Below are 135694 nucleotides of genomic sequence, written 5' to 3'. Positions count from 1 at the left end.
GAAACGTGGTTCCGGTATCCATCGTTAATTTAGAGGCAACTAGAGACTTGATTGAGGTACTGTGTCCCCGGTACCAAATACCCTCTAGGTTCCATTTCTCTAGGCAGGCGATACCGAAAATGTACACAGACCTCAGAAAAAGAGTCACCAGTGTCCTAAAAAATGCAGTTGTACCCAATGTCCACTTGTCTGTGGTTAAGTGGAGCAGGGCAGACTCAGGACTATATGACTGTGACAGCCCACTGGGTAGATGTATTGCCTCCCGCAGCAAGAACAGCAGCGGCGGCACCAGTAGCAGCATCTCGCAATTGCCAACTCGTTCCTAGGCAGGCTACGCTTTGTATCACCGCTTTCCATAAGAGGCACACAGCTGACAACCTCTTACGGAAACTGAGGAACATCATCGCAGAATGGCTTACCCCAATTGAACTCTCCTGGGGATTTGTGACATCGGACAACGCCACCAATATTGTGCGTGCATTACATCTGGGCAAATTCCAGCACGTCCCATGTTTTGGACATACATTGAACTTGGTGGTGCAGAATTATTTAAAAAACGACAGGGGCGTGCAAGAGATGCTGTCGGTGGCCCGAAGAATTGCGGGCCACTTTCTGCCTTCAGCCACCGCATGCCGAAGACTGGAGCACCACCAAACATTCCTGAACCTGCCCTGCCATCATCTGAAGCAAGAGGTGGTAACGAGGTGGAATTCAACCCTCTATATGCTTCAGAGGATGGAGGAGCAGCAAAAGGCCATTCAAGCCTATACATCTGCCCACGATATAGGCAAAGGAGGGGGAATGCACCTGACTCAAGCGCAGTGGAGAATGATTTCAACGTTGTGCAAGGTTCTGCAACCCTTTGAACTTTCCACACGTGAAGTCAGTTCAGACACTGCCAGCCTGAGTCAGGTCATTCCCCTCATCAGGCTTTTGCAGAAGAAGCTGGAGACATTGAAGGAGGAGCTAAAACAGAGCGATTCAACTAGGCATGTGGGACTTGTGGATGGAGCCCTTAATTTGCTTAACCAGGATTCAATCTGTTGAAATCAGAGCACTACATTTTGGCCGCCGTGCTCGATCCTAGATTTAAAACCTACATTGTATCTCTCTTTCCGGCAGACACAAGTCTGCAGAGGTTCAAAGACCTGCTGGTGAGAAAATTGTCAAGTCAAGCGGAACGTGACCCGTCAACAGCTCCTCCTTCACATTCTCCCGCAACTGGGGGTGCGAGGAAAAGGCTAAGAATTCCGAGCCCACCCACTGGCGGTGATGCAGGGCAGTCTGGAGTGAGTGCTGACATCTGGTCCAGACTGAAGGACCTGGCAACGATTACTGACATGTCGTCTACTGTCACTGCATATGATTCTGTCACCTTTGAAAGAATGGTGGAGAAAAAGAGGCAATTTGGAGGCCCTTGCACAAACTGGCTTTATTCTACCTAAGTTGCCCTCCCTCCAGTGTGTACTCCAAAAGAGTGTTTAGTGCGGCCGCTCACCTTGTCAGCAATCGGCGTACAAGGTTACTTCCAGAAAATGTGGAGAAGATGATGATCATCAAAATTAATTATAATCAATTCCTCCGTGGAGACATTCACCAGCAATTGCCTCCAGAAAGTACACAGGGATCTGAGATGGTGGATTCCAGTGGGGACGAATTAATAATCTGTGAGGAGGGGGATGTACACAGTGAAAGGGGTGAGGAATCGGAGGATGATGAAGTGGACATCTTGCCTCTGTAGAGCCAGTTTGTGCAAGGAGAGATTGATTGATTCTTTTTTGGTGGGGGCCCAAACCAACCAGTCATTTCAGTCAGTCGAGTGGCAGACCCTGTCGCTGAAATGATGGGTTCGTCAATGTTTTTCTTTTCAATCTAAGCCCCTGCAGTTTTCTGTAAGCATCTGCTTCACTATGATGATCAACAAGTCACAAGGGAAAACACTCAGGGCTGGAGGCGTAGATCTTAGGACCAGCTGCTACAAGCATGGCAGAGGTGTCACTATCACTGGTGACACCCAGAGAGGCGGCGAGGGAGATTGTAATGCAGTGCGCGCAGATAAGCAGCGCAATGGTAAAAAGGAGGCATGGTCTCATAGGTAGGGGCGTGGCCTGAATCACCATTTTGTTGCTGCGGGTATCCCGGGGGGTGGGGGCTGTACCCGGGGACTAGTGTGTGAGTGGTGCTGGCTCCTGCACAGTGACAGAAACTGGGTGTTGCACGTAATGTCACAGTGAAACACCCATATTCTGTCACTGAAGAAGAGCCGGCACTTTGGTGTCACCCCCCTTGGCGGGTGACACTCGGGTGTGTGCCGCAACCCCGTTGTGATGCCACTGACCCATGGGAAGCTTTACGTGGCTTACCCATGTGTTAGTAGCCCCAAGCATCTTTTGTGTTAGTCCCTGAAGAAAAACTTCAAATATTGTTTACAATTTTGTAATCAATGGCCTAATTCAGTAAGGATTGCAAATTCTGCTAAGTAACAGAATTTGCAATCCTTTGGTTCGCATGCTGGGGCCACCCATCACAGGGCATGGCCACCCAGCATGCCGCCTCCCTTCTTGACCACGCTGAAATTGCAGTCTCAGTGCAGTTCAGCGTGATCATAAAAAATGGGTTAGCCTCCTGTTGGTGCAGACTGTACGTGTGCGCAGGAAGCCGCCACCATTTTTGTGATCGCAACGGCTGCATGTGATGTCATGCAGCCGCTATGACCACGCCTCCTGTTTCTCCGTTGAAGCCCTGCCCCCGCACCGCTCCATCTCCGACTTTGAAATGGAGTGTTGCTGCCCCCCCCCCCCCCCCGCACCGATTGACAGTCACAGAAAATGCAGGCGCATGCGTATGCTCTTAGCAATTTTTGCAGTTGGATTGCTTATTGTGATTGCAATCCAACCTGAATCAGGCTCTATTACCTATCACAATGCACTGCAGGTAGTACAAAATGGGGTTAATATAGGAGAAAAACCCCCAGAGCTGTGCTCCTTAACTGTCCCTGGTGGCTAGTGGAGCGGCTGCCCAGTAATCAGTGTCCACGCCAGTGCGCACACGGCCCGCCCCCTACTGCCACGCTGGATCACGGTATAGTGTGGGCACAGAAGCCCCTTACCTCCCTTTCATCAGCGGCCTCGTGATCCCGGAGGGCGGTGTGTGTGTGACTGACCTTAGGAAGAAACCGGAGCCTCCGCTGCAGTGACCCAGCAACCAGGGCACGGGAGTATACTGCGCCGCTGGGAGTGATGGAGCTGCAGTAAAGATGTCTATTAGACCTAGCCTGCTGCAGCCCTTGTACATTCTTATAAAAAAAGTTCTTCTTTTCTTGTCAAAATTAATAGCTAAGTATAGGCTGCCTGAGGCAGCCCCCTGTTAAGTGTCCTGCTACTGAAGGCACCAACTACAAACTGAGCTCCCTGTTCATGGAAGCGAGGTTATAGAGCAGGGGGCGCTGAGCATCTTGGGAACAGTCAAAAGCTTTGAGCCTGTTGGTGCCTCAGATCAAGATCCTACTCTACACCCCAATGTGAATCCTTGTGGAGTCCAGTGTACCCCACAGAAGAAATGAATGTGTCACACCCATTGGCAGCAACATTAGAATAGCTGCTGATGGGCACAATTGAGAAAGGAAGGGGGGAAAACATTTGAATCCAGCACATATATGTAATTTGAATATGTAATTTGTACCTTCCTACTTTAAAATGTAATGGATGAACCTCACCCTGTGAGAACTATCTTCATGATCAAGAGATCTCATATGCAAGATAAGTATGTGTTGGCAGAGGCGCTCACTGGGCAGAGATGCTGATCGCACTGCGGCACCAGCACACACACACACACACACACACACTTCAGACCTGATCTCCTGTTGTGTGAATATGCACAGCAGAGATCAGGTCTGAATTAGGCCCTATATACAGCTGTCAGTAAGGCAGGGATCTGCTGCTGCCAGTGAGGCAGGGATGTGCTGCTGTCAGTGAAGCAGTGATCTGCTGCTGCCAGTGAGGCAGGGATCTGCTGCTGCCAGAGAGGCAGGGATGTGCTGCTATAAGTGAGGCAGGTATGTGCTGCTGTCAATGAGGCAGGGATGTGCTGCTGTCAGTGAAGCAGGGATGTGCTGCTGTCAGCGAGGCAGTGATCTGCTGCCCACTATCTCCCTATCACCCCTGCCTGAGTCACACACTTTCCCTGTCACCCCTGCCCCAGTTACCCACTATCTCCCAGTCACCGCTGCCTCAGTTAACCACTATACCTGCGACCCCTGCCTCAGTCACCCACTATACCAATCACCCCTGCTTTAGTCACCCACTATCTCTGTCACCCCTGCCTCAGTCAACCACTATCTCCATATCACCCCTACCTCAGTCACCCACTATCCCTGTCAACTCTGCCTCAGTCACCCACTGTCACCCTATCACCCCTGCCTCAGTCACCCACTATCCCTGTCACCCCTGCCTCAGTCTCCTACTGTCCCTGTCACCCCTGCCACAGTCATCCACTATATCCCTATCACCCCTGCCTTAGTCACTGACTATTTTCCAGTCACCCCGGCCTCAGTCACCCACTATCTCCCAGTCATACATGCTTCAGTCACCCACTATCTCCCAGTCATCCCTGCCTCAGTCACCTACTGACACCAGTGCAGACATTTCTGCTGCGGCCTCTCCACTCTCCAGCGTGAACGTACTGACGACTGAGGAAATCCGCTTCCCAGTTGAGGACTCCGGGAATGAACACTGCCGATATTGCTGGCAGATGACGTTCTACCCAACTGAGGATTTTTGATACTTCCAGCTTTGCCATGCAATTTCGAGTGCCGCCTTGATGATTTGTGTACACTACCGTGGTGTCGTTGTCCGATTGTACTTGAACAGGCCTGTTCTGTACTAGAGGCAGGGCCAGTGTCAATGAATTGAACACTGCCCGCAATTCCAGAATGTTTATCGGGAGGAGAGATTCCTCCCTGGTCCACCGATGGTGAAGGGTCGTCATCACGGCCATGACCTTGGTGAATTTCCGAGGTGCCGTGGCCAAACCAGAAGGCAGGACCTGAAATCCAAAAACTAACCAGGCACAACACTGCTTAGCTTCCAACATCAGATGAGATTGGACATATCCAGTGTGATGCGGCTGTAGATGATTTTTGCTGTTTCTAACTTCTACTTCTAACTACTGGTACATCAATGAATAAGTTTCAAAATATAATGCATCAAGAGAACGGTGTTGGTAGTATAAAACTACCTACAGCACCTGGTATTCCCAGGTGGTCTCACATCCAAGAATAAACCAGGCCTAAAATCAGGTGATATTGGGCATATACAGTGTGGTGTGGCTGTAGATGAGCTTAGTGGTTTCTGTTAGAGTTCTTCTACTTCTAACTACTCGTACATAAATGAGTAAGCAGCCGATTTATTAAACCTGGTGAAATGATAATTTGCATTGTGATAAAGTACCAGCCAATCAGCTCCTAATTGCCATGTCACAGGCTGGGTTTGAAAAATGACAGTTAGGAGCTGACTGGCTGGTACTTTATCACCTTGCACTTTATCAGTTCACCAGGCTTAATAGATCTGCCCCAATGTTTCAAAATGGAATGCATCAAGAGAACGGTGTTGGTAGTATAAAACTACCTACAGCACCTGGTATTCCCAGGTGGTCTCACATCCAAGAACAAACCAGGCCTAAAATCAGGTGATATTGGGCATATACAGTGTGGTGTGGCTGTAGATGAGCTTAGTGGTTTCTGTTAGAGTTCTTCTACTTCTAACTACTCGTACATAAATGAGTAAGCAGCCGATTTATTAAACCTGGTGAAATGATAATTTGCATGGTGATAAAGTACCAGCCAATCAGCTCCTAATTGCCATGTCACAGGCTGGGTTTGAAAAATGACAGTTAGGAGCTGACTGGCTGGTACTTTATCACCTTGCACTTTATCAGTTCACCAGGCTTAATAGATCTGCCCCAATGTTTCAAAATGGAATGCATCAAGAGAACGGTGTTAGTATTGTAAAAATACACACAGCTCCTGGTATTTCCTTGTGGTCTCCCATCCAAGTACTAAAACCAGGACCAACACTGCTCAGCTTCCATGATCAGGAGAGATTGGGCAAATCCAGTGTGCTGTGGCTGTAGATGAGCTGGTGGTTTCTGTTACAGCTCTTCTACTTCTAACTTCTGGTACATAAAAGAATACATGTAAAAATTAAATGTACTAAGAAAATGGTGTTGGTAGTTTAAAAACACCTAAAGAATCTGATACTACCAAGCAGTCTCCCATCCATGTATTAACAAAGTCCAATACTGCTTTGCTTCAAAAATCAAATGAGATTGGGCATATCCAGTGTGGTGTGGCTTTAGATAAGCTTTGTGGTTTCTGTTAGAGCTCTTCTACTTCTAACTACTGGTACATTAATGAATATGTATAAGGTTGTAGTTTATCCAATATGCCTTTACTACCTTACCTTTCAACCCCCCCTCCCTCCCCTCTTCTCCTTATAGTTTCCTTAGTTCTCTCCTCCTCGTGTGTGCGTTATTTGTTTTCTCATACGTCCTAGAGGATGCTGGGGTCACATTAAGAACCATGGGGTATAGACGGGATCCGCAGGAGACATGGGCACTTTAAGACTTTCAAAGGGTGAGAACTGTCTCCTCCCTCTATGCCCCTCCTCCAGACTCCAGTTTTAGTATTGTGCGCAGTGATACTGGATGCACTACAGGGGAGCTCTACTGAGTTTCTCTGAAAAGACTTGTTAGTTTTTTTTATTTTCAGGGAGGCTGCTGGCAACAGTCTCCCTGCTTCGTGGGACTTAGGGGAGAGAAGTATGACCAACTTCTAGTGAGTTCAATGGCTCTGCTTCAGGCTGACAGGACACCATTAGCTCCTGAGGGTGCTGATCGCTGGGTACGCCTAGATGCACACTCCCGCAGCCTGCCGTCACCCCCTTACAGAGCCAGAAGACAGGTGAGTAGCAGAAGAACAGAAGACTTCTTCTTCAGTAACGGCATTCTGAGGTACCGAGCAGCGAGCGGAACGCTGCGCGCCATGCTCCCACACAAACACAGGCACTGCAGGGTGCAGGGCACGGGGGGGGGGGCACCCTGGGCAGCATAAATTCCTCACAAAAGGCTGGAAAAAGTGGACATTAGTGCCTGGGCACTGTCCTTACCCCGCTAGCGTAATTAATTATTTCTGAGCGGGACAGATACGCGCCATTACAGCGGCGGGGCTTCTTCCTCACCTCACCAGAACATCTTTAGAGCATTACAAGTCTATCACTATAGAGTTTATTATTTCCCAGACTGTGTACTTTTGGCGCTGGATTGTGAGCTGAAAAATCCTCTGTGTCCCTCTGACAGATTTACTGACGGTCTGTCCCCCATAAGCCGGTGTGTCTGTGGGTACTTGGTATATGTGTGTCAACATGTCGGTGGCTGAATGTTTTTCCCAAGAGGAAACTATATTAGGAATGCAGACATATGATGGTGGCCCTGTTGGCACCACCAATAACTGACTGGGTAAAAGTTTCAGTAATATCAGAGTAAGGTTGGATAAATCTGTGTCCCAGACACAGACTTAGAGAATAGATGTGATATTCATGGCTATGTTTCTTTTCCCTCAGGCCCCGCTGGGTCGCAAAAATGTTATTTTGCCCAGTTACTACACACTGATACTGACACGGATACTGATACTTATGTCGACCATAATGTTTCCTGATTAGATCCAATATTGGCAAGGAGCATTCAGTACATGATTGTGGATATTAAGGACATATTAAAATCACTGAAGACCCTGCTGTTCCTGACAAAGGGGTCTATATGTATGTATATATAGATATATAATGAAAGCTGATGTAACGTTCCTCCATCTCTGTTTGAGAAAGTCTGGGCCAGCTCGACAAGATGGTTTCAAATCCCCAAAAGGATTCTGGTTGTTTATTCATTTCCCGCCGCGGACAGAATAAAGTGGGAGTCACCCCCTGTTCTGCACGGGGCCCTGTCACAAATCCAGCGGATCGTATGCAGGAAGCTACATTATTTCTAGTTATGTAACCACGGGTACATTACTTAGACCTGCCATTACATGTGCATGGGTGAGTAGTAGTATTCAAGAATTGGTCGAATACCTTGTCATCCGATATAGATACCCTGGAGAGATGGGATACTCCTTACGTTGTATCATATCAAGGACACTGCAGCATACTTACGTGAGACTGCAAGGGATATAGGACTCTTGAGTTCACGGGCCAATTTCATGGCAGTGTCGGATAGGAGGGCATTGTGGATTCACCAAGAGAATGCTGATGCTGACTCCAAGTAGAAAGGGAGTCTCTTCCCTATGAAGGTGAAGCCTTGTTTGGTGACTGCCTAGTTAATTTGATCTCGGCAGCTCCCGCAGGTAAGTCAACCTTCTTGCCCTATGTTCCCTCCCAACGGATGAAGACGCATCATTATCTGATGCAGTCATTTCGGCCCAATAGATATGCAAGAAGTTAAGATTCCCCTTTCTTTGCAGGTAGAGGAAGGAGAAGAGAGAAGAGGTCTGCATCCTCTTCAAGATCGCAAGAGCAGAGATCATCCTCTGCTTCTGCCAAATCCACTGCATGACGCTGGGGCTCTCTTGCAGGAGCCCGCACCAGTGGGGGCACGTCTAAAACTCTTCAGTCAGTTCTGGATTCATTCGGACATGGACTCGTGTGTTTTACAAATAGTGTCCCAAGGGTACAAACTGGGGTTTCAAGATGTTCCCCCTCACCGATTGTTCAAACATTAAGTTACTGTGCTATTCCTGGGTTATATAGCGCTGGGGTATGTGCTGGCATACTCTCTCTCTGTCTCTCCAAAGGGCCTTGTGGGGGAAATGTCTTCAGTAAAAGTATTCCCTGTGTGTGTGGTGTGTCGGTACGCGTGTGTCGACATGTCTGAGGAAGAAGGCTATATTAGAGAGGAGCGGGAGCAAATGAACGTGGTGTCTCCGCCGACACCTGATTGGATGGATATGTGGAATGTTTTAAATGCTAGTGTAAACTCATTGCACAAAAGATTAGACAAGGCAGAAGCTTTGGGACAGTCAGGGTCTCAACCAATGCCTAATCCTATGTCGCAGGGACTGTCAGGGTCTCATAAGCGCCCACTATCCAGATTGTTGACACAGATACCGACACGGATTCTGACTCCAGTGTCGATTACGATGATGCAAAGTTACAGCCAAAATTGGCAAAATACATTTGATATATGATTATGGCAATAAAAGATGTTTTGCACATCACAGAGGAGCCCCCTATCCCTGACAAGAGGGTACATATGTACAAGGGAAAGAAGCCTGAGGTAACCTTTCCCCCCTCACACGAGCTGAACGAGTTATGTGAAAAAGCTTGGGAATCTCCTGCAGATTTCCAAAAGGATTCCCCTTTCCCATCAACGGATAGGTTACGATGGGAATCCTCCCCTTGGGTGGACAAAGCATTAACACGCTTATCCAAGAAGGTAGCCCTCCCGTCCCAGGATACGGCTACCCTCAAAGAGTCTGCTGACCGCAAACAGGAGATTACCCTGAAGTCCATTTATACACATTCAGGTACCTTACTCAGACCGGCAATTGCGTCGGCCTGGGTGTGTAGTGCTGTAGCGGCATGGACGGATACCCTAGATAAGGCTACTATTTTATTGCCCCTGGGGCATATAAGAGATGCTGTCCTATATATGTGTGTATGCAAACTACAGGTGGTGCTGCAGGGCTCACACCCTTTTACTTGTCTTGTAGAGCAACTCTGGAGCTGTTACTGGGTCCAGCTGCTGCAAGAAATCAGCTTGAATGCTTCAGGGGCTTGGGCATGGCCAACATGAGCCCCACACTGATGGGGGTGTATAAAGCAATCTAGGGGTCATCCAAGCGCAACTTCACAAAGGCCGCCATGCCCTGCGTGACCATTTTCATATGCAGACGAGGGTTGCAGCCAACTATGCCCATTGCTTGGATGACATCACCGTATGCAAATCCGTCTGCTGCAGACCTTTCCCCAGGAATGCTTGTACTAGTTGTTGCATATGGTTTGATGTTTGAGGGTGCTTCAGTATTAGGCAGCCTTCCGCCCTCTCATGTTCATCTGAAAATATGTGGTCTCCCTGCAGTTCCCTTGTGCTTCCTCAGTTGAATCTCCTTAACTTGACGGGTGTGTGCCCGAGCAGCCGCCCTCCACAGCCCTATCCCAGCACATGCTTTTCTTGCGTATGAGATCTCTTGATCATGAAGATAGTTCTCACAGGGTGAGGTTCATCCATTACATTTTAAAGTAGGAAGGTACAAATTACATATTCAAATTACATATATGTGCTGGATTCAAATGTTTTCCCCCCTTCCTTTCTCAATTGTGCCCATCAGCAGCTATTCTAATGTTGCTGCCAATGGGTGTGACACATTCATTTCTTCTGTGGGGTACACTGGACTCCACAAGGATTCACATTGGGGTGTAGAGTAGGATCTTGATCTGAGGCACCAACAGGCTCAAAGCTTTTGACTGTTCCCAAGATGCTCAGCGCCCCCTCCTCTATAACCTCGCTTCCATGAACAGGGAGCTCAGTTTGTAGTTGGTGCCTTCAGTAGCAGGCCACTTAAGAGGGGGCTGCCTCAGGCAGCCTATTCTTAGCTATTAATTTTGACAAGAAAAGAAGAACTTTTTTTTATAAGAATCTACAAGGGCTGCAGCAGGCTAGGTCTAATAGACATCTTTACTGCAGCTCCATCACTCCCAGCGGCGCAGTATACTCCCGCGCCCTGGTTGCTGGGTCACTGCAGCGGAGGCTCCGGTTTCTTCCTAAGGTCAGTCACACACACACCGCCCTCCGGGATCACGAGGCCGCTGATGAAAGGGAGGTAAGGGACTTCTGTGCCCACACTATACCGTGATCCAGCGTGGCTGTAGGGGGCGGGCCATGTGCGCACTGGCGTGGACACTGATTACTGGGCAGCTGCTCCACTAGCCACCAGGGACAGTTAAGGAGCACAGCTCTGGGGGGTTTTCTCTTATATTAACCCCATTTTGTACTACCCGCAGTGCATTGTGATAGGTAATAGAGCCTGATTCAGGTTGGATTGCAATCGCAATAAGCAGTCCAACTGCAAAAATTGCTAAGAGCATGCGCCTGCATTTTCTGCGGCACCCCGCAGTTAATGCGATCGCCTCTGACTGTCAATCGGTGCTGGGGGGGGGGGTCAGCAACACTCCATTTCCAAGTCGGAGATGGAGCGGTGCGTGGGCAGGGCTTCAAAATGGGGTCGGCAACGGAGAAACAGGAGGCGTGGTCAGAGCGGTTGCATGACATCACATGCAGCAGCTGCGATCACAAAAATGGTGGCGGCTTCCTGCGCACACATACAGTCTGCACCAACAGGAGGCTAACCCATTTTTTATGATCACGCTGAACTGCACTGCGACTGCAATTTCAGCATGGTCAAGAAGGGAGGCGGCATGCTGGGTGGCCCCAGCATGCGAACCAAAGGATTGCAAATTCTGTTACTTAGCAGAATTTGCAATCCTTACTGAATTAGGCCCATTGATTACAAAATTTATTTGTAAATATTTGAAGTTTTTCTTCAGGGACTAACACAAAAGATGCTTGGGGCTACTAACACATGGGTAAGCCACGTAAAGCTTCCCATGGGTCAGTGGCATCACAACGGGGTTGCGGCCCACACCCGAGTGTCACCCGCCAAGGGGGGTGACACCAAAGTGCCGGCTCCTCTTCAGTGACAGAATATGGGTGTTTCACTGTGACATTACGTGCAACACCCAGTTTCTGTCACTGTGCAGGAGCCAGCACCACTCACACACTAGTCCCCGGGTGCAGCACTCAACCCCCGGGATACCCGGAGCACCAAAATGGAGATTCAGGCCAACAGGCCACACCCCTACCTATGAGACCATGCCTCCATTTTACCATTGCGCTGCTTATCTGCGCGCACTGCATTACAATCTCCCTCGCTGCCTCTCTGGGTGTCACAAATGATAGTGACACCTTTGCCATCCTTGTAGCAGCTGGTCCTAAGATCTACGCCTCCAGCCCTGAGTGTTTGCCCTTGTGACTTGTTGATCATCATAGCGAAGCAGATTCTTACAGAAAACTGCAGGGGCTTAGATTGAAAAGAAAAACATTGACGAACCCATCATTTCAGCAACAGGGTCTGCCACACGGCTGACTGAAATGACTGGTTGGTTTGGACCCCCACCAAAAAAGAAGCAATCAATCTCTCCTTGCACAAACTGGCTCTACAGAGGCAAGATGTCCACCTCATCATCCTCCGATTCCTCACCCCTTTCACTGTGTACATCGCCCTCCTCACAGATTATTAATTCGTCCCCACTGGAATCCACCATCTCAGATCCCTGTGTACTTTCTGGAGGCAATTGCTGGTGAATGTCTCCACGGAGGAATTGATTATAATTCATTTTGATGATCATCATCTTCTCCACATTTTCTGGAAGTAACCTCGTACGCCGATTGCTGACAAGGTGAGCGGCTGCACTAAACACTCTTTTGGAGTACACACTGGAGGGAGGGCAACTTAGGTAGAATAAAGCCAGTTTGTGCAAGGGCCTCCAAATTGCCTCTTTTTCCTGCCAGTATACATACGGACTGTCTGACGTGCCTACCTGGATGCGGTCACTCATATAATCCTCCACCATTCTTTCAAAGGTGACAGAATCATATGCAGTGACAGTAGACGACATGTCAGTAATCGTTGCCAGGTCCTACAGTCCGGACCAGATGTCAGCACTCACTCCAGACTGCCCTGCATCACCGCCAGCGGGTGGGCTCGGAATTCTTAGCCTTTTCCTCGCACCCCCAGTTGCGGGAGAATGTGAAGGAGGAGCTGTTGACGGGTCACGTTCCGCTTGACTTGACAATTTTCTCACCAGCAGGTCTTTGAACCTCTGCAGACTTGTGTCTGCAGGAAAGAGAGATACAATGTAGGTTTTAAATCTAGGATCGAGCACGGTGGCCAAAATTTATTGCTCTGATTTCAACAGATTGAATCCTGGTTAAGCGAATTAAGGGCTCCATCCACAAGTCCCACATGCCTAGCGGAATCGCTCTGTTTTAGCTCCTCCTTCAATGTCTCCAGCTTCTTCTGCAAAAGCCTGATGAGGGGAATGACCTGACTCAGGCTGGCAGTGTCTGAACTGACTTCACGTGTGGCAAGTTCAAAGGATTGCAGAACCTTGCACAACGTTGAAATCATTCTCCACTGCGCTTGAGTCAGGTGCATTCCCCCTCCTTTGCCTATATCGTGGGTAGATGTATAGGCTTGAATGGCCTTTTGCTGCTCCTCCATCCTCTGAAGCATATAGAGGGTTGAATTCCACCTCGTTACCACCTCTTGCTTCAGAGGATGGCAGGGCAGGTTCAGGAATGTTTGGTGGTGCTCCAGTCTTCGGCACGCGGTGGCTGAATGCAGAAAGTGGCCCGCAATTCTTCGGGCCACCGACAGCATCTCTTGCACGCCCCTGTCGTTTTTTAAATAATTCTGCACCACCAAATTCAATGTATGTGCAAAACATGGGACGTGCTGGAATTTGCCCAGATGTAATGCACGCACAATATTGGTGGCGTTGTCCGATGTCACAAATCCCCAGGAGAGTCAAATTGGGGTAAGCCATTCTGCGATGATGTTCCTCAGTTTCCGTAAGAGGTTGTCAGCTGTGTGCCTCTTATGGAAAGCGGTGATACAAAGCGTAGCCTGCCTAGGAACGAGTTGGCATTTGCGAGATGCTGCTACTGGTGCCGCCGCTGCTGTTCTTGCTGCGGGAGGCAATACATCTACCCAGTGGGCTGTCACAGTCATATAGTCCTGAGTCTGCCCTGCTCCACTTAACCACGGACATGTGGACTAGTGGACATTGGGTACAACTGCATTTTTTAGGACACTGGTGACTCTTTTTCTGAGGTCTGTGTACATTTTCGGTATCGCCTGCCTAGAGAAATGGAACCTAGATGGCATTTGGTACCGGGGACACAGTACCTCAATCAAGTCTCTAGTTGCCTCTGAATTAACGATGGATACCGGAACCACGTTTCTCACCACCCAGGCTGACAAGACCTGAGTTATCCGCTTTGCAGCAGGATGACTGCTGTGATATTTCATCTTCCTCGCAAAGGACTGTTGGACAGTCAATTGCCTACTGGAAGTAGTACAAGTGGTCTTCCGACTTCCCCTCTGGGATGACGATCGACTCCCAGCAGCAACAACAGCAGCGCCAGCAGCAGTAGGCGTTACACTCAAGGATGCATCGGAGGAATCCCAGGCAGGAGAGGACTCGTCAGACTTGCCAGTGACATGGCCTGCAGGACTATTGGCTCTCCTGTCTAAGGAGGAAATTGACACTGAGGGAGTTGGTGGTGTGGTTTGCAGGAGCTTGGTTACAAGAGGAAGGGATTTAGTGGTCAGTGGACTGCTTCCGCTGTCATCCAAAGTTTTTGAACTTGTCACTGACTTATGATTAATGTGCTGCAGGTGACGTATAAGGGAGGATGTTCTGAGGTGGTTAACGTCCTTACCCCTACTTATTACAGCTTGACAAAGGCAACACACGGCTTGACACCTGTTGTCCGCATTTGTGTACAGGATGCATACCTTCATGTCCAAATTTATCCATCTCATCAGTCGTACCTCAGATTTGCGGTACAGGACTGTCATTGCCAATTTCAGACGTTGCTGTTTGGTCTCTCCACGGCCCAGAGAATTTTCACCAAGGTAATGGTGGAAATGATGGTTCTCCTGCGCAAGCAATGTGTCACAATTATCCCGTACTTGAGCGATCTCATAAAAGCGAGATCAAGAGAGCAGTTGCTGAACAGCGTATCACTTTCACTGAAAGTGTTACAGCAACACGGCTGGATTTTCAATATCCCAAAGTCGCAGTTGGTTCCTACGACTCGTCTGTCTTTCTTGGGCATGATTCTGGACACAGACCAGAAGAGGGTTTATCTCCCGATAGAAAAGGCCCAGGAACTCATGACTCTTGTCAGGAACCTATTGAAACCAAAACTTGTGTCAGTGCATCACTGCACTCGAGTCCTGGGAAAGATGGTGGCATCATACAAAGCCATTCCATTCGGCAGGTTCCATGCGAGGACTTTCCAATGGGACCTACTGGACAAGTGGTCTGGGTCACATTTACAGATGCATTGGTTGATCACCCTGTCCCCCAGGGTCAGGGTATCACTCCTGTGGTGGCTGCAGAGTGCTCACCTTCTCGAGTGACGCAGATTCGGCATTCAGGACTGGATCCTGGTGACCACAGATGCAAGCCTCCAAGGTTGGGGAGCAGTCACACAGGGAAGAAATTTCCAAGGTCTTTGGTCAAGTCAAGAGACTTGTCTTCACATCAACATCCTGAAACTAGGGGCCATATACAATGCCCTACGTCAAGCGGAGACCTTACTTTGCGACCAACCGGTTCTGATCCAGTCAGACAACGTCACCGCAGTGGCTCATGTAAACCGCCAAGGCGGCACAAGGAGCAGAGTGGCGATGGCACAAGCTACCTTTGCATTTTTCTCCCAAACGAAGGACACTAGAATGAAAATTTTAAAGCCTCCTGTTAGTGCTTCATCTACACGGTATAGCCCTGAATTTTCCAATGCGTAGCTCTTTGCAAAAGAGAGATATTGGCAAGGAAAAGCTGTCTTGTACCTTTGCATTTTTCTCCCAAACGAAGGACACTAGAAAGAAAATTTTAAAGCCTCCTGTTAGGCCATCATCTACACGGCATAGCCCTGAATTTTCCAATGCGTAGCTCTTTGCAAAAGAGAGATATTGGCAAGGAAAAGCTGTCTTGTACCTTTGCATTTTTCTCCCAAACGAAGGACACTAGAAAGAAAATTTTAAAGCCTCCTGTTAGGCCATCATCTATACGGCATAGCCCTGAATTTTCCAATGTGCAGCTCTTTGCAAAAGAGAGATATTGGCAAGGAAAAGCTGTCTTGTACCTTTGCATTTTTCTCCCAAACGAAGGAAACTAGAATGAAAATTTTAAAGCCTCCTGTTAGTGCTTCATCTACACGGTATAGCCCTGAATTTTCCAATGCGTAGCTCTTTGCAAAAGAGTGATATTGGCAAGGAAAAGCTGTCTTTCAACTCTTCCACAACTGAAAAACAGATAGTGTTCCCAAGCCGTCCATCCTGTAATATCTTCAGTCTCTCGTCAATGAAGAAAACAATCCCTCCAGCAGACTCTTCAACCACGATACAAGATCACAGCCAAAAGGGCGAGAAGCAACTACACTTGCGTTTAACCAAAATGGCTAAAACTTAGTGGAGGAAAGTGCAGTGCACCAAAACATAAGCTGACACAATCATGGAGAATGCGCCAGCATATATGCTCTTCTATCTATATTTTGCAAACCTGCTCTTGTCCCCTCCAGCTGCTCCATGTAGATTTGACGCCTGGCAAGGTGCATAACCCACTGACAAGCAGGCACACTCCTGCATGAGTTTTCACTCTCACTAGCAGGATGATACACATTCATTTGCATGTGCTCCACCTCTGACACACCGCCCACCCAACCACCCAGTCACCAGAGCCACCCACAAGCCAACTGGCTCCGTGATTTAATTTGCACAGTGCAGTCATCCAGGCAGCATGTCCTTCTCAATGGAATAATCTCTGGTTCCATGGAATCTTCCGCATTGGAATGCTGCGGAACAAAAAGGATTTAAACATTCAGCTTGCTAGCATTCAATGTACCTGCGGCTTGGCTCTAGCACATGGGTCTTCATCCTGTGGCCCTCCAGCTGCTGTGAAACTACACATCCCAGCATGCCCTGCCACAGTTTTGCTATTAAGGTATGCTAAAACTGAGGCAGGGCATGCTGGTATATGTAGTTCCACAGCAGCTGGAGGGTCGCAGGTTGAAGACCCATATTCTAGCATGCCTGTTCTATGATGCATGTTCCGTGATGTCACAATCAGCTTGGAATGGGGTGTCTAGCATGCATTTGCTGACAGCCACTTGAGGGAGACACACATCAGGAGATGCAGCATATCGGAGGTCTTCGATGCCTTTCCAGCAAATGCACACCACCAGCTGCTGGTCTGGACACAAAACAATACCCACAATTGAAGGCTCAAAATGCCCAACTACAGGATTAATGTAAGTAGTGAATTTAGGAATGAATTTAGAAGTAGGAAATTAAGTTAGTTCACAAGTACATTCAAATTCCGATCTAAAGTCTAGGTAGGCCTCACGTCCTGGCAGCCCCCAGCATTTAAAAATGCCTTGATTAGAGGTAGGGAATTAAATGTAGATAAGAAGTAGACACAAAATAACACTCCACAGAGCAATTATCAGGTGTCTTTATCAATTGTTGCATTTAAAAAATCAAGCAATTAGGGAACACAATGTTGCGACAATGTAACCCTATTTGCAAAATAGTACTAAATAAGTTTGTCGATGTAAGACATTTGCAAAGGCGCAAACAAAACACGCTGGAAAATGCAACTGAATCTGTTTTTGGAGGTTAGAATAGATGCAGGATCAAGTAGCTCAATGGGTAGGGTGTTTGATTAGAATTCAACAGGTTATAGATTTGAATCCTGGGTATGATAGTTTGAGGTGTTATTTAATAAAGTATGTTTATATATTAGTCACACATGGCTTACTTTTACAAATGGCATGTCACCAGTTAGTGCTGACTGCTGATATGCCATTTGCACAAACACCCCATGTGTGACTGTATATGCAGTTAAGGAGGGCACCCCGGCAATACCACAAACCATTGAGTGTCAAGTTTACTAGATATATCTTCATATCTCATGTGCTTTCTCTGAGACCAATCTTGTTATGCCCCTTCCCCACAAGGCATGCGCCTTTTGTCCATATTGCAAAAATGGGGAGGGGAGGGGGGGGGGCATATAATTCTCTGTCACAGGGCACCAAAAAGTCTAGTTATGGCTCTGGTATGCATTATGTAATCTGGCAGACCATATCTCCAACACTGGCTGGTTGGAATAGAAATCCGGTTATCTATGTGAGCAAATGACCATCAACGATTTACTCTCAAACACTAGAAAATGGACAAACATGGTCCCCTAAACAAATTGGTTAAATTTTGGGTTTAACCAATTTGTGTAATGACCATTTTTGACCACTTTTCTAGTGTTTGGGAGCAAATGGTTAATTGACATTTGCTACTATACATTACCAGATTTTCATTCCACCCATCCAGACTGGATAGATAGCCTGACAGATAATTGTGTAGTGTACGCCCAGGATAACTGTCAGTTGTGCTTTCTTTTATGACGGCACATAAATGGGTGGGCAGATCCAGAGCAAGCACTGCCCACTCATGCATAGTTGTCAACTGATGTGAAGTTCCAGGGGGCAATCTCAGTTATAAAGAAAAGTATCTGGAAATTGTCCCTAGTTTAAAAAAAAAATAAAAAAAAAATTGATCAACTCCATTTATTTAGTATGATATCCCAGCAGTCAGAACAACATACTTTATTAAATAACACATCTCAAACTACCATACCCAGGATTCAAACCTATAACCTGTTGAATTCTAATCAAACACCCTACCTATTGAGCTATTTGATCCTGCATAAAAATTGTGAACATTATATGAAGCTATTGGTACTTTGCAAAAAAAAAGTATCAGCATTACAACGCAGCAGATCCATGCAGTTTGCAGCCACACACTACATGTATCTGCTCAGCCACAATGCTGATTATTTCTTCACAAAGTACAAGGTGAGCTCCAAACAGAATTCTCTAGCTTAGAATTATACCTTTCTATGCCAAACCTAGAAGTCGGGCCCCCCACCCTGGGATCCCCCAGAGGGAGGCCTGCACCGTCATGCGGCAGGCTTGTCCGTTTTGGAAGCAGGCTGATGGGCAGCCCAGGCTTGCTTCAGTCTGGGCTTGGCAGGTCTGGAAGCATGAGCTTGCTTTGGGTATGCCTGACCTTGGGTACGCTTTACCTGAGGGATGAAAGGGCCAAGGGAAAGTACTTTTAGCCTTCTGCGTGGTAGGAGTCATACGAGGTAGGCAAGCTGTTTTAGCAGTAGCCAGATCAGCTACAATCTTACTGAGGTCTTCTCCAAAGAGAGTGTCTCCCTTGAAAGGAAGCACCTCCAGGGTTTTCTTGGAATCCATATCCACCGACCAGGATCTCAACCAGCTGTATAAAGTATTACCTTGGAACTGGCTCTCCACTCCCCATTATCTGGTTATCATGGCTTCCTCCGCCAGTGTCCAGACTCGCTTGCTGAAGCTCGGCCACTTCTTCCTAGCAGCAGGCTCCTGGATCACTGGGCAGCAGAGGTGCTTGGGAGCCGGAAGGGGGCGGAGCAATCAGGCAGGCAGTTGCAGTGCTGCCCAGCTATCTGTGGTGTGAGAAGAAGCAGGGGCACCCCACCGCTGGCAGTGTACCCCACACTACATAACTGACCCCTCTATACCCTACACTACATCACTGACCTTTCTATAACCATCACTGCATTACTGACCCCTCTATACAGTACACTGACCTCTATATACCTGCTAGTACATCCCTGATGCCTATATTCCCTAAGCTAAATCCCTGACGCCTCTATTCCCTACGCTACATCCCTGACGCCTCTATTCCCTATGCTACATCCCTGACGCCTCTATACCCTACGCTACATCCCTGATGCCTCTATTCCCTACGCTACATTCCTGATGCCTCTATAACCTACGCTACATCCCTGACACCTCTATACCCTACGCTACATCCCTGACGCCTCTATACAGTACAATGCATTACTGATCCCTCTAGACCATACATCCTCATTACATCAGAGAGATAGTGAAACACTGGAAAAAATAAGGATAAAGTGGACTACAGAAACTGATGCTCTAAACAAAGGAGAGAGAGAGAAAAGCACAAGGGAAAGTGGGCAATCGGAACACCATAATTTGTAGGGCTGGGGAGTGCCGCTGCTCAGGCATAACTCTGTCAAGTATAGGAGATTCAACTGAGGCAGCACAAGGGAACTCTCATCTGGGGACAACAACTGCAGGGAGAACACATATTTTCAGATGAACATGGGAGGGCAGAAGGCTGCCTAATACTGAAGCACCCCCAAACAACAAACCAAATGCAACAACTAGTACAAGCATTCCTGGGGGAAGGTCTGCAGAAGACGGATTTGCATACGGTGAAGTCATCCAAGCAGTGGGTCAAAGTTGGCTGGAACCCTCGTCTGCATATGAAAAGAGAAAAGGGGTATGCAGGGCATGGCGGCCTTTTGCGGCGCTTGGATGACCCCTAGTTCGCATTAAACACCTCCACCCTCCTTCGGTGTCGGGCTCATGTTGGCTATGCCCCAGCCCCTGAAGCATTAAAGCTGATTTCTTGCAGCAGCTGGGCACTGTAACAGCTCCAGAGCTGCTCTGTAAGGCAAGTAAAAGGGTGTGGGCCCTGCAGCACTACCTGTAGTTCGCATTGTGCGTTGGAAGGCACAAATTAAGCATACGGGAGAAGTCAGGATAGTGCACAAGGGCATAGAAGGGAGCGGCTCAAGAAAAGAGAAGTGGAAACAGACAGCAAACTAAGCTGGAGAGAGACCTGAGACAAAGAGATCTGAATTATACGAGAGCCGACCAGGGAAACACAAATTATGCAGTCAAGTTTCCCACATTTGGGGAAATCGCAGGAGCAGCACACCCAGAGTGCAATGGGTGAGCCTTGCCCTGGGAGAAGCACCTTCATGATCATAGTATCTCACCTGGCAGGTAAGTAGGAGTTGGGCTAGAGCTGGGGAGGGTCGCTGCTCGGGCACCCCCCTGTCAAATGAAGGAGATCCAACTGAGGCAGCACAAGGAAACTCTTGAAAGAAGAACAAGGCTAGAGGAAGATCTGAGACAAATAAATCTGACTTTTACCAGAGCTGACCAGAGGAAAGAACAAACACAGTCCCCCACTACCACAAATAATGCAGTCGAGTTTCCCACATTTGGGGAAATCACAGGTATCAGCATACCCAGAATGCAATGAATGAACCTCACCCTGGGAGAACAAACTTCATGACCATGGTATCTCCTATGCAAAAAAAGTATGATTTGGGATAGGGCTGGGGAGTGCCGCTGCTCAGGCATAACTCTGTCAAGTATAGGAGATTCAACTGAGGCAGCACAAGGGAACTCTCATCTGGGGACAACAACTGCAGGGAGAACACATATTTTCAGATGAACATGGGAGGGCAGAAGGCTGCCTAATACTGAAGCACCCCCAAACAACAAACCAAATGCAACAACTAGTATAAGCATTCCTGGGGGAAGGTCTGCAGAAGACGGATTTGCATACGGTGAAGTCATCCAAGCAGTGGGTCAAAGTTGGCTGGGACCCTCATCTGCATATGAAAAGAGAAAAGGGGCGTGCAGGGCATGGCGGCCTTTTGCGGCGCTTGGATGACCCCTAGTTCGCATTAAACACCTCCACCCTCCTTCGGTGTGGGGCTCATGTTGGCTATGCCCCAGCCCCTGAAGCATTAAAGCTGATTTCTTGCAGCAGCTGGGCACTGTAACAGCTCCAGAGCTGCTCTGTAAGGCAAGTAAAAGGGTGTGGGCCCTGCAGCACTACCTGTAGTTCGCATTGTGCGTTGGAAGGCACAAATTAAGCATACGGGAGAAGTCAGGATAGTGCGCAAGGGCATAGAAGGGAGTGGCTCAAGAAAAGAGAAGTGGAAACAGACAGCAAACTAAGCTGGAGAGAGACCTGAGATAAAGAGATCTGAATTATACGAGAGCCGACCAGGGGAAACACAAATTATGCAGTCAAGTTTCCCACATTTGGGGAAATCGCAGGAGCAGCACACCCAGAGTGCAATGGGTGAGCCTTGCCCTGGGAGAAGCACCTTCATGATCATAGTATCTCACCTGGCAGGTAAGTAGGAGTTGGGCTAGAGCTGGGGAGGGTCGCTGCTCGGGCACCCCCCTGTCAAGTGAAGGAGATCCAACTGAGGCAGCACAAGGAAACTCTCAAAAGAAGAACAAGGCTAGAGGAAGATCTGAGACAAATAAATCTGACTTTTACCAGAGCTGACCAGAGGAAAGAACAAACACAGTCCCCCACTACCACAAATAATGCAGTTGAGATTCCCACATTTGGGGAAATCATAGGGGTCAGCATACCCAGAATGCAATGAATGAACCTCACCCTGGGAGAACAATCTTCATGACCATGGTATCTCCTATGCAAAATAAGTATGATTTGGGATAGGGCTGGGGAGGGCCGCTGCTCAGGCACATCTCTGTCAAGTAAAGGAGATTCAACTGAGGCAGCACAAGGGAACTCTCATCTGGGGACAACAACTGCAGGGAGAACACATATTTTCAGATGAACATGGGAGGGCAGAAGGCTGCCTAATACTGAAGCACCCCCAAACAACAAACCAAATGCAACAACTAGTGCAAGCATTCCTGGGGGAAGGCCTGCAGCAGATGGATTTGCATATGGTGATGTAATCCAAGCAGTGGGTCAAAGTTGGCTTCAACCCTCGTCTGCATATGAAAAGAGAAAAGGGGTATGCAGGGCATGGCGTCCTTTTGCGGCGCTTGGATGACCCCTAGTTCGCATTAAACACCTCCACCCTCCTTCGGTGTGGGGCTCATGTTGGCTATGCCCCAGCCCCTGAAGCATTCAAGCTGATTTCTTGCAGCAGCTGGGCACTGTAACAGCTCCAGAGCTGCTCTGTAAGGTAAGTAAAAGGGTGTGGGCCCTGCAGCACTACCTGTAGTTCGCATTGTGCGTTGGAAGGCACAAATTAAGCTTACGGGAGAAGTCAGGATAGTGCGCAAGGGCATAGAAGGGAGCGGCTCAAGAAAAGAGAAGTGGAAACAGACAGCAAACTAGGCTGGAGAGAGACCTGAGACAAAGAGATCTGAATTATACGAGAGCTGACCAGGGGAAACACAAATTATGCAGTCAAGTTTCCCAAATTTGGGGAAATCGCAGGATCAGCACACCCAGAGTGCAATGGGTGAGCCTTGCCCTGGGAGAAGCACCTTCCTGATCATAGTATATCACCTGGCAGGTTAGTAGGAGTTGGGCTAGAGCTGGGGAGGGTCGCTGCTCGGGCACCCCCCTGTCAAGTGAAGGTGACCCAACTGAGGCAGCACAAGGGAACTCTCGAAAGAAGAACAAGGCTAGAGGAAGATCTGAGACAAAGAAATCGGACTTTTACCAGAGCTGACCAGAGGAAAGCACAAACACAGTCCCCCACTACCACAAATAATGCAGTCGAGTTTCCCACATTTGGGGAAATCACAGGTGCCAGCATACCCAGAATGCAATGAATGAACCTCACCCTGGGAGAACAAACTTCATGACCATGGTATCTCCTATGCAAAATAAGTATGATTTGGGATAGGGCTGGGGAGTGCCGCTGCTCAGGCACAACTCTGTCAAGTAAAGGAGATTCAACTGAGGCAGCACAAGGGAACTCTCATCTGGGGACAACAACTGCAGGGAGAACACATATTTTCAGATGAACATGGGAGGGCAGAAGGCTGCCTAATACTGAAGCACCCCCAAACAACAAACCAAATGCAACAACTAGTACAAGCATTCCTGGGGGAAGGTCTGCAGAAGACGGATTTGCATACGGTGAAGTCATCCAAGCAGTGGGTCAAAGTTGGCTGGAACCCTCATCTGCATATGAAAAGAGAAAAGGGGTATGCAGGGCATGGCGGCCTTTTGCGGCGCTTGGATGACCCCTAGTTCGCATTAAACACCTCCACCCTCCTTCGGTGTGGGGCTCATGTTGGCTATGCCCCAGCCACTGATGCATTAAAGCTGATTTCTTGCAGCAGCTGGGCACTGTAACAGCTCCAGAGCTGCTCTGTAAGGCAAGTAAAAGGGTGTGGGCCCTGCAGCACTACCTGTAGTTCGCATTGTGCGTTGGAAGGCACAAATTAAGCATACGGGAGAAGTCAGGATAGTGCGCAAGGGCATAGAAGGGAGCGGCTCAAGAAAAGAGAAGTGGAAACAGACAGCAAACTAAGCTGGAGAGACACCTGAGACAAAGAGATCTGAATTATACGAGAGCCGACCAGGGAAACACAAATTATGCAGTCAAGTTTCCCACATTTGGGGAAATCGCAGGAGCCCTGGGAGAACATGGGAGGGCAGAAGGCTGCCTAATACTGAAGCACCCCCAAACAACAAACCAAATGCAACAACTAGTGCAAGCATTCCTGGGGGAAGGCCTGCAGCAGATGGATTTGCATATGGTGATGTAATCCAAGCAGTGGGTCAAAGTTGGCTTCAACCCTCGTCTGCATATGAAAAGAGAAAAGGGGTATGCAGGGCATGGCGTCCTTTTGCGGCGCTTGGATGACCCCTAGTTCGCATTAAACACCTCCACCCTCCTTCGGTGTGGGGCTCATGTTGGCTATGCCCCAGCCCCTGAAGCATTAAAGCTGATTTCTTGCAGCAGCTGGGCACTGTAACAGCTCCAGAGCTGCTCTGTAAGGCAAGTAAAAGGGTGTGGGCCCTGCAGCACTACCTGTAGTTCGCATTGTGCGTTGGAAGGCACAAATTAAGCATACGGGAGAAGTCAGGATAGTGCGCAAGGGCATAGAAGGGAGCGGCTCAAGAAAAGAGAAGTGGAAACAGACAGCAAACTAAGCTGGAGAGAGACCTGAGACAAAGAGATCTGAATTATACGAGAGCCGACCAGGGGAAACACAAATTATGCAGTCAAGTTTCCCACATTTGGGAAAATCGCAGGAGCAGCACACCCAGAGTGCAATGGGTGAGCCTTGCCCTGGGAGAAGCACCTTCATGATCATAGTATCTCACCTGGCAGGTAAGTAGGAGTTGGGCTAGAGCTGGGGAGGGTCGCTGCTCGGGCAACCCCCTATCAAATGAAGGAGATCCAACTGAGGCAGCACAAGGAAACTCTCGAAAGAAGAACAAGGCTAGAGGAAGATCTGAGACAAATAAATCTGACTTTTACCAGAGCTGACCAGAGGAAAGAACAAACACAGTCCCCCACTACCACAAATAATGCAGTTGAGATTCCCACATTTGGGGAAATCATAGGGGTCAGCATACCCAGAATGCAATGAATGAACCTCACCCTGGGAGAACAATCTTCATGACCATGGTATCTCCTATGCAAAATAAGTATGATTTGGGATAGGGCTGGGGAGGGCCGCTGCTCAGGCACATCTCTGTCAAGTAAAGGAGATTCAACTGAGGCAGCACAAGGGAACTCTCATCTGGGGACAACAACTGCAGGGAGAACACATATTTTCAGATGAACATGGGAGGGCAGAAGGCTGCCTAATACTGAAGCACCCCCAAACAACAAACCAAATGCAACAACTAGTGCAAGCATTCCTGGGGGAAGGCCTGCAGCAGATGGATTTGCATATGGTGATGTAATCCAAGCAGTGGGTCAAAGTTGGCTTCAACCCTCGTCTGCATATGAAAAGAGAAAAGGGGTATGCAGGGCATGGCGTCCTTTTGCGGCGCTTGGATGACCCCTAGTTCGCATTAAACACCTCCACCCTCCTTCGGTGTGGGGCTCATGTTGGCTATGCCCCAGCCCCTGAAGCATTCAAGCTGATTTCTTGCAGCAGCTGGGCACTGTAACAGCTCCAGAGCTGCTCTGTAAGGCAAGTAAAAGGGTGTGGGCCCTGCAGCACTACCTGTAGTTCGCATTGTGCGTTGGAAGGCACAAATTAAGCATACGGGAGAAGTCAGGATAGTGCGCAAGGGCATAGAAGTGAGCGGCTCAAGAAAAGAGAAGTGGAAACAGACAGCAAACTAGGCTGGAGAGAGACCTGAGACAAAGAGATCTGAATTATACGAGAGCCGACCAGGGGAAACACAAATTATGCAGTCAAGTTTCCCAAATTTGGGGAAATCGCAGGATCAGCACACCCAGAGTGCAATGGGTGAGCCTTGCCCTGGGAGAAGCACCTTCCTGATCATAGTATATCACCTGGCAGGTTAGTAGGAGTTGGGCTAGAGCTGGGGAGGGTCGCTGCTCGGGCACCCCCCTGTCAAGTGAAGGTGACCCAACTGAGGCAGCACAAGGGAACTCTCGAAAGAAGAACAAGGCTAGAGGAAGATCTGAGACAAAGAAATCGGACTTTTACCAGAGCTGACCAGAGGAAAGCACAAACACAGTCCCCCACTACCACAAATAATGCAGTCGAGTTTCCCACATTTGGGGAAATCACAGGTGCCAGCATACCCAGAATGCAATGAATGAACCTCACCCTGGGAGAACAAACTTCATGACCATGGTATCTCCTATGCAAAATAAGTATGATTTGGGATAGGGCTGGGGAGTGCCGCTGCTCAGGCACAACTCTGTCAAGTAAAGGAGATTCAACTGAGGCAGCACAAGGGAACTCTCATCTGGGGACAACAACTGCAGGGAGAACACATATTTTCAGATGAACATGGGAGGGCAGAAGGCTGCCTAATACTGAAGCACCCCCAAACAACAAACCAAATGCAACAACTAGTGCAAGCATTCCTGGGGGAAGGCCTGCAGCAGATGGATTTGCATATGGTGATGTCATCCAAGCAGTGGGTCAAAGTTGGCTTCAACCCTCGTCTGCATATGAAAAGAGAAAAGGGGTATGCAGGGCATGGCGGCCTTTTGCGGTGCTTGGATGACCCCTAGTTCGCATTAAACACCTCCACCCTCCTTCGGTGTGGGGCTCATGTTGGCTATGCCCCAGCCCCTGAAGCATTCAAGCTGATTTCTTGCAGCAGTTGGGCACTGTAACAGCTCCAGAGCTGCTCTGTAAGGCAAGTAAAAGGGTGTGGGCCCTGCAGCACTACCTGTAGTTCGCATTGTGCGTTGGAAGGCACAAATTAAGCATACGGGAGAAGTCAGGATAGTGCGCAAGGGCATAGAAGGGAGCAGCTCTAGAAAAGAGAAGTGTAAACAGACAGCAAACTAGGCTGGAGAGAGACCTGAGACAAAGAGATCTGAATTATACGAGAGCCGACCAGGGGAAACACAAATTATGCAGTCAAGTTTCCCAAATTTGGGGAAATCGCAGGATCAGCACACCCAGAGTGCAATGGGTGAGCCTTGCCCTGGGAGAAGCACCTTCCTGATCATAGTATATCACCTGACAGGTTAGTAGGAGTTGGGCTAGAGCTGGGGAGGGTCGCTGCTCGGGCACCCCCCTGTCAAGTGAAGGAGATCCAACTGAGGCAGCACAAGGGAACTCTCGAAAGAAGAACAAGGCTAGAGGAAGATCTGAGACAAAGAAATCAGACTTTTACCAGAGCTGACCAGAGGAAAGCACAAACACAGTCCCCCACTACCACAAATAATGCAGTCAAGTTTCCCACATTTGGGGAAATCACAGGTGTCAGCATACCCAGAATGCAATGAATGAACCTCACCCTGGGAGAACAAACTTCATGACCATGGTATCTCCTATGCAAAATAAGTATGATTTGGGATAGGGCTGGGGAGTGCCGCTGCTCAGGCACAACTCTGTCAAGTAAAGGAGATTCAACTGAGGCAGCACAAGGGAATTCGCATCTGGGGACAACAACTGCAGGGAGAACACATATTTTCAGATGAACATGGGAGGGCAGAAGGCTGCCTAATACTGAAGCACCCCCAAACAACAAACCAAATGCAACAACTAGTACAAGCATTCCTGGGGGAAGGTCTGCAGAAGACGGATTTGCATACGGTGAAGTCATCCAAGCAGTGGGTCAAAGTTGGCTGTAACCCTCATCTGCATATGAAAAGAGAAAAGGGGTATGTAGGGCATGGCGGCCTTTTGCGGCGCTTGGATGACCCCTAGTTCGCATTAAACACCTCCACCCTCCTTCGGTGTGGGGCTCATGTTGGCTATGCCCCAGCCCCTGAAGCATTCAAGCTGATTTCTTGCAGCAGCTGGGCACTGTAACAGCTCCAGAGCTGCTCTGTAAGGCAAGTAAAAGGGTGTGGGCCCTGCAGCACTACCTGTAGTTCGCATTGTGCGTTGGAAGGCACAAATTAAGCATACGGGAGAAGTCAGGATAGTGCGCAAGGGCATAGAAGGGAGCGGCTCAAGAAAAGAGAAGTGGAAACAGACAGCAAACTAAGCTGGAGAGAGACCTGAGACAAAGAGATCTGAATTATACGAGAGCCGACCAGGGAAACACAAATTATGCAGTCAAGTTTCCCACATTTGGGGAAATCGCAGGAGCAGCACACCCAGAGTGCAATGGGTGAGCCTTGCCCTGGGAGAAGCACCTTCATGATCATAGTATCTCACCTGGCAGGTAAGTAGGAGTTGGGCTAGAGCTGGGGAGGGTCGCTGCTCGGGCAACCCCCTATCAAATGAAGGAGATCCAACTGAGGCAGCACAAGGAAACTCTCGAAAGAAGAACAAGGCTAGAGGAAGATCTGAGACAAATAAAACTGACTTTTACCAGAGCTGACCAGAGGAAAGAACAAACACAGTCCCCCACTACCACAAATAATGCAGTCGAGTTTCCCACATTTGGGGAAATCATAGGGGTCAGCATACCCAGAATGCAATGAATGAACCTCACCCTGGGAGAACAATCTTCATGACCATGGTATCTCCTATGCAAAATAAGTATGATTTGGGATAGGGCTGGGGAGTGCCGCTGCTCAGGCACAACTCTGTCAAGTAAAGGAGATTCAACTGAGGCAGCACAAGGGAACTCTCATCTGGGGACAACAACTGCAGGGAGAACACATATTTTCAGATGAACATGGGAGGGCAGAAGGCTGCCTAATACTGAAGCACCCCCAAACAACAAACCAAATGCAACAACTAGTACAAGCATTCCTGGGGGAAGGTCTGCAGAAGACGGATTTGCATACGGTGAAGTCATCCAAGCAGTGGGTCAAAGTTGGCTGGAACCCTCGTCTGCATATGAAAAGAGAAAAGGGGTATGCAGGGCATGGCGGCCTTTTGCGGCGCTTGGATGACCCCTAGTTCGCATTAAACACCTCCACCCTCCTTCGGTGTGGGGCTCATGTTGGCTATGCCCCAGCCACTGAAGCATTCAAGCTGATTTCTTGCAGCAGCTGGGCACTGTAACAGCTCCAGAGCTGCTCTGTAAGGCAAGTGAAAGGGTGTGGGCCCTGCAGCACTACCTGTAGTTCGCATTGTGCGTTGGAAGGCACAAATTAAGCATACGGGAGAAGTCAGGATAGTGCGCAAGGGCATAGAAGGGAGCGGCTCAAGAAAAGAGAAGTGGAAACAGACAGCAAACTAAGCTGGAGAGAGACCTGAGACAAAGAGATCTGAATTATACGAGAGCCGACCAGGGAAACACAAATTATGCAGTCAAGTTTCCCACAATTGGGGAAATCGCAGGAGCAGCACACCCAGAGTGCAATGGGTGAGCCTTGCCCTGGGAGAAGCACCTTCATGATCATAGTATCTCACCTGGCAGGTAAGTAGGAGTTGGGCTAGAGCTGGGGAGGGTCACTGCTCGGGCACCCCCCTGTCAAATGAAGGAGATCCAACTGAGGCAGCACAAGGAAACTCTCGAAAGAAGAACAAGGCTAGAGGAAGATCTGAGACAAATAAATCTGACTTTTACCAGAGCTGACCAGAGGAAAGAACAAACACAGTCCCCCACTACCACAAATAATGCAGTCGAGTTTCCCACATTTGGGGAAATCATAGGGGTCAGCATACCCAGAATGCAATGAATGAACCTCACCCTGGGAGAACAATCTTCATGACCATGGTATCTCCTATGCAAAATAAGTATGATTTGGGATAGGGCTGGGGAGTGCCGCTGCTCATCCACATCTCTGTCAAGTAAAGGAGATTCAACTGAGGCAGCACAAGGGAACTCTCATCTGGGGACAACAACTGCAGGGAGAACACATATTTTCAGATGAACATGGGAGGGCAGAAGGCTGCCTAATACTGAAGCACCCCCAAACAACAAACCAAATGCAACAACTAGTGCAAGCATTCCTGGGGGAAGGCCTGCAGCAGATGGATTTGCATATGGTGATGTCATCCAAGCAGTGGGTCAAAGTTGGCTTCAACCCTCGTCTGCATATGAAAAGAGAAAAGAGGTATGCAGGGCATGGCGGCTTTTTGCGGCGCTTGGATGACCCCTAGTTCGCATTAAACACCTCCACCCTCCTTCGGTGTGGGGCTCATGTTGGCTATGCCCCAGCCCCTGAAGCATTAAAGCTGATTTCTTGCAGCAGCTGGGCACTGTAACAGCTCCAGAGCTGCTCTGTAAGGCAAGTAAAAGGGTGTGGGCCCTGCAGCACTACCTGTAGTTCGCATTGTGCGTTGGAAGGCACAAATTAAGCATACGGGAGAAGTCAGGATAGTGCGCAAGGGCATAGAAGGGAGCGGCTCAAGAAAAGAGAAGTGGAAACAGACAGCAAACTAAGCTGGAGAGAGACCTGAGACAAAGAGATCTGAATTATACGAGAGCCGACCAGGGAAACACAAATTATGCAGTCAAGTTTCCCACATTTGGGGAAATCGCAGGAGCAGCACACCCAGAGTGCAATGGGTGAGCCTTGCCCTGGGAGAAGCACCTTCATGATCATAGTATCTCACCTGGCAGGTAAGTAGGAGTTGGGCTAGAGCTGGGGAGGGTCGCTGCTCGGGCACCCCCCTGTCAAATGAAGGAGATCCAACTGAGGCAGCACAAGGAAACTCTCGAAAGAAGAACAAGACTAGAGGAAGATCTGAGACAAATAAATCTGACTTTTACCAGAGCTGACCAGAGGAAAGAATAAACACAGTCCCCCACTACCACAAATAATGCAGTCGAGTTTCCCACATTTGGGGAAATCATAGGGGTCAGCATACCCAGAATGCAATGAATGAACCTCACCCTGGGAGAACAATCTTCATGACCATGGTATCTCCTATGCAAAATAAGTATGATTTGGGATAGGGCTGGGGAGGGCCGCTGCTCAGGCACATCTCTGTCAAGTAAAGGAGATTCAACTGAGGCAGCACAAGGGAACTCTCATCTGGGGACAACAACTGCAGGGAGAACACATTTTCAGATGAACATGGGAGGGCAGAAGGCTGCCTAATACTGAAGCACCCCCAAACAACAAACCAAATGCAACAACTAGTGCAAGCATTCCTGGGGGAAGGCCTGCAGCAGATGGATTTGCATATGGTGAAAAAGCAGAAGAAGAGAGGTGGCAAAGGAGGCGGGAGGGGATTGGGTCAAGTGGGGAGGTGGTGAGGGGACAGGAACGAATGAGGGCCATGACTTCCTCTCCAGATGCATGGGAGAAAGATGACAGAGTTGGTGCGAGGGATGGGGAGGGTTGGTAAGGGGTGGGAGAAGGCTGGTTACTGATAGTCTGGTGTGATGTGATGTCCTGACGTATGGAGTCAATTTTGGATGTGAAGTAAGTGGCAAAGTCAAGAGCAGAGAGTGAGGAAGGGAGACGAGGTGGAGGTGGGCAGAGCTGTGAGTTGAGAGTGGCAAAGAGGCGCCGGGGGTTGGAAGACTGGGAGGAGATGAGGTTCTTGAAGTATGACTGTTTAGCAAGAGAAAGGGCAGCACTGAAGGATGAGAGCATAAGTTTGAAATGGAGGAAGTCTGCCTTAGAGCGTGATTTCCTCCAGTGTCGCTCAGCAGTACGTGAGCATTTTTGCAGATATCTGATGCATTTGGTGTGCCAGGGTTGAGGTGTTAATTTGCGAGGGTGAATAGTGGTTGGTGGAGCAACAGAGTCAAGAGCAGAAGTAAGGGAAGCATTGTATGTGGAAGTGGCTTGTTCAGGGCATGAGAGAGAGAGAATAGGAGAGAGAAGTGAGTCAAACAGGGAGGAAAGGAATGTGGTGTCAATAGCTTCAATGTTACGCTTAGTGATGGTAGCCTTAGGAGGTAGAGATGGGGAAGTCGAGAGAGATAGGTTGAAGGAGAGCAGGTGGTGGTCAGAGAGGGGAAATGGGGAGTTGGAAAAATCAGAAATATCACAGCGGTGAGTGAAGACCAGATCCAGTGAGCTCCCATTCACATGGGAGGGTGAGGAGGTCCACTGGGAGAGACCAAGTGAAGAGGTGAGGTTAAGGAGTTTAGAGGCAGGGGATTGTGTGGGGATGTCAATAGGGATGTTGAAATCACCTAGGATAATGGTGGGAATGTCAGAAGAGAGGAAGTGAGGAAGCCAGGAAGCAAAGTTGTCGATTAATTTGGAAGCAGTGCCAGGGGGGCGGTAAATGACAGCTACTGGTTGGAAGAGGCATATGGCGTGGACCTCAAATGTAGAGAATATAAGGGATGGTTCTGGTGGTATGAGTTGGTAGGAGTAACTAGAAGGTAAAAGGACCCCAACACCACCCCCATGGCGACCCCCAGGTCGGGGTGTGTGTGGGAATGTAAGGCCCCCAGCAGAGAGAGCAGCAGCAGAAGTAGTGTCAGAGGGCGTAATCCAAGTTTCAGTAATGGCTAGTAGGTGTAGGGAGTTGGAAATGAAAAGGTCATTAGTGGGGACCAGTTTGTTATAAACAGATCTGGCATTCCAGAGGGCACAGGATAGGGGGTATGAGTTTGTGGGAGAGATGTGAATTAGATTTTCTGGGTTGCTGTAGCGATGAGGTGGGATTAACTTTGAGGGCAGGGATGATGAGAGAGTAGTGATGGTACGGGTGCCTGAGCTAGGTGGGGAAACTGCAGGAGGTGGGCAGGGAGGGAGGTCAGTATGATGTGGATGGGGGTGTGGGGAGGTGACAGGGAAGGGAGAGAGGGAGCAGGGCTGAGTTGTGGGGTAGCAGGACCATGGGGCAGAGGTGAATGAAAGTGGGGTAACAGGAAAGGTGGGGGAAGGAAACAGAGGGATGGAGGGGAGACAGAGGAGGGGAGAGAGGAGGAGGTGGAGGAGACTAGGGGGGAAGGCTAAAGATACATTATTAGGTAGACACTGAGTGATGTGGGGAGTATAAGAAAACCTTGACATAGTGTTAAGTAGGTAAATAGGTTGAGGGAAAGTGGAAGTAGGAGAGGAGACTGTTAGGCAATCCGAGCAGAAGAATTGCAGAAATGCAGGTGAGAAAAGCAGTGTAGGCTCAAGGGGTGTAGATTTAGTATGAAATGAGTCAAAAGCGTAGATAAAGTGGGTGCAGAAAAGTATTTGGAGTGTAAGAAATGAAAGGATTGTGAGAGGTTTAAGAAGCAATGGTAATTATGTTAGATGTTTTAAGTGTTTGCAGGTAAAATTGCATTGGTGCAGCTGTGCTTAAAAAACAAAATTACAATAATACAGATACAGGCATTTGTAGGTGAAATGGATGGTTTATGAAATGTCCAAGTAAGGTAGTTCTGTGCTATGTAATCAGATGCAACAATCAGGAGGTGAGTGATCTGAGGAGTAAGTGACTCACATTTGTTATTAGTTCTTCAGTTTTCTTTGTTTTGTTAGATTGGTGTGCTTCTGTTTTCCTTCTTTTTCACTTCGATTGAACGCTGATTGAACACTGCTGTTATGTGTCAATTTTATCACGCTTTGATAAAAATGCACGCTTAGATCAATAAATGCACAGCCAAATGGCTTTGCACAGCCTACACCATTGGAATTAAGTAGAAGACTATTACAAGTGAAACCAATAATTGAAATCTGTAACCACACCCACCCCCTCAAATGCCAGGCAATAAATTACCTTAAAAACAACAACCAGGCATTCCACAAAGATTAAACTGGGTCTATATCATTCAAAACTTCAAAAAAGTACTTCAAAATCACATACTATGCAATAATGTTTCAATTTGCATTACCCAGCAGAATTAGCTTTGCATATATAGATATAGTGCAGCAGAATATATTGGTGGTTGTAGTCAATTGTAATTACCTGTAGGTGACAAGAAGAGAAGAAACGTCAATTCACAATCGATATCAGCTGAAGATAAATTAATGCTGATTGAACACTGCTGTTATGTGTCAATTTTATCACGCTTTGATAAAAATGCATGCTTAGATCAATAAATGCACAGCCAAACGGCTTTGCACAGCCTACACCATTGGACTTAAGTAGAAGACTATTACAAGTGAAACCAATAATTGAAATCTGTAACCACACCCCACCCCCTCAAATGCCAGGCAATAAATTACCTTAAAAACAACAACCAGGCATTCCACAAAGATTAAACTGGGTCTATATCATTCAAAACTTTAAAAAAGTACTTCAAAATCACATACTATGCAATAATGTTTCAATTTGCATTACCCAGCAGAATTAGCTTTGCATATATAGATATAGTGCAGCAGAATATATTGGTGGTTGTAGTCAATTGTAATTACCTGTAGGTGACAAGAAGAGAAGAAACGTCAATTCACAATCGATATCAGCTGAAGATAAATTAATGCTGATTGAACACTGCTGTTATGTGTCAATTTTATCACGCTTTGATAAAAATGCACGCTTAGATCAATAAATGCACAGCCAAACGGCTTTGCACAGCCTACACCATTGGACTTAAGTAGAAGACTATTACAAGTGAAACCAATAATTGAAATCTGTAACCACACCCCACCCCCTCAAATGCCAGGCAATAAATTACCTTAAAAACAACAACCAGGCATTCCACAAAGATTAAACTGGGTCTATATCATTCAAAACTTTAAAAAAGTACTTCAAAATCACATACTATGCAATAATGTTTCAATTTGCATAACCCAGCAGAATTAGCTTTGCATATATAGATATAGTGCAGCAGAATATATTGGTGGTTGTAGTCAATTGTAATTACCTGTAGGTGACAAGAAGAGAAGAAACGTCAATTCACAATCAATATCAGCTGAAGATAAATTAACGCTGATTGAACGCTGCTGTTATGTGTCAATTTTATCACGCTTTGATAAAAATGCACGCTTAGATCAATAAATGCACAGCCAAACGGCTTTGCACAGCCTACACCATTGGACTTAAGTAGAAGACTATTACAAGTGAAACCAATAATTGAAATCTGTAACCACACCCCACCCCCTCAAATGCCAGGCAATAAATTACCTTAAAAACAACAACCAGGCATTCCACAAAGATTAAACTGGGTCTATATCATTCAAAACTTTAAAAAAGTACTTCAAAATTACATACTATGCAATAATGTTTCAATTTGCATTACCCAGCAGAATTAGCTTTGCATATATAGATATAGTGCAGCAGAATATATTGGTGGTTGTAGTCAATTGTAATTACCTGTAGGTGACAAGAAGAGAAGAAACGTCAATTCACAATCGATATCAGCTGAAGATAAATTAATGCTGATTGAACACTGCTGTTATGTGTCAATTTTATCACGCTTTGATAAAAATGCACGCTTAGATCAATAAATGCACAGCCAAACGGCTTTGCACAGCCTACACCATTGGACTTAAGTAGAAGACTATTACAAGTGAAACCAATAATTGAAATCTGTAACCACACCCCACCCCCTCAAATGCCAGGCAATAAATTACCTTAAAAACAACAACCAGGCATTCCACAAAGATTAAACTGGGTCTATATCATTCAAAACTTTAAAAAAGTACTTCAAAATCACATACTATGCAATAATGTTTCAATTTGCATAACCCAGCAGAATTAGCTTTGCATATATAGATATAGTGCAGCAGAATATATTGGTGGTTGTAGTCAATTGTAATTACCTGTAGGTGACAAGAAGAGAAGAAACGTCAATTCACAATCAATATCAGCTGAAGATAAATTAACGCTGATTGAACGCTGCTGTTATGTGTCAATTTTATCACGCTTTGATAAAAATGCACGCTTAGATCAATAAATGCACAGCCAAACGGCTTTGCACAGCCTACACCATTGGACTTAAGTAGAAGACTATTACAAGTGAAACCAATAATTGAAATCTGTAACCACACCCCACCCCCTTAAATGCCAGGCACTAAATTACCTTAAAAACAACAACCAGGCATTCCACAAAGATTAAACTGGGTCTACATCATTCAAAACTTTAAAAAAGTACTTCAAAATTACATACTATGCAATAATGTTTCAATTTGCATTACCCAGCAGAATTAGCTTTGCATATATAGATATAGTGCAGCAGAATATATTGATGGTTGTAGTCAATTGTAATTACTCAGCAGAATTAGCTTTGCATATATAGATATAGTGCAGCAGAATATATTGGTGGTTGTAGTCAATTGTAATTACCCAGCAGAATTAGCTTTGCAAATATAGATATAGTGCAGCAGAATATATTGGTGGTTGTAGTCAGTTGTAATTACCCAGCAGAATTAGCTTTGCATATATATAGTGCAGCAGAATATATTGGTGGTTGTAGTCAATTGTAATTACCCAGCAGCAGCTCTACTGCACTCAACATCACCAGTGCTCACAATATATATAATGCTATATACTATGCCATAGTGGTGCTTACTATATAACACCTCCTACTGCGTTCCCCCTGGCAATGAGCATGACACCCAGAGAGTGAAACCCCTGGCAATGAGCATAACACCCAGCACGTGAAACTCTTGGCATTGAGCAGTTTTTGTAAAAGTAATTAGAAGCTTTACTGTAGGGCATAGTGTATCACAGATATTGTGGTCAGTGACATAATATGTTCCAAAGGGCATTAATGTGTGGGGCTTAACATGGTGGAAATTACTGTACTTTTTTCCCTGTGGTGGCCGAGGTCTGTTGGTGCAGGGTCAAGAACTGGGGTGTAAGGTAGTCTTTGCCTGCAAGGCTACGCCCATTTTATGGAGACCATACCCATTTTTGCGAGGTCACGCCCCCCCATCCCGTCCGGAGCGCTCACGCAAGTATAGTTTTTTTTATATATATATATATGGGGGAGGGGCACAATTTTTAATGCCAATGGTGGCGGGGGGCACGCATTTGAAGCCAAATTGTTTAGAAACACCCCTGCAAGAAAATATCTGCAAATCCAATGTTACCATAAGTGTGGCATATACCTGCGCTTGCTCGCGGGGTGAGAACATCTCCCTAATTGAATTCAGCGATATGAATAGAGGTTGTGCAGCAGCCACAGAAAGGGTTAATCTCTGCAGTTTGTCACTAAATTACATTGTTGCAATTTTAGCTGGGAGCTGCAATAATTACTCTAATACATAACACAGCCAACACTTCTATATTCACACAATATACTGCATGGTGAATATAGAAGTGGTGCTTACTAAACAGCACCTCCTACTGCATTCCACATCACCGCTGGTCACACTCATATCAGGCCCATAATGCTGTATACTATGCCATAGTGGTGCTTACTATATAACACCAGGTGCTGTGCAGTGGTCAAAACACACTAACTGGTCCCATGCTGTTGTTGAACTAAAGGCCTATACACACGATGAGATTCGGTCTATGCTAATAGGTTTAAAAAGGTTACATAAAAGCTACTTTATGTATTTATTCATTAAAGTTTTTAAGTTGTATTTTACAACCATACAATGATATGATATATAATGTATCGTATAATCATTACATAATGTTGATGGCATTGAATTGTCTCTGCCTTGACTAGTGGCAGCAGCTTCAGCACTAGGTGGAAGTGGATCTTGATCTTTCCCTATTTTACCCTCCACCTTTTTGTTCTCCATATTTTAATGTGTGGAATTATATGCCAGTAATATATCTGGAATTAGACGGTGGTAATGTCTGGAATTAGATACCACTAGATAGATACCAGATATCACTGTGACTGGAATGATGACATATGCACAGTGACAGGACACTACCACAGCACCCTACAGCAGCCATATGCGGCACAAGACACTGGAGTATTAGTAATGTACTGTAGTATACTGAGCACCACAAGACAATGAGCAGTGATACGGAGCACTGATGAGATTACTAGAACTGACACTGAGCAGCCAGATGCAGCACTGGACTGTTAGTAATGTTCTGTAGTATACTGAGCACCACAATGCAGCACAAAACAATGAGCAGTGATACTGAGCACTGATGAGGATACTAGAACTGACACTGAGCAGCAAGATGCAGCACTGGACTGTTAGTAATGTACTCTAGTATACTGAGCACCACAATGCAGCACAAGACAATGAGCAGTGATACTGAGCACTGATGAGGATACTACTGAGAACTGACACTGAGCAGGAGAGACACACTACAATTTCATCTTGCGCCTCTTTTTTTATTTATCTTTGCATCATGTGCTGTTTGGGGCTATTTTTTTAAGTGCCATCCTGTCTGACACTGCAGTGCCACTCCTAGATGGGCCAGGTGTTTGTGCTGCCATCTTGGGTCGCATAGCTTAGTCATCCAGGGACCTTGGTGCAAATTTTAGGACTAAAAATAATATTGGGAGGTGTGAGGTGTTCAGAATAGACTGGAAACAAAGGAGTAGAAATTATGGTTATTGAGCTTAATACTATAGGATCAAAATTACCCCCAAATTCTATGATTTTAGCTGTTTGAGGTTTTAAAAAAAAATCACCCGAATCCAAAACCCGAAAGGGTGGTTTTGCCAAAACGCGTCCATATACAAAACACAACTGCGGATCCGAAACCAAAACCAAAACATGAAACACGAAAAATGCCCGCTGCACATCTCTAGTTAGGGGAGAAGCATGTAGCCTTGTAGACTATGCACAGCTATATCTAGAAAAATATACGATCTAATCTTTAACCAACCAATGCAAGAAAGTATTTAATGTGAAAATACGAAACACTAGACTAATTGGAGGTGCGCCCTAAAGCAAATTACAATGTTAGGATTAGGGGGTTCGGAAAGACCTTTAGTGTATACACTACTATATACATTTTAAGATAGGAAGGTACAAATTACATATTCACATTGCATCTATGGGCTGGATTCAAATGTCCCTTTCCTCCCTCAATCGTGCCCGTCAGCAGCTATTCTAATGTTGCTGCCAACGGGTGCGACATGTTTATTTCAGCTCGCTACCCCCAGGGGAAACAAGCTGAAATGTGTGCAAAGAGACCCATTTGGGCAACCAAACGGTGTCTTTTCACGATCGCGCCCATTACTTTATTCAGGTTTAGGTGCTTTGTGCACCTAAACCAGAGTGTAATGGGCGCAATAATTGAGGGCATTTGAATTTCCCTTACATGTGTGTGTGTGATATACACACAGACACACATACTGTATTTCTTTATATAATGGACACCTCAGTTTCTATTCATTCATGTCCTGCCCCCTACTCTGTCAGACCCCTTCCCCTCTACTTTTCTGACCCCAAACGCCACTCATTCTTGTTGAGTGCTGGTGGGCCCATTCAGAATTTTGCTATGGGGTCCACAAAGGTCTAGTTACGCCACTGGGCAGGGTTATAGAGGAGGCGGTGCAAGGCATCCTGGGAACAGTCAAAGCTTTAGCCTGTTGGTGCCTTGGATCAACATCCAACTCTACACCCCGATGTTAGTGTAGTGCCTTTTGGGGTTAAGGTTTTACAGAAAGTTACAGGTTTTTTTAATTTAGTAAAATATGCCCCATTTTAAAGATAGGGCATTTAAATTTGTTGCACCTGTGCAGTACATAGCAGCCTGCAGGGCATGTACAGTGGCTTCATTTGGGTGCACATACATTGCCGGCTCCTGGTCGCAAACTGAAATTGTTGTGTGTAAGTGGAATTAGCGGTGTTTATGTCATACAGGGGGGTGGGGGAGGTTTGTGGTTGGTGGGGGGCACGCTGTGCGATTATTATCCTGCATCTATACATACATGCGCTAACACCTGGACATACACTGATGTACCCACACCTAATATCCATACATACACGCCCTGACACCTGGACATACACCAACATTCCCACACCTGCATCTATACATACACATGCTGACACCTGGACATACACCAACATACAAGCACCTGCATCTATATATACACGCGCTGACAAATGGACATACACCGACGTACCCACACTTGCATCTATACATACATGCACTGACATCTGGACATACAAGCACCTGCATCTATACATACACGCGCTGACACCTGAACCTACACTGACGTTCCCACACCTGCATCTATACATACACATTCTGACAACTGGACATACACAGACGTACCCACACCTGCATCTATACATACACGCGTTGACACCTGGACGTACACTGACGTACACACACCTACATCTATATATGCATGGATGCAAATGTGGGTACGTCTGTATACGTCCAGGTGTTAGCATGTGTATGTATAGATGTTAGGTGTGGGTACATCAGTGTATGTCCAGGTGTCAGCACATGTATGTATAGATTCACATGTGGGTACGTTGGTGTACGTTTAGGGGTCAGCGTGTTTATGTATAGATGTTGGTGTGTGTATGTCAGTGTAAGTACAGATATAGGTGTGTGTATGTATGTATGTATGTATGTATGTATATGTATAGAGGAAGGTGTGATACATACATATAACACATACATGATAGATACATACATATATCACACACACGATAGATAGATAGATAGATAGATAGATAGATAGATAGATAGAACACATACATACAAGATAGATACATACATACATACATACATGATAGATACATATATACACACATACGATAGATAGATAGATAGATAGATAGATAGATAGATAGATAGATAGATCACAAACATATATGATTCATACATATATCACACACACATACATGATACATACATGAGAAAGACCTGGGATGGTGATGAGGCCCGGGCCCCCTGCTGATGTTGCGTTGAGGAAGGCAGTGTTCCAGGGCGGATGCCAGTCGGGGAGAGCGCCGCGCAGCCCGGGAAAAATACTGCTGAGGAGCTACATCTGGAAGAGCCCCAGGGAGGGAGAGTGTCACATGCCCCATCCTGCGCGGCACACTCTGCAGGCCTGCACATGGGAAGGGAGGTCTCTGGCCACACATACTCACCCTGCTGCTGAAGCCCCGCTGCTGTCCCCATCAGCGCTCTCCAGCGGGGAGCGGAGCCAGGATGAATCTCAACCTGTGAGAACTATCTTCATGATCAAGAGATCTCATATGCAAGATAAGTATGTGTTGGGAAAGGGCTGGGGAGGGCGGCTGCTCGGGCACACCCTCGTCAAGTTAAGGAGATTTAACTGAGGAAGCACAAGGGAACTCTCGTCTGGGGACAACAACTGCAGGGAGACCACATCTTTTCAGATGAACATGGGAGGGCGGAAGGCTGCCTAATACTGAAGCACCCTCAGACATTAAACCATATGCAACAACTATTGCAAGCATTCCTGGGGGAAGGTCTGCAGCAGACGGATTTGCATACGGTGATGTCATCCAAGCAGTGGGCCAAAGTTGGCTGGAACCCTCATCTGTATATGAAAAGAGAAAAGGGGCATGCGGGGCATGGCGGTCTTTTGCGGCGCTTGGATAACCCCAAGTTTGCATTAAACACCCCCACCCTCCTTCGGTGTGGGGCTCATGTTGGCCATGCCCAAGCCCCTGAAGCATTCAAGCTGATTTCTTGCAGCAGCTGGGCACTGTAACAGCTTCAGAGCTGCTCTACAAGACAAGTAAAAGGGTGAGGGCCCTGCAGCACCACCGGTAGTTTGCATACACACATATATAGGACAGCATCTCTTATATGCCCCAGGGTCAATAAAATAGTATCCTTGTCTAGGCTATCCATCCCTTCAAATAAGGCATTTATCCATGCCGCTACAGCACTACACACCCAGGTTGACGCAATTGCCGGTCTGAGTAAGGTACCTGAATGTGTATAAATGGACTTCAGGGTAATCTCCTGTTTGCGGTCAGCACACTCTTTGAGGGTAGCCGTATCCTGGGACGGGAGGGCTACCTTCTTGGATAAGCGTGTTAATGCTTTGTCCACCCTAGGGGAGGATTCCCATCGTAACCTATCCATTGATGGGAAAGGATACGCCATAAGAATCCTTTTGGAAATCTGCAGTCTTTTATCTGGAGATTTCCAAGCTTTTTCACATAACTCGTTCAGCTCGTGTGAGGGGGGAAAGGTTACCTCAGGCTTCTTTCCCTTGTACATATGTACCCTCTTGTCAGCGACAGGGGGTTACTCTGTGATGTGCAAAACATCTTTTATTGCCATAATCATAAATCTAATGGATTTTGCCAATTTTGGCTGTAACTTTGCATCATCGTAATCGACACTGGAGTCAGAATCCGTGTCGGTATCTGTGTCAACAAACTGGGATAGTGGGCGCTTATGAGACCCTGACAGTCCCTGCAACATAGGATCAGGCATGGGTTGAGACCCTGACTGTCCCAAAGCTTCTGCCTTGTCTAATCTTTTGTGCAATGAGTTTACACTAGCATTTAAAACATTCCACATATCCATCCAATCAGCTGTCGGTGGAGACACCACATTCATTTGCTCCCGCTCCTCTCTAATATAGCCTTCTTCCTCAGACTAGAGATGAGCGCCGGAAATTTTTCGGGTTTTGTGTTTTGGTTTTGGGTTCGGTTCCGCGGCCGTGTTTTGGGTTCGACCGCGTTTTGGCAAAACCTCACCGAATTTTTTTTGTCGGATTCGGGTGTGTTTTGGATTCGGGTGTTTTTTTCCAAAAAACATAAAAAACAGCTTAAATCATAGAATTTGGCGGTCATTTTGATCCCAAAGTATTATTAACCTCAAAAACCATAATTTCCACTAATTTTCAGTCTATTCTGAATACCTCACACCTCACAATATTATTTTTAGTCCTAAAATTTGCACCGAGGTCGCTGTGTGAGTAAGATAAGCGACCCTAGTGGCCGACACAAACACCGGGCCCATCTAGGAGTGGCACTGCAGTGTCACGCAGGATGTCCCTTCCAAAAAACCCTCCCCAAACAGCACATGACGCAAAGAAAAAAAGAGGCGCAATGAGGTAGCTGTGTGAGTAAGATAAGCGACCCTAGTGGCCGACACAAACACCGGGCCCATCTAGGACTATTGGCATTCCTGGGGAAGGAGGAAATTGACACTGAGGGAGTTGGTGGGGTGGTTTGCGTGAGCTTGGTTACAAGAGGAAGGGATTTACTGGTCAGTGGACTGCTTCCGCTGTCACCCAAAGTTTTTGAACTTGTCACTGACTTATTATGAATGCGCTGCAGGTGACGTATAAGGGAGGATGTTCCGAGGTGGTTAACGTCCTTACCCCTACTTATTACAGCTTGACAAAGGGAACACACGGCTTGACACCTGTTGTCCGCATTTCTGGTGAAATACTTCCACACCGAAGAGCTGATTTTTTTGGTATTTTCACCAGGCATGTCAACGGCCATATTCCTACCACAGACAACAGGTGTCTCCCCGGGTGCCTGACTTAAACAAACCACCTCACCATCAGAATCCTCCTGGTCAATTTCCTCCCCAGCGCCAGCAACACCCATATCCTCCTCATCCTGGTGTACTTCAACACTGACATCTTCAATCTGACTATCAGGAACTGGACTGCGGGTGCTCCTTCCATCACTTGCAGGGGGCGTGCAAATGGTGGAAGGCGCATGCTCTTCACGTCCAGTGTTGGGAAGGTCAGGCATCGCAACCGACACAATTGGAGTCGGACTCTCCTTGTGGATTTGGGATTTCGAAGAATGCACAGTTCTTTGCGGTGCTACTGCTTTTGCCAGCTTTAGTCTTTTCATTTTTCTAGCGAGAGGCTGAGTGCTTCCATCCTCATGTGAAGCTGAACCACTAGCCATGAACATAGGCCAGGGCCTCAGCCGTTCCTTGCCACTCCGTGTGGTAAATGGCATATTGGCAAGTTTACGCTTCTCCTCCGACAATTTTATTTTAGGTTTTGGAGTCCTTTTTTTACTGATATTTGGTGTTTTGGATTTGACATGCTCTGTACTATGACATTGGGCATCGGCCTTGGCAGACGACGTTGCTGGCATTTCATCGTCTCGGCCATGACTAGTGGCAGCAGCTTCAGCACGAGGTGGAAGTGGATCTTGATCTTTCCCTAATTTTGGAACCTCAACATTTTTGTTCTCCATATTTTAATAGGCACAACTAAAAGGCACCTCAGGTAAACAATGGAGATGGATGGATTGGATACTAGTATACAATTATGGACGGGCTGCCGAGTGCCGACACAGAGGTAGCCACAGCCGTGAACTACCGCACTGTACTGTGTCTGCTGCTAATATATAGACTGGTTGATAAAGAGATAGCATACTCGTAACTAGTATGTATGTATAAAGAAAGAAAAAAAAACCACGGTTAGGTGGTATATACAATTATGGACGGGCTGCCGAGTGCCGACACAGAGGTAGCCACAGCCGTGAACTACCGCACTGTACTGTGTCTGCTGCTAATATATAGACTGGTTGATAAAGAGATAGTATACTCGTAACTAGTATGTATGTATAAAGAAAGAAAAAAAAACCACGGTTAGGTGGTATATACAATTATGGACGGGCTGCCGAGTGCCGACACAGAGGTAGCCACAGCCGTGAACTACCGCACTGTACTGTGTCTGCTGCTAATATAGACTGGTTGATAAAGAGATAGTATACTCGTAACTAGTATGTATGTATAAAGAAAGAAAAAAAAACCACGGTTAGGTGGTATATACAATTATGGACGGGCTGCCGAGTGCCGACACAGAGGTAGCCACAGCCGTGAACTACCGCACTGTACTGTGTCTGCTGCTAATATATAGACTGGTTGATAAAGAGATAGTATACTCGTAACTAGTATGTATGTATAAAGAAAGAAAAAAAAACCACGGTTAGGTGGTATATACAATTATGGACGGGCTGCCGAGTGCCGACACAGAGGTAGCCACAGCCGTGAACTACCGCACTGTACTGTGTCTGCTGCTAATATATAGACTGGTTGATAAAGAGATAGTATACTCGTAACTAGTATGTATGTATAAAGAAAGAAAAAAAAACCACGGTTAGGTGGTATATACAATTATGGACGGGCTGCCGAGTGCCGACACAGAGGTAGCCACAGCCGTGAACTACCGCACTGTACTGTGTCTGCTGCTAATATAGACTGGTTGATAAAGAGATAGTATACTCGTAACTAGTATGTATGTATAAAGAAAGAAAAAAAAAAACCACGGTTAGGTGGTATATACAATTATGGACGGGCTGCCGAGTGCCGACACAGAGGTAGCCACAGCCGTGAACTACCGCACTGTACTGTGTCTGCTGCTAATATAGACTGGTTGATAAAGAGATAGTATACTCGTAACTAGTATGACTATAAAGAAAGAAAAAAAAACCACGGTTAGGTGGTATATACAATTATGGACGGGCTGCCGAGTGCCGACACAGAGGTAGCCACAGCCGTGAACTACCGCACTGTACTGTGTCTGCTGCTAATATAGACTGGTTGATAAAGAGATAGTATACTACTAATATTATATATACTGGTGGTCAGGTCACTGGTCACTAGTCACACTGGCAGTGGCACTCCTGCAGCAAAAGTGTGCACTGTTTAATTTTAATATAATATTATGCACTCCTGGCTCCAGCTATAACCTATAACTGGCACTGCAGTGCTCCCCAGTCTCCCCCACAATTATAAGCTGTGTGAGCTGAGCACAGTCAGATATATATATACATTGATGCAGCACACTGGGCTGAGCAGTGCACACAGATATGGTATGTGACTGAGTCACTGTGTGTATGGTTTTTTTCAGGCAGAGAACGGATATATTAAATAAAACAAACAACTGCACTGTCTGGTGGTCACTGTGGTCGTCAGTCACTAAACTCTGCACTCTCTTCTACAGTATCACAGCCTCAGGTCAATCTCTCTCTCTCTCTCTCAACCCTAATCTAAATGGAGAGGACGCCAGCCACGTCCTCTCCCTATCAATCTCAATGCACGTGTGAAAATGGCGGCGACGCGCGGCTCCTTATATAGAATCCGAGTCTCGCGAGAATCCGACAGCGTCATGATGACGTTCGGGCGCGCTCGGGTTAACCGAGCAAGGCGGGAGGATCCGAGTCTGCTCGGACCCGTGAAAAAAACATGAAGTTCGTGCGGGTTCGGATTCAGAGAAACCGAACCCGCTCATCTCTACCTCAGACATGTCGACACACGTGTACCGACACACCACACACACAGGGAATGCTTTTTCTGAAGACAGTTTCCCCACAAGGCCCTTTGAAGAGACAGAGAGAGAGAGTATGCCAGCACACACCCCAGCGCTATATAACCCAGGAATAAAACAGTAACTTAATGTTTGCCCAGTAGTGCTGCTGTATGTAATTTGCGAATTATGTGCCCCCCTCTTTTCAACCCTCTTGTCTGACGTGGTATAAGCAGGGTAGAGTCCGGGGAGCTTCCTCTCAGCGGTGCTGTGGAGAAAAAATGGCGCTGGTGAGTGCTGAGGGAGAAGCCCCGCCCCCTCGGAGGCGGGCTTCTGTCCCGCTTAAACTGTAAAATTGGTGGGGGCTCATACATATATACAGTGCCCAGCTGTATATATGTTATATTTTTGCGAAAGAGGTTTATATTGCTGCCCAGGGCGCCCCCCCTGCGCCCTGCACCCTTACAGTGACCGGAGTATGTGAGGTGTATGGGAGCAAAGGCGCACAGCTGCAGTGCTGTGCGTTACCTCAGTGAAGATCATGAAGTCTTCTGCCGCCTCTGAAGTCTTCTTTTCTTCTCATACTAACCCGGCTTCTATCTTCCGGCTCTGCGAGGGGGACGGCGGCGCGGCTCTGGGACGGACGGCGAGGGTGAGATCCTGCGTACCAATCCCTCTGGAGCTAATGGTGTCCAGTAGCCTAAGAAGCAGGACCTTGCAACTCAGAGAGTAGGGCTGCTTCTCTCCCCTCAGTCCCTCGATGAGGGAGTCTGTTGCCAGCAGTGCTCCCTGAAAATTAAAAACCTAACAAAATACTTTCTGTCAGAAAGCTCAGGAGAGCTCCTGAAAAGCACCCAGTCTCCACTGGGCACAGTATCAAACTGAGGTCTGTAGGATTGGCATAGAGGGAGGAGCCAGTGCACACCCAGAACTAAAGTCTTTCTTAAAGTGCCCATGTCTCCTGCGGAGCCCGTCTATCCCCATGGTCCTTACGGAGTCCCCAGCATCCTCTAGGACGTTAGAGAAAATAGGATTTTAATACCTACTGGTAAATCCTTTTCTCTTAGTCCGTAGAGGATGCTGGGCACCCGTCCCAGTGCGTACTGTGTCTGCAGTTATTAAATGGCCCTTAACTCCAGAACATTTATGTGGAGACAACTTTCCTGACTTGACCATCTTCCTTGGATGTTTTCCCCCTGTGTGACTGCTCCCCAGCCTCGGAGGGTTGCATCCGTGGTCCCTAGGATCCCGTCCTGGATCCCAAACCATCGCCCCTCTAGGTGGTGAGAACTGTGCAGCCACCAATGGAGTGAGATTCTGGTCTTGGAAGACAGGATTATCCTCCGGTGCATGTGTAGGTGGGATCCGGACCACTTGTCCAACAGGTCCCACTGGAACACTCTGGCATGGAGCCTGCCAAACTGAATGGCCTCGTAGGCCGCAACCATCTTCCCCAGCAACCGAATGCATTGATGGATTAACACTCTTGCTGGTTTCAGAATTTGTTTGACCAGACTCTGGATCTCCAGAGCCATTCGACTAGAAGAAAACCTCTTCTGTGTCCAGTATCACTCCCAAAAACAACAACCGCGTCATTAGGACCAACTGCGATTTTGGCAAGTTTAGGAGCCAACCATGTTGTTAAAGAACTGTCAGGGAGAGTAGATGTTTTGCACCAACTGGTACCTGGATCTCGCCTTTATCAGGAGATCATCGAAGTACGGGATAATTGTGACTCCTTGCTTGCGAAGGAGAACCATCATTTCCGCCATCACCCTGGTGAAAATCCTCGGAGCCGTGGACAGACCAAACGGCAACGTCTGAAATTGGTAATGACAATCCTGAATTGCAAACCTCAGGTAGCTTGATGCAGTGGCTAAATGGGACCATGTAAGTAGGCATCCTTTATGTCTACCAAAACCATGAAATCTCCTTTATCCCCCGGACTGGAGATCACTACCCTGAGAGATTCCATCTTGAAATTGAATTTCTTTAGGTAGAAATTAAGGGATTTCAGATTTCAGATTGGTCTGACTGAGCCGTCCGGCTTCGGGACCACGAAGAGGCTTGAATAAAAACCTTCTCCCTGCTGACTAAGGCGGATTTGAACAATCGGTGAGGGGGAACTTCTTGAAACCCCAGTTTGTACCCTTGGGACACTATTTGTAAAACCCACGAGTCCAGGTCCGAATTAATCCAGAACTGACTGAAGAGTTTTAGACGTGCCCCCCAGTGGCGGAACTAGCGAGCAGTGGGCCCATGTGCGACAAAATGGCTTGGGCCCCCCCCCCCATCCCATCCCATCCAAGTCCACCCCCTTACCCCTGGAGAGGATCTGGTGAGGGGCGCCTGCTCAGGGAAGTGGATACCTAGCAACAGTGCCGTAACTAGACATTTTAGCAGTGTGTGCAAGAAACGGCATTGGAGCTCCACCCCTGCATGCAAAACAGGGGCAGTGCGCGCCGTAGGCGCGCGCAAAAATACATAGTGGCGTGGCTTCGTGGTTAAGGGGTGTGGCCACAAAATAATACCAATTCATAAACGGTGCACAGTAGTCTCCATTATTCAAATTACGCCGCACAGTAGCACCACTACACCAGGTAGAGACCCTTTTACAGCTTACGGCGGACAGATTCCTCTTTTTACACATTACAGCAGACAGCGTCCTCTTTTTACACATTACAGCAGACAACGTCCCCTTTTTACACATTACGGCAGACAGCATCCCCCTTTTTTACACAACGGCAGACAGCGTGCCCTTGTTACACATAGCGGCAGACAGCGTACATTTTTTTCACATAACGGCAGACAGCCTGCCCTTGTTAAACATAGCGGCAGACAGCGTACACTTTTTACACATAACGGCAGACAGCCTGCCCTTGTTAAACATAGCGGCAGACAGCGTACACTTTTTTCACATAACAGCAGTCAGCCTGCCCTTGTTACACATAATGGCAGACATCGTACACTTTTTACACATTACAGCAGACAGCTTGCCCTTGTTACACATTACAGCAGACAGCTTGCCCTTGTTACACATTATGGCAGACAGCGTGCCCTTGTTACACATTACGGCAGACAGCATCCCCCTTGTTACACATTACGGCAGGCAGATTCCCCCTTTTTACACATTGCGGCAAGCAGCTTCCCCCTTTTTACACATTGCGGCAGGCAGATTCCCCCTTTTTACACATTGCGGCAGGCAGTCCCCCTTTTTACACATAGCTGCAGGCAGATTCCCCCTTTTTACACATAGCGGCAGGCAGATTCCCCCTTTTTACACATTGCGGCAGGCAGTCCCCCTTTTAACACATAGCTGCAGGCAGATTCCCCCCTTTTACACATAGCTGCAGGCAGATTCCCCCTTTTTACACATAGCGGCAGGCAGATTCCCCCTTTTTACACATAGCGGCAGGCAGATTCCCCCTTTTTACACATAGCGGCAGGCAGATTCCCCCTTTTTACACATAGCGGCAGGCAGTCCCAACAAAGAAAGAAAGAGATGAAAGAAAGAACGAAAGAAAGAACGAAAGAAAGAAAGAAAGAAAGAAAGAAAGAAAGAAAGAAAGAAAGAAAGAAAGAAAGAAAGAAAGAAAGAAAGAAAGAAAGAAAGAAAGAAAGAAGAATTATACTTACCCTCTCCGCTGGCTCAGGCTCCTCGTGCAGCTTGACGATTCCCGGGCAGTAGAGAAGGAGGAGGAGGGAGGTGGAGGAGGGAGCCGCAGCAGCGCTGTGTTATTGGTGGAGGCGCTGCTGCTGCTGCCCCTCTGCTTCACTATAGGCTGTTCTCGGAAGACAGCCTATAGTGAAGCAGAGGGGCAGCAACAGCAGCGCCTCCACCAGTAACAAAGCGCTGCTGCGGCTCCTTCCTTCACCTCCCTCCTCCTCCTCCTCCCCCCCGTGCCGCTGCTCCTCTCATCTCCAAGCGACCCTCCTCCCTCTTCGTGTGTTACAGAGGCGGCAGCGTGTCTGGTGCTGCGGCTGCTGCCCGTAGTGCCCTGGCCTGATCTGTTCGTTACGACGGGCGGGCGGCGGGAGTCGCAGGACGCAGACCCGACGGGAGCGCTGGTGTGCGGCTGCGGCATGATACAATGAGTCATTGTGACTCATTGTAATGCCGGCGGCTGTGGGCCCTTGAGTGCGGCGGGGCCCCAGTGCAATGCACTGCCTGCCCTGCCAGTAGTTCCGCCCCTGGTGCCCCCCACTGGTGTGGGCTCCTGCAAGAGAGCCCCAGCGTCATGCAGTGGATTTGGCAGAAGCAGAGGACGATCTCTGCTCCTGCGATCTTGAAGAGGCTACAGACCTCTTCCCTCTTTTCCTTCCTCTACCTGCAAAGAAAGGGGAATCTTAACTTCTTGTATATCTATTGGGCCGAAATGACTGCGTCAGATAATGATGCGTCTTCATCCGTTGAGAGGGAACATAGGGCAAGAAGGCTGACTTACCTGCGGGAGCTGCCGAGATCAAATTAACTAGGCCGTCGCCAAACAAGGCTTTACCTTCATAGGGAAGAGACTCCCTTTCTTCTTGGAGTCAGCATCAGCATTCCCTTGGTGAATCCACAATGCCCTCCTATCCGAGACTGCCATGAAATTGGCCCGTGAGCACTTGTGCCCGGTGTAGGATTTTTAAATATGTGTAGTTTACTGTATGCAAGGGTTTAAAACCTTTTAGGAACTGAGATCTAAGGTGTATTACATGTAGTTTAAAAAAAAACAAAAAAGGTTTATTTTATGGCAGTAGTTTCCAAACTGGGGTTCTTGCACTGGTAGCATAGTTTGGTGGTCCAGGACCAATTAAAATTATTTATACTTTATTAAATTGGCAAAACCATTCCCTCACAACATAACTGAACCTGAGGATGACATGCAATAAACACAATTTACTTAATTTTATATTTTTTTCTGAATTTCTCAATAAAAAAAACGTTGGCCTAGGGGTGCCGTGAAACAAATTTTGATACTATTTATTTATATAGTGCTCTTTCTCCAACAGGACTCAAGGCGCTTGAGATATGGCTTCTGGAACTGAACACAAGATTCTAAATGTGGCTGTACCAAGGACCTATACAGTGGCATTACAGGTTGAGTATCCCTTATCCAAAATGCTTGGGACCAGAGGAATTTTGGATATCGGATTTTTCTGTATTTTGAAATAATTGCATACCATAACGAGATATTATGGTGATGGGACCTAAATCTAAGCACAGAATGCATTTATGTTTCATATATACCATATACACACAGCCTGAAGGTCATTTTAGCCAATATTTTTTATAACTTTGTGCATTAAACAAAGTGTGTGTACATTCACAGAATTCATTTATGTGTCATATACACCTTATACACACAGTCTGAAGTTCATTTAATACAATAAGGTTTCACTATCTCAGTCTCACTCAAAAAAGTCCGTATTTCGGAATATTCCGTATTTCGGAATATTTGGATATGGGATACTCAACCTGTATTACTTTTTTCTGCTACTGGTTCTTTAACCTATGCAAACAAGCATCTGACTTGCCTTTCCTATTGCTTTGTTACATTGCTCACCTGAAATAGTAATACTTAGATAGCTTTCCTCTTGCCATTATAATGCCCTTAATATTATAGTTAGCCTTTGTATTTTTGAGACGTGTATGATTTTGCATTTTTTGGCATTAAATGTTGCCATGTTCTTGACCATTCCTCTAGTCCAGGGGCGGAACTGCCAGAGACAACGGAGTCAGTTGCCGCCGGGCTCCAGCCCTAAAGGGGCTTCCTCCATTGCCCTCCGGCTGTTACGTGCCCTTCCTACTAAATAGACAAAGGCGCTACCAGCAGGGTCTCGCAGTTTGTACATTCCATGCCGTAACACCCTTCTTTCCACCTTTTTCAAGACCCAGCCCAGCAGCCTCGCCGCTGCCACCACCACTAGCTGCAGCACTGCCAGCGGTGGGGTGCCCCTGCTTCTTCTCACACCACAGATAGCTGGGCAGCACTGCAACTGCCTGCCTGATTGCTCCACCCCCTTCCGGCTCCCAAGCACCTCTGCTGCCCAGTGATCCAGGAGCCTGCTGCTAGGAAGAAGTGGCCGAGCTTCAGCAAGCGAGTCTGGACACTGGCGGAGGAAGCCATGATAACCAGATAATGGGGAGTGGAGAGCCAGTTCCAAGGTAATACTTTATACAGCTGGTTGAGATCCTGGTCGGTGGATATGGATTCCAAGAAAACCCTGGAGGTGCTTCCTTTCAAGGGAGACACTCTCTTTGGAGAAGACCTCAATAAGATTGTAGCTGATCTGGCTACTGATAAAACAGCTTGCCTACCTCGTATGACTCCTACCACGCAGAAGGCTAAAAGTACTTTCCCTTGGCCCTTTCATCCTCAAGGTAAAGCGTACCCAAGGTCAGGCATACCCAAAGCAAGCTCATGCTTCCAGACCTGCCAAGCCCAGACTGAAGCAAGCCTGGGCTGCCCATCAGCCTGCTTCCAAAACGGACAAGCCTGCCGCATGACGGTGCAGGCCACCCTCTGGGGGATCCCAGGGTGGGGGGCCCGACTTCTAGGTTTGGCATAATTCTAAGCTAGAGAATTCTGTTTGGAGCTCACCTTGTACTTTGTGAAGAAATAGTCAGCATTGTGGCTGAGCAGATACATGTAGTGTGTGGCTGCAAACTGCATGGATCTGCTGCGTTGTAATGCTGATACTTTTTTTTTTTCAAAGTACCAATAGCTTCATATAATGTTCACAATTTTTATGCAGGATCAAATAGTTCAATTGGTAGGGTGTTTGATTAGAATTCAACAGGTTATAGGTTTGAATCCTGGGTATGGTAGTTTGAGATGTGTTATTTAATAAAGTATGTTGTTCTGACTGCCGGCATCCTATCACCTGGGATATCATACTAAATAAATGGAGTTGATCAATTTTTTTTTATTTTTTAAACTAGGGACAATTTCCAGATACTTTTCTTTATAACTGAGATTGCCCCCTGGAACTTCACATCAGTTGACAACTATGCATGAGTGGGCAGTGCTTGCTCTGGATCTGCCCACCCATTTATGTGCCGTCATAAAAGAAAGCACAACTGACAGTTATCCTGGGCGTACACTACACAATTATCTGTCAGGCTATCTATCCAGTCTGGATGGATGGAATGAAAATCTGGTAATGTATAGGAGCAAATCTCAATTAACCATTTGCTCCCAAACACTAGAAAAGTGGTCAAAAATGGTCATTACACAAATTGGTTAAACCCAAAATTTAACCAATTTGTTTAGGGGACCATTTTTGTCCATTTTCTAGTGTTTGAGAGTAAATCGTTGATGGTCATTTGCTCACATAGATAACCGGATTTCTATTCCAACCAGCCAGTGTTGGAGATATGGTCTGCCAGATTACATAATGCATACCAGAGCCATAACTAGACTTTTTGGTGCCCTGTGACAGAGAATTATATGCCCCCACCCACCCCATTTGTGCAATATGGACAAAAGGCGCATGCCTTGTGGGGAAGGGGCATAACAAGATTGGTCTCAGAGAAAGCACATGAGATATGAAGATATATCTAGTATACTTGACACTCAATGGTTTGTGGTATTGCCGGGGTGCCCTCCTTAAATGCATATACAGTCACACATGGCGTGTTTGTGCAAATGGCATATCAGCAGTCAGCACTAACTGGTGACATGCCATTTGTACAAGTAAGCCATGTGTGACTAATATACAGGTTGAGTATCCCTTATCCAAAATGCTTGGGACCAGAGGTATTTTGGATATGGGATTTTTCCGTATTTTGGAATAATTGCATACCATAATGAGATATCATGGTGATGGGACCTAAATCTAAGCACAGAATGCATTTATGTTACATATACACCTCATACACACAGCATGAAGGTAATTTTAGCCAATATTTTTTATAACTTTGTGCATTAAACAAAGTGTGTCTACATTCACACAATTCATTTATGTTTCATATACACCTTATATACACAGCCTGAAGGTCATTTAATACAATATTATTAATAACTTTGTGTATTAAACAAAGTTTGTGTACATTGAGCCATCAAAAAACAAAGGTTTCACTATCTCACTCTCACTCAAAAAAGTCCGTATTTCGGAATATTCCGTATTTCGGAATATTTGGATATGGGATACTCAACCTGTATAAACATACTTTATTAAATAACACCTCAAACTATCATACCCAGGATTCAAACCTATAACCTGTTGAATTCTAATCAAACACCCGACCCATTGAGCTACTTGATCCTGCATCTATTCTAACCTCCAAAAACAGATTCAGTTGCATTTTCCAGCGTGTTTTGTTTGCGCCTTTGCAAATGTCTTACATCGACAAACTTATTTAGTACTATTTTGCAAATAGGGTTACATTGTCGCAACATTGTGTTCCCTAATTGCTTGATTTTTTAAATGCAACAATTGATAAAGACACCTGATAATTGCTCTGTGGAGTCTTATTTTGTGTCTACTTCTTATCTACATTTAATTCCCTACCTCTAATCAAGGCATTTTTAAATGCTGGGGGCTGCCAGGACGTGAGGCCTACCTAGACTTTAGATCTGAATTTGAATGTACTTGTGAACTAACTTAATTTCCTACTTCTAAATTCATTCCTAAATTCACTACTTACATTAATCCTGTAGTTGGGCATTTTGAGCCTTCAATTGTGGGCATTGTTTTGTGTCCAGACCAGCAGCTGGTGGTGTGCATTTGCTGGAAAGGCATCGAAGACCTCCGATATGCTGCATCTCCTGATGTGTGTCTCCCTCAAGTGGCTGTCAGCAAATGCATGCTAGACACCCCATTCCAAGCTGATTGTGACATCACGGAACATGCATCATAGAACAGGCATGCTAGAATATGGGTCTTCAACCTGCGACCCTCCAGCTGCTGTGGAACTACATATCCCAGCATGCCCAGCCTCAGTTTTAGCATACCTTAATAGCAAAACTGTGGCAGGGCATGCTGGGATGTGTAGTTTCACAGCAGCTGGAGGGCCACAGGATGAAGACCCATGTGCTAGAGCCAAGCCGCAGGTACATTGAATGCTAGCAAGCTGAATGTTTAAATCCTTTTTCTTCCGCAGCATTCCAATGCGGAAGATTCCATGGAACCAGAGATTATTCCATTGAGAAGGACATGCTGCCTGGATGACTGCACTGTGCAAATTAAATCACGGAGCCAGTTGGCTTGTGGGTGGCTCTGGTGACTGGGTGGTTGGGTGGGCGGTGTGTCGGAGGTGGAGCACATGCAAATGAATGTGTATCATCCAGCTAGTGAGAGTGAAAACTCATGCAGGAGTGTGCCTGCTTGTCAGTGGGTTATGCACCTTGCCAGGCGTCAAATCTACATGGAGCAGCTGGAGGGGACAAGAGCAGGTTTGCAAAATATAGATAGTAGAGCATATATGCTGGCGCATTCTTCATGATTGTGTCAGCTTATGTTTTGGTGCACTGCACTTTCCTTCACTAAGTTTTAGCCATTTTGGTTAAACGCAAGTGTAGTTGCTTCTCGCCCTTTTGGCTGTGATCTTGTATCGTGGTTGAAGAGTCTGCTGGAGGGATTGTTTTCTTCATTGGCGAGAGACTGAAGATATTCCAGGATGGAAGGCTTGGGAACACTATCCGTTTTTCAGTTGTGGAAGAGTTGAAAGACCGGATTGGACTACATTCTATAGTAAAGTCTTTGTATTTATTAATCCTCCCTTTATATGTGTCTGTCTTTCAATAAAGCTTCGGGCTTGTGATTCCCTCACCCTCTTACACTCCACACCCATAGCCTTATTAACTGTTGTATTATTGTATTGTTTAAATGTATAGTGCAGTTCATGATTTATAGTGTAGGCTGGCCTGTGCTGTAGTTCTTGAACTGTACTATACCGACAGCATTTGTATTGTGTTTTGGCTGTGCTGCAACACGGTACTTATGTGTGTAATGTTTATGTATGTTTTTTTGCTTCTTTATGTCAATAAAGACTGCTTTTTCAATCCAATATCTGAAAACAATCAATGTTTATCTTTGATGGCAATAGAAGTGGTATGATATTTGCTGCTTTTGAAAGGCAATATCTGATATGTCCCCTATCTGGAAACCATATATTAAATGGCTTTTCAGAAAAGGGAGATGGGAGAAGAGCTTTCAGTACTTGTAGGACCGATGCACATTTCCTATTGTAGCCTCCAAAAACAGATTCAGTTGCATTTTCCAGCGTGTTTTGGATGCGCCTTTGCAAATGTCTTACATCGACAAACTTATTTAGTACTATTTTGCAAATAGGGTTACATTGTTGCAACATTGTGTTCCCTAATTGCTTGATTTTTTAAATGCAACAATTGATAAAGACACCTGATAACTGCTCTGTGGAGTCTTATTTTGTGTCTACTTCTTATCTACATTTAATTCTCTACCTCTAATCAAGGCATTTTTAAATGCTGGGGGCTGCCAGGACGTGAGGCCTACCTAGACTTTAGATCTGAATTTGAATGTACTTGTGAACTAACTTAATTTCCTACTTCTAAATTCATTCCTAAATTCACTACTTACATGAATCCTGTAGTTGGGCATTTTGGGACTTCGATTGTGGGCATTGTTTTGTGTCCAGACCAGCAGCAGGTGGTGTGCATTTGCTGGAAAGGCATCGAAGACCTCCGATATGCTGCATCTCCTGATGTGTGTCTCCCTCAAGTGGCTGTCAGCAAATGCCTGCTAGATACCCCATTCCAAGCTGATTGTGACATCACGGTACATGCATCATAGAACAGGCATGCTAGAACATGGGTCTTCAACCTGCGACCCTCCAGCTGCTGTGGAACTACACATCCCAGCATGCCCTGCCTCAGTTTTAGCATACCTTAATAGCAAAACTGTGGCAGGGCATGCTGGGATGTGTAGTTTCACAGCAGCTGGAGGGCCACAGGATGAAGACCCATGTGCTAGAGCCAAGCCGCAGGTACATTGACAAGCTGAATGTTTAAATCCTTTGTGTTCCGCAGCATTCCAATGCGGAAGATTCCATGGAACCAGAGATTATTCCATTGAGAAGGACATGCTGCCTGGATGACTGCACTGTGCAAATTAAATCACGGAGCCAGTTGGCTTGTGGGTGGCTCTGGTGACTGGGTGGTTGGGTGGGCGGTGTGTCGGAGGTGGAGCACATGCAAATGAATGTGTATCATCCAGCTAGTGAGAGTGAAAACTCATGCAGGAGTGTGCCTGCTTGTCAGTGGGTTATGCACCTTGCAAGGCGTCAAATCTACATGGAGCAGCTGGAGGGGTCAAGAGCAGGTTTGCAAAATATAGATAGAAGAGCATATATGCTGGCGCATTCTCCATGATTGTGTCAGCTTATGTTTTGGTGCACTGCACTTTCCTTCACTAAGTTTTAGCCATTTTGGTTAAACGCAAGTGTAGTTGCTTCTCGCCCTTTTGGCTGTGATCTTGTATCGTGGTTGAAGAGTCTGCTGGAGGGATTGTTTTCTTCATTGGCGAGAGACTGAAGATATTCCAGGATGGAAGGCTTGGGAACACTATCCGTTTTTCAGTTGTGGAAGAGTTGAAAGACCGGATTGGACTACATTCTATAGTAAAGTCTTTGTATTTATTAATCCTCCCTTTATATGTGTCTGTCTTTCAATAAAGCTTCGGGCTTGTGATTCCCTCACCCTCTTACACTCCACACCCATAGCCTTATTAACTGTTGTATTATTGTATTGTTTAAATGTATAGTGCAGTTCATGATTTATAGTGTAGGCTGGCCTGTGCTGTAGTTCTTGAACTGTACTATACCGACAGCATTTGTATTGTGTTTTGGCTGTGCTGCAACACGGTACTTATGTGTGTAATGTTTATGTGTGTTTTTTTGCTTCTTTATGTCAATAAAGACTGCTTTTTCAATCCAATATCTGAAAACAATCAATGTTTATCTTTGATGGCAATAGAAGTGGTATGATATTTGCTGCTTTTGAAAGGCAATATCTGATATGTCCCCTATCTGGGAACCATATATTAAATGGCTTTTCAGAAAAGGGAGATGGGAGAAGAGCTTTCAGTACTTGTAGGACCGATGCACATTTCCTATTCTAGCCTCCAAAAACAGATTCAGTTGCATTTTCCAGCGTGTTTTGGATGCGCCTTTGCAAATGTCTTACATCGACAAACTTATTTAGTACTATTTTGCAAATAGGGTTACATTGTTGCAACATTGTGTTCCCTAATTGCTTGATTTTTTAAATGCAACAATTGATAAAGACACCTGATAACTGCTCTGTGGAGTCTTATTTTGTGTCTACTTCTTATCTACATTTAATTCTCTACCTCTAATCAAGGCATTTTTAAATGCTGGGGGCTGCCAGGACGTGAGGCCTACCTAGACTTTAGATCTGAATTTGAATGTACTTGTGAACTAACTTAATTTCCTACTTCTAAATTCATTCCTAAATTCACTACTTACATGAATCCTGTAGTTGGGCATTTTGGGACTTCGATTGTGGGCATTGTTTTGTGTCCAGACCAGCAGCAGGTGGTGTGCATTTGCTGGAAAGGCATCGAAGACCTCCGATATGCTGCATCTCCTGATGTGTGTCTCCCTCAAGTGTCTGTCAGCAAATGCCTGCTAGACACCCCATTCCAAGCTGATTGTGACATTACGGTACATGCATCATAGAACAGGCATGCTAGAACATGGGTCTTCAACCTGCGACCCTCCAGCTGCTGTGGAACTACACATCCCAGCATGCCCTGCCTCAGTTTTAGCATACCTTAATAGCAAAACTGTGGCAGGGCATGCTGGGATGTGTAGTTTCACAGCAGCTGGAGGGCCACAGGATGAAGACCCATGTGCTAGAGCCAAGCCGCAGGTACATTGAATGCTAGCAAGCTGAATATTTAAATCCTTTTTGTTCCGCAGCATTCCAATGTGGAAGATTCCATGGAACCAGAGATCCTTCCATTGAGAAGGACATGCTGCCTGGATGACTACACTGTGCAAATTAAATCACGGAGCCAGTTGGTTTGTGGGTGGCTCTGGTGACTGGGTGGTTGGGTGGGTGGTGTGTCGGAGGTGAAGCACATGCAAATGATTGTGTATCATCCAGCTAGTGAGAGAGAAAACTCATGCAGGAGTGTGCCTGCTTGTCAGTGGGTTATGCACCTTGCCAGATGTAAAATCTACATAGAGCAGCTGGAGGGGAAAAGAGCAGGTTTGCAAAATACAGATAGAAGAGCATATATGCTGGCACATTCTCCATGATTGTGTCAGCTTATGTTTTGGTGCACTGCACTTTCCTCGACTAAGTTTTAGCCATTTTTGTTAAGCTCAAGTGTAGTTGCTTCTCAGCCTTTTGGCTGTGATCTTGTATCGTGGTTGAAGGGTCTGCTGGAGGGAGGGATTGTTTTCTTCATTGGCGAAAGACCAAAGATATTCCAGGATGGAAGGCTTGGGAACACTATCCGTTTTTCAGTTGTGCAAGAGCACAGAGGTCGGATTGGACTACATTCTATAGTAAAGGATACCTTTCTATTTATAGCCCCTCCCCTTATATGTGTCTGTGTTACAATAAAGCTTCGGTCTTGTGATTCCCTCACACTCTTACACTCCACACACATAGCCTTATTAACTGTTGTATTATTGTATAGTTTAAATGTATAGTGCAGTTCATGATTTATAGTGTAGGCTGGCCTGTGCTGTAGTTCTTGAACTGTACTATACCGACAGCATTTGTATTGTGTTTTGGCTGTGCTGCAACACAGTACTTATGTGTGTAATGTTTATGTATGTTTTTTTGCTTCTTTATGTCAATAAAGACTGCTTTTTCAATCCAATATCTGAAAACAATCAATGTTTATCTTTGATGGCAATAGAAGTGGTATGATATTTGCTGCTTTTGAAAGGCAATATCTGATATGTCCCCTATCTGGGAACCATATATTAAATGGCTTTTCAGAAAAGGAAGATGGTAGAAGAGCTTTCAGTACTTGTAGGACCGATGCACATTTCCTATTCTAGCCTCCAAAAACAGATTCAGTTGCATTTTCCAGCGTGTTTTAAATGCGCCTTTGCAAATGTCTTACATCGACAAACTTATTTAGTACTATTTTGCAAATAGGGTTACATTGTTGCAACATTGTGTTCCCTAATTGCTTGATTTTTTAAATGCAACAATTGATAAAGACACCTGATAACTGCTCTGTGGAGTCTTATTTTGCGTCTACTTCTTATCTACATTTAATTCCCTACCTCTAATCAAGGCATATTTAAATGCTGGGGGCTGCCAGGACGTGAGGCCTACCTAGACTTTAGATCTGAATTTGAATGTACTTGTGAACTAACTGAATTTCCTACTTCTAAATTCATTCCTAAATTCACTACTTACATGAATCCTGTAGTTGGGCATTTTGGGACTTCGATTGTGGGCATTGTTTTGTGTCCAGACCAGCAGCAGGTGGTGTGCATTTGCTGGAAAGGCATCGAAGACCTCCGATATGCTGCATCTCCTGATGTGTGTCTCCCTCAAGTGGCTGTCAGCAAATGCCTGCTAGATACCCCATTCCAAGCTGATTGTGACATCACGGAACATACATCATAGAACAGGCATGCTAGAACATGGGTCTTCAACCTGCGACCCTCCAGCTGCTGTGGAACTACACATCCCAGCATGCCCTGCCTCAGTTTTAGCATACCTTAATAGCAAAACTGTGGCAGGGCATGCTGGGATGTGTAGTTTCACAGCAGCTGGAGGGCCACAGGATGAAGACCCATGTGCTAGAGCCAAGCCGCAGGTACATTGAATGCTAGCAAGCTGAATGTTTAAATCCTTTGTGTTCCGCAGCATTCCAATGCGGAAGATTCCATGGAACCAGAGATTATTCCATTGAGAAGGACATGCTGCCTGGATGACTGCACTGTGCAAATTAAATCACGGAGCCAGTTGGCTTGTGGGTGGCTCTGGTGACTGGGTGGTTGGGTGGGCGGTGTGTCGGAGGTGGAGCACATGCAAATGAATGTGTATCATCCAGCTAGTGAGAGTGAAAACTCATGCAGGAGTGTGCCTGCTTGTCAGTGGGTTATGCACCTTGCCAGGCGTCAAATCTACATGGAGCAGCTGGAGGGGACAAGAGCAGGTTTGCAAAATATAGATAGAAGAGCATATATGCTGGCGCATTCTTCATGATTGTGTCAGCTTATGTTTTGGTGCACTGCACTTTCCTTCACTAAGTTTTAGCCATTTTGGTTAAACGCAAGTGTAGTTGCTTCTCGCCCTTTTGGCTGTGATCTTGTATCGTGGTTGAAGAGTCTGCTGGAGGGATTGTTTTCTTCATTGGCGAGAGACTGAAGATATTCCAGGATGGAAGGCTTGGGAACACTATCCGTTTTTCAGTTGTGGAAGAGTTGAAAGACCGGATTGGACTACATTCTATAGTAAAGTCTTTGTATTTATTAATCCTCCCTTTATATGTGTCTGTCTTTCAATAAAGCTTCGGGCTTGTGATTCCCTCACCCTCTTACACTCCACACCCATAGCCTTATTAACTGTTGTATTATTGTATTGTTTAAATGTATAGTGCAGTTCATGATTTATAGTGTAGGCTGGCCTGTGCTGTAGTTCTTGAACTGTACTATAACGACAGCATTTGTATTGTGTTTTGGCTGTGCTGCAACACGGTACTTATGTGTGTAATGTTTATGTATGTTTTTTTGCTTCTTTATGTCAATAAAGACTGCTTTTTCAATCCAATATCTGAAAACAATCAATGTTTATCTTTGATGGCAATAGAAGTGGTATGATATTTGCTGCTTTTGAAAGGCAATATCTGATATGTCCCCTATCTGGAAACCATATATTAAATGGCTTTTCAGAAAAGGGAGATGGGAGAAGAGCTTTCAGTACTTGTAGGACCGATGCACATTTCCTATTCTAGCCTCCAAAAACAGATTCAGTTGCATTTTCCAGCGTGTTTTGGATGCGCCTTTGCAAATGTCTTACATCGACAAACTTATTTAGTACTATTTTGCAAATAGGGTTACATTGTTGCAACATTGTGTTCCCTAATTGCTTGATTTTTTTAAATGCAACAATTGATAAAGACACCTGATAACTGCTCTGTGGAGTCTTATTTTGTGTCTACTTCTTATCTACATTTAATTCTCTACCTCTAATCAAGGCATTTTTAAATGCTGGGGGCTGCCAGGACGTGAGGCCTACCTAGACTTTAGATCTGAATTTGAATGTACTTGTGAACTAACTTAATTTCCTACTTCTAAATTCATTCCTAAATTCACTACTTACATGAATCCTGTAGTTGGGCATTTTGGGACTTCGATTGTGGGCATTGTTTTGTGTCCAGACCAGCAGCAGGTGGTGTGCATTTGCTGGAAAGGCATCGAAGACCTCCGATATGCTGCATCTCCTGATGTGTGTCTCCCTCAAGTGGCTGTCAGCAAATGCCTGCTAGATACCCCATTCCAAGCTGATTGTGACATCACGGTACATGCATCATAGAACAGGCATGCTAGAACATGGGTCTTCAACCTGCGACCCTCCAGCTGCTGTGGAACTACACATCCCAGCATGCCCTGCCTCAGTTTTAGCATACCTTAATAGCAAAACTGTGGCAGGGCATGCTGGGATGTGTAGTTTCACAGCAGCTGGAGGGCCACAGGATGAAGACCCATGTGCTAGAGCCAAGCCGCAGGTACATTGACAAGCTGAATGTTTAAATCCTTTGTGTTCCGCAGCATTCCAATGCGGAAGATTCCATGGAACCAGAGATTATTCCATTGAGAAGGACATGCTGCCTGGATGACTGCACTGTGCAAATTAAATCACGGAGCCAGTTGGCTTGTGGGTGGCTCTGGTGACTGGGTGGTTGGGTGGGCGGTGTGTCGGAGGTGGAGCACATGCAAATGAATGTGTATCATCCAGCTAGTGAGAGTGAAAACTCATGCAGGAGTGTGCCTGCTTGTCAGTGGGTTATGCACCTTGCAAGGCGTCAAATCTACATGGAGCAGCTGGAGGGGTCAAGAGCAGGTTTGCAAAATAAAGATAGAAGAGCATATATGCTGGCGCATTCTCCATGATTGTGTCAGCTTATGTTTTGGTGCACTGCACTTTCCTTCACTAAGTTTTAGCCATTTTGGTTAAACGCAAGTGTAGTTGCTTCTCGCCCTTTTGGCTGTGATCTTGTATCGTGGTTGAAGAGTCTGCTGGAGGGATTGTTTTCTTCATTGGCGAGAGACTGAAGATATTCCAGGATGGAAGGCTTGGGAACACTATCCGTTTTTCAGTTGTGGAAGAGTTGAAAGACCGGATTGGACTACATTCTATAGTAAAGTCTTTGTATTTATTAATCCTCCCTTTATATGTGTCTGTCTTTCAATAAAGCTTCGGGCTTGTGATTCCCTCACCCTCTTACACTCCACACCCATCGCCTTATTAACTGTTGTATTATTGTATTGTTTAAATGTATAGTGCAGTTCATGATTTATAGTGTAGGCTGGCCTGTGCTGCAGTTCTTGAACTGTACTATACCGACAGCATTTGTATTGTGTTTTGGCTGTGCTGCAACACGGTACTTATGTGTGTAATGTTTATGTGTGTTTTTTTGCTTCTTTATGTCAATAAAGACTGCTTTTTCAATCCAATATCTGAAAACAATCAATGTTTATCTTTGATGGCAATAGAAGTGGTATGATATTTGCTGCTTTTGAAAGGCAATATCTGATATGTCCCCTATCTGGGAACCATATATTAAATGGCTTTTCATAAAAGGGAGATGGGAGAAGAGCTTTCAGTACTTGTAGGACCGATGCACATTTCCTATTCTAGCCTCCAAAAACAGATTCAGTTGCATTTTCCAGCATGTTTTGGATGCGCCTTTGCAAATGTCTTACACCGACAAACTTATTTAGTACTATTTTGCAAATAGGGTTACATTGTTGCAACATTGTGTTCCCTAATTGCTTGATTTTTTAAATGCAACAATTGATAAAGACACCTGATAACTGCTCTGTGGAGTCTTATTTTGTGTCTACATCTTATCTACATTTAATTCTCTACCTCTAATCAATGCATTTTTAAATGCTGGGGGCTGCCAGGACGTGAGGCCTACCTAGACTTTAGATCTGAATTTGAATGTACTTGTGAACTAACTTAATTTCCTACTTCTAAATTCATTCCTAAATTCACTACTTACATGAATCCTGTAGTTGGGCATTTTGGGACTTCGATTGTGGGCATTGTTTTGTGTCCAGACCAGCAGCAGGTGGTGTGCATTTGCTGGAAAGGCATCGAAGACCTCCGATATGCTGCATCTCCTGATGTGTGTCTCCCTCAAGTGTCTGTCAGCAAATGCCTGCTAGACACCCCATTCCAAGCTGATTGTGACATTACGGTACATGCATCATAGAACAGGCATGCTAGAACATGGGTCTTCAACCTGCGACCCTCCAGCTGCTGTGGAACTACACATCCCAGCATGCCCTGCCTCAGTTTTAGCATACCTTAATAGCAAAACTGTGGCAGGGCATGCTGGGATGTGTAGTTTCACAGCAGCTGGAGGGCCACAGGATGAAGACCCATGTGCTAGAGCCAAGCCGCAGGTACATTGAATGCTAGCAAGCTGAATATTTAAATCCTTTTTGTTCCGCAGCATTCCAATGTGGAAGATTCCATGGAACCAGAGATCCTTCCATTGAGAAGGACATGCTGCCTGGATGACTACACTGTGCAAATTAAATCACGGAGCCAGTTGGTTTGTGGGCGGCTCTGGTGACTGGGTGGTTGGGTGGGTGGTGTGTCGGAGGTGAAGCACATGCAAATGATTGTGTATCATCCAGCTAGTGAGAGAGAAAACTCATGCAGGAGTGTGCCTGCTTGTCAGTGGGTTATGCACCTTGCCAGACGTAAAATCTACATAGAGCAGCTGGAGGGGAAAAGAGCAGGTTTGCAAAATACAGATAGAAGAGCATATATGCTGGCACATTCTCCATGATTGTGTCAGCTTATGTTTTGGTGCACTGCACTTTCCTCCACTAAGTTTTAGCCATTTTTGTTAAGCTCAAGTGTAGTTGCTTCTCAGCCTTTTGGCTGTGATCTTGTATCGTGGTTGAAGGGTCTGCTGGAGGGAGGGATTGTTTTCTTCATTGGCGAAAGACCAAAGATATTCCAGTATGGAAGGCTTGGGAACACTATCCGTTTTTCAGGATACCTTGGGAACACTATCCGTTTTTCAGGATACCTTTCTATTTATTGCCCCTCCCCTTATATGTGTCTGTGTTACAATAAAGCTTCGGTCTTGTGATTCCCTCACACTCTTACACTCCACACACATAGCCTTATTAACTGTTGTATTATTGTATAGTTTAAATGTATAGTGCAGTTCATGATTTATAGTGTAGGCTGGCCTGTGCTGTAGTTCTTGAACTGTACTATACCGACAGCATTTGTATTGTGTTTTGGCTGTGCTGCAACACAGTACTTATGTGTGTAATGTTTATGTATGTTTTTTTGCTTCTTTATGTCAATAAAGACTGCTTTTTCAATCCAATATCTGAAAACAATCAATGTTTATCTTTGATGGCAATAGAAGTGGTATGATATTTGCTGCTTTTGAAAGGCAATATCTGATATGTCCCCTATCTGGGAACCATATATTAAATAGCTTTTCAGAAAAGGAAGATGGTAGAAGAGCTTTCAGTACTTGTAGGACCGATGCACATTTCCTATTCTAGCCTCCAAAAACAGATTCAGTTGCATTTTCCAGCGTGTTTTAAATGCGCCTTTGCAAATGTCTTACATCGACAAACTTATTTAGTACTATTTTGCAAATAGGGTTACATTGTTGCAACATTGTGTTCCCTAATTGCTTGATTTTTTTAAATGCAACAATTGATAAAGACACCTGATAACTGCTCTGTGGAGTCTTATTTTGCGTCTACTTCTTATCTACATTTAATTCCCTACCTCTAATCAAGGCATTTTTAAATGCTGGGGGCTGCCAGGACGTGAGGCCTACCTAGACTTTAGATCTGAATTTGAATGTACTTGTGAACTAACTGAATTTCCTACTTCTAAATTCATTCCTAAATTCACTACTTACATGAATCCTGTAGTTGGGCATTTTGGGACTTCGATTGTGGGCATTGTTTTGTGTCCAGACCAGCAGCAGGTGGTGTGCATTTGCTGGAAAGGCATCGAAGACCTCCGATATGCTGCATCTCCTGATGTGTGTCTCCCTCAAGTGGCTGTCAGCAAATGCCTGCTAGATACCCCATTCCAAGCTGATTGTGAAATCACGGAACATACATCATAGAACAGGCATGCTAGAACATGGGTCTTCAACCTGCGACCCTCCAGCTGCTGTGGAACTACACATCCCAGCATGCCCTGCCTCAGTTTTAGCATACCTTAATAGCAAAACTGTGGCAGGGCATGCTGGGATGTGTAGTTTCACAGCAGCTGGAGGGCCACAGGATGAAGACCCATGTGCTAGAGCCAAGCCGCAGGTACATTGAATGCTAGCAAGCTGAATATTTAAATCCTTTTTGTTCCGCAGCATTCCAATGTGGAAGATTCCATGGAACCAGAGATCCTTCCATTGAGAAGGACATGCTGCCTGGATGACTACACTGTGCAAATTAAATCACGGAGCCAGTTGGTTTGTGGGTGGCTCTGGTGACTGGGTGGTTGGGTGGGTGGTGTGTTAGAGGTGAAGCACATGCAAATGATTGTGTATCATCCAGCTAGTGAGAGAGAAAACTCATGCAGGAGTGTGCCTGCTTGTCAGTGGGTTATGCACCTTGCCAGACGTCAAATCTACATAGAGCAGCTGGAGGGGACAAGAGCAGGTTTGCAAAATATATATAGAAGAGCATATATGCTGGCACATTCTCCATGATTGTGTCAGCTTATGTTTTGGTGCACTGCACTTTCCTCCACTAAGTTTTAGCCATTTTTGTTAAGCTCAAGTGTAGTTGCTTCTCGGCCTTTTGGCTGTGATCTTGTATCGTGGTTGAAGGGTCTGCTGGAGGGAGGGATTGTTTTCTTCATTGGCGAAAGACCAAAGATATTCCAGGATGGAAGGCTTGGGAACACTATCCGTTTTTCAGTTGTGCAAGAGCACAGAGGTCGGATTGGACTACATTCTATAGTAAAGGATACCTTTCTATTTATTGCCCCTCCCCTTATATGTGTCTGTGTTACAATAAAGCTTCGGTCTTGTGATTCCCTCACACTCTTACACTCCACACACATAGCCTTATTAACTGTTGTATTATTGTATAGTTTAAATGTATAGTGCAGTTCATGATTTATAGTGTAGGCTGGCCTGTGCTGTAGTTCTTGAACTGTACTATACCGACAGCATTTGTATTGTGTTTTGGCTGTGCTGCAACACAGTACTTATGTGTGTAATGTTTATGTATGTTTTTTTGCTTCTTTATGTCAATAAAGACTGCTTTTTCAATCCAATATCTGAAAACAATCAATGTTTATCTTTGATGGCAATAGAAGTGGTATGATATTTGCTGCTTTTGAAAGGCAATATCTGATATGTCCCCTATCTGGGAACCATATATTAAATGGCTTTTCAGAAAAGGAAGATGGTAGAAGAGCTTTCAGTACTTGTAGGACCGATGCACATTTCCTATTCTAGCCTCCAAAAACAGATTCAGTTGCATTTTCCAGCGTGTTTTGGATGCGCCTTTGCAAATGTCTTACACCGACAAACTTATTTAGTACTATTTTGCAAATAGGGTTACATTGTTGCAACATTGTGTTCCCTAATTGCTTGATTTTTTAAATGCAACAATTGATAAAGACACCTGATAACTGCTCTGTGGAGTCTTATTTTGCGTCTACTTCTTATCTACATTTAATTCCCTACCTCTAATCAAGGCATTTTTAAATGCTGGGGGCTGCCAGGACGTGAGGCCTACCTAGACTTTAGATCTGAATTTGAATGTACTTGTGAACTAACTTAATTTCCTACTTCTAAATTCATTCCTAAATTCACTACTTACATGAATCCTGTAGTTGGGCATTTTGGGACTTCGATTGTGGGCATTGTTTTGTGTCCAGACCAGCAGCAGGTGGTGTGCATTTGCTGGAAAGGCATCGAAGACCTCCGATATGCTGCATCTCCTGATGTGTGTCTCCCTCAAGTGGCTGTCAGCAAATGCCTGCTAGATACCCCATTCCAAGCTGATTGTGACATCACGGAACATACATCATAGAACAGGCATGCTAGAACATGGGTCTTCAACCTGCGACCCTCCAGCTGCTGTGGAACTACACATCCCAGCATGCCCTGCCTCAGTTTTAGCATACCTTAATAGCAAAACTGTGGCAGGGCATGCTGGGATGTGTAGTTTCACAGCAGCTGGAGGGCCACAGGATGAAGACCCATGTGCTAGAGCCAAGCCGCAGTTACATTGAATGCTAGCAAGCTGAATGTTTAAATCCTTTTTCTTCCGCAGCATTCCAATGCGGAAGATTCCATGGAACCAGAGATTATTCCATTGAGAAGGACATGCTGCCTGGATGACTGCACTGTGCAAATTAAATCACGGAGCCAGTTGGCTTGTGGGTGGCTCTGGTGACTGGGTGGTTGGGTGGGCGGTGTGTCGGAGGTGGAGCACATGCAAATGAATGTGTATCATCCAGCTAGTGAGAGTGAAAACTCATGCAGGAGTGTGCCTGCTTGTCAGTGGGTTATGCACCTTGCCAGACGTCAAATATACATGGAGCAGCTGGAGGGGACAAGAGCAGGTTTGCAAAATATAGATAGAAGAGCATATATGCTGGCGCATTCTCCATGATTGTGTCAGCTTATGTTTTGGTGCACTGCACTTTCCTCCACTAAGTTTTAGCTATTTTTTTTAAACGCAAGTGTAGTTGCTTCTCGCCCTTTTGGCTGCGATCTTGTATCGTGGTTGAAGAGTCTGCTGGAGGGATAGTTTTCTTCATTGGCGAGAGACTGAAGATATTCCAGGATACAAGGCTTGGGAACACTATCCGTTTTTAAGTTGTGGAAGAGTTGAAAGACCGGATTGTACTACATTCTATAGTAAAGGATATCTTTGTATTTATTAATCCTCCCTTTATATGTGTCTGTCTTTCAATAAAGCTTCGGGCTTGTGATTCCCTCACCCTCTTACATTCCACACCCATAGCCTTATTAACTGTTGTATTATTGTATTGTTTAAATGTATAGTGCAGTTCATGATTTATAGTGTAGGCTGGCCTGTGCTGTAGTTCTTGAACTGTACTATACCGACAGCATTTGTATTGTGTTTTATCTGTGCTGCAACACAGTACTTATGTGTGTAATGTTTATGTATGTTTTTTTGCTTCTTTATGTCAATAAAGACTGCTTTTTCAATCCAATATCTGAAAACAATCAATTTTTATCTTTGATGGCAATAGAAGTGGTATGATATTTGCTGCTTTTGAAAGGCAATATCTGATATGTCCCCTATCTGGGAACCATATATTAAATGGCTTTTCAGAAAAGGGAGATGGTAGAAGAGCTTTCAGTACTTGTAGGACCGATGCACATTTCCTATTCTAGCCTCCAAAAACAGATTCAGTTGCATTTTCCAGCGTGTTTTGGATGCGCCTTTGCAAATGTCTTACATCGACAAACTTATTTAGTACTATTTTGCAAATAGGGTTACATTGTTGCAACATTGTGTTCCCTAATTGCTTGATTTTTTAAATGCAACAATTGATAAAGACACCTGATAACTGCTCTGTGGAGTCTTATTTTGTGTCTACTTTTTATCTACATTTAATTCTCTACCTCTAATCAAGGCATTTTTAAGTGCTGGGGGCTGCCAGGACGTGAGGCCTACCTAGACTTTAGATCTGAATTTGAATGTACTTGTGAACTAACTTAATTTCCTACTTCTAAATTCATTCCTAAATTCACTACTTACATGAATCCTGTAGTTGGGCATTTTGGGACTTCGATTGTGGGTATTGTTTTGTGTCCAGACCAGCAGCAGGTGGTGTGCATTTGCTGGAAAGGCATCGAAGACCTCCGATATGCTGCATCTCCTGATGTGTGTCTCCCTCAAGTGGCTGTCAGCAAATGCCTGCTAGACACCCCATTCCAAGCTGATTGTGACATCACGGTACATGCATCATAGAACAGGCATGCTAGAACATGGGTCTTCAACCTGTGACCCTCCAGCTGCTGTGGAACTACACATGCCAGCATGCCCTGCCTCAGTTTTAGCATACCTTAATAGCAAAATTGTGGCAGGGCATGCTGGGATGTGTAGTTTCACAGCAGCTGGAGGGCCACAGGATGAAGACCCATGTGCTAGAGCCAAGCCGCAGGTACATTGAATGCTAGCAAGCTGAATATTTAAATCCTTTTTGTTCCGCAGCATTCCAATGTGGAAGATTCCATGGAACCAGAGATCCTTCCATTGAGAAGGGCATGCTGCCTGGATGACTACACTGTGCAAATTAAATCACGTAGCCAGTTGGCTTGTGGGTGGCTCTGGTCACTGGGTGGTTGGGTGGGTGGTGTGTCGGAGGTGGAGCACATGCAAATGATTGTGTATCATCCAGCTAGTGAGAGAGAAAACTCATGCAGGAGTGTGTTTGCTTGTCATTGGGTTATGCACCTTTCCAGACGTCAAATCTACATGGAGCAGCTGGAGAGGACAAGAGCAGGTTTGCAAAATATAGACAGAAGAGCTCTCCAGCCTAGTTTGCTGTCTGTTTCCACTTCTCTTTTCTTGAGCCGCTCCCTTCTATGCCCTTGCGCACTATCCTGACTTCTCCCGTCTGCTTACTTTGTGCCTTCCAATGCACAATGCAAACTGCAGGTAGTGCTGCAGGGCCCACACCCTTTTTCTTGCCTTACAGAGCAGCTCTGGAGCTGTTACAGTGCCCAGCTGCTGCAAGAAATCAGCTTGAATGCTTCAGGGGCTGGGGCATAGCCAACATGAGCCCCACACCGAAGGAGGGTGGAGGTGTTTAATGCGAACTAGGGGTCATCCAAGCGCCGCAAAAGGCCGCCATGCCCTGCACGCCCCTTTTCTCTTTTCATATGCAGACGAGGGTTAAAGCCAACTTTGACCCACTGCTTGGATGGCATTACCATATGCAAATCCATCTGCTGCAGGCCTTCCCCCAGGAATGCTTGCACTAGTTGTTGCATTTGGTTTGTTATTTGGGGGTGCTTCAGTATTAGGCAGCCTTCTGCCCTCCCATGTTCATCTGAAAATATGTGTTCTCCCTGCAGTTGTTGTCCTCAGATGAGAGTTCCCTTGTGCTGCCTCAGTTGAATCTCCTTTACTTGACAGAGATGTGCCTGAGCAGCGGCCCTCTCCAGCCCTATCCCAAATCATACTTATCTTGCATAGGAGATTCCATGGTCATTAAGATTGTTCTCCCAGGGTGAGGTTCATTCATTGCATTCTGGGTATGCTGACCCCTGTGATTTCCCCAAATGTGGGAAACTTGACTGCATGATTTGTAGTAGTGGGGGACTGTGTTTGTGCTTTCCTCTGGTCAGCTCTGGTAAAAGTCAGATTTCTTTGTCTCATTTCTTCCTCTAGTCTTATTCTTCTTTTGAGAGTTCCCTTGTGCTGCCTCAGTTGGATCTCCTTCACTTGACAGGGGGGTGCTTGAGCAGCGATCCTCCCCAGCTCTAGCCCAACTCCTACTTACCTGCCAGGTGAGATACTATGATCATGAAGGTGCTTCTCCCAGGGCAAGGCTCACCCATTGCACTCTGGGTGTGCTGCTCCTGCGATTTCCCCAAATGTGGGACATTTGACTGCATAATTTGTGTTTCCCCTGGTCGGCTCTCGTATAATTCAGATCTCTTCGTCTCAGGTCTCTTTCCAGCCTAGTTTGCTGTCTGTTTCCACTTCTCTTTTCTTGAGCCGCTCCCTTCTATGCCCTTGCGCACTATCCTGACTACTCCCATCTGCTTACTTTGTGCCTTGAAACGCACAATGCGAACTACAGGTAGTGCTGCAGGGCCCACACCCTTTTACTTGCCTTACAGAGCAGCTCTGGAGCTGTTACAGTGCCCAGCTACTGCAAGAAATCAGCTTGAATGCTTCAGGGGCTGGGGCATAGCCAACATGAGCCCCACACCGAAGGAGGGTGGAGGTGTTTAATGCGAACTAGGGGTCATCCAAGCGCCACAAAAGGCCGCCATGCCCTGCATGCCCCTTTTCTCTTTTCATATGCAGACGAGGGTTGAAGCCAACTTTGACCCACTGCTTGGATGACATCACCATATGCAAATCCATCTGCTGCAGGCCTTCCCCCAGGAATGCTTGCACTAGTTGTTGCATTTGGTTTGTTGTTTGGGGGTGCTTCAGTATTAGGCAGCCTTCTGCCCTCCCATGTTCATCTGAAAATATGTGTTCTCCCTGCAGTTGTTGTCCCCAGATGAGAGTTCCCTTGTGCTGCCTCAGTTGAATCTTCTTTACTTGACAGAGATGTGCCTGAGCAGCGGCCCTCCCCAGCCCTATCCCAAATCATACTTATTTTGCATAGGAGATACCACGGTCATGAAGATTGTTCTCCCAGGGTGAGGTTCATTCATTGCATTCTGGGTATGCTGACCCCTTTGATTTCCCCAAATGTGGGAAACTTGACTGTATTATTTGTGGTAGTGGGGGACTGTGTTTGTGCTTTCCTCTGGTCAGCTCTGGTAAAAGTCAGATTTCTTTGTCTCAGATCTTCCTCTAGCCTTGTTCTTCTTTCGAGAGTTCCCTTGTGCTGCCTCAGTTGGATCTCCTTCACTTGACAGGGGGGTGCCCGAGCAGCGACCCTCCCCAGCTCTAGCCCAACTCCTACTTACCTGCCAGGTGAGATACTATGATCATGTAGGTGCTTCTCCCAGGGCAAGGCTCACCCATTGCACTCTGGGTGTGCTGCCCCTGTGATTTCCCCAAATGTGGGAAACTTGACTGCATAATTTGTGTTTCCCCTGGTCGGCTCTCGTATAATTCAGATCTCTTTGTCTCAGGTCTCTCTCCAGCCTAGTTTGCTGTCTGTTTCCACTTCTCTTTTCTTGAGCCGCTCCCTTCTATGCCCTTGCACACTATTCTGACCTCTCCTGTCTGCTTACTTTGTGCCTTCCAACGCACAATGCAAACTACAGGTAGTGCTGCAGGGCCCACACCCTTTTACATGCTTTACAGAGCAGCTCTGGAGCTGTTACAGTGCCCAGCTGCTGCAAGAAATCAGCTTGAATGCTTCAGGGGCTGGGGCATAGCCAACATGAGCCCCACACCGAAGGAGGGTGGAGATGTTTAATGCGAATTAGGGGTCATCCAAGCGCCGCAAAAGGCCGCCATGCCCTGCACATCCCTTTTTTCTTTTCATATGCAGACGAGGGTTGAAGCCAACTTTGACCCACTGCTTGGATGACATCACCATATGCAAATCCATCTGCTGCAGGCCTTCCCCAGGAATGCTTGCACTAGTTGTTGCATTTGGTTTGTTGTTTGGGGGTGCTTCAGTATTAGGCAGCCTTCTGCCCTCCCATGTTCATCTGAAAATATGTGTTCTCCCTGCAGTTGTTGTCCCCAGATGAGAGTTCCCTTGTGCTGCCTCAGTTGAATCTTCTTTACTTGACAGAGATGTGCCTGAGCAGCGGCCCTCCCCAGCCCTATCCCAAATCATACTTATTTTGCATAGGAGATACCATGGTCATGAAGATTGTTCTCCCAGGGTGAGGTTCATTCATTGCATTCTGGGTATGCTGACCCCTGTGATTTCCCCAAATGTGGGAAACTTGACTGTATTATTTGTGGTAGTGGGGGACTGTGTTTGTGCTTTCCTCTGGTCAGCTCTGGTAAAAGTCAGATTTCTTTGTCTCAGATCTTCCTCTAGCCTTGTTCTTCTTTCGAGAGTTCCCTTGTGCTGCCTCAGTTGGATCTCCTTCACTTGACAGGGGGGTGCCCGAGCAGCGACCCTCCCCAGCTCTAGCCCAACTCCTACTTACCTGCCAGGTGAGATACTATGATCATGTAGGTGCTTCTCCCAGGGCAAGGCTCACCCATTGCACTCTGGGTGTGCTGCCCCTGTGATTTCCCCAAATGTGGGAAACTTGACTGCATAATTTGTGTTTCCCCTGGTCGGCTCTCGTATAATTCAGATCTCTTTGTCTCAGGTCTCTCTCCAGCCTAGTTTGCTGTCTGTTTCCACTTCTCTTTTCTTGAGCCGCTCCCTTCTATGCCCTTGCACACTATTCTGACCTCTCCTGTCTGCTTACTTTGTGCCTTCCAACGCACAATGCAAACTACAGGTAGTGCTGCAGGGCCCACACCCTTTTACATGCTTTACAGAGCAGCTCTGGAGCTGTTACAGTGCCCAGCTGCTGCAAGAAATCAGCTTGAATGCTTCAGGGGCTGGGGCATAGCCAACATGAGCCCCACACCGAAGGAGGGTGGAGATGTTTAATGCGAATTAGGGGTCATCCAAGCGCCGCAAAAGGCCGCCATGCCCTGCACATCCCTTTTTTCTTTTCATATGCAGACGAGGGTTGAAGCCAACTTTGACCCACTGCTTGGATGACATCACCATATGCAAATCCATCTGCTGCAGGCCTTCCCCAGGAATGCTTGCACTAGTTGTTGCATTTGGTTTGTTGTTTGGGGGTGCTTCAGTATTAGGCAGCCTTCTGCCCTCCCATGTTCATCTGAAAATATGTGTTCTCCCTGCAGTTGTTGTCCCCAGATGAGAGTTCCCTTGTGCTGCCTCAGTTGAATCGCCTTTACTTGACAGAGATGTGCCTGAGTAGCGGCCCTCCCCAGCTCTATCCCAAATCAAACTTATTTTGCATAGGAGATACCATGGTCATGAAGATTATTCTTCCAGGGTGAGGTCCATTCATTGCATTCTGGGTATGCTGACCCCTGTGATTTCCCCAAATGTGGGAAACTGGACAGCATTATTTGTGGTAGTGAGGGACTGTGTTTGTGCTTTCCTCTGGTCAGCTCTGGTAAAAGTCAGATTTCTTTGTCTCAGATCTTCCTCTAGCCTTGTTCTTCTTTCGAGAGTTCCCTTGTGCTGCCTCAGTTGGATCTCCTTCACTTGACAGGGGGGTGCCCGAGCAGCGACCCTCCCCAGCTCTAGCCCAGCTCCTACTTACCTGCCAGGTGAGATACTATGATCATGAAGGTGCTTCTCCCAGGCAAGGCTCACCCATTGCACTCTGGGTGTGCTACTCCTGCGGTTTCCCAAATGTTGGACACTTGACTGCATAATTTGTGTTTCACCTGGTCGGCTCTCGTATAATTCAGATCTCTTTGTCTCAGGTCTCTCTCCAGCCTAGTTTGCAGTCTGTTTCCACTTCTCTTTTCTTGAGTTGCTCCCTTCTATGCCCTTGCGCACTATCATGACTTCTCCCGTCTGCTTACTTTGTGCCTTCCAACGCACAATGCAAACTACAGGTAGTGCTGCAGGGCCCACACCCTTTTTCTTGCCTTACAGAGCAGCTCTGGAGCTGTTACAGTGCCCAGCTGCTGCAAGAAATCAGCTTGAATGCTTCAGGGGCTGGGGCATAGCCATCATGAGCCCCACACCGAAGGAGGGTGGAGGTGTTTAATGCAAACTAGGGGTCATCCAAGCACCGCAAAAGGCCGCCATGCCCTGCATGCCAATTTTCTCTTTTCATATGCAGACGAGGGTTGAAGCCAACTTTGACCCACTGCTTGGATGACATCACCATATGCAAATCCATCTGCTGCAGGCCTTCCCCAGGAATGCTTGTACTAGTTGTTGCATTTGGTTTGTTGTTTGGGGGTGCTTCCATATTAGGCAGCGTTCTGCCCTACCATGTTCATCTGAAAATATGTGTACCTCCTGCAGTTGTTGTCCCCAGATGAGAGTTCCCTTGTGCTGCCTCAGTTGAATCTCCTTTACTTGACAAAGATGTGCCTGAGCAGCGGCCCTCTCCAGCCCTATCCCAAATCATACTTATTTTGCATAGGAGATACCATGGTCATGAAGATTGTTCTCCCAGGGTGAGGTTCATTCATTGCATTCTGGGTATGCTGACCCCTGTTATTTCCCCAAATGTGGTAAACTTGACAGCATTATTTGTGGTAGTGGGGGACTGTGTTTGTGCTTTCCTCTGGTCAGCTCTGGTAAAAGTCTGATTTCTTTGTCTCAGATCTTCCTCTAGCCTTGTTCTTCTTTTGAGAGTTCCCTTGTGCTGCCTCAGTTGGATCTCCTTCACTTGACAGGGGGGTGCCCGAGCAGCGACCCTCCCCAGCTCTAGCCCAATTCCTACTTACCTGCTAGGTGAGATACTATGATCATGAAGGTGCTTCTCCCAGGGCAAGGCTCACCCATTGCACTCTGGGTGTGCTGCTCCTGTGATTTCCCCAAATGTGGGAAACTTGACTGCATAATTTGTGTTTCCCCTGGTCGGCTCTCGTATAATTCAGATCTCTTTGTCTCATGTCTCTCTCCAGCCTAGTTTGCTGTCTGTTTACACTTCTCTTTTCTTGAGCCACTCCCTTCTATGCCCTTGCGCACTATCTTGACTTCTCCCGTCTGCTTACTTTGTGCCTTCCAAAGCACAATGCGAACTACAGGTAGTGCTGCAGGGCCCACACCCTTTTAGTTGCCTTACAGAGCAGCTCTGGAGCTATTACAGTGCCCAGCTGCAAGTAATCAGCTTGAATGCTTCAGGGGCTGGGGCATAGCCAACATGAGCCCCACACCGAAGTAGGGTGGAGGTGTTTAATGCGAACTAGGGGTCATCCAAGCGCCGCAAAAGGCCGCCATGCCCTGCACGCCCCTTTTCTCTTTTCATATGCAGACGAGGGTTGAAGCCAACTTTGACCCACTGCTTGGATGACATCACCATATGCAAATCCATCTGCTGCAGGCCTTCCCCCAGGAATGCTTGTACTAGTTGTTGCATTTGGTTTGTTGTTTGGGGGTGCTTCAGTATTAGGCAGCCTTCTGCCCTCCCATGTTCATCTGAAAATATGTGTTCTCCCTGCAGTTGTTGTCCCCAGATGAGAGTTCCCTTGTGCTGCCTCAGTTGAATCTCCTTTACTTGACAAGGGCGGCATTTTGGATTTTTTCATTGGGTACCCTTACACCTGATGGTCTGAATGAGAGCATCGAACTGAACAACATTGGCAGTCTCTGAAGATTTTATCTATTGATTTACCTAATATATTATTTATTGAATATCCATTTATTGTATGTTTAATAAATAAACAAAATTATTAGAAGTAGCTATTTTGGAAACAGCTTTCCTCTTAGGATGAAACTGTATAATCCTGTTGTGTGTGTTCCTTTAAAGTTCTTTAGTAAAATCCACTAGTAATGATGAACATCAGATTTCTTCCTCCATCCTCTTTTTACACTTTCTCTTGGTTCTATATATATATATTTTTTTTTCTATTTTTTTTTTTTTCCCTCATTCTCCCAAAAGGCCCCCCTCCCTCCCCCCCTCCCTGTTTTAAATTTTAAAATCTTTAAATCTTTACATCTTCGAATCCTTAAATTGTCTGTTTAATATTTATTTTTTTCTTCAATTCTTTTTGTTGTTTAAACAGCAATGTAATTATTCCAGGGGTTAAAATAATGAAATATAGAAATAATATTAACAAAAATTAAAGGTAAAAATGAATTGATCGAATGATCCCATTAAAAGTAAATAAATAATATGGATGTTAAGCTGAGCGGGTTGGATTCGAACATGGGACTAGCTGCATAGAGTGCAGGTGATGTTTCCCCTGCGCCACAAGAACTGCTTTAGTAGTGACATGGATTTATGTTACCCTAAAAGGTTTTATATAAGTAAATGGGGATCCTTAGTGCTGAGTCTCTGAATTATGTATATGTGATTATAGATATGAGGTATTGATTGAAAGATTATAGGTTAATCTGTATATAGATTATATATTTTCTGTTATTTTTTAAACCACCTTGTTGCTTATTTTATTATTATTTTTAATCACCATGTTGCTTATTTTTATATTATGAAATGCCTTTATATGTGCAATTGCAATTAGAAAGTTGTTCCATATGTGAGTCATTACATGTATGCATCCAATTAGTACATGTATGTATCCAATCAACTAATTAGTAATGCTATTGGTCCGGTGCATTTTGAAAAGAGCCTGCTAGGCTGCTGATGTATCCTCTGACGAAACCGCTCTTGGATAACAGCGGAGAAACGCGTAAGAAAGGTGATTACCGGACACTCTGATTGCTGAGATATAAGCCCGTTCATGAACGAGCTACATCACGGCGGACGTCTGATGTAAAGGCAGCGGTGAAGGGGAAAAAGCAATTTGAGACCGAGCAAAAGGAGGTCTCTACCCCACGGCAGGGAGAAATATCCCGACCGCGAGTGCCAATAAGATCCAGCCACGGTTAACGGGGGTCGTAGCATACCGCTGTGTTTCACCAACCATCACAGCGCTCTCCCCCTGTTTTCTTTCATTACTCACGTGAGTTACATATGAACTTTAACTGCAGTAAATAAGAGGCGTTGGTTACAACTGTTGCTGTTCATCCACAAGAAGGAATTTAATGTATCAATTACAATTGGAAAGTAACGATTAAATAACAACAGCTGTATCCAGGAGGATTTTTTGGACACTTTAATAAACATTCCGTTTTCATCAAGGGCAATATGAAATAGATCCTTATTACATTTAGATATGGATAGTGGTGCCTATATATGTTGACTCCATTGTATTTTATTGAATGTGGGTTTCTTCTGTCTATATATATTTTTTAAAAATAAAGAGCTTGTATATTTTATTTTTTGCGCTCCCTTGATAACAAGTGTGATTATCTTTAAAATTTGGTTTATTATTGGTAAAACAGTACTACCTATGGGAGCAGCATTTTATAATATATGGTGAAAATTAATAGATGTATAAAGATTAAATAAGCAACAAATTGGTGAAATAGATAAGTTTTAATAGGAGCGCTGGGTTCTATATATATATATATTGACATTTGGTTATATATATGTATAGACTTTATAAATTTTTGACAGAGATGTGCCTGAGCAGCGGCCCTTCCCAGCCCTATCCCAAATCATACTTATTTTGCATAGGAGATACCATGGTCATGAAGATTGTTCTCCCAGGGTGAGGTTCATTCATTGCATTCTGGGTATGCTGACCCCTGTGATTTCCCCAAATGTGGGAACTCGACTGCATTATTTGTGGTAGTGGGGGACTGTGTTTGTGCTTTCCTCTGGTCAGCTCTGGTAAAAGTCAGATTTATTTGTCTCAGATCTTCCTCTAGCCTTGTTCTTCTTTCGAGAGTTTCCATGTGCTGCCTCAGTTGGATCTCCTTCACTTGACAGGGGGGTGCCCGAGCAGCGACCCTCCCCAGCTCTAGCCCAACTCCTACTTACCTGCCAGGTGAGATACTATGATCATGAAGGTGCTTCTCCCAGGGCAAGGCTCACCCATTGCACTCTGGGTGTGCTGCTCCTGCGGTTTCCCCAAATGTTGGACACTTGACAGCATAATTTGTGTTTCCCCTGGTCGGCTCTCGTATAATTCAGATCTCTTTGTCTCAGGTCTCTCTCCAGCCTAGTTTGCTGTCTGTTTCCACTTCTCTTTTCTTGAGTTGCTCCCTTCTATGCCCTTGCGCACTATCCTGACTTCTCTCGTCTGCTTACTTTGTGCCTTCCAACGCACAATGCAAACTACAGGTAGTGCTGCAGGGCCCACACCCTTTTACTTGCCTTACAGAGCAGCTCTGGAGCTGTTACAGTGCCCAGCTGCTGCAAGAAATCAGCTTGAATGCTTCAGGGGCTGGGGCATAGCCCCACACCGAAGGAGGGTGGAGGTGTTTAATGCGAACTAGGGGTCATCCAAGCGCCGCAAAAGGCCGCCATGCCCTGCACGCCCCTTTTCTCTTTTCATATGCAGACAAGGGTTGAAGCCAACTTTGACCCACTGCTTCGATGACATCACCATATGCAAATCCATCTGCTGCAGGCCTTCCCCCAGGAATGCTTGCACTAGTTGTTGCATTTGGTTTGTTGTTTGGGGGTGCTTCAGTATTAGGCAGCCTTCTGCCCTACCATGTTCATCTGAAAATATGTGTTCTCCCTGCAGTTGTTGTCCCCAGATGAGAGTTCCCTTGTGCTGCCTCAGTTGAATCTCCTTTACTTGACAGAGATGTGCCTGAGCAGCGGCCCTCCCCAGCCCTATCCCAAATCATACTTATTTTGCATAGGAGATACCATGGTCATGAAGATTGTTCTCCCAGGGTGAGGTTCATTCATTGCATTCTGGGTATGCTGACCCCTATGATTTCCCCAAATGTGGGAAACTCGACTGCATTATTTGTGGTAGTGGGGGACTGTGTTTGTTCTTTCCTCTGGTAAAAGTCAGATTTATTTGTCTCAGATCTTCCTCTAGCCTTGTTCTTCTATCGAGAGTTTCCTTGTGCTGCCTCAGTTGGATCTCCTTCACTTGACAGGGGGGTGCCCGAGCAGCGACCCTCCCCAGCTCTATCCCAAATCCTACTTACCTGCGAGGTGAGATACTATGATCATGAAGGTGCTTCTCCCAGGGCAAGTTTCACCCATTGCACTCTGGGTGTGCTGCTCCTGCAATTTCCCCAAATGTGGGAAACTTGACTGCATAATTTGTGTTTCCCCTGGTCAGCTCTCATATAATTCAGATCTCTTTGTCTCAGGTCTCTCTCCAGCCTAGTTTGCTGTCTGTTTCCACTTCTTTTTTCTTGAGCCCCTCCCTTCTATACCCTTGTGCACTATCCTGACTTCACCTCCCGTCTGCTTACTCAGTGCCTTACAATGAACAATGCAAACTACAGGTAGTGCTGCAGGGCCCACACCCTTTTACTTGCCTTACAGAGCAGCTCTGGAGCTGTTACAGTGCCCAGCTGCTGCAAGAAATCAGCTTGAATGCTTCGGGGCTGGGACATAACCAACATAAGCCCCACACCGAAGGAGGGTGGAGGTGTTTAATGCGAACTAGGGGTCATCCAAGCGCCGAAAAATGCTGCCATGCCCTGCACGCCCCTTTTCTCTTTTCATATGCAGACGAGGGTTGAAGCCAACTTTGACCCACTGCTTGGATGACATCACCATATGCAAATCCATCTGCTGCAGGCCTTCCCCCAGGAATGCTTGCACTAGTTGTTGCATTTGGTTTGTTGTTTGGGGGTGCTTCAGTATTAGGTAGCCTTCTGCCCTCCCATGTTCATCTGAAAATATGTGTTCTCCCTGCAGTTGTTGTCCCCAGATGAGAGTTCCCTTGTACTGCCTCAGTTGAATCTCCTTTACTTGACAGAGATGTGCCTGAGCAGCGGCCCTCCCCAGCCCTATCCCAAATCATACTTATTTTGCATAGGAGATACCATGGTCATGAAGATTGTTCTCCCAGGGTGAGGTTCATTCATTGCATTCTGGGTATGCTGACCCCTATGATTTCCCCAAATGTGGGAAACTCGACTGCATTATTTGTGGTAGTGGGGGACTGTGTTTGTTCTTTCCTCTGGTCAGCTCTGGTAAAAGTCAGATTTATTTGTCTCAGATCTTCCTCTAGCCTTGTTCTTCTTTCGAGAGATTCCTTGTGCTGCCTCAGTTGGATCTCCTTCACTTGACAGGGGGGTGCCCGAGCAGCGACCCTCCCCAGCTCTAGCCCAACTCCTACTTACCTGCCAGGTGAGATACTATGATCATGAAGGTGCTTCTCCCAGGGCAAGGCTCACTCATTGCACTCTGGGTGTGCTGCTCCTGTGATTTTTCCAAATGTGGCAAACTTGACTGCATAATTTGTGTTTCCCCTGGTCGGCTCTCGTATAATTCAGATCTCTTTATCTCAGGTCTCTCTCCAGCCTAGTTTGCTGTCTGTTTCTACTTCTCTTTTCTTGAGCCGCTCCCTTCTATGCCCTTGCGCACTATCCTGACTTCTCCCGTCTGCTTAATTTGTGCCTTCCAACGCACAATGCGAACTACAGGTAGTGCTGCAGGGCCCACACCCTTTTACTTGCCTTACAGAGCAGCTCTGGAGCTGTTACAGTGCCCAGCTGCTGCAAGAAATCAGCTTGAATGCTTCAGGGGCTGGGGCATAGCCAACATGAGCCCCACACCGAAGGAGGGTGGAGGCGTTTAATGCGAACTAGGGGTCATCCAAGCGCCGCAAAAGGCCGCCATGCCCTGCACGCCCCTTTTCTCTTTTCATATGCAGACGAGGGTTGAAGCCAACTTTGACTCACTGCTTGGATGACATCACCATATGCAAATCCATCTGCTGCAGGCCTTCCCCCAGGAATGCTTGCACTAGTTGTTGCATTTGGTTTGTTGTTTGGGGGTGCTTCAGTATTAGGCAGCCTTCTGCCCTCCCATGTTCATCTGAAAATTTGTGTTCTCCCTGGAGTTGTTGTCCCCAGATGAGAGTTCCCTTGTGCTGCCTCAGTTGAATCGCATTTACTTGACAGAGATGTGCCTGAGCAGCGGCCCTCCCCAGCTCTATCCCAAATCATACTTATTTTGCATAGGAGATACCATGGTCATGAAGATTGTTCTCCCAGGGTGAGGTTTATTCATTGCATTCTGGGTATGCTGACCCCTGTGATTTCCCCAAATGTTGGAAACTCGACTGCATTATTTGTGGTAGTGGGGGACTGTGTTTGTGCTTTCCTCTGGTCAGCTCTGGTAAAAGTCAGATTTCTTTGTCTCAGATCTTCCTCTAGCCTTGTTCTTCTTTCGAGAGTTCCCTTGTGCTGCCTCAGTTGGATCTCCTTCACTTGACAGGGGGGTGCCCGAGCAGCGACCCTCCCCAGCTCTAGCCCAACTCCTACTTACCTGCCAGGTGAGATACTATGATCATGAAGTTGCTTCTCCCAGGGCAAGGATCACCCATTGCACTCTGGGTGTGCTGCTCCTGCGATTTCCCCAAATGTGGGAAACTTGACTGCATAATTTGTGTTTCCCCTGGTCAGCTCTCATATAATTCAGATCTCTTTGTCTCAGGTCTCTCTCCAGCCTAGTTTGCTGTCTGTTTCCACTTCTCTTTTCTTGAGCCGCTCCCTTCTATGCCCTTGCGCACTATCCTGACTTCTCCCGTCTGCTTACTTTGTGCCTTCCAACGCACAATGCGAACTACAGGTAGTGCTGCAGGTCCCACACACTTTTATTTGCCTTACAGAGCAGCTCTGGAGCTGTTACAGTGCCCAGCTGCTGCAAGAAATCAGCTTGAATGCTTCAGGGGCTGGGGCATAGCCAACATGAGCCCCACACCGAAGGAGGGTGGAGGTGTTTAATGCGAACTAGGGGTCATCCAAGCGCCGCAAAAGGCTGCCATGCCCTGCACGCCCCTTTTCTCTTTTCATATGCAGACGAGGGTTGAAGCCAACTTTGACCCACTGCTTGGATGACATCACCATATGCAAATCCATCTGCTGCAGGCCTTCCCCCAGGAATGCTTGCACTAGTTGTTGCATTTTGTTTGTTGTTTGGGGGTGCTTCAGTATTAGGTAGCCTTCTGCCCTCCCATGTTCATCTGAAAATATGTGTTCTCCCTGCAGTTGTTGTCCCCAGATGAGAGTTCCCTTGTGCTGCCTCAGTTGAATCTCCTTTACTTGACAGAGATGTGCCTGAGCAGCGGCCCTCCCCAGCCCTATCCCAAATCATACTTATTTTGCATAGCCGATACCATGGTCATGAAGATTGTTCTCCCAGGGTGAGGTTCATTCATTGCATTCTGGGTATGCTGACCCCTGTGATTTCCACAAATGTGGGAAACTCGACTGCATTATTTGTGGTAGTGGGGGACTGTGTTTGTGCTTTCCTCTGGTCAGCTCTGGTAAAAGTCAGATTTCTTCGTCTCAGATCTTCCTCTAGCCTTGTTCTTCTTTCGAGAGTTTCCTTGTGCTGCCTCAGTTGGATCTCCTTCACTTGACAGGGGGGTGCCCGAGCAGCGACCCTCCCCAGCTCTAGCCCAACTCCTACTTACCTGCCAGGTGAGATACTATGATCATGTAGGTGCTTCTCCCAGGGCAAGGATCACCCATTGCACTCTGGGTGTGCTGATCCTGCGATTTCCCCAAATGTGTGAAGCTTGACTGCGTAATTTGTGTTACCCCTGGTCGGCTCTCATATAATTCAGATCTCTTTGTCTCAGGTCTCTCTCCAGCCTAGTTTGCTGTCTGTTTCCACTTCTTTTTTCTTGAGCCCCTCCCTTCTATACCGTTGTGCACTATCCTGACTTCTCCTCCCGTCTGCTTACTTTGTGCCTTCCAACGCACAATGCGAACTACAGGTAGTGCTGCAGGGCCCACACCCTTTTACTTGCCTTACAGAGCAGCTCTGGAGCTGTTACAGTGCCCAGCTGCTGCAAGAAATCAGCTTGAATGCTTCAGGGGCTGGGGCATAGCCAACATGAGCCCCACACCGAAGGAGGGTGGAGGTGTTTAATGCGAACTAGGGGTCATCCAAGCGCCGCAAAAGGCCGCCATGCCCTGCACGCCCCTCTTCTCTATTCATATGCAGATGAGGGTTGAAGCCAACTTTGACCCACTGCTTGGATGACATCACCATATGCAAATCCATCTGCTGCTGGCCTTCCCCCAGGAATGCTTGCACTAGTTGTTGCATTTGGTTTGTTGTTTGGGGGTGCTTCAGTATTAGGCAGCCTTCTGCCCTCCCATGTTCATCTGAAAATTTGTGTTCTCCCTGCAGTTGTTGTCCCCAGATGAGAGTTCCCTTGTGCTGCCTCAGTTGAATCTCCTTTACTTGACAGAGATGTGCCTGAGCAGCGGCCCTCCCCAGCTCTATCCCAAATCATACTTATTTTGCATAGGAGATACCATGGTCATGAAGATTGTTCTCCCAGGGTGAGGTTCATTCATTGCATTCTGGGTATGCTGACCCCTGTGATTTCCCCAAATGTGGGAAACTGGACTGCATTATTTGTGGTAGTGAGGGACTGTGTTTGTGCTTTCCTCTGGTCAGCTCTGGTAAAAGTCAGATTTCTTTGTCTCAGATCTTCCTCTAGCCTTGTTCTTCTTTCGAGAGTTCCCTTGTGCTGCCTCAGTTGGATCTCCTTCACTTGACAGGGGGGTGCCCGAGCAGCGACCCTCCCCAGCTCTAGCCCAACTCCTACTTACCTGCCAGGTGAGATACTATGATCATGAAGTTGCTTCTCCCAGGGCAAGGATCACCCATTGCACTCTGGGTGTGCTGCTCCTGCGATTTCCCCAAATGTGGGAAACTTGACTGCATAATTTGTGTTTCCCCTGGTCTGCTCTCATATAATTCAGATCTCTTTGTCTCAGGTCTCTCTCCAGCCTAGTTTGCTGTCTGTTTCCACTTCTCTTTTCTTGAGCCGCTCCCTTCTATGCCCTTGCGCACTATCCTGACTTCTCCCGTCTGCTTACTTTGTGCCTTCCAACGCACAATGCGAACTACAGGTAGTGCTGCAGGTCCCACACACTTTTATTTGCCTTACAGAGCAGCTCTGGAGCTGTTACAGTGCCCAGCTGCTGCAAGAAATCAGCTTGAATGCTTCAGGGGCTGGGGCATAGCCAACATGAGCCCCACACCGAAGGAGGGTGGAGGTGTTTAATGTGAACTAGGGGTCATCCAAGCGCCGCAAAAGGCTGCCATGCCCTGCACGCCCCTTTTCTCTTTTCATATGCAGACGAGGGTTGAAGCCAACTTTGACCCACTGCTTGGATGACATCACCATATGCAAATCCATCTGCTGCAGGCCTTCCCCCAGGAATGCTTGCACTAGTTGTTGCATTTTGTTTGTTGTTTGGGGGTGCTTCAGTATTAGGTAGCCTTCTGCCCTCCCATGTTCATCTGAAAATATGTGTTCTCCCTGCAGTTGTTGTCCCCAGATGAGAGTTCCCTTGTGCTGCCTCAGTTGAATCTCCTTTACTTGACAGAGATGTGCCTGAGCAGCGGCCCTCCCCAGCCCTATCCCAAATCATACTTATTTTGCATAGGAGATACCATGGTCATGAAGACTGTTCTCCCAGGGTGAGGTTCATTCATTGCATTCTGGGTATGCTGACCCCTGTGATTTCCACAAATGTGGGAAACTCGACTGCATTATTTGTGGTAGTGGGGGACTGTGTTTGTACTTTCCTCTGGTCAGCTCTGGTAAAAGTCAGATTTCTTTGTCTCAGATCTTCCTCTAGCCTTGTTCTTCTTTCGAGAGTTCCCTTGTGCTGCCTCAGTTGGATCTCCTTCACTTGACAGGGGGGTGCCCGAGCAGCGACCCTCCCCAGCTCTAGCCCAACTCCTACTTACCTGCCAGGTGAGATACTATGATCATGAAGCTGCTTCTCCCAGGGCAAGGATCACCCATTGCACTCTGGGTGTGCTGCCCCTGTGATTTCCCCAAATGTGGGAAACTTGACTGCATAATTTGTGTTTCCCCTGTTCGGCTCTCATATAATTCAGATCTCTTTGTCTCGGGTCTCTCTCCAGCCTAGTTTGCTGTCTGTTTCCACTTCTTTTTTCTTGAGCCCCTCCCTTCTATACCGTTGTGCACTATCCTGACTTCTCCTCCCGTCTGCTTACTTTGTGCCTTCCAACGCACAATGCGAACTACAGGTAGTGCTGCAGGGCCCACACCCTTTTACTTGCCTTACAGAGCAGCTCTGGAGCTGTTACAGTGCCCAGCTGCTGCAAGAAATCAGCTTGAATGCTTCAGGGGCTGGGGCATGGCCAACATGAGCCCCACACCGAAGGAGGGTGGGGGTGTTTAATGCGAACTAGGGGTCATCCAATCGCCGCAAAAGGCCGCCATGCCCTGCATACCCCTTTTCTCTTTTCATATGCAGATGAGGGTTCCAGCCAACTTTGGCCCACTGCTTGGATGACATCACCGTATGCAAATCCGTCTTCTGCAGACCTTCCCCCAGGAATGCTTGTACTAGTTGTTGCATTTGGTTTGTTGTTTGGGGGTGCATCAGTATTAGGCAGCCTTCTGCCCTCCCATGTTCATCTGAAAATATGTGTTCTCCCTGCAGTTGTTGTCCCCAGATGAGAGTTCCCTTGTGCTGCCTCAGTTGAATCTCCTTTACTTGACAGAGATGTGCCTGAGCAGCGGCCCTCCCCAGCCCTATCCCAAATCATACTTATTTTGCATAGGAGATACCATGGTCATGAAGATTGTTCTCCCAGGGTGAGGTTCATTCATTGCATTCTGGGTATGCTGACCCCTGTGATTTCCCCAATTGTGGGAAACTCGACTGCATTATTTGTGGTAGTGGGGGACTGTGTTTGTGCTTTCCTCTGGTCAGCTCTGGTAAAAGTCAGATTTCTTTGTCTCAGATCTTCCTCTAGCCTTGTTCTTCTTTCGAGAGTTCCCTTGTGCTGCCTCAGTTGGATCTCCTTCACTTGACAGAGGGGTGCCCGAGCAGCGACCATCCCCAGCTCTAGCCCAACTCCTACTTACCTGCCAGGTGAGATACTATGATCATGAAGGTGCTTCTCCCAGGGCAAGGCTCACCCATTGCACTCTGGGTGTGCTGCTCCTGCGATTTTCCCAAATGTGGGAAACTTGACTGCATAATTTGTGTTTCCCCTGGTCGGCTCTCATATAATTCAGATCTCTTTGTCTCGGGTCTCTCTCCAGCCTAGTTTGCTGTCTGTTTCCACTTCTCTTTTCTTGAGCCGCTCACTTCTATGCCCTTGCGCACTATCCTGACTTCTCCCATCTGCTTACTTTGTGCCTTCCAACGCACAATGCGAACTACAGGTAGTGCTGCAGGTCACAAACCCTTTTATTTGCCTTACAGAGCAGCTCTGGAGCTGTTACAGTGCCCAGCTGCTGCAAGAAATCAGCTTGAATGCTTCAGGGGCTTGGGGCATAGCCAACATGAGCCCCACACCGAAGGAGGGTGGAGGCGTTTAATGCGAACTAGGGGTCATCCAAGCGCCGCAAAAGGCCGCCATGCACTGCACGCCCCTTTTCTCTTTTCATATGCAGACGAGGGTTGAAGCCAACTTTGACCCACTGCTTGGATGACATCACCATATGCAAATCCATCTGCTGCAGGCCTTCCCCCAGGAATGCTTGCACTAGTTGTTGCATTTGGTTTGTTGTTTGGGGGTGCTTCAGTATTAGGTAGCCTTCTGCCCTCCCATGTTCATCTGAAAATATGTGTTCTCCCTGCAGTTGTTGTCCCCAGATGAGAGTTCCCTTGTGCTGCCTCAGTTGAATCTCCTTTACTTGACAGAGATGTGCCTGAGCAGCGGCCCTCCCCAGCCCTATCCCAAATCATACTTATTTTGCATAGGAGATACCATGGTCATGAAGACTGTTCTCCCAGGGTGAGGTTCATTCATTGCATTCTGGGTATGCTGACCCCTGTGATTTCCACAAATGTGGGAAACTCGACTGCATTATTTGTGGTAGTGGGGGACTGTGTTTGTACTTTCCTCTGGTCAGCTCTGGTAAAAGTCAGATTTCTTTGTCTCAGATCTTCCTCTAGCCTTGTTCTTCTTTCGAGAGTTCCCTTGTGCTGCCTCAGTTGGATCTCCTTCACTTGACAGGGGGGTGCCCGAGCAGCGACCCTCCCCAGCTCTAGCCCAACTCCTACTTACCTGCCAGGTGAGATACTATGATCATGAAGCTGCTTCTCCCAGGGCAAGGATCACCCATTGCACTCTGGGTGTGCTGCCCCTGTGATTTCCCCAAATGTGGGAAACTTGACTGCATAATTTGTGTTTCCCCTGTTCGGCTCTCATATAATTCAGATCTCTTTGTCTCGGGTCTCTCTCCAGCCTAGTTTGCTGTCTGTTTCCACTTCTTTTTTCTTGAGCCCCTCCCTTCTATACCGTTGTGCACTATCCTGACTTCTCCTCCCGTCTGCTTACTTTGTGCCTTCCAACGCACAATGCGAACTACAGGTAGTGCTGCAGGGCCCACACCCTTTTACTTGCCTTACAGAGCAGCTCTGGAGCTGTTACAGTGCCCAGCTGCTGCAAGAAATCAGCTTGAATGCTTCAGGGGCTGGGGCATGGCCAACATGAGCCCCACACCGAAGGAGGGTGGGGGTGTTTAATGCGAACTAGGGGTCATCCAATCGCCGCAAAAGGCCGCCATGCCCTGCATACCCCTTTTCTCTTTTCATATGCAGATGAGGGTTCCAGCCAACTTTGGCCCACTGCTTGGATGACATCACCGTATGCAAATCCGTCTTCTGCAGACCTTCCCCCAGGAATGCTTGTACTAGTTGTTGCATTTGGTTTGTTGTTTGGGGGTGCATCAGTATTAGGCAGCCTTCTGCCCTCCCATGTTCATCTGAAAATATGTGTTCTCCCTGCAGTTGTTGTCCCCAGATGAGAGTTCCCTTGTGCTGCCTCAGTTGAATCTCCTTTACTTGACAGAGATGTGCCTGAGCAGCGGCCCTCCCCAGCCCTATCCCAAATCATACTTATTTTGCATAGGAGATACCATGGTCATGAAGATTGTTCTCCCAGGGTGAGGTTCATTCATTGCATTCTGGGTATGCTGACCCCTGTGATTTCCCCAATTGTGGGAAACTCGACTGCATTATTTGTGGTAGTGGGGGACTGTGTTTGTGCTTTCCTCTGGTCAGCTCTGGTAAAAGTCAGATTTCTTTGTCTCAGATCTTCCTCTAGCCTTGTTCTTCTTTCGAGAGTTCCCTTGTGCTGCCTCAGTTGGATCTCCTTCACTTGACAGAGGGGTGCCCGAGCAGCGACCATCCCCAGCTCTAGCCCAACTCCTACTTACCTGCCAGGTGAGATACTATGATCATGAAGGTGCTTCTCCCAGGGCAAGGCTCACCCATTGCACTCTGGGTGTGCTGCTCCTGCGATTTTCCCAAATGTGGGAAACTTGACTGCATAATTTGTGTTTCCCCTGGTCGGCTCTCATATAATTCAGATCTCTTTGTCTCGGGTCTCTCTCCAGCCTAGTTTGCTGTCTGTTTCCACTTCTCTTTTCTTGAGCCGCTCACTTCTATGCCCTTGCGCACTATCCTGACTTCTCCCATCTGCTTACTTTGTGCCTTCCAACGCACAATGCGAACTACAGGTAGTGCTGCAGGTCACAAACCCTTTTATTTGCCTTACAGAGCAGCTCTGGAGCTGTTACAGTGCCCAGCTGCTGCAAGAAATCAGCTTGAATGCTTCAGGGGCTTGGGGCATAGCCAACATGAGCCCCACACCGAAGGAGGGTGGAGGCGTTTAATGCGAACTAGGGGTCATCCAAGCGCCGCAAAAGGCCGCCATGCACTGCACGCCCCTTTTCTCTTTTCATATGCAGACGAGGGTTGAAGCCAACTTTGACCCACTGCTTGGATGACATCACCATATGCAAATCCATCTGCTGCAGGCCTTCCCCCAGGAATGCTTGCACTAGTTGTTGCATTTGGTTTGTTGTTTGGGGGTGCTTCAGTATTAGGTAGCCTTCTGCCCTCCCATGTTCATCTGAAAATATGTGTTCTCCCTGCAGTTGTTGTCCCCAGATGAGAGTTCCCTTGTGCTGCCTCAGTTGAATCTCCTTTACTTGACAGAGATGTGCCTGAGCAGCGGCCCTCCCCAGCCCTATCCCAAATCATACTTATTTTACATAGAAGATACCATGGTCATGAAGATTGTTCTCCCAGGGTGAGGTTCATTCATTGCATTCTGGGTATGCTGACCCGTATGATTTCCCCAAATGTGGGAAACTCGACTGCATTATTTGTGGTAGTGGGGGACTGTGTTTGTTCTTTCCTCTGGTCAGCTCTGGTAAAAGTCAAATTTATTTGTCTCAGATCTTCCTCTAGCCTTGTTCTTCTTTCGAGAGATTCCTTGTGCTGCCTCAGTTGGATCTCCTTCACTTGACAGTGGGGTGCCCGAGCAGCGACCCTCCCCAGCTCTAGCCCAACTCCTACTTACCTGCCAGGTGAGATACTATGATCATGAAGTTGCTTCTCCCAGGGCAAGGCTCACCCATTGCACTCTGGGTCTGCTGCTCCTGAGATTTTTCCAAATGTGGGAAACTTGACTGCATAATTTGTGTTTCCCCTGGTCGGCTCTCGTATAATTCAGATCTCTTTGTCTCAGGTCTCTCTCCAGCCTAGTTTGCTGTCTGTTTCCACTTCTCTTTTCTTGAGCCTTTCCCTTCTATGCCCTTGCGCACTATCCTGACTTCTCCCGTCTGCTTAATTTGTGCCTTCCAACGCACAATGCGAACTACAGGTAGTGCTGCAGGGCCCACACCCTTTTACTTGCCTTACAGAGCAGCTCTGGAGCTGTTACAGTGCCCAGCTGCTGCAAGAAATCAGCTTGAATGCTTCAGGGGCTGGGGCATAGCCAACATGAGCCCCACACCGAAGGAGGGTGGAGGCGTTTAATGCGAACTAGGGGTCATCCAAGCGCCGCAAAAGGCCGCCATGCCCTGCACGCCCCTTTTCTCTTTTCATATGCAGACGAGGGTTGAAGCCAACTTTGACTCACTGCTTGGATGACATCACCATATGCAAATCCATCTGCTGCAGGCCTTCCCCCAGGAATGCTTGCACTAGTTGTTGCATTTGGTTTGTTGTTTGGGGGTGCTTCAGTATTAGGCAGCCTTCTGCCCTCCCATTTTCATCTTAAAATTTGTGTTCTCCCTGGAGTTGTTGTCCCCAGATGAGAGTTCCCTTGTGCTGCCTCAGTTGAATCTCCTTTACTTGACAGAGATGTTTCTGAGCAGCGGCCCTCCCCAGCCCTATCCCAAATCATACTTATTTTACATAGAAGATACCATGGTCATGAAGATTGTTCTCCCAGGGTGAGGTTCATTCATTGCATTCTGGGTATGCTGACCCGTATGATTTCCCCAAATGTGGGAAACTCGACTGCATTATTTGTGGTAGTGGGGGACTGTGTTTGTTCTTTCCTCTGGTCAGCTCTGGTAAAAGTCAGATTTATTTGTCTCAGATCTTCCTCTAGCCTTGTTCTTCTTTCGAGAGATTCCTTGTGCTGCCTCAGTTGGATCTCCTTCACTTGACAGGGGGGTGCCCGAGCAGCGACCCTCCCCAGCTCTAGCCCATCTCCTACTTACCTGCCAGTTGAGATACTATGATCAGGAAGGTGCTTCTCCCAGGGCAAGGCTCACCCATTGCACTCTGGGTGTGCTGCTCCTGTGATTTCCCCAAATGTGGGAAACTTGACTGCATAATTTGTGTTTCCCCTGGTCGGCTCTCGTATAATTCAGATCTCTTTGTCTCAGGTCTCTCTCCAGCCTAGTTTGCTGTCTGTTTCCACTTCTTTTTTCTTGAGCCCCTCCCTTCTATACCCTTGTGCACTATCCTGACTTCTCCTCCCGTCTGCTTACTTTGTGCCTTCCAACGCACAATGCGAACTACAGGTAGTGCTGCAGGTCCCACACCCTTTTATTTGCCTTACAGAGCAGCTCTGGAGCTGTTACAGTGCCCAGCTGCTGCAAGAAATCAGCTTGAATGCTTCGGGGCTGGGTCATAGCCAACATGAGCCCCACACCGAAGGAGGGTGGAGGTGTTTAATGCGAACTAGGGGTCATCCAAGCGCCGAAAAAGGCTGCCATGCCCTGCACGCCCCTTTTCTCTTTTCATATGCAGACGAGGGTTGAAGCCAACTTTGACCCACTGCTTGGATGACATCACCATATGCAAATCCATCTGCTGCAGGCCTTCCCCCAGGAATGCTTGCACTAGTTGTTGCATTTGGTTTGTTGTTTGGGGGTGCTTCAGTATTAGGTAGCCTTCTGCCCTCCCATGTTCATCTGAAAATATGTGTTCTCCCTGCAGTTGTTGTCCCCAGATGAGAGTTCCCTTGTGCTGCCTCAGTTGAATCTCCTTTACTTGACAGAGATGTGCCTGAGCAGCGGCCCTCCCCAGCCCTATCCCAAATCATACTTATTTTGCATAGGAGATACCATGGTCATGAAGATTGTTCTCCCAGGGTGAGGTTCATTCATTGCATTCTGGGTATGCTGACCCGTATGATTTCCCCAAATGTGGGAAACTCGACTGCATTATTTGTGGTAGTGGGGGACTGTGTTTGTTCTTTCCTCTGGTCAGCTCTGGTAAAAGTCAGATTTATTTGTCTCAGATCTTCCTCTAGCCTTGTTCTTCTTTCGAGAGATTCCTTGTGCTGCCTCAGTTGGATCTCCTTCACTTGACAGGGGGGTGCCCGAGCAGCGACCCTCCCCAGCTCTAGCCCATCTCCTACTTACCTGCCAGGTGATATACTATGATCATGAAGGTGCTTCTCCCAGGGCAAGGCTCACCCATTGCACTCTGGGTGTGCTGCTCCTGTGATTTCTCCAAATGTGGGAAACTTGACTGCATAATTTGTGTTTCCCCTGGTTGGCTCTCGTATAATTCAGATCTCTTTGTCTCAGGTCTCTCTCCAGCCTAGTTTGCTGTCTGTTTCCACTTCTCTTTTCTTGAGCCGCTCCCTTCTATGCCCTTGCGCACTATCCTGACTTCTCCCGTCTGCTTACTTTGTGCCTTCCAATGCACAATGCGAACTACAGGTAGTGCTGCAGGTCCCACACCCTTTTATTTGCCTTACAGAGCAGCTCTGGAGCTGTTACAGTGCCCAGCTGCTGCAAGAACTCAGCTTGAATGCTTCGGGGCTGGGGCATAGCCAACATGAGCCCCACACCGAAGGAGGGTGGAGGTGTTTAATGCGAACTAGGGGTCATCCAAGCGCCGAAAAAGGCTGCCATGCCCTGCACGCCCCTTTTCTCTTTTCATATGCAGACGAGGGTTGAAGCCAACTTTGACCCACTGCTTGGATGACATCACCATATGCAAATCCATCTGCTGCAGGCCTTCCCCCAGGAATGCTTGCACTAGTTGTTGCATTTGGTTTGTTGTTTGGGGGTGCTTCAGTATTAGGTAGCCTTCTGCCCTCCCATGTTCATCTGAAAATATGTGTTCTCCCTGCAGTTGTTGTCCCCAGATGAGAGTTCCCTTGTGCTGCCTCAGTTGAATCTCCTTTACTTGACAGAGATGTGCCTGAGCAGCGGCCCTCCCCAGCCCTATCCCAAATCATACTTATTTTGCATAGGAGATACCATGGTCATGAAGATTGTTCTCCCAGGGTGAGGTTCATTCATTGCATTCTGGGTATGCTGACCCGTATGATTTCCTCAAATGTGGGAAACTCGACTGCATTATTTGTGGTAGTGGGGGACTGTGTTTGTTCTTTCCTCTGGTCAGCTCTGGTAAAAGTCAGATTTATTTGTCTCAGATCTTCCTCTAGCCTTGTTCTTCTTTCGAGAGATTCCTTGTGCTGCCTCAGTTGGATCTCCTTCACTTGACAGGGGGGTGCCCGAGCAGCGACTCTCCCCAGCCCTATCCCAAATCATACTTATTTTGCATAGGAGATACCATGGTCATGAAGATTGTTCTCCCAGGGTGAGGTTCATTCATTGCATTCTGAGTATGCTGACCCGTATGATTTCCCCAAATGTGGGAAACTCGACTGCATTATTTGTGGTAGTGGGGGACTGTGTTTGTTCTTTCCTCTGGTCAGCTCTGGTAAAAGTCAGATTTCTTTGTCTCAGATTTTCCTCTAGCCTTGTTCTTCTTTCGAGAGTTCCCTTGTGCTGCCTCAGTTGGATCTCCTTCACTTGACAGGGGGGTGCCCGAGCAGCGACCCTCCCCAGCTCTAGCCCAACTCCTACTTACCTGCCAGGTGATATACTATGATCATGAAGGTGCTTCTCCCAGGGCAAGGCTCACCCATTGCACTCTGGGTGTGCTGCTCCTGTGATTTCTCCAAATGTGGGAAACTTGACTGCATAATTTGTGTTTCCCCTGGTCGGCTCTCGTATAATTCAGATCTCTTTGTCTCAGGTCTCTCTCCAGCCTAGTTTGCTGTCTGTTTCCACTTCTCTTTTCTTGAGCCGCTCCCTTCTATGCCCTTGCGCACTATCCTGACTTCTCCCGTCTGCTTGATTTGTGCCTTCCAACGCACAATGCGAACTACAGGTAGTGTTGCAGGGCCACGCCCTTTTACTTGCCTTACAGAGCAGCTCTGGAGCTGTTACAGTGCCCAGCTGCTGCAAGAAATCAGCTTGAATGCTTCAGGGGCTGGGGCATAGCCAACATGAGCCCCACACCGAAGGAGGGTGGAGGTGTTTAATGCGAACTAGGGGTCATCCAAGCGCCGAAAAAGGCTGCCATGCCCTGCACGCCCCTTTTCTCTTTTCATATGCAGACGAGGGTTGAAGCCAACTTTGACCCACTGCTTGGATGACATCACCATATGCAAATCCATCTGCTGCAGGCCTTCCCCCAGGAATGCTTGCAATAGTTGTTGCATTTGGTTTGTTGTTTGGGGGTGCTTCAGTATTAGGTAGCCTTCTGCCCTCCCATGTTCATCTGAAAATATGTGTTCTCCCTGCAGTTGTTGTCCCCAGATGAGAGTTCCCTTGTGCTGCCTCAGTTGAATCTCCTTTACTTGACAGAGATGTGCCTGAGCAGCGGCACTCCACAGCCCTATCCCAAATCATACTTATTTTGCATAGGAGATACCATGGTCATGAAAATTGTTCTCCCAGGTTGACGTTCATTCATTGCATTCTGGGTATGCTGACCCCTGTGATTTCCCCAAATGTGGGAAACTCGACTGCATTATTTGTGGTAGTGGGGGACTGTGTTTGTTCTTTCCTCTAGTCAGCTCTGGTAAAAGTCAGATTTTTTTGTCTCAGATCTTCCTCTAGCCTTGTTCTTCTTTCGAGAGTTCCCTTGTGCTGCCTCAGTTGGATCTCCTTCACTTGACAGGGGGGTGCCCGAGCAGCGACCCTCCCCAGCTCTAGCCCAACTCCTACTTACCTGCAAGGTGAGATACTATGATCAGGAAGGTGCTTCTCCCAGGGCAAGGCTCACCCATTGCACTCTGGGTGTGCTGCTCCTGCGATTTCCCCAAATGTGGGAAACTTGACTGCATAATTTGTGTTTTCCCTGGTCGGCTCTCGTATAATTCAGATCTCTTTGTCTCAGGTCTCTCTCCAGCCTACTTTGCTGTCTGTTTCCACTTCTCTTTTCTTGAGCCGCTCCCTTCTATGCCCTTGCGCACTATCCTGACTTCTCCCGTCTGCTTACTTTGTGCCTTCCAATGCACAATGCGAACTACAGGTAGTGCTGCAGGTCCCACACCCTTTTATTTGCCTTACAGAGCAGCTCTGGAGCTGTTACAGTGCCCAGCTGCTGCAAGAACTCAGCTTGAATGCTTCGGGGCTGGGGCATAGCCAACATGAGCCCCACACCGAAGGAGGGTGGAGGTGTTTAATGCGAACTAGGGGTCATCCAAGCGCCGAAAAAGGCTGCCATGCCCTGCACGCCCCTTTTCTCTTTTCATATGCAGACGAGGGTTGAAGCCAACTTTGACCCACTGCTTGGATGACATCACCATATGCAAATCCATCTGCTGCAGGCCTTCCCCCAGGAATGCTTGCACTAGTTGTTGCATTTGGTTTGTTGTTTGGGGGTGCTTCAGTATTAGGTAGCCTTCTGCCCTCCCATGTTCATCTGAAAATATGTGTTCTCCCTGCAGTTGTTGTCCCCAGATGAGAGTTCCCTTGTGCTGCCTCAGTTGAATCTCCTTTACTTGACAGAGATGTGCCTGAGCAGCGGCCCTCCCCAGCCCTATCCCAAATCATACTTATTTTGCATAGGAGATACCATGGTCATGAAGATTGTTCTCCCAGGGTGAGGTTCATTCATTGCATTCTGGGTATGCTGACCCGTATGATTTCCTCAAATGTGGGAAACTCGACTGCATTATTTGTGGTAGTGGGGGACTGTGTTTGTTCTTTCCTCTGGTCAGCTCTGGTAAAAGTCAGATTTATTTGTCTCAGATCTTCCTCTAGCCTTGTTCTTCTTTCGAGAGATTCCTTGTGCTGCCTCAGTTGGATCTCCTTCACTTGACAGGGGGGTGCCCGAGCAGCGACTCTCCCCAGCCCTATCCCAAATCATACTTATTTTGCATAGGAGATACCATGGTCATGAAGATTGTTCTCCCAGGGTGAGGTTCATTCATTGCATTCTGAGTATGCTGACCCGTATGATTTCCCCAAATGTGGGAAACTCGACTGCATTATTTGTGGTAGTGGGGGACTGTGTTTGTTCTTTCCTCTGGTCAGCTCTGGTAAAAGTCAGATTTCTTTGTCTCAGATTTTCCTCTAGCCTTGTTCTTCTTTCGAGAGTTCCCTTGTGCTGCCTCAGTTGGATCTCCTTCACTTGACAGGGGGGTGCCCGAGCAGCGACCCTCCCCAGCTCTAGCCCAACTCCTACTTACCTGCCAGGTGATATACTATGATCATGAAGGTGCTTCTCCCAGGGCAAGGCTCACCCATTGCACTCTGGGTGTGCTGCTCCTGTGATTTCTCCAAATGTGGGAAACTTGACTGCATAATTTGTGTTTCCCCTGGTCGGCTCTCGTATAATTCAGATCTCTTTGTCTCAGGTCTCTCTCCAGCCTAGTTTGCTGTCTGTTTCCACTTCTCTTTTCTTGAGCAGCTCCCTTCTATGCCCTTGCGCACTATCCTGACTTCTCCCGTCTGCTTAATTTGTGCCTTCCAACGCACAATGCGAACTACAGGTAGTGTTGCAGGGCCCACGCCCTTTTACTTGCCTTACAGAGCAGCTCTGGAGCTGTTACAGTGCCCAGCTGCTGCAAGAAATCAGCTTGAATGCTTCAGGGGCTGGGGCATAGCCAACATGAGCCCCACACCGAAGGAGGGTGGAGGTGTTTAATGCGAACTAGGGGTCATCCAAGTGCCGAAAAAGGCTGCCATGCCCTGCACGCCCCTTTTCTCTTTTCATATGCAGACGAGGGTTGAAGCCAACTTTGACCCACTGCTTGGATGACATCACCATATGCAAATCCATCTGCTGCAGGCCTTCCCCCAGGAATGCTTGCAATAGTTGTTGCATTTGGTTTGTTGTTTGGGGGTGCTTCAGTATTAGGTAGCCTTCTGCCCTCCCATGTTCATCTGAAAATATGTGTTCTCCCTGCAGTTGTTGTCCCCAGATGAGAGTTCCCTTGTGCTGCCTCAGTTGAATCTCCTTTACTTGACAGAGATGTGCCTGAGCAGCGGCACTCCACAGCCCTATCCCAAATCATACTTATTTTGCATAGGAGATACAATGGTCATAAAAATTGTTCTCCCAGGGTGAGGTTCATTCATTGCATTCTGGGTATGCTGACCCCTGTGATTTCCCCAAATGTGGGAAACTTGACTGCATTATTTGTGGTAGTGGGGGACTGTGTTTGTTCTTTCCTCTGGTCAGCTCTGATAAAAGTCAGATTTTTTTGTCTCAGATCTTCCTCTAGCCTTGTTCTTCTTTCGAGAGTTCCCTTGTGCTGCCTCAGTTGGATCTCCTTCACTTGACAGGGGGGTGCCCGAGCAGCGACCCTCCCCAGCTCTAGCCCAACTCCTACTTACCTGCCAGGTGAGATACTATGATCAGAAAGGTGCTTCTCCCAGGGCAAGGCTCACCCATTGCACTCTGGGTGTGCTGCTCCTGTGATTTCCCCAAATGTGGGAAACTTGACTGCATAATTTGTGTTTTCCCTGGTCGGCTCTCGTATAATTCAGATCTCTTTGTCTCAGGTCTCTCTCCAGCCTACTTTGCTGTCTGTTTCCACTTCTCTTTTCTTGAGCCGCTCCCTTCTATGCCCTTGCGCACTATCCTGACTTCTCCCGTCTGCTTACTTTGTGCCTTCCAATGCACAATGCGAACTACAGGTAGTGCTGCAGGTCCCACACCCTTTTATTTGCCTTACAGAGCAGCTCTGGAGCTGTTACAGTGCCCAGCTGCTGCAAGAACTCAGCTTGAATGCTTCGGGGCTGGGGCATAGCCAACATGAGCCCCACACCAAAGGAGGGTGGAGGTGTTTAATGCGAACTAGGGGTCATCCAAGCGCCGAAAAAGGCTGCCATGCCCTGCACGCCCCTTTTCTCTTTTCATATGCAGACGAGGGTTGAAGCCAACTTTGACCCACTGCTTGGATGACATCACCATATGCAAATCCATCTGCTGCAGGCCTTCCCCCAGGAATGCTTGCACTAGTTGTTGCATTTGGTTTGTTGTTTGGGGGTGCTTCAGTATTAGGTAGCCTTCTGCCCTCCCATGTTCATCTGAAAATATGTGTTCTCCCTGCAGTTGTTGTCCCCAGATGAGAGTTCCCTTGTGCTGCCTCAGTTGAATCTCCTTTACTTGACAGAGATGTGCCTGAGCAGCGGCCCTCCCCAGCCCTATCCCAAATCATACTTATTTTGCATAGGAGATACCATGGTCATGAAGATTGTTCTCCCAGGGTGAGGTTCATTCATTGCATTCTGGGTATGCTGACCCATATGATTTCCCCAAATGTGGGAAACTCGACTGCATTATTTGTGGTAGTGGGGGACTGTGTTTGTTCTTTCCTCTGGTCAGCTCTGGTAAAAGTCAGATTTATTTGTCTCAGATCTTCCTCTAGCCTTGTTCTTCTTTCGAGAGATTCCTTGTGCTGCCTCAGTTGGATCTCCTTCACTTGACAGGGGGGTGCCCGAGCAGCGACCCTCCCCAGCTCTAGCCCAACTCCTACTTACCTGCCAGGTGAGATACTATGATCATGAAGTTGCTTCTCCCAGGGCAAGGATCACCCATTGCACTCTGGGTGTGCTGCCCCAGTGATTTCCCCAAATGTGGGAAACTTGACTGCATAATTTGTATTTCCCCTGGTCGGCTCTAATATAATTCAGATCTCTTTGTCTCAGGTCTCTCTCCAGCCTAGTTTGCTGTCTGTTTCCACTTCTTTTTTCTTGAGCCCCTCCCTTCTATACCCTTGTGCACTATCCTGACTTCTCCTCCCGTCTGCTTACTTTGTGCCTTACAATTCACAATGCAAACTACAGGTAGTGCTGCAGGGCCCACACCCTTTTACTTGCCTTACAGAGCAGCTCTGGAGCTGTTACAGTGCCCAGCTGCTGCAAGAAATCAGCTTGAATGCTTCAGGGGCTGGGGCATGGCCAACATGAGCCCCACACCGAAGGAGGGTGGGGGTGTTTAATGCGAACTAGGGGTCATCCAAGCGCCGCAAAAGGCCGCCATGCCCTGCATACTCCTTTTCTCTTTTCATATGCAGATGAGGGTTCCAGCCAACTTTGGCCCACTGCTTGGATGACATCACCGTATGCAAATCCGTCTTCTGCAGACCTTCCCCAGGAATGCTTGCACTAGTTGTTGCATTTGGTTTGTTGTTTGGGGGTGCTTCAGTATTAGGTAGCCTTCTGCCCTCCCATGTTCATCTGAAAATATGTGTTCTCCCTGCAGTTGTTGTCCCCAGATGAGAGTTCCTTTGTGCTGCCTCAGTTGAATCTCCTTTACTTGACAGAGATGTGCCTGAGCAGCGGCCCTCCCCAGCCCTATCCCAAATCATACTTATTTTGCATAGGAGATACCATGGTCATGAAGATTGTTCTCCCAGGGTGAGGTTCATTCATTGCATTCTGGGTATGCTGACCCCTGTGATTTCCCCAAATGTGGGAAACTTGACTGCATTATTTATGGTAGTGGGGGACTGTGTTTGTGCTTTCCTCTGGTCAGCTCTGGTAAAAGTCAGATTTCTTTGTCTCAGACCTTCCTCTAGCCTTGTTCTTCTTTCGAGAGTTCCCTTGTGCTGCCTCAGTTGGATCTCCTTCACTTGACAGGGGGGTGCCCGAGCAGCGACCCTCCCCAGCTCTAGCCCAACTCCTACTTACCTGCCAGGTGAGATACTATGATCAGGAAGGTGCTTCTACCAGGGCAAGGCTCACCCATTGCACTCTGGGTGTGCTGTTCCTGTGATTTCCCCAAATGTGGGAAACTTGACTGCATAATTTGTGTTTCCCCTGGTCGGCTCTCGTATAATTCAGATCTCTTTGTCTCAGGTCTCTCTCCAGCCTAGTTTGCTGTCTGTTTCCACTTCTCTTTTCTTGAGCCGCTCCCTTCTATGCCCTTGCGCACTATCCTGACTTCTCCCATCTGCTTAATTTGTGCCTTCCAACGCACAATGCGAACTACAGGTAGTGCTGCAGGTCCCACGCCCTTTTACTTGCCTTACAGAGTAGCTCTGGAGCTGTTACAGTGCCCAACTGCTGCAAGGAATCAGCTTGAATGCTTCAGGGGCTGGGGCATAGCCAACATGAGCCCCACACCGAAGGAGGGTGGAGGTGTTTAATGCGAACTAGGGGTCATCCAAGCGCCGAAAAAGGCTGCCATGCCCTGCACGCCCCTTTTCTCTTTTCATATGCAGATGAGGGTTGAAGCCAACTTTGACCCACTGCTTGGATGACATCACCATATGCAAATCCATCTGCTGCAGGCCTTCCCCCAGGAATGCTTGCACTAGTTGTTGCATTTGGTTTGTTGTTTGGGGGTGCTTCAGTATTAGGTAGCCTTCTGCCCTCCCATGTTCATCTGAAAATATGTGTTCTCCCTGCAGTTGTTGTCCCCAGATGAGAGTTCACTTGTGCTGCCTCAGTTGAATCTCCTTTACTTGACAGAGATGTGCCTGAGCAGCGGCCCTCCCCAGCCCTATCCCAAATCATACTTATTTTGCATAGAAGATACCATGGTCATGAAGATTGTTCTCCCAGGGTGAGGTTCATTCATTGCATTCTGGGTATGCTGACCCCTGTGATTTACCCAAATGTGGGAAACTCGACTGCATTATTTGTGGTAGTGGGGGACTGTGTTTGTGCTTTCCTCTGGTCAGCTCTGGTAAAAGTCAGATTTCTTTGTCTCAGATCTTCCTCTAGCCTTGTTCTTCTTTCGAGAGTTCCCTTGTGCTGCCTCAGTTGGATCTCATTCACTTGACATGGGGGTGCCCGAGCAGCGACCCTCCCCAGCTCTAGCCCAACTCCTACTTACCTGCCAGGTGAGATACTATGATCAGGAAGGTGCTTCTCCCAGGGCAAGGCTCACCCATTGCACTCTGGGTGTGCTGCTCCTGTGATTTCCCCAAATGTGGGACACTTGACTGCATAATTTGTGTTTCCTCTGGTCGGCTCTCGTATAATTCAGATCTCTTTGTCTCAGGTCTCTCTCCAGCCTAGTTTGCTGTCTGTTCACACTTCTCTTTTCTTGAGCCGCTCCCTTCTATGCCCTTGCGCACTATCCTGACTTCTCCCGTCTGCTTACTTTGTGCCTTCCAACGCACAATGCAAACTACAGGTAGTGCTGCAGGTCCCACACCCTTTTATTTGCCTTACAGAGCAGCTCTGGAGCTGTTACAGTGCCCAGCTGCTGCAAGAAATCAGCTTGAATATTTTAGGGGATGGTGCATAGCCAACATGAGACCCACACCGAAGGAGGGTGGAGATGTTTAATGCGAACTAGGGGTCATCCAAGTGCTGCAAAAGGCTGCCATGCCCTGCACGCCCCTTTTCTCTTTTCATATGCAGACGAGGGTTGAAGCCAACTTTGACCCACTGCTTGGATGACATCACCATATGCAAATCCATCTGCTGCAGCCTTCCCCCAGGAATGCTAGCACTAGTTGTTGCATTTGGTTTGTTGTTTGGGGGTGCTTCAGTATTAGGCAGCCTTCTGCCCTCCCATGTTCATCTGAAAATATGTGTTCTCTCTGCAGTTGTTGTCCCCAGATGAGAGTTCCCTTGTGCTGCCTCAGTTGAATCTCCTTTACTTGACAGAGATGTGCCTGAGCAGCGGCCCTCCCCAGCCCTATCCCAAATCATACTTATTTTGCATAGCCGATACCATGGTCATGAAGATTGTTCTCCCAGGGTGAGGTTCATTCATTGCATTCTGGGTATGCTGACCCCTGTGATTTCCCCAAATGTGGCAAACTCGACTGCATTATTTGTGGTAGTGGGGGACTGTGTTTGTGCTTTCCTCTGGTCAGCTCTGGTAAAAGTCAGATTTCTTTGTCTCAGATTTTCCTCTAGCCTTGTTCTTCTTTCGAGAGTTCCCTTGTGCTGCCTCAGTTGGATCTCCTTCACTTGACAGGGGGGTGCCCGAGCAGCGACCCTCCCCAGCTCTAGCTCAACTCCTACTTACCTGTCAGGTGAGATACTATGATCATGAAGGTGCTTCTCCCAGGGCAAGGATCACCCATTGCACTCTGGGTGTGCTGCCCCTGTGATTTCCCCAAATGTGGGAAACTTGACTGCATAATTTGTGTTTCCCCTGGTCAGCTCTCATATAATTCAGATCTCTTTGTCTCAGGTCTCTCTCCAGCCTAGTTTGCTGTCTGTTTCCACTTCTTTTTTCTTTAGCCCCTCCCTTCTATACCCTTGTGCACTATCCTGACTTCTCCTCCTATCTGCTTACTTAGTGCCTTACAATGCACAATGCAAACTACAGGTAGTGCTGCAGGGCCCACACCCTTTTACTTGCCTTACAGAGCAGCTCTAGAGCTGTTACAGTGCCCAGCTGCTGCAAGAAATCAGCTTGAATGCTTCAGGGGCTGGGGCATGGCCAACATGAGCCCCACACCGAAGGAGGGTGGGGGTGTTTAATGCAAACTAGGGGTCATCCAAGCGCCGCAGAAGGCCGCCATGCCCTGCATACCCCTTTTCTCTTTTCATATGCAGTTGAGGGTTCCAGCCAACTTTGGCCCACTGCTTGGATGACATCACCGTATGCAAATCCGTCTTCTGCAGACCTTCCCCCAGGAATGCTTGTACTAGTTGTTGCATTTGGTTTGTTGTTTGGTGGTGCTTCAGTATTAGTCAGCCTTCTGCCCTCCCATGTTCATCTGAAAATATGTGTTCTCCCTGCAGTTGTTGTCCCCAGATGAGAGTTCCCTTGTGCTGCCTCAGTTGAATCTCCTTTACTTGACAGAGATGTGCCTGAGCAGCGGCCCTCCCCAGCCCTATCCCAAATCATACTTATTTTGCATAGGAGATACCATGGTCATGAAGATTGTTCTCCCAGGGTGAGGTTCATTCATTGCATTCTGGGTATGCTGACCCCTGTGATTTCCCCAAATGTGGGTAACTTGACTGCATTATTTGTGGTAGTGGGGGACTGTGTTTGTGCTTTCCTCTGGTCAGCTCTGGTAAAAGTCAGATTTCTTTGTCTCAGATCTTCCTCTAGCCTTGTTCTTCTTTCGAGAGTTTCCTTGTGCTGCCTCAGTTGGATCTCCTTCACTTGACAGGGGGGTGCCTGAGCAGCGACCCTCCCCAGCTCTAGCCCAACTCCTACTTACCTGCCAGGTGAGATACTATGATCATGAAGGTGCTTCTCCCAGGGCAAGGCTCACCCATTGCACTCTGGGTGTGCTGCTCCTGCGATTTCCCCAAATGTGGGAAACTTGACTGCATAATTTGTGTTTCCCCTGGTCGGCTCTCGTATTATTCAGATCTCTTTGTCTCAGGTCTCTCTCCAGCCTAGTTTGCTGTCTGTTTCCACTTCTCTTTTCTTGAGCCGCTCCCTTCTATGCCCTTGCGCACTATCCTGACTTCTCCTGTCTGCTTACTTTGTGCCTTCCAACGCACAATGCGAACTACCACGGGTACATTACTTAGACCTGCCATTACATGCGCATGGGTGAGTAGTAGTATTCAAGAATTGGTCGAATACCTTGTCATCCGATATAGATATCCTGGAGACATGGGATGCTCCTTACGTTAGATCATATCAAGGACACTGCAGCATACTTACGACTGCAAGGGATATAGGACTCTTGAGTTCACGGGCCAATTTCATGGCAGTCTCGGATAGGAGGGCATTGTGTATTCACCAAGGGAATGCTGATGCTGACTCCAAGAAGAAAGGGAGTCTCTTCACTATGAAGGTGAAGCCTTGTTTGGCGACGGCCTAGTTAATTTGATCTCGGCAGCTCCCGCAGGTAAGTCAACCTTCTTGCCCTATGTTCCCTCTCAACGGATGAAGACGCATCATTATCTAACGCAGTCATTTTGGCCCAATAGATATGCAAGAAGTTAAGATTCCCCTTTCTTTGCAGGTAGAGGAAGGAGAAGAGGGAAGAGGTCTGTAGCCTCTTCAAGATCGCAGGAGCAGAGATCGTCCTCTGCTTCTGCCAAATCCACTGCATGACGCTGGGGCTCTCTTGGAGGAGCCCACACCAGTGGGGGCACGTCTAAAACACTTCAGTCAGTTCTGGATTAATTTGGACCTGGACTCGTGGGTTTTACAAATAGTGTCCCAAGGGTACAAACTGGGGTTTCAAGACGTTCCCCCTCACCGATTGTTCAAATCGGCATTAGTCAGCAGGGAGAAGGCTTTTATTCAAGCCTCTTCGTGGTCCCGAAGCCGGAAGGCTCAGTCAGACCAATCTGAAATCTTAAATCCCTCAATTTCTACCTAAAGAAATTCAATTTCAAGATGGAATCTCTCAGAGTAGGGATCTCCAGTCCGGAGGAAGGAGATTTCATGGTTTTGGTAGACATAAGGATGCCTACTTACATGTTCCGTTTAGCCACTGCATCAAGCTACCTGAGGTTTGCAATTCAGGATTGTCATTACTAATTTCAGACGTTGCCGTTTGGTCTGTCCACGGCTCCGAGGATTTTCACCAGGGTGATGGCGGAAATGATGGTTCTCCTTCGCAAGCAAGGAGTCACAATTATCCCGTACTTGGATGATATCTTGATAAAGGCGAGATCCAGGGACCAGTTGTTGCAAAACATTGCACTCTCCCTGACAGTTCTTCAACAACATGGTTGGCTCCTAAACTTGCCAAAATCGCAGTTGGTCCCAATGACGCGGTTGTTGTTTTTGGGAGTGATACTGGACACAGAAGAGGTTTTCTTCCAGTGGAAATGCTATGGAGATCCAGAGTCTGGTCAAACAAATTCTGAAACCAGCAAGAGTGTTAATCCATCAATGCATTCGGTTGCTGGGGAAGATGGTTGCGGCCTACGAGGCCATTCAGTTTGGCAGGTTCCATGCTAGAGTGTTCCAGTGGGACCTGTTGGTCAAGTAGTCCGGATCCCACCTACACATGCACCGGAGGATAATCCTGTCTTCCAAGACCAGAATATCACTCCATTGGCGGCTGCACAGTTCTCACCTCCTAGAGGGGCGATGGTTCGGGATCCAGGACTGGATCCTAGGGACCACGGATGCAACCCTCCGAGGCTGGGGAGCAGTCACACAGGGGGAAAACATCCAAGGAAGATGGTCAAGTCGGGAAAGTTGTCTCCACATAAATGTTCTGGAGTTAAGGGCCATTTAATAACTGCAGACACAGTACACACTGGGACGGGTGCCCAGCATCCTCTACGGACTAAGAGAAAAGGATTTACCGGTAGGTATTAAAATCCTATTTTCTCTAACGTCCTAGAGGATGCTGGGGACTCCGTAAGGACCATGGGGATAGACGGGCTCCGCAGGAGACATGGGCACTTTAAGAAAGACTTTAGTTCTGGGTGTGCAGTGGCTCCTCCCTCTATGCCCCTCCTCCATACCTCAGTTTGATACTGTGCCCAGTGGAAACTGGGTGCTTTTCAGGAGCTCTCCTGAGCTTTCTGACAGAAAGTATTTTGTTAGGTATTAGTATTAACCCCATTTTGTACTACCCGCAGTGCATTGTGATAGGTAATAGGGCCTGATTCAGGTTGGATTGCAATCGCAATAAGCAATCCAACTGCAAAAATTGCTAAGAGCATACGCATCCGCCTGCATTTTCTGCGGCACCCCGCAGATAATGCGATCGCCTCTGCCTGTCAATCGGTGCAGGGGGGGTCAACAACACTCCATTTCCAAGTCGGAGATGGAGCGGTGCGGGGGCAGGGTTTCAATATTGGGTCGGCAACGGAGAAACAGGAGGCGTGGTCAGAGCGGCTGCATAACATCACATGGGCCGGACTCCGCCAGTGGAGCCCCAGCGTCATGCAGTAGATTTTGTAGAGGCCGGGGAGGACTTCTGTTCCTGGGAGCTAGCTGTGTTGTGCAGCTTTTTTCCTCTGCCCCTACCTCTGGCAAGAAAGGACGCACCTCGCACTTTCTTGTTTCTTTGTGACCGAAAGGACTGCATTTGATAATGCGGAGCTTTCTTATGCTGTGAGGGAACATAAGGTAAAAAATTTGATTTTCCAGCTGTAGCTGTGCGTGTTAATGCTTTGTCCATCCTAGGGGAGGATTCCCATCGTAACCTATCCGTTGATGGGAAAGGATACGCCATAAGAATCCTTTTGGAAATCTGCAGTCTTTTATCTGGAGATTCCCAAGCTTTTTCACATAACTCGTTCAGCTCGTGTGAGGGGGGAAAGGTTACCTCAGGCTTCTTTCCCTTGTACATATGTACCCTCTTGTCAGGGACAGGGGGTTCCTCTGTGATGTGCAAAACATCTTTTATTGCCATAATCCTATATCGAATGGATTTTGCCAATTTTGGCTGTAACTTTGCATCAACGTAATCGACACTGGAGTCAGAATCTGTGTCGGTATCTGTGTCAACAATCTGGGATAGTGGGCACTTATGAGACCCTGACAGTCCCTGCGACATAGGATCAGGCATGGGTTGAGACCCTGACTGTCCCAAAGCTTCAGCCTTGTCTAATCTTTTGTGCAATGAGTTTACACTAGCATTTAAAACATTCCACATATCCATCCAATCAGGTGTCGGCAGAGACACCACATTCATTTGCTCCCGCTCCTCTCTAATATAGCCTTCTTCCTCAGACATGTCGACACACGTGTACCGACACACCACACACACAGGGAATGCTTTTTCTGAAGACAGTTTCCCCACAAGGCCCATTGGAGAGACAGAGAGAGAGAGTATGCCAGCACACACCCCAGCGCTATATAACCCAGGAATAACACAGTAACTTAATGTTTGTCCAGTAGCGCTGCTGTATGTCATTTGCGCCGAATTATGTGCCCCCCCTCTCTTTTCAACCCTCTTGTCTACCGTGGTATAAGCAGGGGAAAGTCCGGGCAGCTTCCTCTCAGCGGTGCTGTGGAGAAAAAATGGCGCTGGTGAGTGCTGAGGGAGAAGCCCCGGCCCCTCGGCGGCGGGCTTCTGTCCCGCTTAAACTGTAAAATTGGCAGGGGCTCATACATATACAGTGCCCAGCTGTATATATGTTATATTTTTGCCAAAAAGAGGTTTATATTGCTGCCCAGGACGCCCCCCCTGCGCCCTGCACCCTTACAGTGACCGGAGTATGTGAGGTGTATGGGAGCAATGGTGCACAGCTGCAGTGATGTGCGTTACCTCAGTGAAGATCATGAACTCTTCTGCCGCCTCTGAAGTCTTCTTTTCTTCTCATACTCACCCGGCTTCTATCTTCTGAATCTGCGAGGGGGACGGCGGCGCGGCTCTGGGACGGACGGCGAGGGTGAGATCCTGCGTACCAATCCCTCTGGAGCTAATGGTGTCCAGTAGCCTAAGAAGCAGGACCTTGCAACTCAGAGAGTAGGGCTGCTTCTCTCCCCTCAGTCCCTCGATGCAGGGAGTCTGTTGCCAGCAGTGCTCCCTGAAAATTAAAAACCTAACAAAATACTTTCTGTCAGAAAGCTCAGGAGAGCTCCTGAAAAGCACCCAGTCTCAACTGGGCACAGTATCAAACTGAGGTATGGAGGAGGGGCATAGAGGGAGGAGCCACTGCACACCCAGAACTAAAGTCTTTCTTAAAGTGCCCATGTCTCCTGCGGAGCCCGTCTATCCCCATGGTCCTTACGGAGTCCCGAGCATACTCTAGGACATTAGAGAAACTAGAATTTTAATACCTACCGGTAAATCCTTTTCTCTTAGTCCGTAGAGGATGCTGGGCACCCGTCCCAGTGTGTACTGTGTCTGCTGTTATTAAATGGCCCTTAACTCCAGAACATTTATGTGGAGACAACTTTCCTGACTTGACCATCTTCCTTGGACGTTTTCCCCCTGTGTGACTGCTCCCCACCTCGAAAGGGTTGCATCCGTGGTCCCTAGAATCCAGTCCAGGATCCCGAACCATCGCCCCTCTAGGAGGTGAGAACTGTGCAGCCACCAATGGAGTGATATTCTGGTCTTGGAAGACAGGGTTATCCTCCGGTGCATGTGTAGGTGGGATCCGGACCACTTGTCCAACAGGTCCCACTGGAACACTCTGGCATGGAACCTGCCAAACTGAATGGCCTCGTAGGCCAAAACCATCTTCCCCAGCAACCGAATGCATTGATGGATTAACACTCTTGCTGGTTTCAGAATTTGTTTGACCAGACTCTGGATCTCCATAGCCTTTCCACTGGAGGAAAACCTCTTCTGTGTCCAGTATCACTCCCAAAAACAACAACCGCGTCATTGGGACCAACTGCGATTTTGGCAAGTTTAGGAGCCAACCATGTTGTTGAAGAACTGTCAGGGAGAGTGCAATGTTTTGCACCAACTGGTCCCTGGATCTCGCCTTTATCAGGAGAACATCCAAGTACGGGATAATTGTGACTCCTTGCTTGCGAAGGAGAACCATCATTTCCGCCATCACCCTGGTGAAAATCCTCGGAGCCGTGGACAGACCAAATGGCAACATCTGAAATTAGTAATGACAATCCTGAATTGCAAACCTCAGGTAGCTTGATGCAGTGGCTAAATGGGAACATGTAAGTAGGCATCCTTTAAGTTTACCAAAACCATGAAATCTCCTTCCTCCGGACTGGAGATCACTACCGTGAGAGATTCCATCTTGAAATTGAATTTCTTTAGGTAGAAATTGAGGGATTTCAGATTTCAGATTGGTCTGACTGAGCCGTCCGGCTTCGGGACCACGAAGAGGCTTGAATAAAAACCTTCTCCCTGCTGACTAAGGCTGATTTGAACAATCGGTGAGGGGGAACGTCTTGAAACCCCAGTTTGTACCCTTGGGACACTATTTATAAAACCCACGAGTCCAGGTCCGAATGAATCCAGAACTGACTGAAGAGTTTTAGACGTGCCCCCACTGGTGCGGGCTCCTGCAAGAAAGCCCTAGCGTCATGCAGTGGATTTGGCAGAAGCAGAGGACAATCTCTGCTCCTGCAATCTTGAAGAGGCTACAGACCTCTTCCCTCTTCTCCTTCCTCTACCTGCAAAGAAAGGGGAATCTTAACTTCTTGCATATCTATTGGGCCGAAATGACTGCATCAGATAATGATGCGTCTTTATCCGTTGAGAGGGAACATAGTGCAAGAAGGTTGACTTACCTGCGGGAGCTGCCGAGATCAAATTAACTAGGCCGTCGCCAAACAAGGCTTCACCTTCATAGGGAAGAGACTCCCTTTCTTCTTGGAGTCAGCATCAGCATTTCCTTGGTGAATCCAGATATACAGGGAATGGGGGGAAGGGGATGTGTTCTGCACCAGCTATTAAATTCTAAATATTTGTAAGAAGAGGCCCCAATAAATGTCCATCAGTTATATTAAATATTAATTGTAGGACGTTCGGGGGTGCTACCAGAGACAAGTAATGTTATGCAGGAAAGGAGAAGAGAAAAGAATGTCTCTTTTGCTGGCGCACAAATGATGATTTAAAAATTAACTTTTAATAAATTCGTTAAAATTGTCTAAACACGAAATAAAGTACAATAAGTTTGTATAATGTAATTACCATATATAATAAATGGAAATACATTTATTAATATCAAGGTTCGCTACCTGTGTTGTGTCTTTATTATTGATCCAAATTGACTATATCAATTAGTCTGATACTGAATTACTGGACACTATGTAATATTAGTTGAATGTATATTAGTAATTCACTTGACAAATGTCAGAACCTGGCAATAGTTCTACATATAATACACTTACAGAACTCTTTCCACAATATTTTCCCTTTATTCCAGATCAAATGGTATAATCCCCCACAGTAATTATTCCTGTTATAGTATAGTACAGTATGGTTGCTGGGGACGTCTTTAATGAAAAGAGAGGGAACATCTAATGTGTCTCCTTATGGGTAAAATACTTGCAAGCTAAGTGCTATGAATAGCATCAGCATGTAGATAAATGCTGAGTGTTAGGTGAGTAATGCAGATAAATAGGGATATCTAATAATTCTATAGAATAGTGGGTGAATTATTAGATATCCCTATTTATCTGCACCTCTAAGCACACTATTTGACTGTCCACACCCTGCTGTGCCTATTACCCATCTCCTCCACCACCCTCAACACTGACCCACACATCATTCACCCACAAAGATACAATAAAGGTAGTTTGGATAAATTAGCTAAATGAAATGGATTTAACCAATTTATCTAAATGACCATTTTTGGATGTTTTCCAGTGTTTGGGAGCAAATGGTCAATTGTCATTTGCTGCCACATATTAGCATAATTTTGTTTCAACTAGAAAAAAAAATTGGACAGATAATCTAAGTGTGGATCCAGTTTAATGCTGATTTCAGAGCCAACTATAGACTTGATTGAGGTACTGTGTCCCCGGTACCAAATACCAATTAAAATAATATTGTGAGGTGTTAGGTGTTCAAAAAAGACTGAAAATGAGTGGAAATTATGGTTATTGAGGTTAATAATACCATGGGATCAAAATGACCCCCAAATTCTATGATTTAAGCTGTTTTTTAGGGTTTTTTGAAAAAAACACCCGAATCCAAAACACACCCGAATCCGACAAAAAAATTTCGGTGAGGTTTTGCCAAAACGCGTCCAAACCCAAAACACGGCCGCGGAACCGAACCCAAAACCAAAACCCGAAAAATTTCCGGTGCACATCACTACTTAATTAGAACTTCGGTCAATGTAAATTAACCATTGGACTCAATATGGTTATCCTTAAAACCCAGGGGTCTATTTAAGATCGATCTTAATCGATGTTGGGCTTCCAGGTTGAAAAAAACACACACATTTACTAACATTTTAAAATTTATATAAAAAATCATCTGTTCGTAAATGCAGTGCACATGGTTTTGCCCAACTGCTAACAAAATTCCTGCTGCGATCAACTTGGAATTACCCCCATCGATTGATGTTTTCACACTGCTCGTTCCAACCGCAAAAACTATGAAGAGGATGGGGACATATACGCAGGGTCCATCCTGTGCATGTGCCTACATTTTCTCCGGGTGCCCCGCAGAAAATGCGAATGCCTCTGCCTGTCAATCAGTAGAGGGCGTACCTTCGCAGGTATATCACGATCATGAGCCATGTCTCCCATTTTTGTCATTATAGGTGCTCTGTGAGCTGCTGACCATGCCCCAGCCCCTCTGTCTCCCGTGAATAGACATTGGGGCTTATTCAGACCAGATCGCTTCAATTTATTTTCACCCAGCGGGCAATCAGGTCTGCACTGCACATGCGTATGCGCCACAATGCGTAGGTGCGACGGTCCGGAGATCACAAGAAGATTGACAAGAAGAGGGTGTTTGTGTGGGTGGCAACTGAATGTTTCTAGGGAGTGTCCGGAAAAACACTGGAGGGACCCGGCGTTTTGTGGGAGGATTTGTGACGTCACCTCAATGGCTGAGTAAGTGCTGAGCTGTGCAGCTCTTGTGCACATGTGATCACACACCTGCACAGCAAATTTTCCCTTCCGCTGTAGGCGGCAACCACCTGATCACAGGGATGCAAAAACGCACCCTAGCGATCAGGTCTGAATTACCCACAATGTGCATATTTGCAGAGCAACAAGCTACAGGGAGCCTTCCACCCCCCCCCCTTCCCCATGACTATGGGACACTGGGGGGGGGGGGTTGTTTGGGTTAGCTGGACATTCCCAAAAAAAGTGACTGTCCTGCAAAAATTGGGTTAGTTGGGAGGTATGTGCAAATACATTTATTGTTTTGCATGCAGGGTAAATACTGGCTTCTTTGACATTTAGCCACAAATGCTGCACAGTTGAATTACAGTATTACACTGCAATTAACAGTTATGCTAGGACATTCCTTCTCCCAAAATCTACCTCTCTCTGCATTAACTTAAAGGAGAAGGGTCTGAATGGGTTAAAAAAAATGTGTGAGGTCCCCCCTCCTTAGTATAACCAGCCTCTTTGAGCCGGTCCTGGTTATTTAAATACTGGAGGAAAAATTGGACAGAGGTTCCCCGTATTTAGACAACCAGCACCGGGCTCTTAGACGGGTCTTGGTTCCAAAAATACGTGGGACAAAAGATGTAGGGGTCCCCCATATTTTTAAAACCAGCACCGGGCTCCACTAGCCAGAGAGATAATGCCACAGCCGGGGGACACTTTTATGTAGGTCCCTGCGGCCCTGGCATTTCCCCTCCAACTAGTCATCCCTGGCCGGGGTTCCCTGGAGGAGTGGGGACCCCTTAAATCAAGAGGTTCCTCCCTTCGAGGCACCCAAGGGCCAGGGGTGAAGCCCGAGGCAGCCCCTGGGTGGTGGGTGCCGGGCTGATAGCCATATGTGTAAAAAAAGAATATTGTTTTTTTGTTGTGGAACTACAAGGCCCAGCAAGCCTCCCCCACTTGCTGGTACTTTGAGAACCTCAAGTACCAGCAGGCGGGGAAATAACGGGCTCGCTGGTACCTGTAGTTCTACAACAACAAAAAATACCCAAATAAAAACACAAACACACACACCGTGACAGTAAAATTATACCCCTTTCACATCGCACAAATAACCCGGTACCGACACGGCATATTGCCGTGTCGAACCGGGTCAGTGTGCGATGTGAAAGCACACTGGCCGATTTAGCGGGTCGCCTGACCCGGTAAATCAACCCGGTAAAAAAGAAGGGTTTTACCCGGGTTGATTACCGGGTCAGGTGCGGTGTGAATGGGAGCCGTGTCGATGCGACACGGTTCCCATTCACAAGATAGGGAGAGGCGGCGCTGGAGATGAGCTCATCTCCCGACGCTACCTCCACCCCCGCCCCTGCTGCTGCTGCGCGCTCCGTTGTTATGGCAACCGACCCGGTATATTGCCGGGTCGGAAAGCCAGCAGCGGAGTGCAAATGCCGGATCCCACCCGGTAAGTACACGTTTGTCTTACCGGGTAGGATCCGGCATTTGCAGTCTGAATGCAGCATTATTGAGACAGGCTGTAGCATGTGGATGCATGTAACCCTATAAAAGTGATGGATTGGGTGACTATTACAATACCCACTGTTGCTGTCTGAAAAATGATGGATTTATAGATTGCTCTGCCGAGATATGTTTTTTTTCTAAAATCCACAGGTATGGATGGATAGTATACTTGACGACACAGAGGTAGGTAGAGCAGTGGCCTATTGTACCGTACTGCTATATATTATATTATTTATTATTATTATCCTTTATTTATATGGCGCCACAAGGGTTCCGCAGCACCCAATTACAGAGTACATAAACAAATAATCAAACAGGAAAACAGCAACTTACAGTTGATGACAATATAGGACAAGTACAGGGTAAATAAACATAGCTACATCAGCAGATGACACTGGAATAAGTATCAGGTGGCAGAAGACTGCTGGATTTGGTGCAGCTGAAGATTATTAAAGTAAGAAAAGAGTAAGCACATGAGGGAAGAGGGCCCTGCTCATGAGAGCTTACATTCTAAAGGGGAGGGGTAGACAGACAGGGGTGAGACAGATGGGGTACATAGAGAGTGTGGAACAGAGGTTTAGGATGAGATTTGGCTGGGTTTGGTGAAGAAGTGGGTCTTGAGAGCCCGTTTGAAATTTTGTAGAGAGGTGGAGAGTCTGAGGGGGAGAGGTAGGGAATTCCAGAGAAGTGGTGCAGCACATGAAAAATCTTGGAGGTAGGAGTGGGAGGAAGTAATCCGTAGGCAGGAGAGTCGGCGTGCATTAGCAGAGCGAAGAGGACGGGTGGGAGTGTAAAGCGAGATAAGATCAGAGATGTAGATGGGAGAGGAGTAGGTGAGGGTTTTGTAAGCAAGTGTGAGAAGCTTGAAATGGATTCTGAAAGGGAAGGGGAGCCAGTGAAGGACTAGTAAGAGAGGAGAGGTGGACGTAGTGCATTTGGAGAGGAAAATGAGCCGGGCAGCAGCATTGAGGATAGATTGGAGTGGAGAGAGGTATTTGTCAGGAATGCCAGTCAGGAGGAGATTACAGTAGTCCAGTCTGGAGATGACCAGTGAGTGGATAAGAGTCTTAGTAGCATCCTGGGTCAGAAAGGGTCTGATCCTGGAAATATTTTTTAGATGAAAACGGCAGGTTTGTGAGAGGTGCTGAATGTGTGGTTTGAAGGAGAGGGAGGAGTCAAGGATTACTCCAAGACAGCGCATTTGGGGGGTAGAGGAGATAGTAGTGCCATCAATAGATACTGAGATTGTAGGAGGTGAGGTTATGCGGGAGGGAGGGAAGATGATCAGCTCGGTCTTAGACATGTTAAGTTTAAGAAAGCGCTGGGACATCCAGCAAGAGATAGCAGAGAGACAGTTGGAGATACGAGTGAGGAGAGTAGGGGAGAGGTCTGGAGAGGAAAGATAGATTTGAGTGTCATCAGCATAGAGATGATATTGGAAACCAAAAGAACTAATGAGCTTACCTAGTGAGGACGTATAGAGAGAGAAGAGGACCAAGGACAGAACCTTGGGGTACCCCTACAGTTAGTGGAAGTGAGGGGGAGGTGGAGTCATGAGAGGAGACAGAGAATGAACGGTCAGAAAGGTAGGACGACAACCAAGAGAGGGCAGTGTTACGCAGACCAATGGAGTGAAGGATTTGCAGTAGGAGAGGGTGGTCCACAGTGTCAAAAGCAGCAGAGAGATCAAGTAGAATAAGTAGAGAGTAGTGTCCCTTAGATTTAGCAGCATGGAGGTCATTGCATACTTTTGTAAGGGCAGTTTCAGTGGAGTGGAGAGGACGGAAGCCAGACTGGAATGGGTCAAGCAGTGAGTGTGAGGAAAGAAAGGAAGTAAGGCGGTTGTAGACAATACGCTCAAGGAGTTTGGAGGCAAAAGGGAGAAGAGAGATGGGTCGGTAGTTGGAGAGAGTGTTTGGATCAAGGGTAGGTTTTTTAAGAATAGGAGAGATGAGAGCGCGCTTGAAGGCAGAGGGGACAGTGCCTGATGAGAGGTAGAGATTGAGAAGGTGGGAAAGTTGGGAACAAGCAGAAGAAGAGATGTGGCAGAGGAGGCGGGAGGAGATAGGGTCAAGTGGGGAGGTGGTGAGGGGACAGGAACGAATGAGGGCCATGACTTCCTCTCCAGATGCATGGGAGAAAGATGACAGAGTTGGTGCGAGGGATGGGGAGGGTTGGTAAGGGATGGGAGAAAGCTGGTTACTGATAGTCTGGTGTGATGTGATGTCCTGACGTATGGAGTCAATTTTGGATGTGAAGTAAGTGGCAAAGTCAAGAGCAGAGAGTGAGGAAGGGAGACGAGGTGGAGGTGGGCAGAGGAGTGAGTTGAGAGTGGCAAAGAGGCGCCGGGGGTTGGAAGACTGGGAGGAGATGAGGTTCTTGAAGTATGACTGTTTAGCAAGAGAAAGGGCAGCACTGAAGGATGAGAGCATAAGTTTGAAATGGAGGAAGTCTGCCTTAGAGCGTGATTTCCTCCAGTGTCGCTCAGCAGTACGTGAGCATTTTTGCAGATATCTGATGCATTTGGTGTGCCAGGGTTGAGGTGTTAATTTGCGAGGGTGAATAGTGGTTGGTGGAGCAACAGAGTCAAGAGCAGAAGTAAGGGAAGCATTGTATGTGGAAGTGGCTTGTTCAGGGCATGAGAGAGAGAGAGAGAATAGGAGAGAGAAGTGAGTCAAACAGGGATGAAAGGAATGTGGTGTCAATAGCTTCAATGTTACGCTTAGTGATGGTAGCCTTAGGAGGTAGAGATGGGGAAGTCGAGAGAGATAGGTTTAAGGAGAGCAGGTGGTGGTCAGAGAGGGGAAATGGGGAGTTGGAAAAATCAGAAATATCACAGCGGTGAGTGAAGACCAGATCCAGTGAGCTCCCATTCACATGGGAGGGTGAGGAGGTCCACTGGGAGAGACCAAGTGAAGAGGTGAGGTTAAGGAGTTTAGAGGCAGGGGATTGTGTGGGGATGTCAATAGGGATGTTGAAATCGCCTAGGATAATGGTGGGAATGTCAGAAGAGAGGAAGTGAGGAAGCAAAGTTGTCGATGAATTTGGAAGCAGTGCCAGGGGGGCGGTAAATGACAGCTACTCTAAGATGGACTGGTTGGAAGAGACATATGGAGTGGACCTCAAATGTAGAGAATATAAGGGATGGTTCTGGTGGTATGAGTTGGTAGGAGTAACTAGAAGGTAAAAGGACCCCAACACCACCCCCATGGCGACCCCCAGGTCGGGGTGTGTGTGTGAATGTAAGGCCCCCAGCAGAGAAAGCAGCAGCAGTAGTAGTGTCAGAGGGCGTAATCCAAGTTTCAGTAATGGCTAGTAGGTGTAGGGAGTTGGAAATGAAAAGGTCATGAGTGGGGACCAGTTTGTTACAAACGGATCTGGCATTCCAGAGGGCGCAGGATATGGGGTATGAGTTTGTGGGAGAGATGTGAATTAGATTTTCAGGGTTGCTGTAGCGATGAGGTGGGATTAACTTTGAGGGCAGGGATGAGAGAGTAGTGATGGTACGGGTGCCTGAGCTAGGAGGGGAAACTGCAGGAGGTGGGCAGGGAGGGAGGTCAGTGTGATGTGGATGGGGGTGTGGGGAGGTGACAGGGAAGGGAGAGAGGGAGCAGGGCTGAGTTGTGGGGTAGCAGGACCATGGGGCAGAGGTGAATGAAAGTGGGGTAACAGGAAAGGTGGGGGAAGGAAACAGAGGGATGGAGGGGAGACAGAGGAGGAGGTGGAGGAGACTAGGGGGGAAGGATAAAGATACATTATTAGGTATACACTGAGTGATGTGGGGAGTATAAGAAAGCATTGACATAGTGTTAAGTAGGTAAATAGGTTGAGGGAAAGTGGAAGTAGGAGAGGAGACTGTAAGGGAATCCGAGCAGAAGAATTGTAGAAATGCAGGTGAGAAAAGCAGTGTAGGCTCAAGGGGTGTAGATTTAGTATGAAATGAGTCAAAAGCGTAGATAAAGTGGGTGCAGAAATGTATTTGGAGTGTAAGAAATGAAAGGATTGTGAGAGGTTTAAGAAGCAATGGTAATTATGTTAGATGTTTTAAGTGTTTGCAGGTAAAATTGCATTGGTGCAGCTGTGCTTAAAAAACAAAATTACAATAATACAGATACAGGCATTTGTAGGTGAAATGGATGGTTTATGAAATGTCCAAGTAAGGTAGTTCTGTGCTATGTAATCAGATGCAACAATCAGGAGGTGAGTGATCTGAGGAGTAAGTGACTCACATTTGTTATTAGTTCTTCAGTTTTCTTTGTTTTGTTAGATTGGTGTGCTTCTGTTTTCCTTCTTTTTCACTTCGATTGAACGCTAATTGAACACTGCTGTTATGTGTCAATTTTATCACGCTTTTATAAAAATGCACGCTTAGATCAATAAATGCACAGCCAAATGGCTTTGCACAGCCTACACCATTGGACTTAAGTAGAAGACTATTACAAGTGAAACCAATAATTGAAATCTGTAACCACACCCCACCCCCTCAAATGCCAGGCAATGAATTACCTTAAAAACAACAACCAGGCATTCCACAAAGATTAAACTGGGTCTATATCATTCAAAACTTTAAAAAAGTACTTCAAAATCACATACTATGCAATAATGTTTCAATTTGCATTACCCAGCAGAATTAGCTTTGCATATATAGATATAGTGCAGCAGAATATATTGGTGGTTGTAGTCAATTGTAATTACCTGTAGGCGACAAGAAGAGAAGAAACGTCAATTCACAATCGATATCAGCTGAAGATAAGAATTAGCTTTGCATATATAGATATAGTGCAGCAGAATAGATTGGTGGTTGTAGTCAATTGTAATTACCCAGCAGAATTAGCTTTGCATATATAGATATAGTGCAGCAGAATAGATTGGTGGTTGTAGTCAATTGTAATTACCTGTAGGTGACAAGAAGAGAAGAAACGTCAATTCACAATCGATATCAGCTGAAGATAAATTAACGCTGATTGAACGCTGCGTTATGTGTCAATTTTATCACGCTTTGATAAAAATGCATGCTTAGATCAATAAATGCACAGCCAAACGGCTTTGCACATCCTACACCATTGGACTTAAGTAGAAGTCTGGTGGTCAGCAAAATTTTGCACTGTCCTCCTACTATATATAGTGCGCACAACTACTAAAATACACCACAGGTATGGATGGATAGTATACTTGACGACACGGAGGTAGGTAGAGCAGTGGCCTACTGTACCGTACTGCTATATATTATATACTGGTGGTCAGCAAAATTCTGCCCTGTCCTCCTACTATATACTACAATGCAGCACAGATATGGAGCATTTTTCAGGCAGAGAACGTAGATATTTTCAGCACACTGAGCACAGATATTTGCAAGCACACTGAGCACAGATATTTGCAGCACACTGAACACAGAAACTAAGAAAACGCTGCACGTCCTCTCCCTATCATCTCCAATGCACAAGTGAAAATGGCGGTGACGCGTGGCTCCTTATATAGAATAGAATAGCTGCTGACGGGCACGATTGAGGGAGGAAAGGGACATTTGAATCCAGCCCATAGATGCAATGTGAATATGTTTTTTGTACCTTCCTATCTTAAAATGTATATACAGTGTATATGTTACAACTGAGGGCCTGAGCTGACTGGAGGCAGCCTCAGTTGTAGGGGCTGAGGTGTAGTGGAACCTGGGAGGTTGTATCAGACCCCTGGACATGTAAGTTAAATGAAGAAGAATTGCCCGAAGGCGTGCCCACGACAACCAGGATAAAAGTCAATGATGTTTATTTTGACAAACTCCATGCATCACAGCAGTAATAAAAGAGAAACATAAAATCAGCAGAGAAATAATACAGTTCCTGGGTACTACAGGAGGGCAAGGACCACAGGGCTCTGGTAGTATGAGACAGTTCTTATCTTCTAGTTGGAAAGTCCTTAACAGGCCCGACTGTAGCAATGGAGATAGCCCAGGATCGTACTAGCTGGTGTTCCAGGAAAAGCTGGGCTGCTGTGGATAAAATGGCTGCTGTGGGTACTGGCTGAAACCAGACTGATGTAAGCACGGAGTGGATTGCTGGATGGAACCAGCCAAATAATAAATGAAGCTTGAGAGCTATGAAATATGATTGATATATGGAGTTTGAGAGCGGTGAAATAATAGTACCGGTGGTGAGTGGTAATCTGCGGAAATGATACCGGCACTTTAAGAAGAGCTGATCTCTGCTGGAAGCTAGGCTGGAAGCAGGTAAATCTGTAACTGGAAACAGATGAGTCCCAGAGGACTGGAGAGTCAGGCTGCACCACAGGTGGTAGACTAGAGCGGGTCTCTTTAGTGGAGGTTTGGAGATGGTAACTGGAACCTGGAAAACAACCACGGGAGAGAGACAAACTGGAACTAGGTTTGACAACCAAAGCACTGACGCCTTCCTTGCTCAGGCACAGAATACTTATACCTGCAGCAAGGAAGGGATTGGCTAGGCAATTATGCAGATTACAATGGAAACAGCGGATTGGTGGAAATAAACAGGTGACAGAATCCAACATGGCTGCGCCCATGCAGACACTTGGAGGGAAGATTGGTTTGATAATCCATGTGGGAACTTTAACAGCAATGGCGGCGCCGGCCACAGTAAACAGGAGACGCCATACTGATGAGTGCACATTTGAACCACGCGGGCAACAGCGGAGGCCGCAGCTGACATAAGCGCCACTCTGACATCCTGCATGCAGAAACTCAGGGACGGCGGCGGAGGCCGCGGGAGATGCCATTCAAGATGTAACATGGCGCCGCTGTGACAGCGTCTCAGAGTGACAGGAGAGGAGGCAGGAATAAGGACATCTGAATAACAGATGGGATCCGGTCCTGGAGCGCTGAGCAAGCCTTAGGAGGCATCTAAAAGGTAAGTAATGGCGTCCAGATACCCGGATCGTGACAGTATACACTAGAGGTCTTTCCGAACCCCCTAATCCTAACATTGTAATTTGCTTTAGGGCGCACCTCCAATTAGTCTAGTGTTTCTTGCTGCCTTTCCAATGAAGCAAGTTTAATTTAGTAATAGGTGAAAAACCATCCCTACAAAGGTGTTAATCAGAGACTTGGCTTTGTGGACACTTTTCAGAGAACAACTTTGTTAGCATAGAAGTAAAGCCAGAAAATGAAGAGCTGTTTAATCACTCAATTGGATTTTTTTGCCAGCATATTTCTTTTTCTCTGCAACCCATTGCTAAATTGTGCTTCCTAGGTGTTTTTATAAAATCACTGAATCAAATCTAACTCTGATTACATCAGAGAAGGCCAGGTACCCTACACCATAACAGGGGGTTTGAAATTTTGACTTGTCTACTTAAAGATCACCAAAATCTGATAACAAGGTCAATTACGTCCCTGGGTGGGATTGAACCACCAACCTTTTGGTTAATAGCCGTACACACTAACTGATTGCGCCACAGAGACACTTTGCAAAAGTCCATACTAGAGATGAGCGCCTGAAATTTTTCGGGTTTTGTGTTTTGGTTTTGGGTTCGGTTCCGCGGCCGTGTTTTGGGTTCGACCGCGTTTTGGCAAAACCTCACCGAATTTTTTTTGTCGGATTCGGGTGTGTTTTGGATTCGGGTGTTTTTTTCAAAAAACACTAAAAAACAGCTTAAATCATTGAATTTGCGGTCATTTTGATCCCATAGTATTATTAACCTCAATAACCATAATTTATACTAATTTTCAGTCTATTCTGAACACCTCACACCTCACAATATTATTTTTAGTCCTAAAATTTGCACCGAGGTCGCTGTGTGACTAAGATAAGCGACCCAAGTGGCCGACACAAACACCTGGCCCATCTAGGAGTGGCACTGCAGTGTCACGCAGGATGGCCCTTCAAAAAAATACTCCCCAAACAGCACATGACGCAAAGAAAAAAAGAGGCGCAATGAGGTAGCTGACTGTGTGAGTAAGACTAGCGACCCTAGTGGCCGACACAAACACCGGGCCCATCTAGGAGTGGCACTGCAGTGTCACGCAGGATGTCCCTTCCAAAAAACCCTCCCCAAACAGCACATGACGCAAAGAAAAAAAGAGGCGCAATGAGGTAGCTGACTGTGTGAGTAAGACTAGCGACCCTAGTGGCCGACACAAACACCGGGCCCATCTAGGAGTGGCACTGCAGTGTCACGCAGGATGGCCCTTCCAAAAAACCCTCCCCAAACAGCACATGACGCAAAGAAAAAGAAAAGAAAAAAGAGGTGCAAGATGGAATTGTCCTTGGGCCCTCCCACCCTTATGTTGTATAAACAAAACAGGACATGCACACTTTAACCAACCCATCATTTCAGTGACAGGGTCTGCCACACGACTGTGACTGATATGACGGGTTGGTTTGGACCCCCCCAAAAAAGAATCAATTAATCTCTCCTTGCACAAACTGGCTCTACAGAGGCAAGATGTCCACCTCATCATCACCCTCCGATATATCACCGTGTACATCCCCCTCCTCACAGATTATCAATTCGTCCCCACTGGAATCCACCATCTCAGCTCCCTGTGTACTTTGTGGAGGCAATTGCTGCTGGTCAATGTCTCCGCGGAGGAATTGATTATAATTCATTTTAATGAACATCATCTTCTCCACATTTTCTGGATGTAACCTCGTACGCCGATTGCTGACAAGGTGAGCGGCGGCACTAAACACTCTTTCGGAGTACACACTTGTGGGAGGGCAACTTAGGTAGAATAAAGCCAGTTTGTGCAAGGGCCTCCAAATTGCCTCTTTTTCCTGCCAGTATAAGTACGGACTGTGTGACGTGCCTACTTGGATGCGGTCACTCATATAATCCTCCACCATTCTATCAATGTTGAGAGAATCATATGCAGTGACAGTAGACGACATGTCCGTAATCGTTGTCAGGTCCTTCAGTCCGGACCAGATGTCAGCATCAGCAGTCGCTCCAGACTGCCCTGCATCACCGCCAGCGGGTGGGCTCGGAATTCTGAGCCTTTTCCTCGCACCACCAGTTGCGGGAGAATGTGAAGGAGGAGATGTTGACAGGTCGCGTTCCGCTTGACTTGACAATTTTGTCACCAGCAGGTCTTTCAACCCCAGCAGACTTGTGTCTGCCGGAAAGAGAGATCCAAGGTAGGCTTTAAATCTAGGATCGAGCACGGTGGCCAAAATGTAGTGCTCTGATTTCAACAGATTGACCACCCGTGAATCCTTGTTAAGCGAATTAAGGGCTCCATCCACAAGTCCCACATGCCTAGCGGAATCGCTCCGTGTTAGCTCCTCCTTCAATGTCTCCAGCTTCTTCTGCAAAAGCCTGATGAGGGGAATGACCTGACTAAGGCTGGCAGTGTCTGAACTGACTTCACGTGTGGCAAGTTCAAAGGGCATCAGAACCTTGCACAACGTTGAAATCATTCTCCACTGCGCTTGAGACAGGTGCATTCCACCTACTATATCGTGCTCAATTGTATAGGCTTGAATGGCCTTTTGCTGCTCCTCCAACCTCTGAAGCATATAGAGGGTTGAATTCCACCTCGTTACCACTTCTTGCTTCAGATGATGGCAGGGCAGGTTCAGTAGTTTTTGGTGGTACTCCAGTCTTCTGTACGTGGTGCCTGTACGCCGAAAGTGTCCCGCAATTCTTCTGGCCACCGACAGCATCTCTTGCACGCCCCTGTCGTTTTTTAAAAAATTCTGCACCACCAAATTCAAGGTATGTGCAAAACATGGGACGTGCTGGAATTTGCCCATATTTAATGCACACACAATATTGCTGGCGTTGTCCGATGCCACAAATCCACAGGAGAGTCCAATTGGGGTAAGCCATTCCGCGATGATCTTCCTCAGTTGCCGTAAGAGGTTTTCAGCTGTGTGCGTATTCTGGAAAGCGGTGATACAAAGCGTAGCCTGCCTAGGAAAGAGTTGGCGTTTGCGAGATGCTGCTACTGGTGCCGCCGCTGCTGTTCTTGCGGCGGGAGTCCATACATCTACCCAGTGGGCTGTCACAGTCATACAGTCCTGACCCTGCCCTGCTCCACTTGTCCACATGTCCGTGGTTAAGTGGACATTGGGTACAACTGCATTTTTTAGGACACTGGTGAGTCTTTTTCTGACGTCCGTGTACATTCTCGGTATCGCCTGCCTAGAGAAGTGGAACCTAGATGGTATTTGGTAACGGGGGCACACTGCCTCAATAAATTGTCTAGTTCCCTGTGAACTAACAGCGGATACCGGACGCACGTCTAACACCAACATAGTTGTCAAGGCCTCAGTTATCCGCTTTGCAGCAGGATGACTGCTGTGATATTTCATCTTCCTCGCAAAGGACTGTTGAACAGTCAATTGCTTACTGGAAGTAGTACAAGTGGGCTTACGACTTCCCCTCTGGGATGACCATCGACTCCCAGCAGCAACAACAGCAGCGCCAGCAGCAGTAGGCGTTACACGCAAGGATGCATCGGAGGAATCCCAGGCAGGAGAGGACTCGTCAGAATTGCCAGTGACATTGCCTGCAGGACTATTGGCATTCCTGGGGAAGGAGGAAATTGACACTGAGGGAGTTGGTGGGGTGGTTTGCGTGAGCTTGGTTACAAGAGGAAGGGATTTACTGGTCAGTGGACTGCTTCCGCTGTCACCCAAAGTTTTTGAACTTGTCACTGACTTATTATGAATGCGCTGCAGGTGACGTATAAGGGAGGATGTTCCGAGGTGGTTAACGTCCTTACCCCTACTTATTACAGCTTGACAAAGGGAACACACGGCTTGACACCTGTTGTCCGCATTTCTGGTGAAATACTTCCACACCGAAGAGCTGATTTTTTTTGGTATTTTCACCAGGCATGTCAACGGCCATATTCCTACCACGGACAACAGGTGTCTCCCCGGGTGCCTGACTTAAACAAACCACCTCACCATCAGAATCCTCCTGGTCAATTTCCTCCCCAGCGCCAGCAACACCCATATCCTCCTCATCCTGGTGTACTTCAACACTGACATCTTCAATCTGACTATCAGGAACTGGACTGCGGGTGCTCCTTCCATCACTTGCAGGGGGCGTGCAAATGGTGGAAGGCGCATGCTCTTCACGTCCAGTGTTGGGAAGGTCAGGCATCGCAACCGACACAATTGGAGTCGGACTCTCCTTGTGGATTTGGGATTTCGAAGAACGCACAGTTCTTTGCGGTGCTACTGCTTTTGCCAGCTTTAGTCTTTTCATTTTTCTAGCGAGAGGCTGAGTGCTTCCATCCTCATGTGAAGCTGAACCACTAGCCATGAACATAGGCCAGGGCCTCAGCCGTTCCTTGCCACTCCGTGTGGTAAATGGCATATTGGCAAGTTTACGCTTCTCCTCCGACAATTTTATTTTAGGTTTTGGAGTCCTTTTTTTACTGATATTTGGTGTTTTGGATTTGACATGCTCTGTACTATGACATTGGGCATCGGCCTTGGCAGACGACGTTGCTGGCATTTCATCGTCTCGGCCATGACTAGTGGCAGCAGCTTCAGCACGAGGTGGAAGTGGATCTTGATCTTTCCCTAATTTTGGAACCTCAACATTTTTGTTCTCCATATTTTAATAGGCACAACTAAAAGGCACCTCAGGTAAACAATGGAGATGGATGGATTGGATACTAGTATACAATTATGGACGGGCTGCCGAGTGCCGACACAGAGGTAGCCACAGCCGTGAACTACCGCACTGTACTGTGTCTGCTGCTAATATATAGACTGGTTGATAAAGAGATAGTATACTCGTAACTAGTATGTATGTATAAAGAAAGAAAAAAAAACCACGGTTAGGTGGTATATACAATTATGGACGGGCTGCCGAGTGCCGACACAGAGGTAGCCACAGCCGTGAACTACCGCACTGTACTGTGTCTGCTGCTAATATAGACTGGTTGATAAAGAGATAGTATACTCGTAACTAGTATGACTATAAAGAAAGAAAAAAAACCACGGTTAGGTGGTATATACAATTATGGACGGGCTGCCGAGTGCCGACACAGAGGTAGCCACAGCCATGAACTACCGCACTGTACTGTGTCTGCTGCTAATATAGACTGGTTGATAAAGAGATAGTATACTCGTAACTAGTATGACTATAAAGAAAGAAAAAAAAACCACGGTTAGGTGGTATATACAATTATGGACGGGCTGCCGAGTGCCGACACAGAGGTAGCCACAGCCGTGAACTACCGCACTGTACTGTGTCTGCTGCTAATATATAGACTGGTTGATAAAGAGATAGTATACTCGTAACTAGTATGTATGTATAAAGAAAGAAAAAAAAACCACGGTTAGGTGGTATATACAATTATGGACGGGCTGCCGAGTGCCGACACAGAGGTAGCCACAGCCGTGAACTACCGCACTGTACTGTGTCTGCTGCTAATATATAGACTGGTTGATAAAGAGATAGTATACTCGTAACTAGTATGTATGTATAAAGAAAGAAAAAAAAACCACGGTTAGGTGGTATATACAATTATGGACGGGCTGCCGAGTGCCGACACAGAGGTAGCCACAGCCGTGAACTACCGCACTGTACTGTGTCTGCTGCTAATATATAGACTGGTTGATAAAGAGATAGTATACTCGTAACTAGTATGTATGTATAAAGAAAGAAAAAAAAACCACGGTTAGGTGGTATATACAATTATGGACGGGCTGCCGAGTGCCGACACAGAGGTAGCCACAGCCGTGAACTACCGCACTGTACTGTGTCTGCTGCTAATATAGACTGGTTGATAAAGAGATAGTATACTCGTAACTAGTATGTATGTATAAAGAAAGAAAAAAAAACCACGGTTAGGTGGTATATACAATTATGGACGGGCTGCCGAGTGCCGACACAGAGGTAGCCACAGCCGTGAACTACCGCACTGTACTGTGTCTGCTGCTAATATATAGACTGGTTGATAAAGAGATAGTATACTCGTAACTAGTATGTATGTATAAAGAAAGAAAAAAAAAACACGGTTAGGTGGTATATACAATTATGGACGGGCTGCCGAGTGCCGACACAGAGGTAGCCACAGCCGTGAACTACCGCACTGTACTGTGTCTGCTGCTAATATATAGACTGGTTGATAAAGAGATAGTATACTCGTAACTAGTATGTATGTATAAAGAAAGAAAAAAAAACCACGGTTAGGTGGTATATACAATTATGGACGGGCTGCCGAGTGCCGACACAGAGGTAGCCACAGCCGTGAACTACCGCACTGTACTGTGTCTGCTGCTAATATAGACTGGTTGATAAAGAGATAGTATACTCGTAACTAGTATGTATGTATAAAGAAAGAAAAAAAAACCACGGTTAGGTGGTATATACAATTATGGACGGGCTGCCGAGTGCCGACACAGAGGTAGCCACAGCCGTGAACTACCGCACTGTACTGTGTCTGCTGCTAATATAGACTGGTTGATAAAGAGATAGTATACTCGTAACTAGTATGACTATAAAGAAAGGAAAAAAAACCACGGTTAGGTGGTATATACAATTATGGACGGGCTGCCGAGTGCCGACACAGAGGTAGCCACAGCCGTGAACTACCGCACTGTACTGTGTCTGCTGCTAATATAGACTGGTTGATAAAGAGATAGTATACTACTAATATTATATATACTGGTGGTCAGGTCACTGGTCACTAGTCACACTGGCAGTGGCACTCCTGCAGCAAAAGTGTGCACTGTTTAATTTTAATATAATATTATGTACTCCTGGCTCCTGCTATAACCTATAACTGGCACTGCAGTGCTCCCCAGTCTCCCCCACAATTATAAGCTGTGTGAGCTGAGCACAGTCAGATATATATATACATTGATGCAGCACACTGGGCTGAGCAGTGCACACAGATATGGTATGTGACTGAGTCACTGTGTGTATCGTTTTTTTCAGGCAGAGAACGGATATATTAAATAAAACAAACAACTGCACTGTCTGGTGGTCACTGTGGTCGTCAGTCACTAAACTCTGCATTCTCTTCTACAGTATCACAGCCTCAGGTCAATCTCTCTCTCTCTCTCAACCCTAATCTAAATGGAGAGGACGCCAGCCACGTCCTCTCCCTATCAATCTCAATGCACGTGTGAAAATGGCGGCGACGCGCGGCTCCTTATATAGAATCCGAGTCTCGCGAGAATCCGACAGCGTCATGATGACGTTCGGGCGCGCTCGGGTTAACCGAGCAAGGCGGGAGGATCCGAGTCTGCTCGGATCCGAGAAAAAAACCATGAAGTTCTGGCGGGTTCGGATTGAGAGAAACCGAACCCGCTCATCTCTAGTCCATACTGACAAAGGCTAATAAGCATTCATCTAAAACGTTTCCTAAAAAAACTTTAAAAAGTCAATAATCTGGAGAGTTTTTGTAAGATGTTTCTTCCATCAACCAACGAAGAAACACATTGGTACTTTCCCATGATGAGTGAGTGCTTCAGGATCTCTTGCACTTACATGTGCAGCAGAGTACAGCAATGGAAGCATGCTAGGCCCATAACCCAGAGGTAGGCAGATTGAAACTATCCTCTGCTATATGCATTTTTTTTTGTTAATTAAAATAATCCAAAACTGGGATTGATATTTTGGCTCTTTTATTTTTACTTAAAGTACAATAACTTTTACCATTTTAATTTGTTTTAATAGTATATTGACAGTATTGTTTTCTTTCAAAAATCCACTTAATTTTCTTTACCCTATTATTAAAATGGTAATTGACAAAAACAAACTACATTGTCACCAGAAGAGCAATACAAAATGTACAAGTGATATATTAAAATCATCTTTCCAGCTTGAATTTCAATGATGCATTGGGGCAACGATTTTGTGAGAAACATCTTCCCCCTTAAATAAAGATTTTCTTAATTCCTTACCTGTGTGCTAATTAGATATCACCTTGTTTTCACATTAAACAGACTTCCACATGAGAAAGCAGCAAGGATGCATTGGCGTTAATGTTTCCTGGTGTCAACCCGTATTATTTCAGTAGACATTGAAATGAGGATACATCTTGCTGCCTTTCCAATGAAGCAAGTTTAATTTAGTAATAGGTGAAAAACCATCCTTACAAAGGTGTTAATCAGAGACTTGGCTTTGTGGACACTTTTCAGAGAACAGATTTGTTAGCATAAAAATAAAGCCAGAAAATGAAGAGCTGTTTAATCACTCAATTTGATTTTTTTGCCAGCATATTTCTTTTTCTCTGCAACCCACTGCTAAATTGTGCTTCCTAGCTGTTTTTATAAAATCACTGAATCAAATCTAACTCTGATTACATCAGAAAAGGCCAGGTACCCTACACCATAACAGGGGGTTTGAAATTTTGACTTGTCTACTTAAAGATCACCAAAATCTGATAACAAGGTCAATTACGTCCCTGGGTGGGATTGAACCACCAACCTTTTGGTTAATAGCCGTACACACTAACTGATTGCACCACAGAGACTCTTTGCAAAAGTCCATACTGACAAAGGCTAATAAGCATTCATCTAAAACGTTTCCTAGAAAAACTTTAAAAAGTCAATAATCTGGAGAGTTTTTGTAAGATGTTTCTTCCATCAACCAACGAAGAAACACATTGGTACTTTCCCATGATGAGTGAGTGCTTCAGGATCTCTTGCACTTACATGTGCAGCAGAGTACTGCAATGGAAGCATGCTGGGCCCATAACCCAGAGGTAGGCAGATTGAAACTATCCTTTGCTATATGCAGTTTTTTTTGTTGTTAATTTAAGTAATCAAAACTGGGATTGATATTTTTGCTCTTTTATTTTTACTTAAAGTACAATAACTTTTACCATTTTAATTTGTTTTAATAGTATATTGACAGTATAGTTTTCTTTCAAAAATCCACTTAATTTTCTTTACCCTATTATTAAAATGGTAATTGACAAAAACAAACTACATTGTCACCAGAAGAGCAATACAAAATGTACAAGTGATATATTAAAATCATCTTTCCAGCTTGAATTTCAATGATGCATTGGGGCAACGATTTTGTGAGAAACATCTTCCCCCTTAAATAAAGATTTTCTTAATTCCTTACCTGTGTGCTAATTAGATATCACCTTATTTTCACATTAAACAGACTTCCACATGAGAAAGCAGCAAGGATGCATTGGCGTTAATGTTTCCTGGTGTCAACCCGTATTATTTCAGTAGACATTGAAATGAGGATACATCTTGCTGCCTTTCCAATGAAGCAAGTTTAATTTAGTAATAGGTGAAAAACCATCCTTACAAAGGTGTTAATCAGAGACTTGGCTTTGTGGACACTTTTCAGAGAACAGATTTGTTAGCATAAAAATAAAGCCAGAAAATGAAGAGCTGTTTAATCACTCAATTTGATTTTTCTGCAAGCATATTTTTTTTTCTCTGCAACCCACTGCTAAATTGTGCTTCCTAGCTGTTTTTTTATAAAATCACTTAATCAAATCTAACTCTGATTAAATTAGAGAAGGCCAGGTACCCTACACCATAAGAGGGGGTTTGAAATTTTGACTTGACTACTAAAAGATCACCAAAATCTTATCACAAGGTCAATTACGTCCCTGGGTGGGATTGAACCACCAACCTTTTGGTTAGCAGCCAAACACACTAACTGATTGCGCCACAGAGACACTTTGCAAAAGTGCATACTGACAAAGGCTAATAAGCATTCATCTAGAACGTTTATTAAAAAAACTTTAAAAAGTTAATAATCTGGAGAGTTTTTGTAAGATGTTTCTTCCATAAACCAACGAAGAAACACATTGGTACTTTCCCATGATGAGTGAGTGCTTCAGGATCTCTTGCACTTACATGTGCAGCAGAGTACTGCAATGGAAGCATGCTGGCCATAACCCAGAGGTAGGCAGATTGAAACTATCCTTTGCTATATGCAGTTTTTTTTGTTAATTTAAGTAATAAAAACTGGGATTGATATTTTTGCTCTTTTATTTTTACTTAAAGTACAATAACTTTTGCCATTTTAATTTGTTTTAATAGTATATTGACAGTATAGTTTTCTTTCAAAAATCCACTTAATTTTCTTTACCCTATTATTAAAATGGTAATTGACAAAAACAAACTACATTGTCACCAGAAGAGCAATACAAAATGTACAAGTGATATATTAAAATCATCTTTCCAGCTTGAATTTCAATGATGCATCGGGGCAACGATTTTGTGAGAAACATCTTCCCCCTTAAATAAAGATTTTCTTAATTCCTTACCTGTGTGCTAATTAGATATCACCTTGTTTTCACATTAAACAGACTTCCACATGAGAAAGCAGCAAGGATGCATTGGCGTTAATGTTTCCTGGTGTCAACCCGTATTATTTCAGTAGACATTGAAATGAGGATACATCTTGCTGCCTTTCCAATGAAGCAAGTTTAATTTAGTAATAGGTGAAAAACCATCCTTACAAAGGTGTTAATCAGAGACTTGGCTTTGTGGACACTTTTCAGAGAACAGATTTGTTAGCATAAAAATAAAGCCAGAAAATGAAGAGCTGTTTAATCACTCAATTTGATTTTTCTGCAAGCATATTTTTTTTTCTCTGCAACCCACTGCTAAATTGTGCTTCCTAGCTGTTTTTTATAAAATCACTTAATCAAATCTAACTCTGATTACATCAGAGAAGGCCAGGTACCCTACACCATAAGAGGGGGTTTGAAATTTTGACTTGACTACTTAAAGATCACCAAAATCTTATCACAAGTTCAATTACGTCCCTGGGTGGGATTGAACCACCAACCTTTTGGTTAGCAGCCAAACACACTAACTGATTGCGCCACAGAGACACTTTGCAAAAGTGCATACTGACAAAGGCTAATAAGCATTCATCTAGAACGTTTATTAGAAAAACTTTAAAAAGTCAATAATCTGGAGAGTTTTTGTAAGATGTTTCTTAAATCAACCAACGAAGAAACACATTGGTACTTTCCCATGATGAGTGAGTGCTTCGGGATCTCTTGCACTTACATGTGCAGCAGAGTACAGCAATGGAAGCATGCTGGGCCCATAACCCAGAGGTAGGCAGATTGAAACTATCCTTTGCTATATGCATTTTTTTTAATTAAAGTAATCCAAAACTGGGATTGATATTTTAGCTCTTTTAATTTTACTTAAAGTACAATAACTTTTACCATTTTAATTTGTTTTAATAGTATATTGACAGTACTGTTTTCTTTCAAAAATCCACTTAATTTTCTTTACCCTATTATTAAAGTGGTAATTGGGAGAAAAATGCAAAGGTACAAGACAGCTTTTCCTTGCCAATATCTCTCTTTTGCAAAGAGCTGCGCATTGGAAAATTCAGGGCTATGCCGTGTAGATGATGGCCTAACAGGAGGCTTTAAAATTTTCTTTCTAGTGTCCTTCGTTTGGGAGAAAAATGCAAAGGTACAAAACAGCTTTTCCTTGCCAATATCTCTCTTTTGCAGAGAGCTGCGCATTGGAAAATTCAGGGCTATGCCGTGTAGATGATGGCCTAACAGGAGGCTTTAAAATTTTCATTCTAGTGTCCTTCGTTTGGGAGAAAAATGCAAAGGTACAAGACAGCTTTTCCTTGCCAATATCTCTCTTTTGCAAAGAGCTACGCATTGGAAAATTCAGGGCTATGCCGTGTAGATGATGGCCTAACAGGGGGCTTTAAAATTTTCTTTCTAGTGTCCTTCGTTTGGGAGAAAAATGCAAAGGTACAAGACAGCTTTTCCTTGCCAATATCTCTCTTTTGCAAAGAGCTGCGCATTGGAAAATTCAGGGCTATGCCGTGTAGATGATGGCCTAACAGGAGGCTTTAAAATTTTCTTTCTAGTGTCCTTCGTTTGGGAGAAAAATGCAAAGGTAAAAGACAGCTTTTCCTTGCCAATATCTCTCTTTTGCAAAGAGCTGCGCATTGGAAAATTCAGGGCTATGACGTGTAGATGATGGCCTAACAGGAGGCTTTAAAATTTTCATTCTAGTGTCCTTCGTTTGGGAGAAAATTGCAAAGGTACAAGACAGCTTTTCCTTGCCAATATCTCTCTTTTGCAAAGAGCTGCGCATTGGAAAATTCAGGGCTATGCCGTGTAGATGATGGCCTAACAGGAGGCTTTAAAATTTTCATTCTAGTGTCCTTCGTTTGGGAGAAAAATGCAAAGGTACAAGACAGCTTTTCCTTGCCAATATCTCTCTTTTGCAAAGAGCTGCGCATTGGAAAATTCAGGGCTATGCCGTGTAGATGATGGCCTAACAGGAGACTTTAAAATTTTCTTTCTAGTGTCCTTCGTTTGGGAGAAAAATGCAAAGGTACAAGACAGCTTTTCCTTGCCAATATCTCTCTTTTGCAAAGAGCTGCGCATTGGAAAATTCAGGGCTATGCCGTGTAGATGATGGCCTAACAGGAGGCTTTAAAATTTTCTTTCTAGTGTCCTTCGTTTGGGAGAAAAATGCAAAGGTACAAGACAGCTTTCCTTGCCAATATCTCTCTTTTGCAAAGAGCTACGCATTGGAAAATTCAGGGCTATGCCGAGTAGATGATGGCCTAACAGGAGGCTTTAAAATTTTCTTTCTAGTGTCCTTCGTTTGGGAGAAAAATGCAAAGGTACAAGACAGCTTTTCCTTGCCAATATCTCTCTTTTGCAAAGAGCTGCGCATTGGAAAATTCAGGGCTATGCCGTGTAGATGATGGCCTAACAGGAGGCTTTAAAATTTTCATTCTAGTGTCCTTCGTTTGGGAGAAAAATGCAAAGGTACAAGACAGCTTTTCCTTGCCAATATCTCTCTTTTGCAAAGAGCTGCGCATTGGAAAATTCAGGGCTATGCCGTGTAGATGATGGCCTAACAGGAGGCTTTAAAATTTTCTTTCTAGTGTCCTTCGTTTGGGAGAAAAATGCAAAGGTACAAAACAGCTTTTCCTTGCCAATATCTCTCTTTTGCAGAAAGCTGCGCATTGGAAAATTCAGGGCTATGCCGTGTAGATGATGGCCTAACAGGAGGCTTTAAAATTTTCTTTCTAGTGTCCTTCGTTTGGGAGAAAAATGCAAAGGTACAAGACAGCTTTTCCTTGCCAATATCTCTCTTTTGCAAAGAGCTACGCATTGGAAAATTCAGGGCTATACCGTGTAGATGAAGCACTAACAGGAGGCTTTAAAATTTTCATTCTAGTGTCCTTCGTTTGGTAAAAAAATGCAAAGGTACAAGACAGCTTTTCCTTGCCAATATCTCTCTTTTGCAAAGAGCTGCGCATTGGAAAATTCAGGGCTATGCCGTGTAGATGATGGCCTAACAGGAGGCTTTAAAATTTTCTTTCTAGTGTCCTTCGTTTGGGAGAAAAATGCAAAGGTACAAGACAGCTTTTCCTTGCCAATATCTCTCTTTTGCAAAGAGCTACGCATTGGAAAATTCAGGGCTATGCCGTGTAGATGAAGCCCTAACAGGATGCTTTAAAATTTTCATTCTAGTTTCCTTCGTTTGGGAGAAAAATGCAAAGGTACAAGACAGCTTTTCCTTGCCAATATCTCTCTTTTGCAAAGAGCTGCGTATTGGAAAATTCAGGACTATGCCGTGTAGATGATGGCCTAACAGGAGGCTTTAAAATTTTCTTTCTAGTGTCCTTCGTTTGGGAGAAAAATGCAAAGGTACAAGACAGCTTTTCCTTGCCAATATCTCTCTTTTGCAAAGAGCTGCGCATTGGAAAATTCAGGACTATGCCGTGTAGATGATGGCCTAACAGGAGGCTTTAAAATTTTCTTTCTAGTGTCCTTCGTTTGGGAGAAAAATGCAAAGGTACAAGACAGCTTTTCCTTGCCAATATCTCTCTTTTGCAAAGAGCTGCGCATTGGAAAATTCAGGGCTATGCCGTGTAGATGTGGCCTAACAGGAGGCTTTAAAATTTTCTATCTAGTGTCCTTCGTTTGGGAGAAAAATGCAAAGGTACAAGACAGCTTTTCCTTGCCAATATCTCTCTTTTGCAAAGAGCTGCGCATTGGAAAATTCAGGGCTATGCCGTGTAGATGATGGCCTAACAGGAGGCTTTAAAATTTTCATTCTAGTGTCCTTCGTTTGGGAGAAAAATGCAAAGGTACAAGACAGCTTTTCCTTGCCAATATCTCTCTTTTGCAAAGAGCTACGCATTGGAAAATTCAGGGCTATGCCGTGTAGATGATGGCCTAACAGGGGGCTTTAAAATTTTCTTTCTAGTGTCCTTCGTTTGGGAGAAAAATGCAAAGGTACAAGACAGCTTTTCCTTGCCAATATCTCTCTTTTGCAAAGAGCTGCGCATTGGAAAATTCAGGGCTATGCCGTGTAGATGATGGCCTAACAGGAGGCTTTAAAATTTTCATTCTAGTGTCCTTCGTTTGGGAGAAAAATGCAAAGGTACAAGACAGCTTTTCCTTGCCAATATCTCTCTTTTGCAAAGAGCTGCGCATTGGAAAATTCAGGGCTATGCCGTGTAGATGATGGCCTAACAGGAGGCTTTAAAATTTTCTTTCTAGTGTCCTTCGTTTGGGAGAAAAATGCAAAGGTACAAGACAGCTTTTCCTTGCCAATATCTCTCTTTTGCAAAGAGCTGCGCATTGGAAAATTCAGGGCTATGCCGTGTAGATGATGGCCTAACAGGAGGCTTAAAAATTTTCTTTCTAGTGTCCTTCGTTTGGGAGAAAAATGCAAAGGTACAAGACAGCTTTCCTTGCCAATATCTCTCTTTTGCAAAGAGCTACGCATTGGAAAATTCAGGGCTATGCCGTGTAGATGATGGCCTAACAGGAGGCTTTAAAATTTTCTTTCTAGTGTCCTTCGTTTGGGAGAAAAATGCAAAGGTACAAGACAGCTTTTCCTTGCCAATATCTCTCTTTTGCAAAGAGCTGCGCATTGGAAAATTCAGGGCTATGCCGTGTAGA

At 46.4% G+C, this 135694-nt stretch overlaps 68 non-coding genes and 8 pseudogenes across 68 annotated transcripts; 56 read left to right on the top strand and 20 right to left on the bottom strand.

The window, feature by feature from the left end:
- Window positions 1-20601: 20601 nt before the first annotated feature.
- LOC135014373 (U1 spliceosomal RNA) lies at window positions 20602-20762 on the bottom strand. Its single transcript, XR_010212914.1, has one exon. It is a non-coding gene; the product is annotated as a U1 spliceosomal RNA (small nuclear RNA).
- Window positions 20763-20914: 152 nt separating this feature from the next.
- Window positions 20915-21078, bottom strand: LOC135014356 (U1 spliceosomal RNA). Its single transcript, XR_010212898.1, has one exon. It is a non-coding gene; the product is annotated as a U1 spliceosomal RNA (small nuclear RNA).
- A 671-nt stretch (window positions 21079-21749) lies between these two features.
- On the bottom strand, window positions 21750-21912 carry LOC135014380 (U1 spliceosomal RNA). Its single transcript, XR_010212920.1, has one exon. It is a non-coding gene; the product is annotated as a U1 spliceosomal RNA (small nuclear RNA).
- A 152-nt stretch (window positions 21913-22064) lies between these two features.
- LOC135014270 (U1 spliceosomal RNA) lies at window positions 22065-22228 on the bottom strand. Its single transcript, XR_010212814.1, has one exon. It is a non-coding gene; the product is annotated as a U1 spliceosomal RNA (small nuclear RNA).
- A 671-nt stretch (window positions 22229-22899) lies between these two features.
- LOC135014428 (U1 spliceosomal RNA) lies at window positions 22900-23062 on the bottom strand. Its single transcript, XR_010212953.1, has one exon. It is a non-coding gene; the product is annotated as a U1 spliceosomal RNA (small nuclear RNA).
- Window positions 23063-23214: 152 nt separating this feature from the next.
- On the bottom strand, window positions 23215-23378 carry LOC135014301 (U1 spliceosomal RNA). Its single transcript, XR_010212844.1, has one exon. It is a non-coding gene; the product is annotated as a U1 spliceosomal RNA (small nuclear RNA).
- A 1297-nt stretch (window positions 23379-24675) lies between these two features.
- LOC135014381 (U1 spliceosomal RNA) lies at window positions 24676-24838 on the bottom strand. The gene has a single exon (XR_010212921.1). It is a non-coding gene; the product is annotated as a U1 spliceosomal RNA (small nuclear RNA).
- Window positions 24839-24990: 152 nt separating this feature from the next.
- Window positions 24991-25154, bottom strand: LOC135014269 (U1 spliceosomal RNA). Its single transcript, XR_010212813.1, has one exon. It is a non-coding gene; the product is annotated as a U1 spliceosomal RNA (small nuclear RNA).
- A 671-nt stretch (window positions 25155-25825) lies between these two features.
- On the bottom strand, window positions 25826-25988 carry LOC135014430 (U1 spliceosomal RNA). Its single transcript, XR_010212954.1, has one exon. It is a non-coding gene; the product is annotated as a U1 spliceosomal RNA (small nuclear RNA).
- Window positions 25989-26140: 152 nt separating this feature from the next.
- On the bottom strand, window positions 26141-26304 carry LOC135014300 (U1 spliceosomal RNA). The gene has a single exon (XR_010212843.1). It is a non-coding gene; the product is annotated as a U1 spliceosomal RNA (small nuclear RNA).
- Window positions 26305-26975: 671 nt separating this feature from the next.
- LOC135014417 (U1 spliceosomal RNA) lies at window positions 26976-27138 on the bottom strand. The gene has a single exon (XR_010212951.1). It is a non-coding gene; the product is annotated as a U1 spliceosomal RNA (small nuclear RNA).
- A 152-nt stretch (window positions 27139-27290) lies between these two features.
- On the bottom strand, window positions 27291-27454 carry LOC135014333 (U1 spliceosomal RNA). Its single transcript, XR_010212875.1, has one exon. It is a non-coding gene; the product is annotated as a U1 spliceosomal RNA (small nuclear RNA).
- A 672-nt stretch (window positions 27455-28126) lies between these two features.
- LOC135014372 (U1 spliceosomal RNA) lies at window positions 28127-28287 on the bottom strand. The gene has a single exon (XR_010212913.1). It is a non-coding gene; the product is annotated as a U1 spliceosomal RNA (small nuclear RNA).
- A 152-nt stretch (window positions 28288-28439) lies between these two features.
- On the bottom strand, window positions 28440-28603 carry LOC135014525 (U1 spliceosomal RNA). Its single transcript, XR_010213020.1, has one exon. It is a non-coding gene; the product is annotated as a U1 spliceosomal RNA (small nuclear RNA).
- A 672-nt stretch (window positions 28604-29275) lies between these two features.
- On the bottom strand, window positions 29276-29436 carry LOC135014390 (U1 spliceosomal RNA). The gene has a single exon (XR_010212926.1). It is a non-coding gene; the product is annotated as a U1 spliceosomal RNA (small nuclear RNA).
- A 152-nt stretch (window positions 29437-29588) lies between these two features.
- Window positions 29589-29752, bottom strand: LOC135014524 (U1 spliceosomal RNA). Its single transcript, XR_010213019.1, has one exon. It is a non-coding gene; the product is annotated as a U1 spliceosomal RNA (small nuclear RNA).
- A 672-nt stretch (window positions 29753-30424) lies between these two features.
- Window positions 30425-30585, bottom strand: LOC135014371 (U1 spliceosomal RNA). The gene has a single exon (XR_010212912.1). It is a non-coding gene; the product is annotated as a U1 spliceosomal RNA (small nuclear RNA).
- Window positions 30586-30737: 152 nt separating this feature from the next.
- Window positions 30738-30901, bottom strand: LOC135014284 (U1 spliceosomal RNA). The gene has a single exon (XR_010212827.1). It is a non-coding gene; the product is annotated as a U1 spliceosomal RNA (small nuclear RNA).
- A 40427-nt stretch (window positions 30902-71328) lies between these two features.
- Window positions 71329-71492, top strand: LOC135014326 (U1 spliceosomal RNA). The gene has a single exon (XR_010212868.1). It is a non-coding gene; the product is annotated as a U1 spliceosomal RNA (small nuclear RNA).
- A 152-nt stretch (window positions 71493-71644) lies between these two features.
- LOC135014397 (U1 spliceosomal RNA) lies at window positions 71645-71807 on the top strand. The gene has a single exon (XR_010212933.1). It is a non-coding gene; the product is annotated as a U1 spliceosomal RNA (small nuclear RNA).
- Window positions 71808-72478: 671 nt separating this feature from the next.
- Window positions 72479-72642, top strand: LOC135014340 (U1 spliceosomal RNA). The gene has a single exon (XR_010212882.1). It is a non-coding gene; the product is annotated as a U1 spliceosomal RNA (small nuclear RNA).
- Window positions 72643-72794: 152 nt separating this feature from the next.
- LOC135014405 (U1 spliceosomal RNA) lies at window positions 72795-72957 on the top strand. The gene has a single exon (XR_010212940.1). It is a non-coding gene; the product is annotated as a U1 spliceosomal RNA (small nuclear RNA).
- Window positions 72958-73627: 670 nt separating this feature from the next.
- LOC135014534 (U1 spliceosomal RNA) lies at window positions 73628-73791 on the top strand. The gene has a single exon (XR_010213030.1). It is a non-coding gene; the product is annotated as a U1 spliceosomal RNA (small nuclear RNA).
- A 152-nt stretch (window positions 73792-73943) lies between these two features.
- Window positions 73944-74106, top strand: LOC135014404 (U1 spliceosomal RNA). Its single transcript, XR_010212939.1, has one exon. It is a non-coding gene; the product is annotated as a U1 spliceosomal RNA (small nuclear RNA).
- Window positions 74107-74776: 670 nt separating this feature from the next.
- On the top strand, window positions 74777-74940 carry LOC135014366 (U1 spliceosomal RNA). Its single transcript, XR_010212908.1, has one exon. It is a non-coding gene; the product is annotated as a U1 spliceosomal RNA (small nuclear RNA).
- A 152-nt stretch (window positions 74941-75092) lies between these two features.
- On the top strand, window positions 75093-75253 carry LOC135014462 (U1 spliceosomal RNA). The gene has a single exon (XR_010212973.1). It is a non-coding gene; the product is annotated as a U1 spliceosomal RNA (small nuclear RNA).
- A 670-nt stretch (window positions 75254-75923) lies between these two features.
- LOC135014331 (U1 spliceosomal RNA) lies at window positions 75924-76087 on the top strand. The gene has a single exon (XR_010212873.1). It is a non-coding gene; the product is annotated as a U1 spliceosomal RNA (small nuclear RNA).
- A 152-nt stretch (window positions 76088-76239) lies between these two features.
- Window positions 76240-76402, top strand: LOC135014408 (U1 spliceosomal RNA). The gene has a single exon (XR_010212943.1). It is a non-coding gene; the product is annotated as a U1 spliceosomal RNA (small nuclear RNA).
- A 2626-nt stretch (window positions 76403-79028) lies between these two features.
- On the top strand, window positions 79029-79191 carry LOC135014500 (U1 spliceosomal RNA). The gene has a single exon (XR_010212997.1). It is a non-coding gene; the product is annotated as a U1 spliceosomal RNA (small nuclear RNA).
- Window positions 79192-79343: 152 nt separating this feature from the next.
- On the top strand, window positions 79344-79506 carry LOC135014480 (U1 spliceosomal RNA). The gene has a single exon (XR_010212983.1). It is a non-coding gene; the product is annotated as a U1 spliceosomal RNA (small nuclear RNA).
- Window positions 79507-80167: 661 nt separating this feature from the next.
- Window positions 80168-80331, top strand: LOC135014523 (U1 spliceosomal RNA). Its single transcript, XR_010213018.1, has one exon. It is a non-coding gene; the product is annotated as a U1 spliceosomal RNA (small nuclear RNA).
- A 142-nt stretch (window positions 80332-80473) lies between these two features.
- LOC135014463 (U1 spliceosomal RNA) lies at window positions 80474-80615 on the top strand (annotated as a pseudogene).
- Window positions 80616-81309: 694 nt separating this feature from the next.
- On the top strand, window positions 81310-81473 carry LOC135014522 (U1 spliceosomal RNA). The gene has a single exon (XR_010213017.1). It is a non-coding gene; the product is annotated as a U1 spliceosomal RNA (small nuclear RNA).
- A 152-nt stretch (window positions 81474-81625) lies between these two features.
- Window positions 81626-81788, top strand: LOC135014436 (U1 spliceosomal RNA). Its single transcript, XR_010212959.1, has one exon. It is a non-coding gene; the product is annotated as a U1 spliceosomal RNA (small nuclear RNA).
- Window positions 81789-82459: 671 nt separating this feature from the next.
- LOC135014410 (U1 spliceosomal RNA) lies at window positions 82460-82623 on the top strand. Its single transcript, XR_010212945.1, has one exon. It is a non-coding gene; the product is annotated as a U1 spliceosomal RNA (small nuclear RNA).
- Window positions 82624-82775: 152 nt separating this feature from the next.
- On the top strand, window positions 82776-82917 carry LOC135014427 (U1 spliceosomal RNA; annotated as a pseudogene).
- Window positions 82918-83609: 692 nt separating this feature from the next.
- LOC135014360 (U1 spliceosomal RNA) lies at window positions 83610-83773 on the top strand. The gene has a single exon (XR_010212902.1). It is a non-coding gene; the product is annotated as a U1 spliceosomal RNA (small nuclear RNA).
- A 152-nt stretch (window positions 83774-83925) lies between these two features.
- On the top strand, window positions 83926-84088 carry LOC135014501 (U1 spliceosomal RNA). The gene has a single exon (XR_010212998.1). It is a non-coding gene; the product is annotated as a U1 spliceosomal RNA (small nuclear RNA).
- Window positions 84089-84762: 674 nt separating this feature from the next.
- LOC135014312 (U1 spliceosomal RNA) lies at window positions 84763-84926 on the top strand. The gene has a single exon (XR_010212855.1). It is a non-coding gene; the product is annotated as a U1 spliceosomal RNA (small nuclear RNA).
- Window positions 84927-85078: 152 nt separating this feature from the next.
- Window positions 85079-85241, top strand: LOC135014407 (U1 spliceosomal RNA). The gene has a single exon (XR_010212942.1). It is a non-coding gene; the product is annotated as a U1 spliceosomal RNA (small nuclear RNA).
- Window positions 85242-85912: 671 nt separating this feature from the next.
- LOC135014295 (U1 spliceosomal RNA) lies at window positions 85913-86076 on the top strand. Its single transcript, XR_010212838.1, has one exon. It is a non-coding gene; the product is annotated as a U1 spliceosomal RNA (small nuclear RNA).
- A 152-nt stretch (window positions 86077-86228) lies between these two features.
- LOC135014458 (U1 spliceosomal RNA) lies at window positions 86229-86364 on the top strand (annotated as a pseudogene).
- A 701-nt stretch (window positions 86365-87065) lies between these two features.
- LOC135014466 (U1 spliceosomal RNA) lies at window positions 87066-87229 on the top strand. Its single transcript, XR_010212974.1, has one exon. It is a non-coding gene; the product is annotated as a U1 spliceosomal RNA (small nuclear RNA).
- Window positions 87230-87381: 152 nt separating this feature from the next.
- Window positions 87382-87523, top strand: LOC135014387 (U1 spliceosomal RNA; annotated as a pseudogene).
- Window positions 87524-88216: 693 nt separating this feature from the next.
- On the top strand, window positions 88217-88380 carry LOC135014294 (U1 spliceosomal RNA). Its single transcript, XR_010212837.1, has one exon. It is a non-coding gene; the product is annotated as a U1 spliceosomal RNA (small nuclear RNA).
- A 152-nt stretch (window positions 88381-88532) lies between these two features.
- LOC135014457 (U1 spliceosomal RNA) lies at window positions 88533-88668 on the top strand (annotated as a pseudogene).
- Window positions 88669-89369: 701 nt separating this feature from the next.
- LOC135014455 (U1 spliceosomal RNA) lies at window positions 89370-89533 on the top strand. Its single transcript, XR_010212972.1, has one exon. It is a non-coding gene; the product is annotated as a U1 spliceosomal RNA (small nuclear RNA).
- A 152-nt stretch (window positions 89534-89685) lies between these two features.
- LOC135014386 (U1 spliceosomal RNA) lies at window positions 89686-89827 on the top strand (annotated as a pseudogene).
- Window positions 89828-90520: 693 nt separating this feature from the next.
- On the top strand, window positions 90521-90684 carry LOC135014369 (U1 spliceosomal RNA). Its single transcript, XR_010212910.1, has one exon. It is a non-coding gene; the product is annotated as a U1 spliceosomal RNA (small nuclear RNA).
- Window positions 90685-90836: 152 nt separating this feature from the next.
- LOC135014505 (U1 spliceosomal RNA) lies at window positions 90837-90999 on the top strand. The gene has a single exon (XR_010213001.1). It is a non-coding gene; the product is annotated as a U1 spliceosomal RNA (small nuclear RNA).
- Window positions 91000-91670: 671 nt separating this feature from the next.
- LOC135014367 (U1 spliceosomal RNA) lies at window positions 91671-91834 on the top strand. Its single transcript, XR_010212909.1, has one exon. It is a non-coding gene; the product is annotated as a U1 spliceosomal RNA (small nuclear RNA).
- A 152-nt stretch (window positions 91835-91986) lies between these two features.
- LOC135014416 (U1 spliceosomal RNA) lies at window positions 91987-92149 on the top strand. The gene has a single exon (XR_010212950.1). It is a non-coding gene; the product is annotated as a U1 spliceosomal RNA (small nuclear RNA).
- A 673-nt stretch (window positions 92150-92822) lies between these two features.
- Window positions 92823-92986, top strand: LOC135014338 (U1 spliceosomal RNA). Its single transcript, XR_010212880.1, has one exon. It is a non-coding gene; the product is annotated as a U1 spliceosomal RNA (small nuclear RNA).
- A 152-nt stretch (window positions 92987-93138) lies between these two features.
- Window positions 93139-93301, top strand: LOC135014445 (U1 spliceosomal RNA). Its single transcript, XR_010212968.1, has one exon. It is a non-coding gene; the product is annotated as a U1 spliceosomal RNA (small nuclear RNA).
- A 670-nt stretch (window positions 93302-93971) lies between these two features.
- On the top strand, window positions 93972-94135 carry LOC135014345 (U1 spliceosomal RNA). The gene has a single exon (XR_010212887.1). It is a non-coding gene; the product is annotated as a U1 spliceosomal RNA (small nuclear RNA).
- A 152-nt stretch (window positions 94136-94287) lies between these two features.
- On the top strand, window positions 94288-94451 carry LOC135014321 (U1 spliceosomal RNA). The gene has a single exon (XR_010212864.1). It is a non-coding gene; the product is annotated as a U1 spliceosomal RNA (small nuclear RNA).
- Window positions 94452-94603: 152 nt separating this feature from the next.
- On the top strand, window positions 94604-94766 carry LOC135014444 (U1 spliceosomal RNA). The gene has a single exon (XR_010212967.1). It is a non-coding gene; the product is annotated as a U1 spliceosomal RNA (small nuclear RNA).
- Window positions 94767-95436: 670 nt separating this feature from the next.
- LOC135014346 (U1 spliceosomal RNA) lies at window positions 95437-95600 on the top strand. The gene has a single exon (XR_010212888.1). It is a non-coding gene; the product is annotated as a U1 spliceosomal RNA (small nuclear RNA).
- Window positions 95601-95752: 152 nt separating this feature from the next.
- On the top strand, window positions 95753-95915 carry LOC135014409 (U1 spliceosomal RNA). The gene has a single exon (XR_010212944.1). It is a non-coding gene; the product is annotated as a U1 spliceosomal RNA (small nuclear RNA).
- A 670-nt stretch (window positions 95916-96585) lies between these two features.
- Window positions 96586-96749, top strand: LOC135014344 (U1 spliceosomal RNA). The gene has a single exon (XR_010212886.1). It is a non-coding gene; the product is annotated as a U1 spliceosomal RNA (small nuclear RNA).
- A 152-nt stretch (window positions 96750-96901) lies between these two features.
- LOC135014320 (U1 spliceosomal RNA) lies at window positions 96902-97065 on the top strand. The gene has a single exon (XR_010212863.1). It is a non-coding gene; the product is annotated as a U1 spliceosomal RNA (small nuclear RNA).
- A 152-nt stretch (window positions 97066-97217) lies between these two features.
- LOC135014442 (U1 spliceosomal RNA) lies at window positions 97218-97380 on the top strand. The gene has a single exon (XR_010212965.1). It is a non-coding gene; the product is annotated as a U1 spliceosomal RNA (small nuclear RNA).
- Window positions 97381-98051: 671 nt separating this feature from the next.
- On the top strand, window positions 98052-98215 carry LOC135014526 (U1 spliceosomal RNA). Its single transcript, XR_010213021.1, has one exon. It is a non-coding gene; the product is annotated as a U1 spliceosomal RNA (small nuclear RNA).
- A 152-nt stretch (window positions 98216-98367) lies between these two features.
- On the top strand, window positions 98368-98530 carry LOC135014400 (U1 spliceosomal RNA). The gene has a single exon (XR_010212936.1). It is a non-coding gene; the product is annotated as a U1 spliceosomal RNA (small nuclear RNA).
- Window positions 98531-99200: 670 nt separating this feature from the next.
- On the top strand, window positions 99201-99364 carry LOC135014332 (U1 spliceosomal RNA). The gene has a single exon (XR_010212874.1). It is a non-coding gene; the product is annotated as a U1 spliceosomal RNA (small nuclear RNA).
- A 152-nt stretch (window positions 99365-99516) lies between these two features.
- Window positions 99517-99651, top strand: LOC135014485 (U1 spliceosomal RNA; annotated as a pseudogene).
- Window positions 99652-100352: 701 nt separating this feature from the next.
- On the top strand, window positions 100353-100516 carry LOC135014520 (U1 spliceosomal RNA). The gene has a single exon (XR_010213015.1). It is a non-coding gene; the product is annotated as a U1 spliceosomal RNA (small nuclear RNA).
- A 152-nt stretch (window positions 100517-100668) lies between these two features.
- Window positions 100669-100831, top strand: LOC135014431 (U1 spliceosomal RNA). The gene has a single exon (XR_010212955.1). It is a non-coding gene; the product is annotated as a U1 spliceosomal RNA (small nuclear RNA).
- A 671-nt stretch (window positions 100832-101502) lies between these two features.
- LOC135014271 (U1 spliceosomal RNA) lies at window positions 101503-101666 on the top strand. Its single transcript, XR_010212815.1, has one exon. It is a non-coding gene; the product is annotated as a U1 spliceosomal RNA (small nuclear RNA).
- A 152-nt stretch (window positions 101667-101818) lies between these two features.
- LOC135014396 (U1 spliceosomal RNA) lies at window positions 101819-101981 on the top strand. Its single transcript, XR_010212932.1, has one exon. It is a non-coding gene; the product is annotated as a U1 spliceosomal RNA (small nuclear RNA).
- A 670-nt stretch (window positions 101982-102651) lies between these two features.
- LOC135014343 (U1 spliceosomal RNA) lies at window positions 102652-102815 on the top strand. The gene has a single exon (XR_010212885.1). It is a non-coding gene; the product is annotated as a U1 spliceosomal RNA (small nuclear RNA).
- Window positions 102816-102967: 152 nt separating this feature from the next.
- Window positions 102968-103109, top strand: LOC135014414 (U1 spliceosomal RNA; annotated as a pseudogene).
- A 695-nt stretch (window positions 103110-103804) lies between these two features.
- On the top strand, window positions 103805-103968 carry LOC135014277 (U1 spliceosomal RNA). Its single transcript, XR_010212820.1, has one exon. It is a non-coding gene; the product is annotated as a U1 spliceosomal RNA (small nuclear RNA).
- Window positions 103969-104120: 152 nt separating this feature from the next.
- Window positions 104121-104283, top strand: LOC135014370 (U1 spliceosomal RNA). Its single transcript, XR_010212911.1, has one exon. It is a non-coding gene; the product is annotated as a U1 spliceosomal RNA (small nuclear RNA).
- A 26087-nt stretch (window positions 104284-130370) lies between these two features.
- On the bottom strand, window positions 130371-130444 carry TRNAS-GCU (transfer RNA serine (anticodon GCU)). The gene has a single exon. It is a non-coding gene; the product is annotated as a tRNA-Ser (tRNA).
- A 1093-nt stretch (window positions 130445-131537) lies between these two features.
- Window positions 131538-131611, bottom strand: TRNAS-GCU (transfer RNA serine (anticodon GCU)). Its single transcript has one exon. It is a non-coding gene; the product is annotated as a tRNA-Ser (tRNA).
- Window positions 131612-135694: the final 4083 nt, after the last annotated feature.

Source organism: Pseudophryne corroboree, unplaced genomic scaffold (assembly GCF_028390025.1).
Source record: "Pseudophryne corroboree isolate aPseCor3 unplaced genomic scaffold, aPseCor3.hap2 scaffold_280, whole genome shotgun sequence".
Lineage (NCBI taxonomy): Eukaryota > Metazoa > Chordata > Amphibia > Anura > Myobatrachidae > Pseudophryne > Pseudophryne corroboree.
The sequence above is the reverse complement of the archived record's forward strand: the minus strand, read 5'-3'. Positions and strand labels throughout refer to the sequence as shown.